The sequence below is a fragment of the Sander lucioperca genome, chromosome 24 (genome assembly GCF_008315115.2).
Source record: "Sander lucioperca isolate FBNREF2018 chromosome 24, SLUC_FBN_1.2, whole genome shotgun sequence".
Lineage (NCBI taxonomy): Eukaryota > Metazoa > Chordata > Actinopteri > Perciformes > Percidae > Sander > Sander lucioperca.
Genome location: NC_050196.1, coordinates 2,894,821 through 3,038,999, shown reverse-complemented (window position 1 = coordinate 3,038,999; position 144,179 = coordinate 2,894,821). Strand labels below are relative to the sequence as shown.

Below are 144,179 nucleotides of genomic sequence, written 5' to 3'. Positions count from 1 at the left end.
AGATGAGTGTAATATAATAACTAGTGATTAAGTTACTAAATATACTCTGTACAACTTCTTCTTAAGGTCTGCATGCTCTGAACCCCTCTACACTTCTAATAGTCATGTGACCATACGACACACACGCTACTACATAAACAGACCAAGCACCCAGGAACAGCGCCATGTCTTGAAGCAACCATGGGCTTAGTGGCCAACGGTGGAATTGCAATGTCTGACAACCCGCTGGCCCAGAAAGACTTTTCCCATAGACTTTACATGGCGACAAAAACGTCTATATTTCAGCAGATAATTTTTTTAGGGTACATCAACTTACCAGTTTTTTTAACATGCACTAACAGCCAAATCCAGAATTATTTAACTAGGCATGATGAACACACATAATGAACGCGAGCATAGCCACGGGCCTGCGCCCACGTCGCCCTGCACTGCAGGTTCATATGACCTGTAGCTGTAAAAATTGATATAATGGCTGTAGTTTATCATGTTATTTTGATACATCCAAGCGCTGTATGCTGTAAAGCCTGTAAAGCCTGTATCGTGAAGGTAACATTATTAACGTCTCTGTTCCCAAACTGCCGGGGCTAGCTGACGTTAGCGCTAGCTAATAGCATGCCATAATGAATGTGAGCCGACCCACAGGACTGCGCCCACATCGCCCTGCACTGCAGGCTCATATGACGGTTCTCCTGAGATCCTGCAGCTGTAATAATGGCTATATGGCTCTAATTCATCATGTGTATTATCTTATAATACATCCGAGAGTTGTGTGCTGTAAAGCCTATAATGTAGATGTAACGTTATTAACGTCTCTGTTCACAAACTACCGGTGCTACCACTAACATTAGTAACTAATGTTAGTAGCTAGTAGCACGACATATGATTACATCTCCTTGGATCTCTTACATGTAAACATCCATCGTTTATTTAAGATAAGCATTAAACAATGAAAACAGTGAAAACCCACTGTTTAACATTAGTGAACATTTTTGACAATGAACGACAAGTTCTCCGCGTAATGTTATACTTGTTTCCACAAGAGAGAAGCTCATGAACAAGCGGTGTTGTTACGACAACTCAAAGAAAATGTCGCTAGTGCGCATGTCCATCGTGATGTCATGGGCCAGTCAACGTGGAAAATCCAGGTATTTTTCTAGCTCCATGACTGCTTCATGCGCTTTTGAGCAACTCTCATTGGGGCTTCACGCCAAATGCTGTATCCAGTTCTCTTAATACATCCATGAAACAGACTGACTGGTCTTATCTTTTGTGGACGTTGTAAAGAGGGCCGCGCTTAATACATCCATGGGATAGCGTAATTCAGAGGGCAGATTCAATGTAGATTCAACACACAACCATAAATCAGGCATTAGTGAGAGCGAGAACGGCAGGCGAGTGAGTGACGTCAGTGCCTGATTCGTTTACTCAAATCGCACAATTTTTGCGGTTATGTAATCGCACAGAGTGACATCGTAATTGCGATGTGATTAATTGTGTAGCCCTAGAAAAAAACTCTGGTCCAGTCAACTGTCCTTTTTTAACATACACTTAGTAGATGTTAGCATATAGCTTAGCTAGCATATAGCTAGGACTTAAATGCTTAAAAGCTAAACGCTCTGAAGAACGTGGAGATGGTTGTGGACTTTAGGAAAGACGCAGCCCCACCCGCCCCCATCACGAACATGGTGGAGTCCTTCCGCTTCCTGGGCTCCATCATCTCCCAGGACCTCAAGTTCAAAAAGCACAACAGAGGATGTACTTTCTACGGCAGCTGAAGAAGTTCAACCTGTCAAAGACTATGATGGTGCATTTCTACATTCCCATCATTGAGTCCATCCTCACCTGCTCCATTACCATCTGGTATTCCACGGATAAGGACAAGAGCAGACTGCAGCGTATCATCCGCTCTCCTGGAAAGGTGATTGGCTGCAATCTGTGGTCTCTCCAGGACGCTAAGGTGGGCAGGAAAGACTGCAGCCAATCCCTCTCACCCTGGACACAAACAGTTTGAACCCCTCCCCTCCGGCAGGAGGCTGCGGTCCATCAGGACCAAAACCTTACGCCACAAAAACTCAGCAGTAAGCCTCACCAACAAGGCCCTGGGGGGTATTGCTCAAAAGTAGAATTTATAAATCCAGGATAACTGATAAAGCGAGGCTTGACCTAGTCTAATCTGTGCACCTGGCTTTTCAGGAAGGTCAAGCCAGGCTGAGGAGGAGCGACTAGATCGAGCCAGGCTGAAGTAATTCGGATAGATGTGCATTCATGGCTTTCTTTAACAGACCACGATGTCGATCACAGATTTCTGATTTGCTGATGCTAAAATGGAGAAGACGCATTATGTATTCTTTACACAGAGTGAGCAGCATCTTCATATGGAATTATAACAACGTGAAACACATTATTTGTAAAAAAGAAACATGGCCGCTGTAATAAAACAGCGAGCGAAAGCAAGGCAGACGATCACGGACCTACTGAATGCGTAAGTAGCCTAAAAATATACATTAACTGACCACTGCTCTTAATTTAAACCGCCATACCATTCAAGGAGTTAGGCTAATTATTTGCACAAATGAGCTGTTGTACTCTTTGCCTTAAAAGTGAGCAGAAGACACAACAGTTTGTTTGTGGAAATAATTAGCCTAACTCCTTGAATGGGTTCATTTAAGAGCATTTAGATATATCATTCTGTCGTTCCGCTTCTGCCACGATTTCTCTCACTGTATTTTTTTATTTTTATTTACAGAGGCAGAGTTTCCTTCTTTACATATTATATGCTTTGCTTCCTTTGCTTTGAAGGCCTATTAATGGACATAGAAAAGAAAGACACTGAAGAAATTGGACTCTGAAATCTAGAAACTATAAAGATAATTAAGTGATAAATTGAATGCACACTTTAAACATGACTGTGTATTCATCAGTTATTTCCCCCCAGCAAAATATAAGGTCAGAAACCATTGAGGTGTCCTCTCCACAGTAGCCTCAACTATATAGTTACTGGTCCAGTGAACTAAGACTATAATAAGGGAGGATTGTACAGTTATAAAAACCTATAATAATTGTTCAATCCTCCCAAATTATAGTCCCAGTTCACTGGAGACAACACATATTGTGTGCTAAGAATGCCAAATACAGTGCACATGGAAGAGGAACATAAATGGTCCTTTGTTAAAGAATACTAAAATAAATAAATCAACTAAAATAATTAAAGGTGTATTTGTCCCTGACCAGTCTGCCATTGTTACAACCACTTACATGTGTATAGCACTTTATATATTGTCCTTCATCACTGACTTCATTTAAATCAGCCTTTTCAAATTATCTCCGTAATATATTCACCAAACTTCTAACAACAAGCAATTTTCATACAGCAATATAACAGTAACAATGACTGTCACATGAATAATTCTAAACAAAAAATGGTCAACTTTAAATAATAACAGGGCTTTACTGAACAGCAACATGCACCTGTTGTATTTTAATGCAGGTTGATAACAATAAGGTAAAAACCACTGCTGAGTGAACAGAAAAGGCTCCAGGATTAATAAATCCTGGCTGTTAGCCTGGTCAGGAGCTGGCTAGCTGCACAGAATAAATCGCTATGGTAAATTAGGTGCCTCTGCTTTTGTGCAACCAAGTCAAGGCTAAATTCATCCAGGATAACTGGAATATCCCTTATCCCTTGACCCTTATCCTGGTTTTGTGCAACAGCCCTCAGGACTCCCACTGACACTGACTCTTAACCCTCACCCCCCCATCCCTAGCCACTACACTTGCATTAACCTTCATCCTGGACTTTACATCTGCCCATTGCATATACTATATATTATTTGCTAATTTTCACTCAACCCATTCAGCCTTTTTTCTTATGCAACAGTTACTTTGTATGTATTTATTCGTTTTTCTGTATTTATTGTTTATTTTATATTAATGTTTAATATGTTTGTTTGTTTGTTTGTTTGTTTGTTTGTTTATGTATGCACATTTAACCAAGGCAAATTTCACATAAGTGTACTTATTGTGGCAATAAAACCTTTTCTTATTCTGATTATGTGGGAGGAAGAGGTTTTAATCTCTCCCACTTCTTGCTGCTTGTCTTCTAGCGTTGTTTCCAGTGTCTCGAGTTAGCGTTGGTACTGCTGCTGTTGCCTCTGCTGCTTCTACTTCTGCTACTTGTGTCTCTGTGCTGTGGGTTCCTCATGCTCTCTGTTCAGTCACTCACACACACACTCCTTCTCATCTGGTTGCCACCTAAATTGTGTTTTTCACTCAGCCATAGGTGGCTCACATTTTGGCACAGGGGTGAGGCAAGGTCAAGGCAAGGTCAAGTTAACGTCAAACTACACAAATCAAATAAAAGCATGCAATAGCCCAAAGCAACACAATAAAACAAACCATGCAAAAAAAGGATAGCTACAAAACAAGACTTGAAAACAATTAAATAAATATTGGAACTGCAAAACACACAGTTAAAAACATGCAAACACAAAATAATGTACAAAATAATTCTCTCAGTTGAACTGCTCATATACCCCCGCACTTTTATGTTGGCAGTCCGCTGCCACATGAAATCAGTCTCTGTATCGGGCAGGCAGCCGGCCCAAGTTCGTTCTAGCTGAACACCAAGGTAGTACATCTGCACTGATGGGGGAGCAGCTATTACCATGGGTGGAAACCCATAAAATCTGATGATCTACACAACAGCACCTTTTAATAGATTGTTACAGAGCAAAAGAAGTCTGGGACAAACTAAAAGTGTATGGTGTAAAATTTGATCTTTCATATAAATCTGTTATGTACTGTATTATTGATGAATCTATCAGAGAAACATAAGGAACTGTTAAAAATAATCATATGTATTGTATGCATCAAGTTATGGAAAACAAGATGCTGTATGGTTATACATCAGACTGTCATAAATAGCGATGACGTGTGTAAACAAGTGCTCACTGAGCTAAGAAGATCATCTCTGGACAAAAAACAGCTCCTTCCTTGGAACATTTTGACACTTTGAATACAGCACTTTATGAAAGACTCCTAATGCACTTTATAAAAGAATCTATGCACTTTATGAGAAACTCTGTATGCACTTTATAGAAGACTATGCACTTTATGAGAGACTCTAGAGGCACTTTATGATTCTTTGCACTAGTCACTTTACTCGATTTGCACTCATTTTGTAACTTGAATTGTATTAATTTTTTGATTGTTATGTATGTTAATGTAGCCCATACTGTGTAAACTGAAACTTTAATAAAGCTCTTTAAAAAAAAAAAAGAAACCCATAAAAGACAGGTCCTGGGAGTCCTTGAGTTTCTGTAAATGTTTATTTTTTTTTAAACAATACTTTATTAAGTTTTTCACATATACAGTATAAAACATACAAATAACAATGACCGCAATATAAATAATGTAATAAGTGTACTATACAACAAAACAATCAAAAGATGAAAAACAAATTAAATAATTGTACAAATAAAACAATAAGTAAATAAAAAACAAATATATAACTGAAAAAGCAGCAGTAGTGATGATCTTCAAGTTGCAACATTCTCATCCTCCAAAAATTCCCAAAAAGGTTTCCACACTTTAACAAACTGTTTTCTTTTCCCTCTGACAATATATAAGTCTTTCCAGTGCAAGGTATGTTGCAATCTCCTTCAGCCACAACTTTACAGAGGGCAACTGTATATTTTTCCAGAAAAGAGCAATCAGTCTTCTAGCTTGAAGAAGCCCAAAATCAATCAACACTGATTGTTTAGAATTGACGACCAAATTTTCAGGGTATATACCCAGGATACAAAGTTTCACTGGGGAACATTCTTAGCCACCATTGGGGAAATGACCCCCATCACACTCATAGTTGTGCTTTTGAGCATACCCAAACACAGTGGAACAGTGTTCCTTTTTCCTCTAAACACTTACAACAAATATCTGGAATATTAGGATAGATTTTATTCAGCTTTGCTGGGGTGATATAAGTTCGCATTAGTCATTTATATTGGAGCAATTTCATTCTTGTATTAATTGTATTTTGCTGTGCCTTTAAGCATGCCACTTCCCAGTCTTCTTCAGGTATATTCTCTCCAATATCGACTTTCCATGCTTCTAATCTGTCTTTGGATGATTCCTTTTCATAAAATACCAAAGTCCCATAAAACAAAGATACTAGACCCCTTTTAGCCAGATTTGTAATGATTAGGTTTTCAAGATTTGTCAAAGGTGGCTCAGACATTAGATCTTTATTTATTGATGATGTTTCTGTAAATGGTTCATTGGTTAACAGAGGGGCTTCCACTCAGGGAGCCGTACATCAGTGTTGTAGTACTCGAGATTGGTCTTGGTCTCAAGACTGGTCTCAAGACCACTTTTTGAAGGTCCTGGTCTCATCTCGGAATTAACCACATTTTTACTCAGCCTTGTCTTGGTCTCAGATAAAGAGGACTCAGGATTTTATTTCAAGACCACAACTGCAGGGATATCACTAAAGTGCTTGTGTATCGTCTAATTTAACATTATTACTGTGATTGGATGTAAAACTCCATCCATCTTCGTCCGCTTATCCGGTATCGGGTCGCGGGGGTAGCAGCTCCAGCAGGGGACCCCAAACTTCCCTTTCCCGAGCCACATTAACCAGCGCCGACTGGGGGATCCCGAGGTGTTCCCAGGCCAGGTTGGAAATTTAATCCCTCCACCTAGTCCTGGGTCTTTCCCGAGGCCTCCTCCCAGCTGGACGTGCCTGGAACACCTCCCTAGGGAGGCGCCCAGGGGGCATCCTTACCAGATGCCCGAACCACCTCAACTGGCTCCTTTCGATGCGAAGGAGCAGCGGCTCTACTCCAAGCTCCTCACGGATGGCTGTGCTTCTCACCCTATCTCTAAGGGAGACGCCAGCCACCCTCCTGAGGAAACCCATGTACCTCTCCGGGAACCATCACCTTATCGTGGTGGAGAGGTTTGTGTGTCCCTATGAACCTGAGGGCTGTGTTGTCTGGTGTTTTGTGTCCCTGGTAGGGTCTCCCATGGCAAAGTGGTCTCAGGTGAGGGGCCAGACAAAGATTGGTTCAAAAACCCTATGAATAAACGAGGAAGAGATAGAGTGACCCTGCCCGGTGGAAGCCCGGGGCCCCCAGATGGAGGGCCCAGATGGAGGGCCCAGATGGAGGGCCCGTCAGCGAGCGCATGGTGGCCGGGTTTGCCACGGAGCCTGGCCGGGCACAGCCCAAAAAAGCTACGTGGCACCTCTCTCTCCATCCCACTCACAAGCCCCCGGCTGAGCGCTGCTACATTGGAGTTACCCCGGTGGTGGGAGGGTCGCCTCCCTACGCCTGCGGGTTGTGGGGGGGAAAACTCTGACTGTTGTTTGTGCATATGCACCAAACAAGAGTTCGGAGTATTTGGCCTTCTTGGAGACCTTGAATGGAGTCCTGTATGGGGCTCCAGTGGGGGACTCCATAGTTCTGCTGGGGGACTTCAACGCACACGTGGGCAATGATGGAGATACATGGAGAGGTGTGATTGGGAGGAACGGCCTCCCTGATCTAAACCAGAGTGGTTGTCTGTTGTTGGACTGTGCTAGTCATGGATTGTCTATAACAAACACCATGTTCAAACATAGGGATGCTCATAAGTGTACCTGGTACCAGAGCACCCTAGGCCAAAGGTCAATGATCGATTTTATGGTGAAGAGAAGGGCGGAGATGTCAACCGATCACAAACTGGTGGTGAGTTGGGTCAGGGGGTGGGGGAAGACTCTGGACAGACCTGGTAAGCCCAAACGGATAGTGCGGGTAAATTGGGAACGTCTGGAAGAGGCCCCTGTCCAACTGACTTTCAACCCACACCTCCGGCGGAGATTTTCGTGCATCCCTGGAGGCTGGGGGCATTGAACCTGAGTGGACAATGTTCAAAGTTTCCATTGCTGAAGCTGCGGCGGGGAGCTGTGGTCTTAGGTGCCTCAAGGGGCGGTAATACGGTTGTACTGTTTCCCTCTTTCACGAACTGCAACAACAAACACTAATTGACACACCTGTAGAACCCCGTTCACATCAGCAATCTAATTTGCCTGCTGATCAGACCACTCCCAATAAAAGGAGGCTAGATCCCTTACCGAGAGAGAGACAACGCTCTGGACAGATGGATGTGCCGTGTGCTGCAGCGGACTGGTTTGCTGATCTTCTTTCCCCTCTGTGTTCCTGCTGACTGGATCTCCTGTGCCCTGGTGTCGACTTCCAGACTCTGCAGTGTCAACGCTCATAAACTCTGACTAAAGGGCAGTGGTCCATTTCCTTCACACTGATGCGTGTGTGTTTTTAGCATTTGAGCTAAAGGAGTAGTTTTTAGTTGTTCATTTTCTGTGAAGGTGCCAGATCCAGGGGCCCACGGCAGTATTCGTTATGAGTGCACATGAATGCACAAGTATAGGAAAGGAAAATTGTCACTCTAGTCACCCGAGACTGTTTTAAAGTTGCCGGACTACGAGCAGGCTGCCCATTGATTTTACTGTTTATTCACTGACAGAAGCAGAGCGGCTCCACGGAATTCCTGGTTCTGGATTTCTGGATTTCCGGATTGGAATAGGCTACTTGAAGCCCTGCTGAAGCAGACATTCTGTGCTGGCACCAGGGGAAACAAGGAACTGACTCCAGGCTGGACTGGACTTGGGTATTGTTTCACCCTGGGACAGAACACTAGACAGTCCATGTTTTTTTCATTGTCTCCCTGGTTTTTTTGAGGAGGAGATTGTCATTTTAATATTGTCATTTTAAACTTAACTTTTAAAATAATAAAATACTATTTTTATATATTCTTGTGTCTTTCTCTTTGTGTTGGTGTGGCTGGGAATCCAAATCTAAAATAACTGAAAATTAACAGACTTTCCATCTGTTACATACATACTGTATGTTTCAGGGATCTAGTTTCAGTTGTTTGGTCTGGTCTCTGTCTTGACTCGGTCTCGCCCTGCCTTGGTCTTGGTCTTGTCTCGGTCTCAACCCCTCAAAGTCTTGGTCTTGTCTCTGTCTCGATACACTTTGGTCTTGGTAATGACTTGGTCTCAAGCATATATATGCAGAGTCTGTTCGTTGCCACCTTTCTCTGGCTGCATCCGGTACACCACCCCAGCATCTCCCACTGAGCTTAAAACCATAGGTCACATTACCCGTCCTCTGTCTAGTCAGGCTATAAGCTGTGGACAATCTATGTTAGTGCTCTGTCCCCCAGCTACCCCGGTCGTACCTAGGCTGTTGGGGATCTACCTAGACCTACGTCTACTGGGAGTCGGATAGACTAGTCAGATTATTTTAAGAGGATGGAAGAATGAAGGGGTGTCGTCAATCCAGGAGTGGGCTTGTGAGATGACTAGGGTGGCGGCGTTTGGAACAAATGTCATATAAATGTTTTGCCAGATTGGATGTCTATACTAGAAAATAGGTAAAGTACCTGAGCTTGCTGGAGGGCTCCTATTAAGCTTTGTGCTGGGGAGAGATGTGTATGATGGACTTATGGTGTTGTCATTTATTCATATGTTTATTTGGGTTATAGTTTATTGTCTATTTTGTTGATGATGAGGATATCTATTAGATTAGTTAGATATTATATATGCTATGGGTGGCTGTGGCTCAGGTGGTCGTCTACCAATCGGAAGTCGGTGCTTCGATCCCTGGCCCTGCAGTCCCATGTCAAAGTGTCTTTGGGCATAACACTGAACTCCGAATTGCTCCGATGCTGCGCCATCAGTGTTAGCCTGGCTCCGCCTTCCTACGTACTTCCGCTCATTTTTCCTTCAGTACACCATCTGGGTTTGCGGTATATTCTTGGGTTTTCTCCGGCCAAATATTTGGCAGTCAGTAATGGCGGCGGAGAAAGATGCGAGCGAAGCCATTCGGTCCGTTGTGGCAACACTGCCGAATATCCAGAAGTTGAAGCCCATTGATGTTGTGGCCCTCCTCCAATTTGTGTGAATGTTTATCAGATGAGCATGTATGGCAGCTTAGCCAACAGTGTGTATATATATGTGTGTCTGAATGGTAAATGCTGACTGTACTGTAAAAGCACTTTGAGTAGTTAAGACTAGAAATGCACTAAATAAATGCAGTCCATTTACATTTATATTCTTGGGTTTTACATATTTCTCTTGTTCATAACAAGAAATGTAAAATGTATTTTATTTCACTTTAATCAAGATTAATATATGCAGATTATTGAAAGTACACTTTTGGGAACTTTTAAAATCTGTTTAAGAAAGCTCATAATACCAGGTCAGTTTTCTCTTTGTTACTGCCTAAAGGAATTAAAAAAGAAAAGAATCCCATTGGTTATTACTGGGTGGGACAATAGGTGGGTTATGGAGTTTTAACCTTGACTTCACGCCATTGCTTGGAGTATTTCCTCTCTGTCTCATACAGGTAACGCACAGTGAAGCCTCAGTTTGTCTGTAGCATACCTACAGTGCCGTGGAGTAGCAGTGTGACCTCATATTAACACTTGTTGAAAGGTAGAACAGAGAGTTTGGCTGAACATGAGAGACAAAGGAACCACTGTGATTATAAATGAAGCCATGATGTCCTTGAAGCACAAGGTGAAAGTAACACAACACACCCTGTCACAGCCGATTTGACCTGCAGTCATATAAAACTCAAAAAATTATTAACAAACTCTCTGGTGGATTGACAAGAGAATTTTATGCTGTAATCCAGAGAGCAGTCAAACAGTTTACATACAATTCACACTACTGTTTATTACAATTAAAAACATTTTTAAATGTAATATATATAATATATATAATATTATATTATAAGACAGTACAACTGAAGTTGTCATGGTATCAGCCTGAAATAGCTTTTGCATCAATTGTCACTTCATAAAAACCCACAGTAATGACGAAGCGTATCTGAGCTTTATCTGTTTAACCAACAGAAGAGTTGTAGATAAATCAGAGTAGCAGAGTGGACGTCATCAGCTTCTATTGTGACGGAAACAAAGTCATTGTTATGGATCACAAGTCAGTTGCACATAGTGTCAACAAAATCTGTTTTTAGAGGAGGACAATCTCCCTCTGGTGTGCCCTTCACCTTTATACTCCTTTCCCCTGTTGAATGTGGCCGGATTAGTCATCAGGTATGTGCAGTTAAAGGTGCAATTTAGTGATTTATTTAGTACTAGTGCACTGCCCATTCAGAACGGGCCAATTGCTTGACCTCTGGTATTGCTACTTCCAGCTTACTCGAGTACACTCACCACAACAACTTCCCACTTGACACTGCACTTAATTGGGTCCTAAGCAATATACCTGCCATGACATGGGTGCGTCCCCTAGCAATGCTAGAGTATAAGTGCAATTTTCTAACAGCTAGCTATTTGAGACCAGGCTTTTTCCAGGAACAAAAGTGTTCATCGCTGATACTTGAAAAGTTTAAGTTTGGTACAATGTAAAGTCAATGAGCAACAGAGAGTAAGCTGTACCCAGAACGAAGAAAGAGCTGGCACTCGACACTACACTTCCATGGATTCCTCAGCAGTACACCTGCCAAGTCAATCAGATGAACAGTTTTCAAGAAAAGGACAGACAAAGACTCCCATTTTAGTTAGATTTCCCTTTCATAAAGTTGAGGGACTCACAGGAAACAGATTGTATAAAGACTGGTCACCTTCAAAGCAGCAGAGCCCAAAATATTCAGACTTTTGGTGCCTAGTATAGGTCAAGCCCTAGTCTGGATCAACGGAAGTACATTTCCAGGACTATTGCCGGACATCTGGCACTTGATGTCCGTAACCTTTCGCTCTCTGTGTGTTGCCTTTCTGTTGTGTGTTTGCTTCGGGAAACAACAACAATCTTCGAGCTAGCATCAACATACTGAAAATGGCAAGTTTTGAAGAAGATTTGGATTGTGCAATAAGGCTGCTGCTTGGTTTTTTCGGGGAATGATTGCATTTTCTATCTAACTGGGTCGTTTTGGGACCGATATGAGAGGATTGCTATGATGATAGAAATATGATGATACACTGGTAAGAGCAAATTATATTTATCCAGCTAATTTAAATAGCTCACATTACTGTATTGTGTAAACAGTTCACGTAATTTACTGTTATATGTGGCGTTTTCTTTTGCGGGGTGCAAATGTTCCACCAAAACAAGTTCCTTCCCGAGACCATTTTGCAGAGCCGCCGTCGCTGCATCCGGAGCTTAGAGTGATTGTGATTGGTTTAAAGAAACACAAACAACATTAAGCGTTTTTTTTCTCCTATTACAGAATGTATGTATGGTGTAGCCAAACCTTACTCCACAGCGCTGTGGAGATAGGTATGGCAATGAGACTAGTCAAGCCCTAAAAACACTGGCTCCTATATTTCCCATAATCCAACTGGATAGTGTCTTTAATTAGACCCTCAACGCTAGGTTTTTTAAGAATTTCCAGACGAATGTCTTTTTCAGTGAATGAAGCTGGCTCAGGTGCCATCATGTCAATTCAGTCATTCTTCTTCTTCTTCTTCTTCTTCTTCTTCTTCTTCTTCTTATTTTTATTTTTATTATTATTATTATTATTATTTACATACAGTTGACAAGGCACTGCAGGTGAATAGGATTAACAAAATAACTAAAACATATCACCACAGAACCTCCCCAGTTAATGACTTACATCAAGAGTCTTTTCCTCTTTTCCCATGATATGTTATGTTTAAATATGCAGATTAGCTTGTTTGGTTATTTTGGAAGAAATGAAAACAGACAGAGGGTAGTAGGCCTAAAACAAAAACCATTTAAATGTGTATTTTGGAAGTTTTCTTTCCATAAGAGTAAAAGAAGACATGGAAGCAAAATAGACCAACATCTTAAAATTGACCACTACATGAAAAAATTGTCTTAAACAGTAATGAACAGTAATGATCCTTTGTTTCATAACCACATTTTCTATTCAGGGTCACCCCTACAATATATACCTATATAAATATATCCAAGAAGCATGCAATGGTCATGTCATGCAACTGCTGAATTAGGGTACTGGCAACTTTTGTGGTCTAACTCAGGCACTGGCTGTGACTGAATGTTTTTGGTGAAGCTTTGAAACTCCATAGGTGTGTCTCAATTCGGATACTTTCTTGAGTACACTTACTGTACATATAGTACACTGTGTGCACTACTTACTTGTGTAGTGCATACATTTCGACAGGGTAATGTCTCATTTTTTTGCATGTTTTCAGTGCATAATGTCAAATGCGCTGCTGCTAGCCTTGTCTGTACACATTTCCCATTGATAAACTGCACTCAAGCAGTAGTATACTTCACGTTAAACATACTGATTTGATTACAGCAAAGACAACATCGGCAGTATTGACGGCAAAATAGGCTACAGAATATTTCGTTCTGTATTGACAGGTTCAATATTTGAAAATCGATAATTTTTCTCTCTTTTTTTTAAATTACATTTATATCTGCATTTATGTCAAAACCTAGAGACTTTCAAACATCAAAATGTCATTTATGAAATGTATTTGTGTCAAAATGACATATAAACATCTTTTCCTATTCTATTTTGAATGGAAACGCTTCCAACACGCTTGCGTGTCGCGTGAAAAATAGGCGTCGGTCCTATTTCTAGCATGCATGCGTTTTTGTGAGACGTGTGTGACACGTTTTCGTGAGACGTGTGTGTCTCTAACCTGTTAACATGGGAGCCGAAAACGGACACGCCACTCAGCTGACACACTCACGCCACGCATCCAGTGTGTAGCCGGCCTAAGTGGAAGTGTAACCACACTCTGACGCGTTATTATGGAACCCAAGCAACTTCTAGGAAGACCCGCACTTCAATGGCATTCACACACTAGTATTGGCCAGGCGTCCATGCTTACGCAAGATAACGGAACCCGATTTTTTCAGGTCCTATCCCTGCAGTCGGCTATCCTACTCGAGGTCAATGCCTAACCCCAACCAATCGGGCTGTTTTGTAGGGTGGGACTTAACCTGAAAGTTGCGTGGGATCCATAATAACGCCACCGCTACTGCTTTCAGCTCGCCATTATATTATATTGCAGCGAACGCCGTCTGCGTGGAGTTTTAAAAAGTCTAACCACACTTGCATCTGCTTTACCGGCATTGCCGTGACTCACTGTGACTTAACATTAAACAAACTACTGAGGCAATGTCATTTTGTTCTGTCCGCACCTCTGCGTGTGTGTATCAGAGCGGAGCCCCGCTCTCTGTTAACATGCAGAGAGGACAGATAAGTTCGCGCTTACAGGTAGGCTACTGAAATTTGGCACCGTTTGATTTAACGTGAATCGGTCCTTGGTAGTACCGACATAATTTGGTCGGTACCCAAAAAAGTACCAAACCCTAGACCTACCCTATCTGAGGATTGTTTCCCCATAAAAATATAATTAAAACCATGCTGTGTATTGTAAATAATAGAATGATATAAACTTAAAATAATTGTGTAAGTAGTGAAACACTACAAACATAAACGGGGCAAAAGAGTGTTTTAAGTTTAGAAACATTTTGAGTCCCCCCTGCTTGCCTCACAGTGGTTTGGCCATTGCCTTCTTTTCCCTTTATATCACCTACACACACAAGTCTGGTGGAATACAACAAAGTTTGAATCGCTTCAGTAGTTGTGGAACTTCTGTAAGGAGGCTGGCAAGGTTAATACAGCTGAGTCATTAATAAATTAGACATGGCACAGAAATGATGATAACCAATGTAGTTTTTCCATCAGTCCATTATGTTAGCGATTATAATGTTACCTAGCTTATTTTGGTTGCTTGTTTAATAGCTTGTTGGATAACGTTAGTAATGTTAACTCACCCACTTCTATAGCGATAGGCCCATTTGTGAAATACTTAATATAGATTCAAATTTTGGTTACAAATAGCAAAATAAATAAATCTTAATATAACATAAGAAACTCAATAAAATAACTAGAAAAGAAAGGGCCTAAACTGAAAAGAACGGACCTGAGTCCTAAATGACACACAATGGCTTAACCGGGAAAAAAACTCATTTCTATTCTTGCACAAAATCTATTTATTTTTAAAAGTCAATTTATGTCATTCACAAAGTTTGCCAATTTTGGCAAATATATATATACATCATTACAATGGAGAGTACTGGGACAAAAACTGGAAAAATGCAATGGTGAGGTCAATGACTTCACAAGGTCACCAGCGGTCAGACATAAATTGCCTCCATGTCTGAAATAAAACCTTGGGGTATGTAGATTATACAATGAAAAATTAATGCTTTGGTCATAAAATGCACAATATCTTCCATATACGAGCTTATCTGCTCCACTATACCGCCAACTCTTTCCTACCCAAAGACAATTAGTGACTTACATATTTAGAAAGACAGACAGACAGACAGACAGACAGACAGACAGACAATTAGACATACGAAAAGGCAGATGAGCAAAAAATGGAGTGGGCTGACCTTCATCCTGTCTCTGGTGATCATCTGAAAAATATTATATTGCTGCATTAGAGAACATTATTTATTCAAGAGTTGAGTTCATGACATAGTTTGGTTATGGGAGTGCAAGAGATGACTGACAGCATTGTAGTCTGAGGATGGCACATGATGAATGACTGTGTCCTTCCTACCAAATGAGGTTTGGAATGGTGCCCCATCTGAACTGTCTAAATGATCATCATCAGGGATACCTTCCAGGGGTTGCTGGCTATCAATGATCGCAGTCAACAAGTCTCCTAGGTCATCAGTCTCTGGTCTTTCTGGGGGTCCACCACTAGTCTTGAAACGCTTCCTACGAGCAACAGCATTAGTCTTCTTTAAGTATATTTTCATGTTTTTCCACAGGATCTTAGAAAAATAAGACAATGTAAAAATATAAACAAGTCTGTTTGTTACATCTTTGGATCACAATAAAGCAACCTTTCAGGGTGACTGATATGTAAAAGTAGGCCAACAATTAATACAGTCTCTAAATTGAATTGAATTGTCCTTTTTGCTTACTTTTTCATTTGAGTTAAATTTATTACAAATGAAAGTCCAAGCATTCTTTTTCTTGTTTTAATGCTGCTTGTTCTCAATAATTGGGTGGTTTGAACAATTTGCTTCAAGAGGGTTTTTTCAAAATCAATGAATGTTTTCTTTTAACTTTGTCCATTGTTTGGTTGGGTGATTTACTCCAGTTCCACACAATGTTAATGTCTCTTAAGGGTCCATCCCTGTTTTTTTAAGCATCATCAGGTCAGCACCAAATGCACATCATTACTCTAATTAGGCTTCACAAAGAGTAGCTGGTTAGTCCTTATTAACCTTAGTCTGCAACTCCCTAGTCTAAAATGAATTAATCTCATATAAAGCCATTTTAAAAGACTGAATTAATTTAAGTAGAATTAGCCTAGTCCTGATTTATTTTTAACTCTGTCCAGGAAACCGCCCCTGACTTCCTTACGTTGTCTGTGGCTCTCTGCCCCAAGCCCATTGGTTCCTACTAAAAACATACATCTTTCAAATACAGCTCACAAATATAGTTTTATTTTTAAAAAGGGCTCAGTAATTTCCTAGGACAGCCGGTCACTGTAGTCTTTATCAAACAGGAGGAAATAGTGCATTTGTTGGGGATTATTTAAGCGGTGGAGTAATCCACATTAGGTGCTCAAGTATTTGGGACAGCAGGCAAACTACTGTGTTCATAGTAATGAAGGAACATGTCACCTAGTGTAACAGTGTGGCTCATGTGTTTAATAGTTTTTGCAACAACAATGAAGCTCTATGGCAAGAAGAATAAGATATATCAGGCTTTGATACACCACAAAGCTTGTTAGAAGGATCCTAAGGTTTTGGAGTGACATGTTCAACAATCAAATTGGCTTTAGCTTTAATGTTTAAGTGTCAACATACGTTTGGCCATGTAGTATAAATCAGTCAGAATGATACATATAGAGTAGTATGGGGGGATTTCGGCTTTATTTCTCAAAACTTAAGAAGGAAAAATTCCCATGCCAAATTAACTTTTACAGAGGACAAATAAGCATCCTAACTAGAAATATTACAAACTGGCATGGGATGTGCACAGCTCAGGACAGGAGGGCTCTGCCGCAGGTGATTAAAAAAAGCCCAGAACATCATTGGTACCCATCTACTGAGCATCAGTGATATCGGTAAGATACCTGCATAGAGCCCAGAGGGGGGGTCACCCAACTTTTGTATTCATGAAAACAGCAAAATTTCAAAGTGTCTTGTTTGGTGCATATTTTTTCATGTAGCTCTCAGTCTCGACCCTCCTTTGCTACCAGATGGGTCTGACCCATGAGTTTGCTGGGGGGCAGGGGGAGCACTGCCCCCCTGGTGGCTGAAACGGGTAATTGCATTGTTTAAAAAATTAGTGGAATAATTATGTCTGGCATGACCAGATATTTTATAAATATTTTAAATAACACAAAACAACTAAATGGTGGTAGGTAATGCATCTGATTTCATATACTGCTTTAGTTAAAAAAAATACGATGAGACGATGAGACGATGGGAGCAGCAGGACACAAAAAACATAAATTACTATTGCACTAGTCTGGACATCTTACCGTGCCAACGTTGCAATAAAGGTTTCCTAAATGCCATGTATACAAATGTGATGTCAGCTTACTAATTGATTGCGGGTTTTGTGTAGATTTGGACTTTTATACGTTTATTCCACTTTGTTTAAAGCTGTGGATTACTTCTTTTTTCGTGTCATTGGATAACGGCAAAATACGGATCTTTTTTCTTAACGTGTCTTAACGTTTTACGGTGTGATTGCGCTTTGTTTCTGTGTTTGGAGAGGTATCTCAACAGACTGTAGGTCGAATACTGATTGTTCACTGTTACATTTTAGTTGAATTTAAGTGTCGGGGCATTCAGCCACCATCTGTCTATTGCGTTCCAAGACAGCCATGCCGCGATTGGATTTCATAAGGGCAAATTGTTAAATTGTTACAATGTAATTTAAAATCTGCTTTAAAAATAAAGATATATGTTTTGGAATATAATGTTCAGCTTTGGCAGCTTTACCTATATGCTAAAATATACAATGACTGAGGAAGCCTAGTGACAGTCCATAGCAACCAGTTTGTGTGTTGAATTTGTTACCCAGTGTGCTTTGCTGAATGGTCTCAATGTTTTATTGTTTTATTTCATGTGAATACTAGTTTACTAGATGAGTAACTTAGTATTTGAAGTAATGCAGTAATCCAGGAAGTGTGCATTTAGTTTCCATGCTTATTGCGTTTCCACAACAATGTTAGTGAGTAAATCTACTGAAATGGCCACCACACCATAACAGAGGAGTGTGATGTGTAAAATGAGAAAGCAGAGGCATCAATAAATTGTTGGGGAGGGTTATGCCTCTTTTACAAATCATTTTGGAGGGTCATAGAAAAAGTATTACTGGCAAGGGAGGGTCAGGTCTATTTTGACTAAAGATCCCAAAACTCCTCCGGTGGCCCCTTAAATAAATAACGAACAGTCCCTTACTAATGTACTTACTTTGTGTTTCATTTTGTGTTGCTAGGAAATAAAGAGTGAGCCGTTCATCTTAAAAACTGTGTGATGCAAACATTCCCTCTGACTCTGCAGGTGAGTGTGGACACTCCAGAGGAGTCACCTTGTCCCTGCAGAACATTGCAGTGCTTCCTGTCTTCCTCTTCCTGCCTCTCTGTCCAGCCCCCTCTTTACTACTACTTCCTCTTTATATCTGCATGACTACATCCACACTACTACACCTGCACAGTCTGCTGACTGGTTCAACTGATCCTGGCTCTGCTACTTTCACGTTGGACTGAGGCCACACTGACCTCTGGAGGTTTGACATAAAACATCAGTCATGTTCCCACAACTACTTCTCTACTGTATATTGCAGTTTTACTCTGCAAGGCCATCCCACTAGAGGAGCTGCAGCAATCTCCACCCCCCGTAGATCACCTGAGCAGTAAACCAGGAAATAAGGACTGCGGCAAGTGTAGTGTCCTTCAAATGCTCACCTTCAACTTTAGACCATCTCAGCCCTGCATACATTCTTTGCATACCATACGATTCTGACAGGTAGATTATAATCAGAATCAGTTCACTGGTCAAATGTGATCATGCTTATCTGGAAGCAGAGACACATTCCCAACTCGCAGTAAAACACAATACGGAGCAGAGGTCTGCTGTTGGGACAGTGTGAAAAGACAAAGGTAGAAAAGATGAGTGAAATTCATCCTTTTCACATCTCTCCACAGTTTCTCATCATACCGACACGTCTGATCATGCAGTTAGTCTAAATCCTTTTTAACCAGCATGAAATGTGTTATTAGTAGCAACAAAACATTTCCACGTACAGGACGGAACATACAAACACGCACACACACACAGAAAGAGAGAGAGTATCACATTGCAGGAGGCTGTGTCCTCCAGATGTCATCGGTGATGGAAAAGTACCGTCACACCCAGTGGAGCCTCACATCCTTTTGTGTGAGAGGGGATTAAATGATTAGCTCGTCCTCACTTTCATTTGCTCTCTTTTCTCCTGTTCTAATGTCCTGCTGCTGTTCTCTGAAAACTGCTGACTAGGACATTTTTTCAGCTCCTGCTGCACGAGCAAAGAATTAGTTCAATGCTTACTATACCATATTTATACATGATGTATTGTGATGAACTCATTACACACTTACCATTTTAAATCACTGCTAAATCTGTTAAATCGTTATCACTGAAAGAGGTACAATGGTGATTGAGCTTATGGCCCACTGACGAAAATATTGCAATATTTATATATTTGCAGTATTACAAACTTTTACAGGTTAGTTAAACTATATAACCGTTGTAAAACAAAATAAAAAGTACACAGAAACATCTTAGAACTATATAACTTTGTTAAAAGGAACTAATGTTAAAAGGAAAGGGTAAATCGGCTGCCTAATCAGGCCGTCTGTAGATTTTTTTGCTTTGGCTAGTTACGCCACGCCTGGGGCACACTCTCTACCTGCGTGTGTGCGTCCCGGAACCTAGTGTATCCCTAATTCATTTTCCTCTTCTCTCGTGTTTCACCTTGAGCGTGGACGGCCGGATGCAGCGCGACACATCTGCTACAGTATGCCCGCTGTAGCTGGTGCTGTGACATGCTGAGAATGTGGTGATCAGTTGGTGTTCTGTGCTGGAAAAGTCCCTGTTTTTTTCTCTCTTTTCTTTCATTAGTAGTAGGACTGGTATTATTAGAATTAGATTAGTGTTAGGAAAGGAGGGGTTTTAGAGGCCCATGGCTTCAGGAAGTGGTGGGGCTCAGTGCAGATGGTGGTTAGGGAAAAGGGGGGCTCTAAGAGAGAGGCATCGAGTGAAAGACCTGAAATGTCAGGAGATAAGGGACATAGTTAGGAGAACTCACAGTACTAAATAGTTTGACATGCTGATCACATACTAATCAAGGAGATGCAGGATTTAGAGCAGTGAATCCATTAAAGATTACCAACGTCTTGTAGAGTCAGATAGGCAGGGATTTTCAGGCAAAGATGTTGTATAATGGCATGTTAAGAGTTTGTTGCAAAAATAGGAAACAGTATAATGATGCTATAGGTGTGGGGAAATTGGTGGTTAATGTGGAGGTCCCTAGATGCTAGGAAATGTCTGTCAGAAGACAGTGATGCAGCCAGTAACCTAAGCATCACTGAAGTTAAAGGTAACATTTCTGCATTAAAATGTATAAAAATGACCATACATGTTATATATTTTTTGAGTTTTGTTTTACACTATCCCAAATGTTTCCACCAAATTTCAAACCCACACTGTAACGGTTTTTCGTAATTGTAACAGTATTATACTGCAATAAGGACATTAATATACTGTAATGATTAAATGCAATACATTACTGCTAACCTAAGGTGACCAGATTTCTGAGACAAAATGTGGTGACATTTTCAGCTCAGAAGCGTAAATACCTCCAAAACAGGTAATTTTTTATCTTTGTAAACTTAAAACAGGGACACTGCCCCAGGGGTGTCACTAGACCTAGAGCTGCACTGGGGCACAAGCTCCCCTAGGGGGGTCCATGGGCATGCTCCCCTGTAAGAAAATTTTGTGTATTTTAACGTTTAAATGCATCAATCTGGTGCACTTTGAAAAGAAATTCAGAGGTTAGACTTGATTATTCATATATCTATGGATGGGAATATTTGTGCTGTAGCCTGAGCTATTTTGCACTTCAGAATTTTAACCATGCACACACAGGCGGAATAGTTTTTTTCTTCATATTTTTGCATTAATGTCACTAAGAAGCATACCAGTAGAAATATATATTTGTAAGTGGGATATATATAGGTAAGTGGGATTGTCTGGAATCTGGCAATATAATAACCATTATGGTGGAATACACTGGCTAAGCAATTTACAAAAAATATCTGTGCTGACATAAATAGTTTACATGAGAATACATTATAAAGTTGTAGACCATGTAGAAATTTTGTTGCAATTTCAAAACCCGGATTACTCAGGGACCGCTTGTTGTACTGATGCATGTGTTGAGTGAAGAGTTTGTGAGATATTTCACAGAGTAATGGGTGTGCAGAGATTTATGCAGAATGCAAATATGATAACATTTCATGTAAGTTCAATGTTAATTTTCTTGCAATTTGTCACAGCAATGGGGTCAACACTTTTGCATGCGCCATATCCATGTCACATTCTCATTAGGGGCTGAGCCTCCCTAAAGGTCTGATCCTAGAATCGCCCCTGCTGCTACTTCAGACCTGTACTCCACTACACCTCAAAGGGAAATGTTGTAATGTTTACTGCACTACATTTATCTTACAACTTTTGCTTTATTGCTTCAGGCTGGGCTTGTTTCTGAAACAGCTCATTGAGTATCGGATACAATTAAAACTATTGAGGAAATATTTTCCTTTGACATTGGTCCAGTATTAAACGAGATCACTGCAGTCGGCAACGGCGAAACAAGCTACAATGTAAGTTAATAGGACGTCAATTGTACAGCTTGTTTTTACGTTCATAAAAGTGCCTGTTTTGCCATTGACAGGCTCAGATTATTATTCTAAGTGTCTGACAACATTATGGAAAGTATTTCTAAGGAGGTCGACCTTTCTGTTAAAGAGTAAGATCCTTTTTTTAAAACATAAAAAGTCCGCGAAATTGCGTTCGCTAAAAAGCAAGCTCTGGTCATGGCCGGGGGATGGGCCGCTGCTACCGGATGTGGGGCTCTCCGTGTCCCGCTGGAGCTCCGACTGCAGGTCGAGGTCGGCAGCGAAGCTTTCTGGCAAAAGCAGTGTTGCTACGCTGGTCGATCCCCACTGATGACGGTCCGTCTGCGGCTGCAGGCCGTGGAGCTCACCGCCAGTGTTTTAGTTTGACTGTTAAAAAGTGTTTAGATAATTAAAAGGTATTTATTTAGAAGCGGGCTGGCTGTTAGTTAGCTAGCTAACGCTAGCATGCTATTCCACCAAGTTTCCATGCTACATAAATAAGCCAGACAGAGTTGTCCCTCATCTGGCGATAGAAACCCTGATTTTCCCATAGACTGTATAAGAAGGCTTTTCCCGTTCTGTTAGCTCAGAGCTCCACAGCCTAAGTCCACAGGTACTAATTAGTTTTGCACCAAATGTATCGTCAAGAGTGTTGTGAAAGTCGAGGTGTGCAGATTGGCCACTTTGTGATGCGAGAGCACATATGTGAAGTAGCAGTGACAGATTCCAGAGGATGTAATCACTGAGTTGTGGTTGTGATGGAAAATGAACCAGAGTAAAAAAAAAAGTATACGAGTAAATGTTGCATTATAAGTTTGCAGCTGTCATTGTGTTCATGTAAATATCAATCTACACATTTGTGAATATTTTTTCTGTAACTTCACATTCAGAATACAGGTGTGTGAACATTTTCTACAAGTGCAAATTTCAACTTACAAGTTCAGATTTTTTTTACAAGCTCTCATGTTTTTTTTCTTTGTATGACTTCAAATTCAGATCACATGTGTGTGAATATTTTTTACAAGTGCAAATGTTATTTTTACAAGTGCAAATGTTATTTTTACAAGTGCAAATTTTAACATACAAGTTCAGATTTTTTGTTGTGCAAGTTCTCACATTGTATTCTACAAGCTCTCCCTTTTTGCACCATATTTACCTTCATACTATTTGCATAATATTACAAAAATATGTAATTGCATTTGGTCATTTCAACCCTTGGTAACAGTTATAAAGTTGCTCAGCCGATATCCTTTGAGAAGTTAGCTAGCGAAGTTAGCTAGCGATAGCTAGCTTAGCAACTAGCAGCTAGCAGTAACATTAGAAGGTGGAACCGTCCACGTCCAATTTAACTACTTGGCTTTTGTTTTCGATACAGTAATATTGGAATAGTTTCTTGCGTTTTTATTTCTCAGTATTATTTTGTGGTTTCATCCCCGTGTGAGGCTCAAGTGAATGTGAACTGGTTGGTAGTAGGCTATTCTGTTGCTACTGCAGGTGCCTCGTGGTGGCTACTGTGTGTTTATCAGTTGTAGCTGCAGGATGGGAGGTAAAGCTGCACCTTGTCAACTTCACTAGCAACGTTAAATGAAAGCTAAAATGTATGAGTAGTTTCCCATGTAACAAGTATAACGTTCCATTATAGCATTCATAACGGTAAATATCTTTTTCTTGTGTTTGCTGTCTTTTAACAGGGGACTAAGGAACAAATGGAGGCTGCACTAGCATCACCGGAAGGGAGAGATGAGGAGGAGAGGGAAAGCAAAAGACAAGCAGGGAGACAGAGGCCAAGGAGAGATGTTGAATAGATTATTTGTTATATTAGAGATTGTCATTCAAAAAATAAATGCATTAAATTAACTGGTTTGTCTGTGTCTTTAAGTTTTTGGGTGTGTATGTAAACTGTTTTTCAATGTTTATTTTTCCATCAAATTATGACCTGGACACAGGAAACTTCTAACTGAATAATTATATTCAGATGCTACCTGTTTTAATAACTCATTAGGTATACAAGCTCTAAAAAGACATTAACAAAACGTGTATCTTTATTATAACATTTATTCAAACATCACTACTGTACACAAGTATATTCAGCATGAAGCGGCGATCAGACTCAGCTGCCGATGATGGTGTTTCTTCCAGACTGCACACAGAAGGAGAAAGCTTTAGGTTAGTCCAGTAGTTATCCAACCTTTAGGTTAGGCCAGTAGTTATCTGCAGACAGAAGGAGAAAGCTCGGTTAGGCCAGTAGTTATCCAACCTGTCCTGGTAACATTATAATTGTATCACAAGTATATTTAAGCATACTGTAACATGAAGGTACTTAATGTAACTGTGTAGTGGTGTAGTTTCTTCATCATGGTCTTAACTGACAACTGTTGACCATTTAACACACTTACACCTACCTTTACTGTTAGTGTTATGATGAGAACTGTAAGAAGCATTTCCGAATTAGATCATCATACACATCACATGTCACCAGAAAACACCAGCAGTGTTTAGAAAATCGTTTCTATGTTTCTATTGGTGGTGTGGTTGTTTCCTGTCTGGTGTACACTGGGTCCATGGTGTCCACAATGACTGAATCTCTCTTTATGGAGCAGTTTGCACCTTGAGGCCAGGATTGCCTGTGCTCTTGTAACTGGCTTCAGCTTCGGGCAGCAAATGGTCTGGCAATTCCCTACATCGGCTATTTAGAACTGGATGTAGAGTTGTGCGGAAAGGTCATGCCCCGCTGTGGAATTCTTGTGGTGAGGGATCCCCCTGGTGCTGTGTCTTCTGCCCCTGGCATCTTGGGGATGAATGTCATTCGTCGGTGCTATAGAGAACTTCTTGGTGCGCTTGGACCTTCTCTTTTTGAGTCATCTGCAGTGTTACAGGTACCTCGTCCTGTTGTTGTGGCATTGCAGCAGTGCCATGAGTCGGTTAATCAAGAGTCAGAGTCCACCGCCGGCACAGTGAAAGTTCGAGGTAGGAGAGCTGTGCGTGTACCAGGAGGCCACATGAAGTTGGTTGCCAGTGCTTGTTCGGAACAGTTTACAGGTGGGACTGTTATTCTGGAGCCGCCTGAGACTGGGTTGCCCGCTGGGCTGCTTGTTTCATCTTGCCTGGTGCGGGTTGTCCGGGGCACAGTGTATGTTCCTGTGGTCAACGTGGGGACGACAGCTGTTCTTCTTTACCCACAGACTGGTCTGGGTAACCTCAGTGCAGCGCAAGGTTGTTAGTCTGCCGGCTGGTGTGACTGAGGATAGGACCACATTGGCGACTGTTAACACTCAAACTGTTTCTTCCTCTGTGCCTGATAGGGTGGAGTCTGTGGATCTGCCTGCGTTGTTCGATCCAGATAGGGAAAAAGTAAGGTCCTTGTTGCAAAAGTATGATGAATGAAAACGACTTGGGGTGTACCAATCTTCTCTCTCATGATATACCCTTGCTCGATGAGGTCCCAGTCAGGCTGATATATCGCCGCATTCCGCCTTCAGAGTATGAGGCAGTGAAGACGCATATCAATCAGCTGCTTGAGTCCCAGGTCATACGGGAAAGCTGTAGTCCTTACGCTTCTCCCATTGTGTTAGTGCGGAAAAAGAATGGAAGTCTGCGCTTGTGTGTGGATTATCGCTTGTTAAACAGCAAGACTTGGAAGGATGCATTTCCTTTGCCGCGAATAGAGAAAAGCCTTGACGCGCTGGTTAATAAGAATTCCTTCAGTTTCAATAGGGCCTTCGCCGCTGTCGGCGCTCGGGCCCTAATAATTCCTTCAGTTCCAATAGGGCCTTCGCCGCTGTCGGACTGAAAGTCCTCGAATAAACTATACACGGGTTTCCTGTTTACAAACATTACAGGGCATACCAGGGGCAGAAAGCCAGATTGGTGAGCTGGTCTGCTACTGCAACAACCTTAAGTATTGAAGCTTTCCTTATTGTTTGTATATAACTGCTAACTCAATAAAACGTGATTTTAGTTGGATCTGTTTGTCTGTCTTTAATTTTGCATGTTACTGTGATATACGTATGGCTATAATTGTTAGGCTAGTAATGTAATGCCATGTTAGCAATGCAGCATCTACTGGACAGCGCGAATTTGCTTTTATATTAAAGTTACGTTACGCTTATTTACGTTACTTTACGACCTGCCACATTTCATGACTGCACACATACACAAAATACTGGACTGTATATCAAAGATTTGACCATGTGGGAAGCCTTAGCACCTCCAACCGTGCCGATTATATTAAAAAACGTACTCTCAGCAATGGTGAGATCTTGCCAGATCCCTATACTATACAGGACGATCTGTGTATTGTGGATGACAAGAAATGGCCAGCAATTGAATGGCCTGATATATACAACTATCTAATTCAGACACCAAGTGTGTATACTAGAGAAAGGATTTGAGCCTACAAATCCCTTGATGCATACAACTACGTGCTATGTGGTCATGTGCAGCTTGTCAAATACTTTGATGCTGCATCGGATTTTTGCGTGTTGAGGTCAGGTGTGCTCCCTAGTCAAAGGCAAGGCATTAAAGCCAAGCTGTATGATGCCTGGGTGTTATGTCCACAAGGTCCTTGGGTACATCCTTACGGCTAACTGCAAATGCATGGCAGGGTACGTCTACCTATCAAAATGTATCTGCAATCGCACAAAAATAATGTATGTTAATTCTGCTTTTACTCACATTACCCTGTCCATCACTCCAGCCTCGCCTCTTGTTGTAGTCATGCTGTTACAGGGTATACTGAGGAAGCAGCACGAACTCCTGGTGGGCTTGAAAGGGATTGAGCCTATAGCTGACAACATCTTAATAGTGGGCTGTGGCAACACAGAGGAGGAAGCCATCCGAGACCATGATGCAAACCTCACCGCACTGATGGACAGATGAAGGGAAGTGAGACTGAGGCTGAGTCTTAAGAAGCTACAATTTCAAGTTAGGGAGTCCGCTTTCACGGCCACGTCCTCTCAGGCGAGGGCCTCAAAGCTGACCCTGACAAGATCAGAGCAGTTCTGGACTTGCCCAACCCCACAGACACTAAAGGCGTGCAGCGTTTTGTGGGGTTTGTAAACTACCTATCCAAGTTCATGCCACACTTATCTGAGGTCTGTGAACCACTGAGGAGGCTGCTCGTTAAGGATGTGCAGTGGCACTGGCCAAAGCACGACACAGCCATGAACGAGATCAAGACGCTGATCACGGCAGTGCCTGTTTTGAAGTATTATGACATTAACAGGCCGGTCACCATACAGAGCGACTCCAGCCAGACAGGCCTGGGCTGCTGCTTGCTGCAGGAAGGACAGCCAGTTGCATTCGCATCCCGGGTATTGTCCCAAACAGAGCAAAATTATGCACAAATCGAGAAGGAGTGCTTGAGTATTGTGTTTGCCTGTCATCGATTCCACTACTACCTGTATGGGAAGAGTGATGTTACAGCAGAGACAGATCACCGCCCATTGGTGTCCATCTTCAGTAAGCCCCTCCTCAGTGCACCAAAGCACCTCCAGAGCATGCTCCTTACGCTTCAGAACTACTGCCTCAAAGTGGTGTACAAGCCAGGCCCCGAAATGTACATCAGTGACACGCTGATGTACAGAAACAGAAACAATAATTTCTGCAGAATTCATTGCTGCCGAAAATTGCATCTAGGTAGCAAGGAAATGCTACTACAGAGTCTGATAAAACATTGATGTCTCTAAACCATCTAAAATTCTAATCATTATTGATGAACATAACAAAGAGATTTACTATTGCCTAGTTTTTAAACAGTACTTTGCCTTATAAAATCATTATTTTCCCTAGTGGATGCAATTCTCGGCAGGGATGCGAAACTTGGCACCTGTTACCCACTGATGACGGTCCGTCTGCGGCTGCAGGCCGTGGAGCTCACCGCCAGTGTTTTAGTTTGACTGTTAAAAAGTGTTTAGACAATTAAAAGGTATTTATTTAGAAGCGGGCTGGCTGCTAGTTAGCTAACGCTAGCATGCTATTCCAACCAAGTTTCCATGCTACATATATAAGCCGGACAGAGTTGTCCCTCATCTGGCGATAGAGGGTTTTCACCGACGTCACGTTCTGGGCGGTAACCTGGATGGCCATGTTGGAGGCACTCGGTGTAAACAACTGAATGGAGTAATGGAGTATTGTGCACTTTGGATGCTTTAATACTTTATATCTAAACAACAGAAAAGCTCATCAAATGCGTCCAAGATGCAAAGGCATGGAAGGACTTAGACCACAAAAAAGGCGCGATATTTTGAGAAATTACAGTTTACTGGCGGTGCAGATCCCTACAAGTTGGCTCCCTCTTCTTGGATCCATGGCGACCCAGTGATTCTTCCTTCAGTTGCATATCCTGAGTTCATTCAGTTCCATTCAGTTGTCAACTACCTGTTTTTTTCGCCGAGCCCATACACAGTGGAAGACCTTAAATCCTACAAAAGTTGGGTGAGAGAGACGCAGTACCAAGTCATTAACGACTATGTGTTGTGAAGCCAAAGTAAGTAATGCAATAACGTCTTTAATCAACCTAACCTTAACTGTATGATATCATTGCGATACTCAAGGTGTAGCCAAGTGACTCTCAATAGTTTTTTTTTTAATTTCAAAGACCGAACAAGACAGATTTTCCGTCGTAGATCCTGGTTGAGCTTTGCCAACCACAAGCGCCTCCTTTCCTCTGATAACTTCTGGCATTCCTCTCCCTGGTTTTTAATAACTTTTGGAAGTCGATAATATTCCAAATGTTTTTCTCGGTCTGACCTATTGGTACAACCTGAAACACAGCAATAATTAACCATTGTCCTTGACGCCGTTCGGGATCTATTTCAGTGCCTATGCTTTGTTGTGATGCGGAGTACCTCCAACATGGCGAATTCGGGTCTGATGACGCGTCTGATGACGCGTCTGATGACGCGTCGTGAAAACCCTCTATAGAAACCCTGCTTTTCCCGTTCTGTTAGCTCAGAGCTCCACAGCCTAAGTCCACAGGTACTAATTAGTTTTGCACCAAATGTATCGTCAAGAGTGTTGTGAAAGTCGAGGCGCGCAGATTCGCCACTTTGTGATGCGAGAGAGCACATATGTGAAGTTGCAGTGACAGATTCGAGAGGTTGTAATCACTGAATTGTGGTTGTGATGGAAAATGAACCAGAGTAAAAAAAAAAGTATACGAGTAAATGTTGCATTATAAGTTTGCAGCTGTCATTGTGTTCATGTAAATATCAATCTACACATTTCTGAATATTTTTTCTGTAACTTCACATTCAGAATACAGGTGTGTGAACATTTTCTACAAGTGCAAATTTCAACTTACAAGTTCAGATTTTTTTTACAAGCTCTCATGTTTTTTTTCTTTGTATGACTTCAAATTCAAATCACATGTGTGTGAATATTTTTTCAAGTGCAAATTAAATTTTTACAAGTGCAAATTTTAACCTACAAGTTCAGATTTTTTGTTCTGCAAGTTCTCACATCGTATTCTACAAGCTCTCCCATTTTGCACCATATTTACCTTCATAAGGGAGCCCCCTCGCTGTTATCACGGCATCTAGGATGTATCCCGGAGCATCCCGGGGACTCACATGCAACAGAGGGGAGCTCTGCGAGCGAGGACGGCAAGGCAAGGAAGAGTAGGAAGGCACCAGTAATGGGGGGGCACCCCATTCATCACAGACCATTTGCACGCCACACCAAGAGGAGCAGGGACAGGCATACTCCCGGAGTGGCAGGCTGATTAAGCCTTGGGATAAATTGGACCTTTAAAAGGGACAAACTGAATAAGGAAAGTGAACTCATGAAAACAAGAACACTGTTAACAGCCGTTATATTAGTAGTTGCAACAGTTGCGTTAGGTAAATTAGGTTTTTCTGTTCATTTGAATAGCCTGTTATTAAGTCGGTACATTCTCTGCAGAGTTAACAGGTATAGTTTTGCTGAAGTTCATGTTTATTGACAATGCCATTTCATGTTTGGACATCTCACTACAGGAAGGGAGATGTTACAGGGTATACTGTTGCACTGCTTAGGCAACAGCTCCACCCTGTGGGGGAATTGGGTATGTTTACATGTAACAGGAAGTCAGCAATGTTGGGTGCTATCCGTTCTCTTAATACATCCATGGTGTTAACCAGTGCGTGTCAGTTGTGCAGCATTGTCAATACACGGTTCTTAACCCACAGTTTGTGTAGCGTCCTTATTCACCAACATACAACACATGTTGCTGCCATCATGTGTCAAGTTGAACTGTCAGGACGGAAAAATGCTACTGAAGAGGAGGTTGCCTGCACGTCCAAGCCCAATCAGTGGAAGGATATGTCCCGATCAAAAGTTGAGCCACAGAAACTAAAAATGATTAACTTTAGCCATCCAAAAAGGCATCTAACCAAGTTACCCCAATCTCGTTGTGTACCAACACTCCAAAACGTTCCAGGTAGGCTACACACTGAGCCATCTGCATCTTAGAGACGCAAACATTATGAATAGAAAGAATAAAACACAACTTCCTCCTTCTGTCCCACTCTTCCATTTGCCTAGATTTGGAATTACTTGCAACATGTATAATTTCAATGAGCAGATAAAACACAACAGATAGGCCTGCATGTAAATAAATTATGAATACAATGATGGTGTTGCATTTTCATAATACAAAAATACATACAAACCGTAGTAAAAAGTTCACTGAAAAAGTTGTATTAAATTTACTGCCTTTCTATTGAAAATATATAAATCTGTTCCTACACACGTCAATTACATCCGATGATCTTCAGGCTTAGAAAACAATGTGCCCAGATGCTGCTTTGTTTACAGCCATCAACACCGACATGGACTCTGACACACACAGATACAGCCTCTGAAACTGAATATGAACTCCCTGAACCTCTGACAGCTATGTATGATCCATCTGCAAGGGACCTATCACCAGCTGACCTAAAAGTGTGACGTTAGCTTTGACAAAATGAGAGGAAGATGCACAATTACTAAACTGGAACATCTACAGGATGTGACTAAAGAGCAGGCAAAGTGCACAACATGGAACATACACAGAGTAGGACGTATAACTGGAAGTACTTTTAACAGGGTTGTTAGATGTAAGTCTTCAATTGAAAGTGTGGTCAAACATGTAATGCAGTATGACGCCAAAGAGCTCACTGTACCAGCTGTCATGTGGGGCAGGCAAATGGAAGATACTGCACGTCAGTGTTACAAAACAGAAATGAGGAACACACATACAAATTTCAACCTAAAAGCAGTGAGGCTAACCGTGAAAGCAGACAAGCCATATCTGGCTGCTTCTCCTGATGGAGGAACAGCTGTGGAACAGGTTTACTAGAGACATCAAATGTCCATACAAATACAGAGAAGGGACTACAGGGGTCTGAAGCTGATGCTACCTTCTGCCTAGATGAATATTATGAGCTGCGCCATAACCACTCATACTACTCACAGGTTCAACTGCAAATGTATCTTTGCCAATTGAATATGTGTGATTTCATGGTGTGGACAAAGAACAAAGGGCGAAGTGTTCTTCATGGACCACCTCCTTCCCGAGCTGGTCTGCCATCGCCAAGACCCCCAGTTGGCTGAAGAGGTCAACTGTCCTCGTTGCAAAAGACCCAGCTTTGGCAAAATGATCACATGCTGTTGCCAACAGTTCCACTACAAATGTGTGAACATTGTCAGACAGACCAAAAAATGGAAATGTGGATATAAAGACATATAAATATTAGCCTAGGTGGATACTGTACTGCACATGATGCCCAAAATAATTCACCTCAAGTCATACATCATTGTTAAATATATATTCATTCATTTCACTTTGTTTGTTACATTACATCACACTACAAATATCATTACAAATTTCATTAATTATTCATACATCACACATACAGTTATACATTTTTAACACTTGTTTTTACAATGATTGTACGCTATATTCAAGTTGTCGGTCCGTTTGATCACAACAAAGCAGTGGTTCTTAAACTAGGGGTCGGAACAAGTTTTTTTTTTACATATATATATATATATATATATATATATATATATATATATACAAATGCTGCGGTCTATTTCCGGGGGACCACAGACCTCTTCAGATTTGTGAGACCTGCACAAATGGTGACAACGTGATCCAGCATGTCAACCTGGCTTATTGGTATGACGCTGTTCAATATTTGAAAATTCTTCAGCTGACCAATTACACATTCTACATGTATACGAACCCTCGATAACTGTCGGGACGTGTCAACGCACGAACCAGACAACTGTGACTTACCCGTAGTGAAACTAGGGATTTTTAAAGTTGCTCCCACACTCGCCAACTCTTCTCTTATTAGGAACCCTCTGTCTGCAAGTATGACATTGCCATGGTCAAGTTTGTTTAAAAAGTTTGAATCTAATGTTATTAGTTTGTCTGAGGCCTGACCACCCCACCCATCTGACAGAAAGGATATGGAGCCTGCAGGTGTTATGCCAATTAAATATTTGATTGTGTTCTGGTGTTTGTAATTGGACCAAGTTTCAGCTCTGGCTTTCAAATTGGATGTCCTCTGTATAAAAATGTCAGTACAGTCAATTATGCATCTACAGTTTTTGAATTTGGGTTTAAATGATTTAGGCAAGTTTGCTCTCACTGCTTCCTTACTCAGCCAAATTACTAGTGGTTTTAGGACGGAGGACAGCAGGGGTACCCACTCCCTTAAAATTTTGGAAACAGTGGAGAAGGGAAGGCCGAATCGGCATGCTATGTCCTTGTTGGAGAGGCCAAGTCTGAATTTCATGAACACTAACAGGAGATGGTTCTCCCATGTTAGTACACCCTTCAGCGTGATCACTGTGTTTCTTTTGAGAATGCTCAAAAGCCATAAAAAAGCCTGTGCTTTTTGGAGACCGGTGAAGAAGCAAAGCGCAGTCTGAAATAGAATTGAACCCGAATTTGGAGTTCTTCAGTATCTCTTTCAGCTGCCGGTTTTCCTCTTGTACGGCCTCCAGCTCTCTTTTCAGTGAGGAGTAGTCCTTACGCAGCTCTCTATATTGTCTTTCGAGTGCACTCTCAGGGGAAAGCTCATCTAAAGGAGAGAGAGAGAGAGACACACACACACACACACACACACACACACACACACTCACACAATAACTTACAACAAGTTGAAAGGGATTTTACTAAGGAAAGGCAAACACATTGTGTAACAAACTAACAGTGTCAGTTTATGAATTAATCAAAATTAGGAGTTTGGCATACCTGCAGCTGATTCCAGATCAGGCATGACACTATAAACGGGTTTCCTGTTTACAAACATTACAGGGTGCGTGCGCATACCAGGGGCAGAAAGCCAGATTGGAGAGCAGGGGCCTGTTTCACAAAACCAAGATAAGGGATTAAGCCAGGATTTCCCCGTTATCCTGGATGAATTTAGCCTTGACTCGGTTTCACGAAAGCGGAAGCACATAAATCACCATGGAGATTTATTCTGTGCAGCTAGCCTGCTCCCGACTAGGCTAACAGCCAGGATTTATTTAATCCTGGAGCCTTTTCTGATCACCCAGCAGTGGTTTTACCCTATTCTTATCAGCCTGAATTAAAATACAACAGGTGCATATTGCTGTTCATTTAAGTACTGTTATTATTTAAAGTTGGGACCATAATTTTTTTTAATAATTATTCATGTGATAGTCATTGTTACTGTTATATTGCTGTATGAAGACTGCTGTTCATATTGTTGTTAGAAGTTTGATGAATATATGATGGCAGTTGTTGAGATAATTAGAAAAGGCTGATACAATTTCAAATGTGTTTTAAATGAAGTCTGTTACTAAGGGCAATACATACAATGCTGTACATTTCTATAGTTGACCAATGTACCTTGAATTATTTTAGTTGATTCATTTGTTTTCATTCTTTAACAATAAGGCATATAATATGTATATAAGGAAACTCGTCCTCTATAAAAAATAAAAAATAAAAAACGCGAGAAAAAGCATGGCAGATAATAGCGGACAGACTGAATGATAGTCTAAAAATATACATTTATGAACTACTGCTCTTAACTGAAACCATTCAATGAGTCACTGTCATTTGCAAAAACGAACAGTTGTACACTTTGCATTAAAAGCGAGCAGTGGAAGTTAATATGACTTAGGAAATTTATATTTTAGCCCATGAGAGAGAGGGAGAAACAGAGTGAAAGAGATATTTAGCATTCATACTCTAGCGTTGTAGAAAATTGATCTTCATGGTAAATTTCCTGACTAACATTATCTTCTGCTTACTTTTAAGGCAAAGAGTACAACTGTTAATTTGTGAAAATGATTAGTAGCCTAATCCTTGAATGGAATGATTATGACGGTTTCAATTCAGAGCAGTGGTCAGTTAATGTATATATTTAGGCTGCTTACGCATTCAGTCGGTCCGTGATCGTCTGCTACGCTTTCTCTCGTTGTTTCATTACATCGGCCGTGTTTCTTTTCTTTTATACAAATAATGTGTTTCACGTTATCATACTTCCACAAGAAGCTGCTGCTCACTCTGTATAAAGTATGAACAATGCGTATTCTCCATTTTGGCATCAGTAAATCTGTGATCGACCTCGCGGTCTTTTGAGGAAAGCCGTGGACGCGCATCTATCTGAATTACTTCAGCCTGGCTCAACCTAGTCGCTCCTCCTCAGCCTGACTTGGCCTTCGTGAAACGCACCAAGCCAGGATGCACAGATTAAACTAGGTCAAGCCTCACTTTATCAGTTATCCTGGATTTATATATTCTGCTTTTGTGAAACAGGCCTCTGGTCCGCTACTGCAACAACCTTAAGCTTTCCTTATTGTTTGTATATAGCTAACTGCTGACTCAATAAAACGTGATTTTAGTTGGATCTGGTTGTCTGTCTTTAATTTTGCAGTGTTACTGTGATATATATGTATGGCTATAATTATCATTTTAGGCTAATATAATAGCCAATGTTAGCAGCAGGGTTACCCCTGAGTGTACCCCTATGGTTTGTTTATGCGTTAAAAAAATGGCCTGGATTTCCGGGAAAAGGTACGCTATGTGTGTCTCCATTTCAAAACATCACTGCAGGTTGACTGTTTTTAGCAGCAGAGGTTGATTGTGGGTGAGAGGGCGACAACACTGTTGTGGTTAGCTCGCCGAAACTCTACTGCAGCTGTCTCGGCAACGTTAGCTAATGTCCGCTAGCATATAGGCTAACTCTAGCCAGTTAGCTTTGTGTGTAACGTAATAAAAACCCAACTATCTCGTAGGAGCGAAGCTTAATATTTTATTCAATAACGTTATTGTACAAAAGGAGCACTAGCGCCACAGGTCTTATGTTGACAACGTGGACGCAGATATAAGAAACTACGAAGGCAGTCGTAATATTTACCTAGCTAGCAGGCTAGGCTAACGCTGTTACGCTAACGTTAGCAAAACATCGGCGTAGCTTTAGCTAGCAGTCTAAACTAATCTCGCGGACCTTTAACTATCTACGGTCCGGACTCGAGTACTACAGCCCTGACAGGTAGATATCACTTAGCTGAACAACTGAACAAGCTGCAACTTTTCTGACTGATACAATGGGAGCCTCTTGCATATTACCCCAATCTGCCCTTCTTATGGCTTGAAGCCATAACCTCCGCCGGTTTTTGCCAAAACCATGCTTCCCCCTAGGTATGTTAAACATCAGGCACCAAAGAATTTCTAATATGGGAACAAGTTCCACTCTCTCACAAGGTGAAAAATGCACTAAATACTTTTTCAATTTGGAAAAGAGAAACTTTGAGTTGTCTTCCCTGTGTAAACTTAAAATTAATAATCTAATATGTGAAGATGTAAAGGTATTTCACAGTATGTAGCAGATTTCTATCAAAAGTTATATGCTGCTGATTTTGAAAATGAAAGAGATATGGATATGTTTCTGGAAGATATGGAAAGGAACATTAAATGCGTTGATGAAAGTTTTAAATCAGTTTGCGATCAGAAGATTAGTTTAACAGAAGTACAAAAATGCATTGACTGTCTCAAAGAAAATAAATCTCCTGGGAATGATGGGTTGATAAGTGAATTTTATAAAGTATTTAATGAATCATTAGCACCTTTTTTAGCGGCCATGTTTGTAGAAGCCATAGGAAAAGGAGAATTACCTCCAACTCTTCGACAAGGTCTTATTAAATTGATTCCTAAACCAAAAAAAGATAAATTGAGTATTGAGAATTGGAGACCAATTAGTCTCTTAAATAATGATGCTAAGATATTCGCATTGGTCTTTGCTAAAAGGTTGAAATCAGGATTGGATGATATTATTGATGAAGAGCAATTGGGATTCATGCCAGGAAGAAATATTTGTAATAACATACGATTAGTATTGGATATGATTGACTATGGTGAATATATATTGGACAATAGCTTTATTTTATTTGTGGATTTTTATAAGGCATTTGATACCATAAGTCACCAATTTATGTTTAAAGTTATTAAGTGTCTTGGTTTTGGGAACCAATTTTTGAAAGCTGTCGAAACGCTATATAAGGGTTGCAACAGTTCAATTAAGTTAGCTCACGGTACGACTCCTAGATTTGATATTGGTCGTGGCATAAGACAAGGGTGTCCACTTAGCCCCTTCTTATTCCTCCTTGTTACACAAATTATGGCTATACATCTTAAAAATGGTAATTTCCAAGGTATAGTTGCCTTAGGCAGAGAATTTAAATTATCTCAACTAGCAGATGATACAACAATTTTTCTAGCCAATAGACATGAAGTGATAAAAGCAATTAGCTGTATTAAGGAATTCTCTGATGTATCAGGTTTAAGAATGAATTTGAGTAAGTCTGTTTTACTACCACTTAAGGAATGTGAACTAACCGAAATAGAAGGAATCCCTGTGAAGAATACAAATACATACCTGGGTGTTATCATTGATAAGAATGAAAAACGTCGCAGTAACCTAAATTTCAGTCCTATAATTGAACAAATTAAGAAAAAATTCAATATGTGGTTGATGAGAGATCTTTCATTGAATGGTAGAGTATTGTTATCTAAAGCTGAAGGACTATCAAGGTCTGTCTATGTATCATTATCATTGAACATCCCTTCTGAAATATCCAAAAAATTGGATAAAATCTTATTCAACTTTATTTGGAGGAACAGATGCCATTACTTAAGAAAAGACATCCTGTGCAACATTAGAAGAAATGGTGGTCTAGAGGTATTAAGTTTTGAAACACTAAATAATACTTTCAAAGTAAAATGGTTAACTAATTTAATTGAAGAAAAAGACTGTATTTGGAATATTTTCCCTAAATATGTATTTGGATTAGTTGGTGGAGTTAAATTTCTGTTAACATGTGATTACAAAATTGATAGATTACCTGTAAAGTTATCAAATTTTCATAAACAAGCTCTGCTGGCCTGGAAGTTAATTTACAAGCATAATTTTACGCCAACCAATTACCACATTTGGAATAACAAGGATATTCAATATAAAAAGAAATCTCTGTATTATGGAAATTGGGTTACTAATGGTATTGTATTGGTAAAACAACTCCTTAATGCTGACGGGCAGTTACTAAAGTATAATGAATTCCTCTCCAAATTCCGGTTAGCAGTCACTCCAAGAGAATATGCAACAGTTGTTGATGCTGTGCCGAGGAGCGTGCTGCAACTTCTCAGAGGATCAGTAATGTCAGTAATCAATCCGCTTAATAATAGTATATTCCTTGGGGGGATTGACGTGACCAAGAATAAATGTTCTAATAAACACATCAGGAATTGTATACAAGAGGTAACTCTGCCCTCAGGAAGATTCTTTTGGGCTTCAATTTTTGGAGAAATGAACTGGCAAAAAATCTGGTTAATTGGTGACAAATTCTGTCTTAATAACAAAGTAAAAGAGGTTTCTTTTAAAATCTTACATAAAATATATCCAGTAAAAAGGACATTAAGGAGATTTAAACTTGATATTGAATATTCTTGTACTTTCTGTGAACTAGAAGAAGAAACAATCTGTCATTTGTTCTTTCACTGTATGTATACTAAAATATTTTGGGTAGATGTTCAACATCTTATAAGACGGAACACTGGGCAATCAATTCAATTTAAAGATAAAGATATTTTTATTTGTTTTGAAGACAATGAGTTGGACAATGATGTTGTTTATTTTGTTCAATTAATATTGTTATTGGGGAAATTCCACATTCACAAGAAGAAATGGACGGACTCCAAACCAAGCTTTGAACACTTCCTTCAAGAACTGCACCATTACGGCAACACTATAAAAGACATTAAAAATAAGAAGGCAATTAAGACTGGAAGAGTGTTTGAAAAATGTCTCATGTACCGGTGATACATTTGACTTAATATGTACTGCACTTTAATTTTCTACTTTTTAAAATATTTTCTACTTATATTTGTCTTTGTATATGCACCTCTGGTAATGGCTATTTATATTTGTACATACTGGCGTTGTACTTATGTTCTTTACTAAATAAAAAAATAAATAAAAAAGAAAAAGTTCCACTCTCTCGTTACTTCCGGCTTCTGAACTGGTTGCAGTTCCACCAGAGTTCCATATAGGGGGCGCTCACAGGCCAGTGCAGAATGAATGGGACTCTATGGAGCTATACCCCTCAAAATCCACTTTTCTCAGGATATCATTTTTTGTCTAGTAATTTGAATGTTGCATTTGAAAGGGGAGGCTAAGAAAATACACACTGCTGGGTGTTAGACTTTTTTAAAGTGGCTTTTTTTGTTCTAAAAAGCCTTTTAAAATGTCATTGACGTCATACACATATACGGCCAGAGATTCTGCTTTACGGCAATCTCTGAGTCGCTTCCTTTGTTCTCTCGAGGCATCGACAACACAGCTGACAGATTAGACTCTCCCTGTCAATACACGTGCTAGAAAGAGGTTTGCTAATGTTTTAAAGACCACGCTGAAATATTCACTCTGGCATTCTGGTTCTGCTTCGGATGCCGTCAAGCGGGATCTCCGATCGTAATCAGTCCTTCACTGACCAATCAGCATTCATTAGCAGAATGCTAGCGTGTTATGGGCAACAACGACTCAACCTGTAACAAATCGAAAGGGCATAAGTACTCGTTCATTCAACTTTTGACCTATAATCCATGTTGAACTTGCAAAAACTACAATCATATCTGAGATTTCTCAACGACAATCAGGCGAAAGAGACAAATTTAGCCGTCTAGCTCCATAGAGTCCCATTCATTTTGCACTGGACCGTGATCACCCCCAGTGGAACTCTGGTGGAACTGCAACCAAAGTAGGTACAATGGGGCTTAATAGGGAGTGGAACGGCTTTCTGTAGACGGGCTTTGATCAGGCACCCATCACTGGCTCTCTTTGTACAATTCACCAGGCAGCAACTCCTTGGCATTTTGACTTACGCTATGCTGCTACTACTACTAGCTACTACTACTAGCTACACGAAACATGTCTTCTTTCTGCCCCCCGGTTGCGTGCGCAAGCAGTGATGACGTTGCCAAGAAATCCATGTATTAGGCTAACCGACATAAAAACATGCCAATCTCTAGGTATGGTGAAGGGTATGTGATGATGTGGGGCTATTTTAATTACAAAGGCCAAGGGAACTTTATCAGGATGCATAGCATCCTGGATCCATGAAATAACTGGCTTTTAAAAATAAAAATCTGCCTGCCTCTATGGGAATTTAACATAGGGGTGTACTCACATATGCTCCCTGTATTTTAAGGAAGAACATTTATTTATTTACGATACATTATTAATTCACAAAGGAAAATTGGTGTCCTTAAAGGTTGGATTTTCCCTCATTTTTTTAATTAAGGCATTAAGTTCAATTTCCAAAAGATGATTTTTTTTTTATTCCTCTTTTTAGTTAAATTTAGCATGGGTGTACTCATTTATGCTGTGCACTGTAATAAAGGGTTCTGCGGGAATACTATTAAATCTTCAAGTTCGATGCCATATGCCAGCACAAGGTCGAGGGTGTGGTTAAAACAGTGAGTGGCCTTATGCACACTCTGACTAAAACCAATTGAATCTAGTAGTGAGTTGAAAGCAATACTAAGGCTATTGCTGTCAACGTCCACATGGATATTAAAATCACCTACAATAAGTACTTTGTCTGATTTAAGGACTACATATGATAAAAACTCAGTGAATTCCAATAGAAATTCAGAATACGGACCTGGAGCTCGGTAGATAACAAAAATAAGCATATTCATAATTTTGGTAAATATGTTTTGCCAATTTTTTTTTTATATATATATATATATATATGTCATAATTATTCCGCACATAGTAGTCCCCCTGCTGGTTGTACTACAGCACTTAACTTTCAGAAATAAGCATAATATAATTTTGGGGAATATATTTTGCCAAAAACATTTAATATTTGAATAATTAAAAAGAGTGGTCTCTCTTAACTAGAGACACCACTAGATAATTAGTCTTCTGTTGGTTTTTACTACAGCACTTACTTTTTAAAAATAGGCATAAGCATAATTTAGGGGAATATTGTTTGCTAAAAAATGTAATGGGAGTCATAGCAAAAAAATATTCCTAGACTTTCAGTTCACGGCTGTAACGTTACTGTTACATTAACGTTACTGTTACAGCGCCAAGGTCTGATCCCAGCAAACTTTTCTGTTGCTGCCGTTGAGTTTGCTGATCTGGCGAGATCAGATCATGGGGATCAGACCTCCGGTGCTGCCGTTTTGGTTTTCTTGGATCCTTGACTTTGAGAAACGGCTCCTATGTACGTTCAAACTTTGACCTGTGGGGGTGCAGTAATACGCTTAGCAGCGTAGAGAAGAAGAAGAAGAATCACGTGACGTCGGGGCCTCCACAGTCTACTTTATTGTAGTGAGGTGGACACTAATATATATTTAGTAAAATTATATTTTAGAAACAGCTATGGATATAACGCTGTACCTTATAGCTGCGATCATCCTCAGTGTCCTGATTTTGTTTGCGTTGAAGTTGCGGAGGAAAACACAGGAAAGTAAGGAGCTAGAGCTAACGTTAACGTTAATGTTAACTATTAGCTAGCATAGTCGTTAACAAGCTGTTTGTAAAGTTAACGTACCGTGTCGACACAGTGTCATATTTTGACATTATAATAAATATTTAAGTAGTGAGAGGAGACATTCAAGCCGAAATCTTTTCCGCTGTAACGTTAATTGATTTTTTTTCTTGGGTGATATTAGGCAACGTCAGCTCACAGCTGTCAACCTGTCATCAACTACGGAGGGTGATTAAGTGAAAGCCGTACTGCAAAGTTGTTATATTTTATGCATATGATACCTAAACTTAATGTATTCTGCGGCTACATTCAGAAGATTAACGCACCTATCTAGTCAGGACTGGGCAAATGCTTAATTTATATTAATACATATGGCTTTAGATCAGAATTGGTGGTGATGATGACATCCTTAGAGAAATCTTATCCGGGTAAGGACAGGGATGCACCAATCTAACTCTAGTTCTAGTGCCCAACCTCAGGGTATTAACTAATGCCCTGTACTGATCTGATATACAGATAGTGCTTTTTTCCTTTGCAGTCTTAACATATGTGTATTGCATAGACCGTACTATGACATATTGTGCTCTCTCTCCATGCTCAGTTGATGAGGAGCAGCGGAGGGATGTTATCCAGGCAGTGGGGGCCCCTCAGCGGGCAGCCGAGGAGCGAGGTGCCGGTATGCCTCGAAGGAGGAGGAACCTTGCAGCGGTGATGGCTAACAGAAGACCACAGAGAGAAGCTGTGGAACAGGGTAAACACTGTCAGTTATAACTTTGTTTAAAGGAGACATATCATGCTCATTTTCAGGTTCATACTTTACTAGAACGTGTCTACATGCTTTTATGTTAAAAAAAAACACATTTTTCTCATACTGTCTGTCCGAATACACCTGTAAACACCTTCTGTCAGAAACACTCCGTTTAAAATTGGTGTGTCAGGGCTTTTAGTGTCCCCTTGCCCGAAAAAGCCCAGTCCGCTCTGATTGGCTGACGTGAAAAATTTGGCAGACCTTTGCAAAGGCTAAATAAATATCCTGCTCGATCTACTTAATGCACAATCAACGTTCAATTAAGGCAACGTTTTGCATCAGATTATCTAAATCAAGCAAGGCCAGTATTTGTACAAACATACTTAATCTTTTATACGTAAAAATATCTTTGCAAATAAAGTCAACTAAGCCATATTTCTGAAAGTGTAGTTATTTGAGAAGATTGTTAAAAACTAGTGTTGTGTGTCGTTGGCCAAAGAGTCGTTCAAAATGGAAATCAAAATATGACAAACTGTCTTTAGAAGTTGCAAGTGCATCACTTACAGAGTAAAATTATTAGTTAAAAGCTCCCATCTCAACAGATGAAGTCTTGTGATACATGTAATATGTGATGTGAAAAAAGCATGTAACAAGTGGGCTGTTGATTTCAGAGGAGGAGCATGTGGAGGAAGAAGAGGGGGAGCAGCAGAACTTTCAGCCGACCGTGAAAGTTGGAGCCAAGAAGCAGAAGAAGCTGGAGGAGAAACAGGCCAAGAAAGTTCAGAGAGAGGTAAGGGGTTCATACTTCACATTAATACCTCTTTTACACCAATGAACAGAAGTGGACTAGGGTTATCTGACCCGTGTTCAACCCTTCTTTTGTCAATTCAAACCAAGCCAGTCAACATGGGTTAATCCCCTGTCACGACTTTTTTGACTGAGGTTTGGTAACATTTAAAGTAAAGCTAGGCTTTGCTGTCGGCTTCCCAACTGCGTCCCAACTCAAGACGGAGAGAAAAAAACAGAGCTTGTGCGAGTCATTGTTCACACTGAACTGCCGGCTGCAGAAGTGTGTCTCAGGCGTGCAAGAGAGAAAAAGAAAGTGGCGGTGCTTTGAATAAGAGAAATACAACTTTTTTTCGAATGTTTTTTCTGGTGGTTCTGATGGTTACAATCTAAAGCACAGTGATACAAAATCTGTTTTTTAGGGTGTTTTTACACCTATAGTTTGTTTGCTTTGGTCCAAATCAGTTGATGAGTTTGTAAACTTGGAGCGGTTTCCCCTTGGTTCAGTTTTGTTTTACACCTGGAAAAATCAAGCGTACCAAAATGGCGCCGCGTTAAGCTAAACGCTAAAGGGGGAAAGTTGCCGATTTTCAACCCTTCTGAAGCGAGTCATCCAGTGGGGATTTACGGGCAGGTAACTGCGGACCTCCGAGTACTGCCGCCATTCATCTGCATGTATGGCAGTATAGAAAATCAGCAAACTTTCCCTTACTTTACCAGCTAACGCTAGCGGTAGCTACCTAGCTTGATTGTCATAACGATGAACAAGACATTTTTAGGTGACCAAATGTTCCAATTAACTTTGATGAAGTAAAAGTTTAAGAAGAAAACATGGACAACATCCAAACAAGCTATTAAAATGTACACAGTGCCATGGTTAGCATTGCTAAGCCTCTGTCATGATTGACAGGTCGGAGTGTGTAGCTACGCTCCTAAAGCATCACCTGCTTTATTGTCAATTTAAAAATAAATAGGTCCATAATTTACAAAATGAACATCATACTGTATTGAAGAAGACTTGAAAATAGCGATTGAGGTCATAACCTTATTATAAAAAATGTATTGAGGTAATAAATCAAGTGAGAAGTAGGGTCATTTTCTCATATATATTTCTACAGAAACAGATTAGATAGAATGCAGGTTTAAGGCACTTCCGCATTGGCTTTATTTCTCAGGCCCGAAAGGTTCATCCATTGTTTTTACAGTCTGTGTAAATGTAACTCTGAGATTGGCAACTTCATTCATTGTTTCTGGTCATGTGTGAAGCTACAAAGCTACTGGTCTATTATTGTGGATGATTTTTGTGTAATTTTTGGTGCTCCTATAGTGGTAGATCATACAGCTTTCCATCATAAAGCATTATAAATGTCAACAACAAAAGGCTATTCAGTCTACTGACTTTTGCCGCTAGGAAGAATGATTAGCTTTTTTGGATCAAGGACATCGCTCCAACAAAAACGTCATGGCACAGTCTTGTAATGGAGCGTATTCTGAATTAATACTTTACATGTGTGCTTCGCTCCTCACTGAACACATTCTATAGTCTGGTAATGAGGTAATGCTTCCTCACTCATCTTAATTTGTTTGTGACCGGTTTCTCTGTACGGTGGATGCCTCTCCTACTCAGTAACGTTAGCCTTGCTATGCTAGCATACACTATGCCATTCCTCACTATCTCATTTGCCGTTTAATTGCTTCCTTACTACGGACAGGTAGTAGCTCCCGCACCTCAAAGTCTTGTTACATATCCATGTTGTTCACTTAAACTTCACAGTTTAGGCCTTTACAGGTCACTATCATTCGTTTTTCCAACCCACCCTCTTTAATTTAGCAGCTGGCTAGTTAGCTAGCTAGCTTGCTAATTCCACCCTGACTGGCTGGCTGGCTGGCTAGCAGCGCATAATCAGTAATCAGTCCTTTTGACTGATATGACCGCGTACATTGTTTTCAGTGCGCAATGATGAAAAACACGAAGAACAGTTGTTACTGGATGTAACTTTAACTTCAGCTCTATGAGCGGGTGAGACTGCGCCTGGACGCGGCAAGAGATGTGACCCATGACCAGATTGTCATAGTTCATAAAAATGTAGCGCAGTGACAGGTACAGGCACTTCTATTAAGTCTTTTATTGTTGTTGAAAACAGCTAAAGGAGCATTCTGAGAGAGCATATTTTTATTTAATATAGGCTATTTGTTTTAGATACATTTTTCATTTACATGTGTTCTATCCATCCTTCCATCCTTGCTTCAAAGTCTTCACTACATATACTGTATGATTCTGGACATACATGGGTGTGAACTGCAACTTGTTGTTGGTTGGTGGAGGCATACAACCGCAAGGCAGTAATTCTACATTTTAGTATTTCTAGTACAGCAATTTTAAAGATTTAGTTAGTGTCTAATGACAACCTCAGCTCCCTGTTGAGGTTTTAAAACTCCACAGTTTGCAGTATCATCCAGTGTTGTCATGTGTTGCATTGTATTGTGTTGTTTTTTTTATTTCCAGGCGGAGATGGAGGAGAGGGAGGAGAGGAAAAGGATGCAAGAGCTCAGAGAGCAGGAGAGACGTCAGGAGGAAGAGAGAGAACGACACCTGGAGCAGAAACAGGTTACACACATTTACCAACGGTTTTGTCCCTGTGTGTTTATACGAGGAGATGCTGAGACTCTTTGGTGTTTATTCAGGAGGAGGAGGAGCGTCACGCTAAAGAGGAGCAAGAAAGACGAGAGGAGGAGGAGTACTTAAGACTTAGAGCCTCTTTCATCATAGAAGACCAGGGGGAAGAGGAGCAGCTCACTGAGGACCAGGTCACGTCTCTGCTGAGCTGAAATCATTTTAACATTCCATATTCTCTGTATTTTGTCTGTAATATATTTTAAATAAGTGTTTTTGTTTTTTTACTCTCAGTCACGCAACCTGCTGCAAGAATTCATACAGTACATTGAGGTAAGAGCTGACAGACTCTTCACACTCCAATCTATACTTAAGTATTTGAATACAGTGTATTTTACACTTTCTCCTTTGTCCCGCAGAGCTCGAAGGTGGTTCTCCTGGAGGACTTGGCTTCTCATTTTGGGATGAGGACACAGGATGCTATTGACAGACTGCAGGACCTGTTAGCTGAAGGCTCTCTCACAGGTTAGTGTGACCAGGGCAGGTATGGATTAAGCTGATCCGAGTAAAGAGAGAAACATGAGCTCTTTATATAAATAGAATGGCATGCAGAAATATTCCTGTGACTGGAGTTTACAAAAAGTTCCAGGGTGTGACAACTTAAGGCTGGTCTGTACTTATGCTCCATTTCTGCTGCAAGAGATGATCCTCTTTCGTTCCAGTCAGTATGCTGATGTCCAACAACAGAGTGTCTGACTCGTGGGTGAATTTCTATGAAGCCTGAAATGTATATGGATGTCTTTCTTATCTGAGATCTGTGTTGCAGTAGAGGGAATGCTACAGTTTTCCTACAACTAATATACACAGGAAATATAGATACAAAATAAAAACCATACGATGTGCTGTGTACAGTCATTAAAACCAGATAAATATCTGTTACCACATTGATAAGAAATAAGCTCCAACCATGTTTTCAGAATGCTTTAAAATACCAGAAATGTCAGCAAAACAACTAGTGCTGAGTTGATAAGTCGATCAACAAAGAAGTAATTGGCTTTAGCATTAATGGCAATATTACATTCTTCTCACTTGTGAGCTTTTTCTTTTCTTGAGTACAAATAAATATCTTTTGGTGTTAGACTGTTGGTTGGACAAAAAAATGTCACTTTGGGCTTTTGTTTTTATTCAAAAAATCAATTAATTGGGAAAATAATCCACATCCTTTTTGATTAAGAATAAGTGATAGTTGCACCCCCACAAACAATGCCACAGATTTATGATGGAGCATGACAAGCAAACAAATAACATTAGAGATCTGTGAAAATGCAGCACTGATGAACTGGGGATGTTTTCCATTATCTGTGGATGAAATTGCAGGCTACATTAAACCATAAATGTCCTCTGTAGACTCCATATCATCCCACTTCATTTCTTGCAAACAAAAAAAAAAAGCTGGCTTCAATGACCTTGACTACCTGGTTCGGTCAGTGGTAGTTAGATATGATGTAAGTCTAAACAATGTCGCCATCAACTGGGGCCCGTTTCAGGAAGGAGGTTTAACAAACTCTGAGTCTAACCCTGATCTCTGAGTTGATTTACCCTGAGATGGGAAACTGAGTTTTCGGTTTCAGAACAGCTGATTTGAGTTGGTTCAATCAACTCAGAGTAGGTTTACGCGCGTGCACCACCACAATAAAAAGGCAGCATGAATGGAGCCATGATACTACGATTCACAATGGTAACAACCACAAACAAACAGGTCTGCGGAAATACTCATGCGCACATACAGCAAGTTTGAACATGTATTTCGTTAAAAAAAAGAGAGAATTTGCGTGGGAGAAAATTGCTGCTAGAGTAAATGTGTATATTCCAATATAGTGTATATCATATTTAAAAGTATAATATTACTGGTGAAATGGTATTGAACCTATAATCTATTTCATTTAGGTGCAATACTGCGGGCGAAAAATAATTCTAATTCTGTTAATGATGGTGCATATATAACATAATTATAATTCATTATCCTTTATTTCAAAGGGTACTCATGGATGTATTGGGTTTACATCATTCACCTGCAATACTGTGGAACTCCTTTTTACTGGCTCTTACTGGTTTGTGTCCAGGGAACACTACAAAAACACTTAAAACAAGTTTCTGAGCGAGTCACACTCTTCTGACGGCGCTTTGTTATAGTGGCTTTACTAAAATGCTCCGCATCACCAATGTTGTAAAGAAAACTGCCATTTGCAAAAAAAACGTAATGTGACACAAATAATCTGCTGGGATGTAGAGCATGTCCACGATGGGTGACATTGATATGAGGACGGATAAGGTTATGTAGGCTACATATAGTAACTGCAAAGACTGGGAAGAAAAACGATACTGCTCAAATAGGTAGTTATATGGAAATTAAAATGCGTCAGGGCCTCAGTATCATCTCCCGATGTATGTTTAACACCCTGCGAAGTAACACAGCTTCTTCATCAACGGGATCGTCGACAAAAGGAAATGCCGTGTTTGAGAAAAAAACATTTTATAGTCTGCCTAACATGGTTAATAAACCAACACGTTTTTTTATTCATGCCAATTACAAACTGCACTAAAATGCGCCTGATACAGACTGAATGAATGAATGAGGAAATGAAACAGTGCTGTGTCAGAGGTTTCTTGAAGAAAACCTGCTCCCGACCAGGTTAGGTTCACAGGCTCAGTTACCATAGTAACTGACTCTGAGGTTAAGTTACCTCTCTTTCTGAAACAGAAAACCCAGAGTTTCCCTCATCTCAGGGTTAACAAACTCAGAGTTTTCTAAACCTGCTTTCTGAAACGGACCCCAGATGTTTAGATTAACCAGAACAAGTCCTTGTTCCAGTATTTTTTGTGGCGGTTACAGTTTATGTAATACTGAAGTCATTATTCTAATAAAGTGATTAAGTAGTATATCCATTTCCATTTTATTGGGGCCTGAGCACTGAGTAGTGCAAAAACCCTATTGTAATGAAAGGAATTATTATTTTATTATTATTAGTGTATCCTCGATGACATGACATGCTGTATGTTCCTTGCAGGAGTGATTGATGACAGAGGGAAGTTTATCTCCATCACTCCAGAAGAGCTGAATTCAGTGGCTCATTTCATGAGACAGAGAGGCAGAGTGTCCATCACAGAGTTGGCTCAGGCCAGTAACTCTCTGATCAACCTAATGCCCGAGAGCCGCAGCACCGCCTGATGGACACCTTACAGTAGTAAGCAAGACACCTGGAAGACAGTTTTCATGAGACTGCTGAAGAATATTCTAATCTGTGTGAAGATTGCGCTCACCTGCTGGCGAAAAGCATATTCTGGACTGTTCATTCTGCTATAAACTGGCGTTTAGATTAGGACTTGTTAGATTGACCTTAAAGTTGAAATTAACAAACAGTAACTGCTGTGTATGACATTAAATTAGCAAGCCCAATAACATTAAAAATGATTTAACATGATTGTGAAAATTAAGAAGTACAGTTTGAGATTCATACTTTTGTCATGTTTTCTGTTTGGGCTTGTTTATTGTGACATGACTCATGACAATTGCGTCATATAAGGTCTGTAAGAGGATAAGATGTACCAATTAAACATAGCTTCTCACCTAACATGCCATTGAGATGTCCAAAACCTATATCTTTAAATCCATCTAAGTGGATGCATGTTAAACAAGATGCAGAGTATGCTGCTATAGTAGATCTCTGCTTCTCACCACACAAGGAAAGCGGAAGGTGACGGACATCCGGCCGAAAAGAGAGTAATCTGGCGGAATTTCCGGCGGCACCGCAACAATCATGGAAATGGAACGTCGTGGATATAGACTAGTTTGAACAAATGTCATTTTTGCAAGGATTTATATGTAGCACAAATTACTTAGCTGTACTGAGCGGAAAGAGATATCAGACTGATGTCTAATCTGACTGTGGGTAATATTTCCCCAAATGTCAGAACTGTGCCTTAAATACACTTTAAATGTGTAGTAGCATACTTATGAAGCAATAAATATAAGAGTTCATACACTGATGACAGGCACATCAGGCATTTAACCATAAGTTAGCTTTTGTTGTTATAAAATCAGGATGGTTTGGTCTCTTGTCTTTGCGTTGATGAAGTTAAATTGAATCCACAAGCCTAAAACAAAGAGTCAGTCTTAGATGCAGAGATGTATTTCAACTGGATGTCTCCTGATCTTTATACTGTCCTCTCTGACTCGGTTTTCCCTCAGTTAGCTCCCATGTGGAGGTGGCTCCTCTATCCTGAAAAACAAGAAAAATTTATCAGTCCAACCTTAACTCAAATTGTGTAAAATAATTTTTATTTCGTTGTGAGCCAACACAGCATACCTTAATCAGCACACCCAAGGGTGCCAGTTCACTTCTGAGGATGTCACAGGCTTTGAGGAGAGGGATTCTATCTGGGTAAAGTCCAGGTTTGTTGGGGGATCCAGTGATTGTACAATCCTGACGAGCAAGTGCGAACGCTCGAACTTCACTTCTGAAATGAGTCAGCTTCTCCACGATGCCCTCCAGACTTCTACAGCTACTGACTACATCAGCCTCCTGAATATGACGATAGAACAGCACAGGTAAGGAAATGTGTCAGAAACAACCGCTTCTAATCTGGACTCCTTTAAATATCTGGTGATATTCTGTGTTGTTCTTATTGTCAACAAATCCAATATGCAGAGCCAAACCAACAATGAATGTATCCTACTAACAAGTACTGTGTGTATATCAAAGCCTGACTTATCTTATTCCTCTGCACCAGAGCTCCAGTGTTGTCCAAAAACTATTCAAAGCACACTGAGACACACTGTTGCACTGGGTGGCATGTTCTCTCATTACCATGAACAATTTATTTTGACTCATAGCAACACACACCCTCCTGCTGCCAGTTGAGAATCTCCAAAAAAATAATGTAACGTAAATGTTATCCCTGAGCTCTGACCTTAATGTGCAGCAGATCGATCCCAAACACATCCAAGACATCGCTGATGTAAGTGACCATCGCTCCGAACACTGCAGGGCTCCGAGCCACTCCCTCAGACTGAAAACACACACACACACACACACACACACACACACACACGGCTGGGACATATTCAGAGGGATATTTCACAAAACCTAGATAGCGGATTAAGCCGGGGATTTCTCAGTTATCCTGGCTATATTTAGCCTTTGCTCAGTTGCTGTCGTAAAGCAGGTGTAGAGCCAAAGCATTAGCAAGAGTTTGTCGTAGCAACCAACGTAATAATAATAACTTAGATCATATAGTGCCTTTCGTGAAACTCAAGGATGCTTTACACAAGTTGAGGGGGACAAAAAGAAAATGGTAAGCTAACACAAATACACACTGAAAAGAAATAAAAACTGGGTGCTAAATAGAAGGGGGGTGCAATTTCATGTATGCTACTCTCAATTTCAACATTTAATTTATTTAGAAATTTTACACAATTGACAATATAAATCCCATCCCTCTTCCCTCCCAAACCCGTGCCTACAACCTATTAAATCAAATAATTATATTTTTTACACTGCAATGTAACTCCATCTGCACCGCAGCTCTGTGCGCAAGTGTGTCAGAGCCGAGCCCCTCCCTCTGTCAAACTTGCAGAGGAGAGAACAGAGAAGCTTGCGCTTATGCGCTCTTAGGTATCGAAACTTGGCACAGATTGATTAAACGTGAATCGGTACTCTGTAGTACCGACGTCATTTGGTCGGCACCATAAAAAGGACCGAGTTCGGTACCCAACCCTATCCGCTACTGGTAAGGTAGTAACAACCTTTGAATGAATAGCAGAAATATTAGAACTGTAACCTTTAGTCTGTCCGTGTAATTCCAGGAGTCACAGGTCAGACACAGTGAGTTTACCTTAGAAACAGGCTGAAGTTGGCAGTTTCCATGATAAACCAGATTCATCACAGCACTAATGGCTCTTGGGGTATCAAAGTCATCTGCCAGTGCTTTCACCACGCTGTATTTAGTCTCAGCCAACCTGAAACACAAGAACAAAAGTCCTAATCTGAAACATGAATAGGATAAGAAATAATCATTTTGTATTTACTTTTCATTTTTGAGGGGGAGGGTTACCTATATAGTGCATATGGCCATTTCGCTGTGAAAACAGACTTCAAAAACACTTGAAACAATGGGATGTTCCATAGAGGAAAAACTTTTAAAAAGTGATACAAAATTCAAGCCAACACATACAGAACCTTATTCTCCACACAATGCATTGTGCATATGCAGGTGCTGTTGGAAATCATCTGATGATTCTGTGTTGAAAGCCTCATCCTGTGATAGCATAAGTTGCTTTCCTGCCATCACGTTCCCACGCCACTTCAAACCTGCACCCAGTTGTCACTTTACAATTGTGAAAGTTTACACTGCTGATTTGGTAATTTTAAATTAAATACAACTTTTAATACAGTGTGCTGATGCACTGCAAGCACAAGGAAAATGTTCGTCATACTTATTATACTGCTTATTGTCCTTCCGAATAGATGTTTCGCCACACTACTTGTCTCGCAGCATTGATAAGACATGCGCATAAAATACAGCAAAACGTGGAATGTTTTTGGGGAATGGTGAGTATGTCTTGTCTCAAAAATGTGTAGATAATAATGGGAAATCGTCTGGAAACGACATGAACAGAGCTCAAAACTCTCTTTTGGAGCCATTCCAATCCACCATACTTTACGTAGAAAAATGATTACTAGTTTAAACAGGCCATGACACTTTGGACTTTATTGGGCTAAATGGGCATTCTGATATCTGTTTCGTCCAATTTTAAGACCATTTCAGATTTTAGTGAATGGAATGTTCAGAGCTAGAGTGGATGAGATCACACCTCGAGTGGGGAGGAGCTGTAAGATCCCCTGAAAATTTTCTGAACACAGTTTATACTCTTCATCATTTTAGGTCAAAATGTAGGAAAACTTGTGCCGCAGACAAGCGGCAACTTCAGAGCCTGAAAAGTGAAGCCAATGGCTCCAAAAAGAAGTCTGATTACATAAAAGTCTATGGGAAATTACCCCATTTCTCACTTGATTTATTACCTCAGTAAACATTTTCCTAACAAGTTTGTGGTCTCAAGCGCTAATTTCAAGAATTTCTGCATGATGTTCATTTTGTAAATTATGCTTCCATTTATTTTAAAATAGACGATAAAGCATATGGAGTGCCGTTTTATTCAATATTAAATAAATACATTAATTAATTAATAAATACATGAATAAGCTAATGTTGTGTCAACCCGCAGTGGGTACAGAGCACCGCGAACTGCCGGTCGTGTGCTCCGTCAGGTCAGCGCTAGTTGGTGGTTCAGTTACCCCAGAACAGGTGACTGCGCGCTGGGTACAGAGCTCAATAAATGTGGCATTAGGAAATAAAAGTCCACGGAAATAAATAAATGTGGACTTATGAAATAAAAGTACCATGAAATAATTAAAAGTAAAACCTTTTAATATATTTAACTAATTGATTCATTTTTATATGAATATTTACATTTATTTAATTATTTATGTATTTACTGCCTCATTTATTTCATGATGTATTTCAAAGGCATATTTATTTATTTATTCATGTATTTATTAATTAATTTATGTATTTATTTAATATTGAATAAAACGGCATTCCATAAAAGCAGGGCATGCACGGCACTTTTTTGACTTCATCAGAGTTGAATGGAGCATTTTGGTAGCCTAAAAATGTCTTGTTGAGCATTCCTTAGCACCTTGTCAACCAAAGCTAGCTAGCCAGCGTTAGCTGGTAACTTACGGGGAAAGTCTGCTACATTTTTAACCAGCTGTGTGTACTGGTGTACCTGCAGATGAACACCAGTGCCCAGAGGTCCAACTCTGCTGGATGACTTGCGTCAGTCGGTTGAAAATCTATGACTTTAGCGATTATGATGTAATATATAATATTTCTTTTATCTGCTAAGTGCATTTTACACATACGCGCCTGGGGACCAACTCCAATTGTAATGCCAGTAGCTACCTTAAAGAGTTACCTAGCATGCATGTTTTTATGGTGGGAGGAACCCCGAGCAACTGGAGGAAACCCATGTGAACACAGGGAGAACATGCACACATAAAGGCCCTGCCCGGACCGTGCTGGCATATTGGGATGGACAAGCCATGCCTTCTAATACATGTATGTCAATTGAGGGAGGTCTATCCACAATTAAAACCATCATTTCTTGCTGAATTTCCAACCGATTTTCAAGCGGGTGCTTTGTTACAAATGCCCAGAACTGTATTTATTATATATAATTTCACCCCCATGTACAGTTGTCATGAAGGGTGAAATTAGCTATAGAGACCAAAGCAGCTTTCTCCACCATTGTACCCCGAAATAACTTAGGCCCAAATCAGACCAAAGATTCGTGCGACAAAACCATTTAGGAACGTTGCAGGAAAAAGTTGCAGCGGTCAAAACTGGCCCGTCTCAGCTCGGGTCAAGCAAGCTGATGGTTTTGCCTGCAACTCAGCTTGTCAAGTTGCCAGTGGCTGGTTTAAGAATGTAAGGGACGTCACCTGTTTCAATCATGGATGTATAAAAAAAAAACGGTTTCAACAGCCAATAGCGAAGTCAGCTGGTCAAGTCAGTTACAAACTGTTAACTGATCGTGTTAATATGTGTATGTTGTATATTATGTAATGTAATGCTGTACTGTTCTGTATTGTGTATATGTTTATGCAACAGGGAAGCGCTAAGGTGCAGGCTATAGAGGACCCGTCTGCGTCATTATGTTTGTTCCAGTTGATTTGCCATAGTTAACTTAGAAGCTGTCTGACTGTGAGACTGATGTGTCTGCAGCTCAGCAATAAATATGCCAAGAACGGCTAAAGATGATTCATCTCTATCGTCCACTCTTTTCCTCCGAATGCAACGTTAGCTGCAACAATAGTGTAACATAACTTAACAGATCAAAATGGCAGAATTTTGGACAGAGGCTCAATGAGCGTTCGCATGCAGAGTATATGGTTTGGTTTAGCGAGCTAGTAGTCTATATCCTTCGTGTTCCACTTCCGGATTTCTCCAGTTCTGCAGGAATGCATGTATTTTCTGTTTCCTTCTGCTTTCTTTGTGTTGGAATTTACAAAAAGCCTGAAATTCTCATCAACAAGCAACAGCTGGTTCGGGTTAGTAACATCTACTTGCCCCTGGTTACAACTAGCTGCTTATTAATCGCCTGTAGCCCGCTGAGGAAAGACATGCTTCACAGGCCCTTAAGGCCTGAAGCCCCGCCCCCGCAGCTGCACACAGCGGCTGTTTTTTTTTTTTTTAACCTTTATTGTGCGGTAGCTTAGTTTTATTTTAGTTTTACAGTTTAGTATTATACTATCTGTAGGGATCATTTCCATAATTTTGTCAGACACTTAGAATAACAATCTGAGCCTGTCAGTGACTAAAACAGCACTTTTAGCAGACAAAATTGACGTTGCACATTTGCCCTATAAGATAACAATGCAGCCCAGGTTGGCGGCTGCCGGTTACAGCGTTCTCACTCAATACTCGACCAATTTCAAAGATTTTTGTTCACAGTCACTTAAACAACTTTTCTAGTTATGTTTACTCTCCAACAACCATAATCCCTCACACAAAGAACAAATAATATGAGATAAAATACAATGAAGACAATCCAAAACATCAATGAATTAATCAAATTATGGAGGAGGTTACTACCTCTCCCAGAGAACAGCTTCCTGTACAGGTGTACACTGCAGCTGACCCTTTATGTAGGCCTTAGCATCGTGGATGAAGGTGGAGATGGTGCCCAGAGAGGTCCGAGCCTCCAACATGCTGCTTTCACTGTAGTCTATAGCTGTGAAGACACCCAAAGAAATCATGAATTCCCTTCTGTTCAATATTTAAAAATAAACATCTTACTGCAATAAATGTCAAACAAGACACGGCCTACATCCTTCACCATTACTGTGGAGAATACGGAAGCTGAAGTGTGCCACTGAAATAATTAGCTACTTCTTTCAGTGCTAATTACATTAAACATGAATTCCCTGATATTAGAAAAACAATTGATTTTTCTTTTACATTATGCAGTTCCAAAAATATAGGTTAAAGCAGCCATATTATGCTCATTTTCAGGTTCATAATTGTATTTTAAGCTTGTACCAGAATAGGTTTACATGGTTTAATTTTCAAAAAACACCATATTTTTGTTGTACTGCAGTGCTCTCTCACTGCTGCAGATCCTCTTTTCAGCTGGTCTCTGTTTTAGCTACAGAGTGAGACCTCTTTTCTACTTCTTCTTCTTCTGTACTATCTTTGATTGCACTGCACATGCCCAGTAGCTCAGATGTAGATCATGTCAGCTAGCTAGCTCCATAGACAGTAAAAGAAAGGCTGTTTCTACAACTTCGGTCAGTTACAAGGCAGGATTAGCTGGGAGACTTCTAAATGAGGGCGCACATGTAAGTAGTTCTTTTGTAGATTATGGTGAACTTGTGTGTGTTGTAGCAGTGCTTTGCTATTGAGAACGAGGTAGCATGCTAGCGTTAGCATGCTAGCGTTAGCATGCTAGCGTTAGCATTAGCGTTAGCATGCTAACGCTACGAGCTAATGGTTGCGGTTAGCCTGCTCGTTTCGGCTTGTGACGTCACAAGCCGTGCCGATTTTGAACAGCTCACCCAGAGACTGAAGGCAGGACACATTCAGAAACCGTATCTCACAGCATGGATCTCAACAGCATGGATGGATTTTTTTCAAAGTCTGTATGTGTGTGGAAGCACCAGAGACACAACATAACACCCCAAATCCCAGAAAAAGTGATTTTTTCATAATATGGGCACTTTAAAACCAATAAAGTTATTGTTAAATATGCCAATAATTTAAATTTCTTCTGTCTTTAAATTATGAATACATTTAGTTTTTTGGATAGGGATTCAAATGTATTTTTTAATTATTTGATTTCTTGATTTGCCTTCATATTACACTGCACTGGGCAAAAGCATAGAGTGAAGAAACCAAGACATAAAAAAAAAAGGACCACTTATTTTTCCCACCTGATCTGTATTTGGTCAAAAGACAAAACATCCTAAATTCACTGGCAGAGTAAGACTGCAAGAAATCCTAATTGAAGACAAGAAAAGACAGAATTACTATTTTCACAAACTGCAATTTACAATGGCAAAGATACAGGGATTTATTCTTATAGTTACTCGATACGTGATGGATAATTCATGATGACTTTACCTTGATGGTGATATAGTTCTTTAAAGATTTAGACATTTTCTCTGCACTGCCTTTTAGGTGTAAGTGTCCTAGAAGCATAACAATAAACCAGGTGCACATATTAAAAAACAGAAACACTAGGCTTGGCAATCTTTAGAGAGGAAGCCACTTGACTTGACATATAAAGAGTTGTGCAGCAGTGTTCAGAGTTCTCACAGAGGTAAGTTGAAAAAAAGAGTACAGGAATATACTTAATTTTTAATATTCCCTTGTTTCCCTTGTCTCTAACCACTGTGTAAAGGAGTCTTTCTGGTGAACCGGCAACCGCAATACAGAATTCACACAACACAATTTATTAGACTTTTAGGAACAAAACCAGTTTGAGAGTTAGGATTTACCTGAGTGGAGGAAGTAGTTTGCCCATTGTCCACACTGGTGATAAGCTTCACTCTGAGCAACCTCATTCTCATGGTGAGGAAAGGCCAGGTCAATACCTCCAGAGTGGATATCTAGCTGACTCCCAAACACTGAGCTGAAACCGCAACAGAGAAAACACAAAAGACTGAGTCTGAAGAGCATGCAATATAATTAGTAAACAGTCTATTGATTATTTCCATGAATTGATAAATATGTACAATGGCAATAACAAAGAGACCATAGCGATCTTTTACAACTGCAAATGTTTGTTATTCATTTTTACAATGATATTAAAGGGTAACTACCGTTTTTTTTCAACCTGGACCCTATTTTCCTATGTTTTTGTGTCGAAGTGACTGATGGGAACAACAATCTTTGAAATTAGTCCAGTATTAAACAAGATCGCTGCAGTCAGCAGCCGCGAAACAAGCTACAATATAAGTTAATAGGGCAATTGTCCAGTTTGTATTTACTGAACATTCTTACAGGATTAGACTGCATTAGCTTTAGCTAGGTAGACCTAATAAACCATCAGCTGAGTATGATGCTCTGTAAGACCGTGATTCAAAGTTTTACTAGTCCTATATGTAATAAATCAAATACACAGTTGCATATGAATTGTCCTGAAATCCTTTCATATTATTCCCATTTGTTCAATACCACATTTTTTAGGCCTTTCAATTAAAAAAGGAAGCATTTGCTCATAGTAATTTATTAACATTTTAGGCGCATAGATCTTAATTAAGAATGAATTTCTTCAAGTCTTTTCTTTATGCATTGAGGGCATGGTTACGTTGAACCTGCATCCTCAGAAAGGCCCAAGGATAAACTCAAGGTATAATATAAGACTAAATAAAGCAGACAGGTTGTTGTAAATCCAAACCTAGCGATGGTAGAGCATTCAATATGCCAGCCAGGTCTTCCTCTGCCCCACGGAGATTCCCAGTATGGTTCCTGAGGTTTGGACTGCTTCCAAAGAGCAAAATCCCTTGAGTCTCGTTTATTTGTGCTGCCTGTAGAACCGTGCAGTTTGTTGTCCATTAGTAAAGCCAACATATAGTCTGCCTAATACAGAACAAACAGTGCCAGTTATCACATTGTTTCTCAAAAAAACACATTCCAGAACCTTTAATGGCCTACTGAAAAGTGAGCAGAACTCTGATTGACAACAAAGACATTTTGATAAGTTAAAACAGAAAGAATAGCTGTAGAGAATACATTCTGTTATTACTGAGTCATTATTATGATTATTTTATTTATTTTAAATAGGCCAAAACTATTTAAACTAGAGATGCACCGATAGACCGGCCGGTGACCGGAATTGGCCGGTTTTCACGTGCTCGGTCAATGCTACAATTAACTGACAACATAAGTTATACGAATTACAGTTCTCAAGCACGCACGCGCTTGAGAACTGTAGTGTGCGTGCTTGAGTGTGTGTGCACACACACACACACACACACACACACACACACACAGTCTCTTTTTCCTTTCTCTCAACTTTTCCGCCGTGTGTCGCGCGTACCCGCTTGCGGTGTGAAGCGCGTGTCCGCGCTATTCTTGAACATGTAGGGAACCTCGTGAATTAAGCTGCAACATGTCAGCTGTTTGGAAATTCTTCAGCGTGTGTGCAGAAGATAACAAGTTTGCAATATGCAACACCTGCAAGGAAAATGTAGGGTGTGGAGGGATGACACTAAAAACCAAAATCACATTTTTTTTTAGTTGGATATTGGGTGTGAAAAGAAGGAAATGGTTCTAACATTGCACTTTAGATGTGTGTGAATTTCCCACACCAGGAGTAATTTATATAGTTCTATTTTATAGTGATCCATTATCTGTTCAAAAAAATGTCTATGTTCTGTGCAAAATGTTCTATTAAAGAAAAGATAGAAAATTAATATTTGTGTGTGCTGTAAAGTGGTTAGAAAAAATTAAATCGAAATCGGCTAGAATCGGTATCGGCTGGCCTAACTCAATGAAAATCGTAATCGGCCTAGAAAGTTGTAATCGGTGCATCTCTAATTTAAACTACTTTAACAAAGTGGGAAATAATCCCACCTATGCTATCTGTATTGGCAGATACAGACCATGTGTAAGTATTTCTCCTGGTGGGAAAAGTTCTCCCAAAAAGTCTCTCACATTTGGAAAAGATAACAGCACTCCACTCTATTAAATGCCTCTTTAGCATCCAAATAATTGTCTTCACTAATACAGACCAGGGGCCGAATTACAGAAACTTCTTAACATGCAGATCCTATCCTAACTGTTTGGTAACCATGGTAATTAGGGTAAGGACCAAATTTAGAAAAATCTATTTAGGAAACAAATGCCAGTTTCTTGTTTCTATTGTATGTTTCAATGTAGAGTAGGTTTCAGTGTGTTTAGCTTGGCGAGATAAGAAAGTAGCATCAGTTGCTAGGTAGCAGATGTAAAAGTTGATAACCGATGTTGGATTGAGTATTTCCTAGTCTCGTATAAGTCTGGCTACACCACAGATACATTTTAGAAAAGAAGAAAAAACGTTCTGGGCTGTTTGCATTTCTTTACAATTGGAACCTGTGGTGAAAGAGGCTCATGTCTATATAATACTTGTATTTCTCTACCAATACATCAACAAAGTTTTTTATTCAAACTAATGAGTGTAAGGCAACCGTGCCTGTCTAGAATGAACTAAAACACAAACAAAGATTTTGGTAGAATTTTGATTATTATTGCTCCAAGAGAACAAATCATACATTCAATCATGAAGATAATCTCATAATTGTGCATTTATATTGCAGACAATATTTTTATTTTTTCAATTTTGCCTGAACTTAATATGTAATCACTGTCTTTGGTATTCTAAACGGCTAATATTACTACTTTAAGCAATTTCTTACGTACAAATCCTAAATAGTATTATGGCCTATAGGCAGGAAATTACAATCAGACACCAAGAGAGAAACAACCTACTGTAATATATTAATATTTATTAATGTCAAAAATTGCAAAAACTGTGCCTCTGCTAAATAGTCTCATGACGGAACTTGTTTTGGTAGGTGTTTGCACCCCGCAAAAAAAACACCACATAATATATTAAATGAAGTTAACTGTTCACACAATACAGTAACGTGAACTATTTAAATTAGCTGGATACGTGGTTAAACGTAATTTCCTCTTACCAATGTATCACTGTGTACTTCATCTATAGCAATCCCCGCCAGTCAGTCCCAAAACATCCCAGTTAGATATAGTAAATGCCAAAAACATATTCCTTGTAAACATTTACAATCATTCGCTGAAAGAACCAAGCAGGCCTGACATTGCGCCAGATGTCAGGCTTTATCCTGGAAATGTAATTTCATTGATCCAGACTAAGTATTTCCTAACCTGACATACGATAGGATGAAGTGAGAAAAGATAGGATTCCTAAAGTTAGATAGGGTTTGCTTCTACAATACCAAATTGGGAAAAATCTTTCTCCAGGAAGTTTCTGTAATACAGCCCCAGTCCTCTAAAGGCTCTGACACACCAACCCGATTATCGGCTGTCGGACAGTCTGGCGAGGTCGGTGACTCGAGTCTGTTCGGTGTGTTCCGTCGTCAGTCGTAGGAGCCGTTGGCATCTATTTTGGCCGATTTGACTTGTTGAATCGGGCAGTGGGCAGTCAGACTCAATGACCAATCTGATTGGTGGAGTGCTAGCCCTTGACTAGCGTTTGGTGCTTCTTCCACAAGAAGAAGCCCGAGAGCTGACAACGCCACTATCTTCTTATTACTAGCCATCGTATTTTCTTCTGTTCAGCGAGTAATGACAACAACGATCCTTCTTGACTACTATCAACACTCTCTGATGAAAACAATGACTGACGACAGCGTGCTCGGTGTTTACTAGGTCTAGAGAGATGTTCCGTCATTTCCGGTTTTTATTTTTGGACAATACAGATTAGCGCCGCCTGCTGTTATGGAGACGTACTACATCTCGCGCCCGCGCAGAACGTACGCTCAAGTTGGCGTCGCTTCAGTGTGTTCCGAGGCACTTTTTTGAGAGACAGGAGCCGACTGATCAGTCCAACTGCCTTTTCTGCCGACGATCGGCCGTCGGGTTGGTGTGTCTTGAGCCTTAATACGACAAAATGACTGACACTGACTGAAGCAGACAGAAACACTTACCAGGTTCTCCCTGAGAATCCACAGCTCCTACAAACTTGCCATAACGATCACCAATAGACTGGATGTCAAAATACACATCACCTACAACCAAGGCATTTCACAAATGTTGAATCAGGTATTGTGGGGATACAGCCATTATTTCATATGAGAAATAACAAGAATTTCTAGAGGTACTACATAATCACCTTCTTTTGTGGCATAAGCATGTCCATTTTTGATGATCCCCTCAATAAATGCGACAATATGATGCACATTTTCAGTGACTCTTAAATACACTGCAGGAGGAATCACCTTAAAAAATAATGACAGAATATTAGGTTTATAGACACGGTAGCCCCAGTTTGTGCCTCACAGCAAATCACTTTTTTTCATTTTTCCTGCATTTATGGTTACACTTGAATTAGAGAAATAATAATAATAATAATAATAGAAAATGAAATTCAGGACAAGACAGGTTGAGTAACAAGATTTACTTATATACTACCTTTTAAAGACATGTTAATAACCGTCACAGACTTTTATATCCTGTTGCTTCAAGAAAATGTTCCCTCTGGTGTATGTTGGAATATTCCAACATACACCAGAGGGAACATTTTCTTGAAGCAACAGGATATGATGATGAAATGTTTAAAAACATTTAGCAAGTGCGGAATCTGACAACACAGATCAGCTTGGGAAAGCATCCTTAACCATACTGAGTAAGTTAGGTGGAGACAGAGCTCAGAATCTACTTGAATAAATTAAGTTGATACATCTAGTTAAATGCAAAGATGCATGATCTGATCTATTGAATCAGTGTAGGCGCTGATACTGACCGATTAAGCGGATTGAGTATTAGCAAGATGTGACGTATAGTTTCCTTGCCAAAGTCATTTTAGAATTCTGTATCTCCACTACAGTCATTATTTTTGTTTGATTTCAACAAAAGTTGTGGCCTTTTTCCATGTTATGTTTAAAAACGCTATTCTAAGAGTGTCTCACACAGCTTAATCTAAAATTATTTGTGTCATCCTTGAAGCGAATTAAATCTCATACATTAGCTTTGACCTAATCACACACCTTTAATGACAGCATATCCCTCTTGAATTCATCCTCATACAATGTGGCTATGGTGGTTGGGGAAACATTGTCCTATTAAAGAAGGGAAGCAAATTTTCTGAATAATGCTTTCAACAGAGGTTATAAAAACAGCAGTCATAAGAATCATTAATTTTAACACACTCTTGTAATCTTACCTCCCAACTTCTTTTGATAATTTTGTCATCAATGTCAGTGATGACCATGGCATGGATGACAGTGATTCCAAACAACCTGGACAAAATCCTCTGCAGGATATCAAACCTGACATATGAGCTGTAACAAGACACAAAACGCCACTTAGCTCAAACACATTTTACAATCTTTGGCTTACATAAAAAAAGTGTAAATATCATTACCATGCATGACCCAGGTGGGCATGGTCGTATACGGTGGGTCCACAGCTATACCTGTAACACAAAACATGTAAAATACAGTGTAAGGTTATTATGCATGCGGTGTAACGTTAGCTACATTTGTCATATAACGATATTCCGTACCAGGTAGCTACTCTCTCTCTTTCCAGAATGAGAGGCTCTTTTTGTTTGGTCAGGCTGTTGAAAGTCTTTAAACCCGTGGCAAACCCGCTGGGTCTCACCCATTTCTTCCCTGAAACACTGCTACAGGGTCCATTTGAAATGAATTTGTCAGTGTTGACTGACTGAGCTGTATTGAAAACGCCGCGGAGGAGCTTTGCTTTCCATAACACCGACCTTAAGTACCTCCACATGGTGAGACCATAGGGTGAGACCTTGTTATGAATGGAGCCACATGCGCACTGATACTTTAGCCTTACTACTTGACTCGCACAACAATAACAGGGACGCCACTTTGCATCTAATGTAGCAACAGAGCCCCTTTTATAATCAACAAACTAGGCGCTATTTCAACGACCGTTTTAACGCGCATTTACAGTATGTCATCCCCACCCACACTTCTCGTGAGATTCGGATACCGGAAGTGTTTACACGTATCATGTGATTTGCTCTTGTTGGCACTGTGCTTGAGTAGCTATAATAATTTTCACGTTACGGTTTTGAAGAACCTTGGGTTTTATCTAAAGGGAACTCTACAAGATGCAGAACGTGATAAACACAGTAAAAGGGACAGCTCTCGGTGTGGCTGAGTTTCTCACTCCAGTGTTGAAGGTAAACTTCCATTAACGTTACACGAGCTAGCTTGTGCTAGGTGGTGGCTACTATGAGATATACGGACATACACATGATCAACGCTATCCCCTATACTACAGTAACATGCGTCATTATTATTTTTGTTAGTGTTATCAATGGCACAAGTTGGATACCCTTAATGCAGGGTTTTCACCTTACGTTACTATTATAAGGCTTAGGAGCAGCACCCAAGCCGTTTTGGGCCATACCACTTAAACCTAAGCATCGAAACTAACTAAATTACTTTCCCCAGATCTAATGGTTCTAGTTGTTCCCCAGTGGAATTATGTAGCAAGTTTTGTCTTTAAGCTTTTTGGGGTGCTGTTTATTTATAATCTGCTTTTGCTTTTCCAACTATTTGTACACAGATATGAAAGTAGTAATAATGGTTAAAAATTATGTGAAATTGCATATGTTTGTTTTATTGAAAATCTTAAAAATTTTTGGGGGGAGGGCCTCCAAACCCCCCGCCAATACGTGCACCTAAGTCTTCCTCAAACTAAGGGAAAACGTAGCCCTAATGGAATATCGACCCTTTATAAAAGTATCTGCACAGCTCTTGTAAATACGCAGCACATTAGAGCTGGAGTTTAATGCTATATATCAAAATAGCATTAACTCTATGATACAGTTTTGATTTTGTTTTTACAGGAATCGAAATTCAAAGAGACTGGAGTCATTACACCAGAAGAGGTAAGAACATACAAATTCGGATTATGTGTTGTATTACCTTACTTTATCTAAATAGGTACTCAAAAATCATACAGACTATCTGTAAAAGTATGGATCATTAATCCTCTCTTTTTGTATTTTAGTTTGTAGCAGCTGGAGATCACATGGTTCACCATTGCCCCACATGGAAATGGTGAGTGTCCACTTCGAGGTGAATCACAGATATATGATTTCCTCATGGTAAGATCCCCCCTGAAATATGATTATTTGCTCTTGGAAGCATGATTGATGTTTGGGAGAGTGAGTTCAATGATTAACTTTCATATAGACAGAGGCCAGCAGTACTTAAAATTATTATTATTATTTTGTAATTATTTAGAAAAAAGTTTGTTTTTACCCTATAGTACCACAACGGTGATGTTTGCTCATATATTGGACTAGAGCTGTGTAGTATGGATAAGAAAGGCTATTACCGTTAAATTGTAATATACTTACGTTAAACATCCATTTTCAAAAATATCTGTATATGTGTAGAAAGGGCCTTAGTGAAGGTTAAAATAAGGATAAATATTTTATATCTGTGGTTCCATCTCCTGTCAGGGCCACTGGAGAAGAAGTCAAGGTGAAGCCATATTTACCCCAGGATAAACAGTTTCTCCTGACACGCAATGGTAAGAGGTGTATTTCATTAATTTTATCTTTTAGTTTTGTCATTGTTCTCCACTGAATTTGAATTCCACTCCACTATGCAAATCACTTTGTCACATCAACAATATGTATTTGTTACATTTAAAACTCCAGTTCCTCCATAAATTAAGTTAATTAAGTTCTCTAGCGAAGCAACTCTGCAAAATCCATGCATTTTACTTAATTTAATTTGCAGTGTGGCACACTGGCTGCATGTCTTTAAATTAAAGGAAAAGCATCTTTAAATTACTGTTTAAATAAAAATGAACTGTAAATTATTTTTGACAGGCATGTAATTGCATGACACATTATAAAATGTAAATAATGAAAAGTACATAATTTTAAAGGCTCCTGGATTTAATTTTAAACAATTTCTAATTAACACTGAACATTTAAATTCTTATTTCAGTGGCACAGTTCAGCCTCCATAAATGCAGATAGGGTCTTCTATAGCCCTTTTCACACTGCATTCTTTTAGCCCAGGGTTAACTCAAGCTCAGGCCTTTACGATTCACACTGTATTCTACTAGCCTTGGGTTTAGTGTCAGTTGGTCATGTAACGTTAACATTCCTTTAGCCCCATTTCAACTTTTAGCCCCAGGCTACCCCTTTAGCAGGGGTTTGAAAGGGTTAACCCTAATTGATCGACTCGGCTACACAACCCATGTCGATGTTCACCTCCAAAGTTGACATAGAGGTAGTTAAAAAGCTGCCTGTGAAAACCAGCGTTAGAACAGTACGAAAAAGTAGGTCTTGCACATTTCGCGATTGTGAGAAAAATGTACTTCGTGGAAATGGGCGTGTCCTATGTCATGTGATTCAGATTGGTTTTTACAAACAAGTCGTGTATATAAGGTTTTTAAATATGCGATGTGTAATGTGGGAGTTATAGGCAAAAACATGTTTAACGTCATAGGGCCACCTAGTGGTCCACATGTGTAATTTTTGGTATGTGAGGTGTATGATGCATTCTACATCTACCCTGAAAATTGAAGTTGCTCACATGAGTTTAAGGCTATGTTTAGACGGAAATGATCTGAAGAGAAACCGCAAAAGTGGCGTTGAGTTCTCACTTTTTATTCCGCGTTTAGACAAGAGTTTTGGGGGGGAAATCTGCGTGCATATGGTGACGCAAAAGTGTGTGAAATTCGATGTAGTATGCATGCCAGGCGGCTAGGTGGCACTGCCCCACAACACCACCAAGGCCGCGTGCCTACGTAGAACCTTCCTTCTACTTCTCTCCTTAGTAGCGCAAAACCAAAACATGTCGAAGCAAACAACAAAAGCTTGTCTGGAAAGACGAGGAGGTGGAGTTGCATGTTTGTCTGATGATGACCAGCACAGTCGACCGTGATGAGCCACAGCACAGCACCCACGGGAGCACTACCAATATCCTGAGCCTCGCAGCCCTTCAGCCGCTGCTTGAGAGCGAGAGGCAGCGGGCAGAGGAGGCTGAAGCAGACCCTCCTCTCTCTCTCTCTTTCTCTTCATGCAGACAGAGGTCCTATCATGCAGATAGAGGTCCAATAGACCACGTTGTAGCCTGCTCTGGCTCAAATGAATAGCTTACATATGGTCATCGAACTATAACAACCTTATCCACATTGTTGAAATCATTTAATTATTGAGCCATTACATTGAAAATCTTTTAGATAACAGGAACCTATAATTTCTATAGCCTACTCCGTAACAACAGACTACTTGGACTCCTTTTTCTCGTCTCTCTCCACACCACTGTCTTCAGACTTTTGCATTTTTACCCTTTAGACGGTAACGCGACAGTGGAGCCGCATAAACGAAAGGCACATCCAATAAAATATTTTTCGTTTTCACCCGCGAGCGTCATCATGTAAACAGGGCCTAAGAGGTGAATCCAAACATGGTTCCAATAGACCACGCCACTTTAACGACTCAGTACACCATTGTAGGCATGGCCTCAGGAGTGGCCCTAGATGGTACGTGGTAATTGTTATGCATTGCTCCCCGCTTGTGACCCAGGTAATCTCTGAATTGTCATGGCCAGGGATATACCCATGTTGACTGGCTTGGTTTGAATTTCCAAAAGAAGGGTTGAACACTGGTGAGATAACCAGGGCCCAACCCTGGCCATTGGTGTGAAAGAGAGGTATTAGTAGTTTTTCAGGGGATATACCCACAAATTAGGCTAAACCTGCTCCAGTAGTTTTCTGTACTTTGAAGCTGTTCAGCTCTTTATTCTCTGTTTTGAAAATGCTACTGGTTGCAGCTTGTCTTAAGCATCCCTTAAATTAAATTTGGCAGCCTCCAAAGACATTTTTTTAGAAAAACTATTATTGTTAACACATTTTATATTAAAACACCATTACTGGCCAACTTAGGTCACCATTGAGAGCTGTACCTTTTTTTTAACCTTCTCTTGTTTGTCACTCTTTTGTGGTCTTGCAGTTCCCTGTTACAAGCGTTGTAAACAGATGGAGTATTCAGATGAGCTGGAAGCCATCATAGAGGAGGATGATGGAGATGGGGGCTGGGTGGACACTTACCACAACTCAGGTTGGACACCATCTCTCAACATCCATACATTGCATTTATCCTGAGCATGGCTGCATTAAGTTCAGTTTTTCAAAGCCAGAAACCCACATTGGTTGGACCAATATGCAGGTGGGGTGGCAGCAAATTTGATAAATTAACATTTGTATTTGCTCTTGAAAATACATAAAAACTTAAATTCACACTAGGGCTACACGATTTGAAGAAAAAGTCATATTGCCATTGCGCAAGAGCCTCGGTCCTAGCCTCATCACTGTCGTACCAATAATGACGTTAAATCCAACCCTCTCGTGTAATATTGCTTGCTGAAACATTCTACACTTGTGATACTCACGTGACCATACACGACACACGCGCTACTACCTAAACAGACTGATTAGTCATCTTTTGTGGACATTGTTCCGACGGCAGCTCTTAATACATTGATGGGGATGCGTAATTCAGAGGGCAGATTCGACGTATATTCAACACAGAACCATCAATCAGGCATTAGTGAGAGTGAGAACAGCAGGTGCTAATGAGTGACTGAGTGGTGAAGCAAGAGAATATTGCGACCTCCGGTGAGCAGTGTCGGCCTTAGAGTAGTAGTGTTAATTTCGTCAGACGAGACGAGACTAAATATGTTCGTCAACGACCTTTTTTTCCATGACTAAGATGAGACGATGACAAGACTACACCAATGTCCAAAAACGCTGACTAAGACTAAATTAACATGCATTATTGTTGACGAAAAAAGACGAGACTAAAATGTTTTGGATAAAATAAAAACTAAGATAAAATCTCTCTTCATTTTCGTCTACAATCGTCTCTACTTTTTCATCATGAGATAGAACTAGTACAGTGCCCGTTTGGAGCACGTGCCTGTTCCAAACAGGCAAATTGCTGCTTGGTTCCCAGTATTTTACTCCCCACAACTTTATCTAACTAAGCGCGGTTCAATCAGGCGCAGCTCGGCTACGGCTCATCTAGAGATTCGACGTGTCCCCTTTTTTCGTCTAGCCGTCACACATCCAGGTAGCGATGTGGAAGGGAGGAAGCCCGGTTCAGCCTGCTGCAGAAGCCGCTACAGCGCATAGCAATGTGCCCCGGCCCCGGGCAAGGGAAGGAGACAGGCTTAGCCTGCTGGTAAAGACTAAAGATATGGTGGTATGTGGCTGGTAAAGATATGGTAAAACTTGACTAAAATCACGAGACATTTAGTCGACTAAAACTTGACTAACAAAAAAAGATATGTGAATGACTAAATATGACTAAAACTAACAAGGACATTTGGCACAAGACTAAGACTAAATTAAAAATAGGTGACAAAATTAACACTATAGAGTAGCAGCTGTGTGAGGGAAAAGCGAGAGGAAAAAGAGATAGCAAAGACAATATAAACTGAGTTAACAGTGAACAATAGTAGGGCTGCCACCTCTTAGTCGATTAGTCGACTAATCGGTCGTTTTGGTCTTAGTCGGACTAAGATTTCTTTAGTTTGAGTCATTTTTTATGGTTATTCATGCTTAATTACTCATTTCCAAGAAAATTATGAGCACATTTCTGGTAAGCACAAGATTTAAAGTGGTACTTTTGCAGGATTAATTGTGGATAAACTCAGTTTTACAGATGGTTCATTAACTACATTTATATTGTGCTTTTCTAGTCTTAACCACCTCTCAAAGAGCACAGCTCTGTCGATTACATCAACTAATCGATTAATCGACAAAATCATATAAATGTTAGTCGACTAAGAATTTCTTTAGTCGAGAACAGCCCTAAACAATAGAACAACAAGCTTCTTGCATGTCAATTCTAGTTCTTTTAACATTTCCTGACACTGCCGTGTTTCAGCAGGTGTGTTAGGAGTTACAGATGCTGTACAAGAAATTTCACTGGACAATATTAAGGTATGCTTCATAAATATTTTTGGTCTTTTGATTCTTTGATGAGAGAGAGAGAGAGAGAGAGAGAGAGAGAAATTAAGGACCGCCTACTCTGTGAACGAAACTACGTACTCATTCAAAGTATTTCTCATGTCACAGAAACCACTGAGAGTAAGTTGTGTGTTTTTGGATGTTATCATACTGTCATTGATGTGACGCTGTTTTTGTTCCGGTGCTCTTATATCCCTGGCTGTCTGGAAAACATTATTTTTTAGTTTCATAACACATCCCAGAATTCAACAATATTACTACAGACATTCCTGCTCTTATGTCGTCTCCTTTGGTTATTTATTAGTCTCACATTGCTAGAGCTATCTCCACAGCACTGAGTAAGCCAGCAAACTGAGTGGTCAAAGCAGCGGCTATGGAACGGTTTCATTTCCTATGCATTTTTTCACAATAAAAGTCACCCGTTATTTTGTTATTTAAATGCTTTTATTAAGAAGCGGCAAAATCAGGAAAAGTTTGGTCTTCATCTGCAGTAACGTGACACAACTCCTAAAAGCAAACAAAAAAACAGAGAGATTTAAAGTTAGAAGTTACAAATGTACTGAGAGCTCAACACACTGAGACTTTTAAAAACGTCTTTCTCTCCTGCACAGGTCCTTCTGCCCGTCTGTAGACATATGTCGGCACACAGACAGACTGTGGGCAGTGCTTTTTTTATTAGTCATTGCATGTTTCTAATGTATGATTTATGTGAGAGTAACAACAATTACAAACACACATACACTCACACACAAACAGCCCTTATGACTAGCCAGACTACATACAACATATACACTAGATGGCCATAAGTCAGTGGCCACACCTACTAATTATTGAGTTCAGGTGTTTCAGCCACACTCATTGCAGATGCATCAAATCCAGCACATAGCATCTCAATAGACAAACATTTAGAATTTAGAATGGTTCGTAAAGAGCTCAGTGAATCCAAATGTGGCACAGTCATAGGATGACACCTTCGCCAAGTCAGTTTGTGAATTTTCTGCCCAAATATATCTGCCCCAGTCAACTTTAAGTGCAATTATTTTGAAGTGGAAGTGCTTAGAAGCAACAACGGCCCAGCCACAAAGTGGTAGACCACGCAAACTCACAGAGCGGGATCCACGAGTGCATAGCAAATACACTCACAAAGTCTTCCCAGAACAGTGGTGGCTGTCTTTGCTGCAAAGGGGGGGGGTCCAACTCCATATTAATGCTCATGATTTTGGAATAAGATGACCAACAAGCTTATATACATAGTTGTGAGGGTCAGGTGTCCACTGACTTTTGCCATATAGTGTATCAAAAGTCACCCAAAACACCACTGTTGTAAAAGCATGTTTTTTACACTCTCTATTGGTATGTTCACATGTAGATAATATCAGGTTTATGTGTCCAGATTTACAGGTGTTTGTCTTTGAAACACCAGCCCCCACAATACAGTGGAAGTCAATGGAATTATGTTTGGGTTGCTCAAGGCATTGATAAATTACTCTATAAGATTAGTGCCCATTGCTGGTTGGTGCACCCCATCTTTTTTGAGTGGAGAATAATGGCCTCAGACTCAGAGGTGCTGTTCATTCTTGACCTAGGAATACATACTGTATACTGTGATAACATTTCTAATCTCAGGGTTAACTTACTTAGCTAATCCTGAAGCTTCCAACTGTATGGTCGTCTTCAGCAACAGCTGACAGCTGTTGTTGAAGTGTGTAGTTGCAAATGGGTCTTTTTAATTTCATTTCTCTAGGACAAAAATATGAATGCCACATCGGCAGCATGTTGTGGTGATGATGATGATAATGAAGATGATGAAGATGGAGAAGCAGCAGATATGGAAGGTACTCCTATCCAACCATTAATGAAGCAGTTATTTTGTTTCCTTCAGAAAGCCTGTTCTTTAATTTATGTTGTCCTTAATGCTGTTTTCAGAGTACGAGGAAAGTGGCCTGTTGGAAACAGATGAGGTAGACGTCAGAAAGGGCTGCAGCAGATCATTTATTGTGTGATCTAATACCAATTACCGTCATTCAAACTACCACCTTACACTTCTTTCCTCTGTCTAGGCGACCTTGGATACCAGTAAAATGGTTGAAACCAAAGCCAAAGCAGAGCCTGGTAGTGAAGATGCCATCCTTCAGACTAGAACATATGACCTGTACATCACATATGATAAATACTACCAGACCCCTCGACTCTGGCTGTTTGGATATGATGAAGTATGTACCTGGGCAAAATAGGACTTTATACCCCTGTTTATTCAAAAAAAAAAAAAAAGCCTGAAATAGTATACGCATGGAAGTGTTAATCTGTTCAATAGCAGAAGGGAGCCCTTTGTTATATATGAAAATGTAAAGCATATTCAGAAAATCTCAGATTTTATACAATTGACCATACTTTGTAGCAGTCAAGTGACATTTATTTTTAGGACATATACAGAGTTTTGATAATCAAGGAAACCAATGATGTGAAGTTGATATTCTTTTGCTAAGCTGCAGTACGTGTTTTTTTAAAACTAGGTTAGAGAAAGACAAACTAAACTCACATAGACACAGCACTAATAAACTATCCACTCATCAAGCTGTTGTGGCATTTCCCAGGATAGGCAACCGCTGACTGTAGAACAGATGTATGAGGACATCAGCCAGGACCATGTGAAGAAGACAGTCACCATTGAGAACCACCCCCACCTTCCCCCACCTGCCATGTGCTCTGTCCACCCCTGCAGGTAAAAAAGACCAATGGGGAAAAACCTTTCTTCTTTAGATGCCCACATGCAGGTAGAGTTTGAGAGCAATTTCACTGTCACTGTTGTGAGTTTTATATAGATCTTAAGTGTTTCCTGTATTCTATTTTTCCATAATGCCATACAGTTATTATTAATGCCATTATTAATATATACTAATAGTAATTAATAATATATATTAATATATAATTATAATAATATAATAAACCACCCAAGGGTGCAAACTATATGCCTATAAATGGTAAAATTAAAATCTTGCCCAGGCGTACTCAATTCAATCTAGGGGCTGATATGGCCAAAATCTTATATCCCGATATTCTGTAGGTCATTTCATATCTCGGTAACAATATATATCACAATATAGCATGTTTTCTGTTAATTCAATAAATAAATAGTTATAAGCCACATGGCAAAGTCTATTTTTGTATACTGCTGTATGAATTAAATACTTGATGATAAATGAAAAGGTCTGATTATTTTCTCATTTTTAACTCTACTGCGAAATTAACATAACATGCTAGGATCAGAATGTAATTCGTTGTCCAAATGACGTAAATATTGCCACCACGCAATTTGGTCGCTGGTTATTTGACATTGCGAGAGAAACGATATAGAAAAATATATGCGATAGACAATGTATATCATTTTGACGATATATATCGTTATATCACCCAAGTAGGGGTGTTGGATTAAATTGACCGATAAGGAATTAGCTTTAGCCTAGCCCCTAGCCTATCTTTCCCCGTCTTTGTTTACTCAACCCAGCCTGCAAGCACTTCCTGTCTGCTGAGCCGGGGTGATAGCCCCTGAGTGTATTGTAGCACTAATTTTTACTCTGTCTGAGAAAGATGAGATGTGACAGCAGAGTGGAGACCGCTTCTATAAAAACAAAAGTGCATATATGTTGCTTTGCCTGGCCATAAGCCCACAGCACATTACTTTAAGCATGCTCATTTTGAGTTTGAATACACAGTTGCTGATCAAATATAACCTTTTACCAAGTCAATGCAAGTTTAGCATGAATCAATGTTACCTTTTGTCTTTGATTTGCCTTTGCATGTTTACACTATTGCAAACAGCTTGATACAACCTTTTCAAATATATAAACTCCATAATCGTATACCCACTTTACTCTGCTTTCATGCCATAAATTTTTTGCCACACCGCCTTTATTAAACACACAGCAGACTGAAGTAGAGTTTTATTAGTTAACATATTAGCCTATATATTTAAACCTATATTTTAACTTGCACTATTGTATGTCTCATTTTTTACTTTTTTTATTTGTGATTTTCTGTTTTATAGAACGACTGCTTCTGTAATTGTTGTGCATCTGACAATAAATAACTTGAATCTTGAAACTAGATTCTGAAATTAGCACCCCTATGTACTGAATAGGAATACATTTTTAATCGGGAATCGTTTTGAACCAAGAATTGATTTTGAATTATATCATGACCCCAAGAATCAGAATCAAATTAGTCTCGCATTGCCAGACCTATTTCCACAGGGGAGTAAGGTCTGGCTACACAACACATACATTCTAGCATAGGAGGAAAAAACGCTCTCGGTTATTTGTATTTCTTTAAACCATTCACAATCATCTAAGCTCCAGACACAGCGACAGTGGCTCTGCAAAATAATCTCGTAAAGCAACTGCTTCTTATAACTTATTAATTAAAGTTAACTGTTTACACAATACAGTAACCCAAGCTATTTAAATTAGCTGGATACATGGTTAAACGTAATTTTCCCTTACCCAAACGTCCCAGTTAGATAGTAAATGCTGTATAAACATCTTCATTGTAAATCTGTACAATTGCCACAATTTGTTAGTTATTACTAGGGATGTCCCGATCAGGTTTTTTTGCCCTCGAGTCCGAGTCATTTGATTTTGAGTATCTACCGATACCGAGTCCCGATCCGATACTTCTATAATATATAAAAAAAAGAATAAAGAAGAGCGAAAAAACAGATCCAGGATGTTCCTTATTTTTTATTTAATTCACCTTATTTTAACATTCAACAACTCTGTTAACAAACAGAGCACTTCTGTTACATATCTCACAGTTTGCTATGGCAATGTTCTTGTCATCAACTTTATAATACCTCCAGACCGCAGACATACTCGCGCTTTCCGCTTCAAGCTGCTTCTACTTTGCCAGCATTTAACCAATAGCGTCTCTGCAACAAAGTGATGTCATGCCGCACGCGTTGCTGTTTCTGCGTGGAGTCAAAATGGTCTAACTCTGTGCCACCGCATAACTATAGATGTGTTAAAAAATAATGAGAATATATATACATACAGTGCCTGACAAAAGTCTTGTCGCTTATCTAAGTTGTAGGAACAACAAATAATAACTTGACTTGTAGTTGATCAATTGGAATCAGAAATGGTTTATATGAAAGGCAAAGGCTTCTGGATTATGCTTATTATACCAAAATAAAATTTTGTATCATTCATTGAGTTTTATCATTGAATTAGGACAGAAAGGTCAGATTTGGCTTGGACAAAAGTCTTGTTGTGTCTTTATATGATTCAACCAATCACAGATTAGAGTTTCACCTGTGACAAATACTGTAATTAACACATTCCTGGGTATGTATAAAAAGAACTCCAGCACACCAGACCTTCATGTGAAGTGCAACCTGACCTCTCACAACATGCCAAAGATTCAACCACAGACCAAAGTGCTGATCATCAAGATCCTGAAGACCAAGTCTGCTGCTGAGGTGGCAGACATCTTCAATGTATCCAAACGTCAAGTGGAAAGGATAAGAAAAAGATTTGAAGAAACTGGTGAAGTTCATGACAAGTCCAGGTCAGGCAGACCCCATAAGACAACTGTTCGAGAGGACCGTTTGTTGCTTTGACAGTCCAGGGCCAGCCCTTTTTCTGGGCTGGCCACCAGAAATCCCTGTATCTATAACAACAGTTTGTCGAATTCTCTCACGCAGTGGCCTCCATGGCCGAATTAGTGCTCACAAACCAGCATTAAACAGAAGACATCTAAAAAAGTGTGTTGCATTTGCAAAGGCCCACAGCTTGGTGAAAGGATGGACAGTGGAAAAGTGGCAGAAGGTTGATTTTTCTGATGAATCATCCATTGAACTGCATCCCAAATACTGCAGAAGACCTGTTGGAACCTGCATGGACCCAAGATTCACCCAGAAAACAGTCAAGTTTGGTGGAGGAAAAATCATGGTTTGGGGTTACATGCAGTATGGGGGTGTGCGAGAGATCTGCAGAGTGGATGGCAACATCAACAGCCTGAAGTATCAACAAATTATCGCTGCCCATTACATTCCAAACCACAAGAGAGGGCAAATTCTTCAGCAGGATGGCGCTCCTTGTCATACTTCAGCCTCCACATCAAAGTTCCTGAAAGCGAAGAAGGTCAAGGTGCTCCAGGATTGGCCAGCCCAGTCACCAGACATGAACATTATTGAGCATGTCTGGGGTAAGATAAAGGAGGAGGCTTGGAAGATGAAACCAACGAATCTTGATGAACTCTGGGAGTCCTGCAAGACTGCTTTCTTTGCTATTCCAGATGACTTCATCAATACGTTATTTGAGTCATTGCCGAGACGTATGGATGTAGTCCTCCAAGCTCATTTTCTTTTTCCCAAGGCACCATGACTTTACGTATGCTCTGATGTTATTGTAGCATGTTTGTGTATTCACAATAAAGTATAATTTCTACCGTACATTACTGTATTTTTGTATGCGACAAGACTTTTGTCCAAGCCAAATCTGACCTTTCTGTCCTAATTCAATGATAAAACTCAATGAATGATACAAAACTTTATTTTGGTATAATAAGTATAATCCAGAAGCCTTTGCCTTTCATATAAACGATTTCTGATTCCAATTGATCAACTACAAGTCAAGTTATTATTTGTTGTTCCTACAACTTAGATAAGCGACGAGACTTTTGTCAGGCACTGTATATCCGAGTCCTGATCGAGACGTAACGTCCGATTCCGATCGAGTCTGAAACCACGTGATCACGCCCGATTTCCGATCACGTGATCGGATCTGGACATCCCTAGTTACACACATTACACACCTGAAAATACACACCCACACAGGACCTATACATGCACTAAATGGAGAGATGTCAATTATCCATTATTTTTTACATGGAAACATGATTACATGTTTTTTCTTTATAGTGGTGTCTTAATGGATTTGAATAGGAGTGTTTGATAGTGTGACTGTGTGTTAAAAATGTTATTTTAGAGTTTTTCACAGACACTTACGTAAGAACCTCTGGCTGATCCACCCTTTACTTTCAGACATGCTGAAGTGATGAAAAAGATCATTGAGACTGTGGCAGAAGGGGGTGGAGAGCTGGGAGTGCATATGTATCCTTTCATGGTAATACCGGTTATGTCTGCTTCTTTGACTTATGCAACAATTATAGTTGACTGTTGTGGACACTTACGACGATATGTACTACTTGTGGCCTTTTTTAGGCATTAAACAGCCAAATTGTGTTTGTCTATTTTCTAATGGACCACTGACCCACCCCATGCACCACAGAAAATTGCTGTTTTCTACAGCAGTTTTATCACACAGTTAGCCAGTTCAAAAGAGTGAGTGAGATGGAAATGCAAGAAATATAAGATGCTTTGGAAAGTTATTATAGCGAAGCTCTCAGTTCAGTACCACAACATAAGACAAAAGAGCAGCAGCGACAGGCTGTCGCTGCTTATAAACTAACAGGCTGTTAGTTCTCACAAAAAAACGTACATTTTAGTTTCCCTCAGGTTCTCCTGCCTGTTTTTTCTTGACTGTTAATGGCTGACAGCAGCTCCTGTCTAGTGGGACATGATAGTTATTTACAGATCTAGTCAAATGAGGTTTAAAACTTACCAAAAATCTCCCACTGATCTTATATAATTTGTTCTATCACTGATCTTTTTGTTAAGCTGACATCAGGCTATTTAAGTAATGTTTCCTCACATGTAGCCTTCTTCTTGCACAATAACTTTATGCTTGCAGCTCCGACAGTGCCTTTTCTTCAAACAATACTCTAAGTTCAACAGCAGGAAAAATTATTATAATTTATATAATGGAGCACATCTGAAGCCGAGTGCTTACTTTACTGCAACGGCCAGGGTTCGATTCCAGCCTTAGGTGCTATGTTGCATGTCATACCCCTCTCGCTCCAGCCGTTTCCACTCTGCCTTTACTCTGTCAAATAAAGGCGAAAATGCCACACAAAATTTTTTACATCTGTTACCTCATAAAATACCCAGCTTAATTAACAAATTGCAGTGATGCAACATTTCACACCTCTGATGGTAATTTACAAGGTTCGTTTGGTTGCACAATGAAATGTAAGTTATACCCTCTTTATGCTACACACACACACATAGAACCATAAAATAATACAGTTACTTATAGAAATCCTTATATACATAAAGTATATACTTAGAGAGACTTTGGTTTCAAATGGGAATGAGGGTAGTGCAAAAGGTAGTGGTATGGTAATGTAATAAAACCAGTATAACAGAAAGTTCCAAGTCATTTTTTTAGTTAGAGTGCAGAGAATGAGGTGGAGTTGAGGAGTCTCACAGCTTGAGGAAAGAAGTGGATACTCCTGTATTGATTGCCAGACAGCAGCAGGGTGAATAGACTTGCTGGGGCGGGTATTGTCTTTTACCTCACTGATAACACTGATGCTTAGTAGATGGGTACCAATGATGTTCTTGGTGCTTCCCTGTAAAAGTTAACAATAACTTGGCAGGGGGATTTTGCCTTCATTAGTTTCCTTAGGAAATGCAGCTGTTTCTGAGTGTTCTTTACCAGGGTGGAGACGTGTGATGACCATGACAGGTTCTCTGGGATGCTGAATCCCAGGAACATAAACTGCTCAGTCGCTCCACCACAACACTTATGATGTAGACAAGGGTGTGTGTCTTAAGAACCACAGCGAGAGCTGCAATCATGATTTAGGTGCCACCCTAATCCAAGGAAAACTGCGGGGCGAGCAAACATAAGCACTCTGGGGAATAATTTTTTATTTATTTTTTTTTTTTTTTTAATAAGCTAAGCTAAGTTAGTAACAAGCATTTCTGGGACATGAATGCACACAGATGTCTGCATTTAACTCATCCTAAGCATTAGGAGCAGTGGACATACAGCGTCTGGGGAGCAGCCTGGGGTTCAGTGTCTTGCTCAAGGACACTTTGACATGTGGCCAGATGAGCCAATCTTGTGGTTGAGGGCTGACCCACTCTACCTCTGAGCCACAGCCACCCCAGCAGTAGGTTGTTCTCTGAGCACCACCCTGCAAGATTGTTAATTTCCCTGTGATATGAAGTCTGGTCATTGTTTGAAAATCAGCTAATGATGGTAGTGTCATCCACAATCTTCACAACAGAGTTCTATCCATGTCAGGGTACGTGTGAATGGGGTGAATGGTGCCTGTAGTGTGTAAAGTGCTTTAAATGGTCGCTAAGACTAGAAAAACATTCTATAAATGCAATCCATTTAGTAAATATCCTCCTTGGTGAGATTATTGAGGTCATTTTTGCCTGCTTGTATTGGGCCTTGTGATGTTCCATCTGTCCCAACACTTTGAACACTGGAAGATATCCCAACAACTAAGCGCATGATATTTGGTATGGATAATCATAGTGAGGTAATTGGTGACTACTAGACATTTTCTCTAGTGTCACCATCAGTTAAACCTGTTCACTTCTACACAAAAAATATCATGATGAAACAAATGATATAACAACATACAATTTCTGACTGAAAAATGTATATTGCTATATCATTTGTTTTCATTTGTTTCATCATTTATTTATTATATATATATATATCATATCTCCCTTATATCTTGGGTTGTATTGTACAATTGTACTGTGTGGGCCCATGTCATTTCCTCTACTGCTACATTGTTGTGGTATGGGTCTGATAACAGTATGTTTGTGGGATGGTTGCAGCTGCAAGGGGCCACTATTGGTGCTTTAGACTAATTCTAATACTAACCATATCCTTGCTAGTAACTTGGATTCTACTCATCATTTTACTGTTCATTTGAATACAAAGCCAATATACCTTGAGCACCAACATAATGTCACACCTACTGTGTTACTGTATTGTAATTTCTCTCAGTGCTCCTCTGTGTTTTCCTTAACTGAGACTTTCAGGTATCTTCTGATTTTCCTCAAGTTTGTCCAGGCCGTCATCCCCACAATAGAATACGACTACACAAGACACTTCACCATGTAGTTTCATAAATCTGCCTCTCTTAATGCAACATGGGAAAGATCAGCTCTTCTGCCTCTGTGATCAGATTATATCTGGTCTGGTCTGATTAGAACCAGTTTGTTGAGTGTTTGTATTACTCTGAGACACTTTGCGTGGGCGCAGGACATCGGGGAATGTTAGAGGTATGTGGCTAAACTGTTCTAACATTTTGGGAAACAGACTTGTTTTCCATGAAACCCAGAGTCAGATAAGAAGACCAATGTCAGTTTTATCTGTGTGCATTCAGTACAGTTACACGTGTTCTGTATAACTGTTGCTAGCCTAGCTATGGCATGAAAAGTGCAACTTTCATTAAAGTCAGAGCTGTCTTATTTTCATGTATCATTTAATTTCACCTGTTGCAAAATAGAAATGTGAAAAAAACAGGCTTGGATATATTGGAAGTAGCTTGCTATCAAGTTGTTGAATTATGTTTTTTTTACTTTTGACAAAGCTGGCTAGTAGTTTCTTTTTACTTCCAGTCTTTGTGCTAACCTAGGCCAACCACGTCCTGGACACCTCTTTACTGGATACACAGAAATGAAACTGATGTCCTTATTATCTGACTCTGGGTAAGGCTGCAGACAAGGCTTCGTCCCAAAGTTGGACAGTACATCTGATGTTTCTCTATAGGTTTAATGTTGTGACCACAATGTGGTGAGCTCTCATAAATTCCTTGTTAAGCTTTTGATGATGTTAATAAAATTCACCCCATTCCACACTGCTTTGCTGCTTGAAATGTAAGAGTCTATTTCAGAAAAATAAATGAACCCTGGTCATGCAAAGGGTCAGCTATTGCTGGAAACCAGGTTGATGAGAACAGTGAAACTCAACAACAGTAAAGTTGTGGGCCATAAAACCAAAACAATGAGCATGCCCTGTTCTACACCGTGGACCTTGACTGCCTTTTGTTATCCGTTTATGTACAGTACATCATTTGCCTGTACCACTACAAATAATATTCAGAAGAAAATATTTAAAATCTGTGGATTTGGACTTGGACAACTATTGGTAGGAAATGTATGTGTTCTTGCTAACATCACTGTCTAAAATGTTTCTGTACCTAACAGCAGCACTGATTGAAGTTTCTTGACTATTAACAATACTGTTCCCATGCCTTACTGCAGTGATTATTATTGCTTCCATTCTGATGCACTTTGTAGAAGGCATGGCTGAACCTCATTATTGCAAATCAGCTCTGTATGCCAGTTTGTCTTAATACTTCATTCTCTGAATGTATTGATGGCCAGGCCTTTTCTTTAACCCATGGTTCTTGTGGTTTGCTCATATGGTTTTTGTGTTTTACTTCAACTGGACAATTTTCCCCCTGTAGCTTGTAAAAAATCTTGAGACGGATTGACTTGTTTCTACAAGCAATGGTTTATCACTACCTGCTGTGTCTAAGAGCTGTGTGAAGGTTGGCTCTATCTATTGTGTTGCATTTTCACAAAACAAATGAATTATTTTATTGTCACAAGCCTCTTTGTGTACTTCAATAAACTATTCAATGAATTTCTGGTCTATTTTGTTGGTAAGATTTTGAATTATAAACTACTTTGGCTCAATACAGTATATGCGATTGGCAGTAATTACACAACTAAATTAAACCTTGCTTGTTTTCAATTAAATTTTATTTATAGTATCAAATCATAACGAGTTATCTCAAGACACTTTACAGATAGAGTAGGTCTAGACCACACTATAATTTACAACGACCCAACAATTCCAATTATTCCCCCAAGAGCAATCATTTAGTGCAACCGTGGTAAGGAAAAACTTCCTTTTAGGCAGAAACCTAAAGTGGTGAGGAAAACTTCCTTTTAGGGTGAAACCTCGGGCAGATCCAGGCTCTTGGTGGGCGGTTGTTTGACGGTGCCGGTTGGGGGTACGATGAACAGTGGCAATTATAGTAACAATAAAGATAATGGAACTATGACTAGAAGTAGTAGTTGTAGTAGTTCATGGCATAGCAGGACGTTGCAGGACGTAGCAGGGCACTACAGGGCACTGCAAGGTATATACGTGTATTATAGTAGCAATAAAGATAATCAAAATATGACTAGAAATAATAGTAGTTGTAGCAGTGCAGGGTGTCGAGCAGCACCACAGCAGCAGCTGCCACTGCAGGGCGGGATGGGTGGGAATCGAGTAGGACCACAGCAGCAGCTGCCAGTGCAGGGCAGGATGGGTGGGCATCGAGCAGGACCACAGCAGCAGTTGCTAGTGCAGGGCGGGATGGTGGGCGTCGAGCAGGACCACAGCAGCGGCTGCCAGTGCAGGGCGGGATGGGTGGTCATCGAGCAGGACCACAGCAGCGGCGGGATGGGTGTGCGTCGAGCAGGACCACAACAGCAGTTGCCAAAAACGAACCACCTGAACCACCAAATATGCTAGGCGATAAAGCATAAGGACTCCAGGGAATAAGCTCCCTGGAGCTATGTTAGTAACATTGCACATGAATACAAACAGATGGAGAAAGAGAGGAGCTCAGTGTGTCATAGGAAGCCCCCTGGCAGTCTAAAACTATAGCAGCATAACTAAGAGCTGGTCCGAGGCAAACCTGGGCCAGCCCTAAGTATAAGCTTTATCAAAGAGGAGAGTTTTAAGTTTACTCTTAAATGTGGGGATGGTGTCTGCCTCCCAAACCCAGACTGAAAGCTGGTTCCACAGGAGAGGAGCCTGATTTGCTGAAGGCTCTGGCTCCCATTCTACTTTAAATTGATTGGATTAAATATTCACTCTGTATTGCCTGTTGGTCCAGTCTCCTGATGTGACTTGCTCAGTGGTAACACTTGAACATTTTTGTTCATGAACATTAAGTAATGTACATTAATCAAAGAGTTTCCCAAATATTGCAAACCGAATGCTATTTGTGTATTTATTGGGGAACAAATCCCCCTAGGTTCTACCTAGGTAGGCCTACATAAACGACAAAACACCTATGCAGGAAAACCAACAATACTATATTAGACCTTTATTTTTTGCATTTATTTTTGGGAAATTGTAAAACAAAAAAGTTAAAATGTCTTTCAGAGAACTTGTTTTACTCCTCTGCTCTATATTTACACCAGCTGGTGGCGGTAGTGTACAAAGCCTGGCCATTAACGTACTCGCCACCAGAGAAGAAGCTGTATGTAAGCAGTATAATAACAAAGATTCTCTATACTATAATAAGTAGCAGTTAGTTGTGGAGCCGAGGCAATGCTGGTGAGTCCAACATGTCTGTGCTCAACCCAACTGTTCTGCTCTGTGTGTATGGCTTCTTTTCCAATCTCCGGCCGTTGGAGCCTTTCCTCACCGCCTACCTCATGGGACCAGACAAGAACCTGACAGAGACTCAGGTGAGTTTGCTTGCTTGACTAAAGACTGAGCGCTGCCAACTGCTTACAAGACCTTGCGTCACATTTGACACAATAAACATTTGAAAGGTTACAGAACGCAGCAGAATGATACCCAATTTGTGCCTCCTATTTATCAATCGTTCGGTTTTTTTTTAAATCAAATTACGTGACACTTTGAATTAAATTGTTAATTTCTTTAATCTGTCCTAGTAATAAAAAAATGTTAGAAGGCTCTTCTGCAGGATCGGCCACACAAGAGACTAACTGCTTATTATCACTTTTCTGGATGGCTATGAGAGACGACGCTGAAGTTGGCTTCCGATTCGGAGCTTCCGATTTGGCGGTTAAGGGGACATTTAGGGAAAACTTAAAGCTGAAGTTAGCGTCCGATTCAGCAGGGAAACATAACTTGCATTGCTGAGTGACTAATCCTCCGTTTTTTGAACCTCTTACTGTATTGAGAGCGTGTCAGTCATTAAGTTGAATTATTAATTATGTCTAAAAACACACTTTTAGATTTGTGAAAGCTTTTTTGTCTTTATGAGAACGCAATAAAGGGAGATTTCAGTTTTTTTCCAAATGTAGACCACATTAGACCAGGTCCAGATCCAAAACCACTAGGCCTACACCTAGACTTGTCAGATCTGGATCTAACTGTGAAATCTCCCTTTATTGCGTTCTCATAAAGACAATAACGCTTTAAGAAATCTAAAAGTGTGTTTTAGACATAATTCATAATTTACCTTAATGACTAACAAACTTTCAATAGCCTACAGTAAAAGGTAAAAAAAAACAGAGGATCAGTCACTCAGCAAGGTATGTTTCCCTGCAGTGGTGTAACAAGCCAACACCGGGCCCTTATGCAGGATTATCAAGGCGGGCCCCCCTACTACAGCAGGTGATGACCGCGCAATGTCCATGAGTAGGCTACCATGAATAGGACAGGATAGGATCATAGAGACACAGCATATAAGAGATGAGATGACTGACAAAATCAGGAGTAGCCTACACGCACCACAACAACAAAAAAACACTGGTGAATGCGCACCATAACACATGAAAAAACACACAAGGGCAGTCCCTCCAGGATTTCGCAGCCTTTTTTGAAATTGTTGCGGGCCAAAATGCCTGTTTTCCCGGGAGTTTATGTAAAAAATTGCGATAAAAGTTTCGATGTCTTTTGTATGTTTGTTGCAATGAAGTTGCGGAAGACAGTGAAAGTTGCAAAGAAGTTGCAATTTTTTTGTATAGTAAATAAAAAGGAAACTTGTTTTGGGGAGAATAATAATTATTACTATTAATTAATTACTCTGGGCTAGGAACTTTACCAAAAAGGCTCAGGATGCTGCAAATGTTGGTATAATATGAAAATGGCTGGATTTAAGACAAAAAATTTATTGAATGAATCAAATATGAACATATCTGTCACTGTCAGTGGCTTGTTGATCTTTACATTGTTAGTTAATTTCCTATCCTGGGCTGGGACACACACTCATATGGTTTGATAAAGTACTTATTAGACTTTAACTTATCATTGCACTTACAATAACGAGCGTAGCTGTCCTCAATTTAGGTCATCCTGTACGTCTCATCTGCGTTTTTTCCTGCATCCACCATGTGTGATTGTGTGTGTTTGTGTTTGTATGTGTGTGCGCGTCAGTTGTGGGGGGAACGGAGCAGCAGCCCCGCCCGCTGCAGAGAGCCGACAGGATTGAAACAGCAGCAGCTTTCAGCGACTTTGTAGTGAAAAATCGTTACAGCGTACATTGATGTTAAAATGTATACAGGTTGGCAGGACGGTCTGAAACGCTTTGCACGGTATTTTGCTGTACGTTTTGTTGGTAAATGTGAGATGTTCAAGTCACACATGTGTCTCGTCCATGGATTTATTAAGAGAACGGTCTCGTTTTCATATCAGAAACAAGGAAATTAATTTGACTCGTTCTCACTCCCGCTTGGTCAGTGGCTGCACGTGGGACTGCTGGGATTGTCGTGAGTAATGAAAATGCGATAGGGGGCCCCGGCTGTCAATCAATATCTTCCAGTCACGTTGGCCCCTGATTGGTCCGGGCCCGTAAGCAACCGCGTACCCTGCTTACCGATAGTTACGCTCTGTTTCCCTGTGAATCGGAAGCTAACTTCAGCTTTAGGTTTCCCTTAAATTTCCCCTTAACTGCCGAATCCCTGCGAGTCAAAAGCCAACTTCAGCGTCGTCTATGAGAGTGAAGCACCTGTTTCTTGGATTTAATGCTCAAACCCACCGGAGAGAAGGTGAATTTCTCAGCAACAGTTCAGGAGAGTTCCCACTCATGTGCTGCAAACAGTTTACACTTAGAGTATAAATCCATTAAACTCTCGTTTGTCTCACTTAGTATGGAAGTTGGGGCCCCTGGATGATTTCCATGAAATATATTTAAAATACGTATTTTATTTTGAGTGTTTTGAAATTTGTATTTTGCTGGACAGAAAAAACAGACAAGCTTGCATTTGTGTATTTGAAATACTTTAAATTTATGCTATTTAATATGTTGTTTTATTCTCAAATTTAGCCAAACTCAGTGCTCCAGACTAACTTTTTACATTGATTGCACTGTTGTCTAACTTTTTCATTTAGGTGCACCAAAACATATTACCACACCTTTTGTTGCCGCAATTATACATTTTAAGCATTATTAGATTATAATGTCTTACGTGTTATTACCATATTTGTGCTTAAAAGTGTGTGCTGTGTGGCGGTGATGCATGCAGTCTGACCATTTATAAACTAGGGATGTCCTAATCAGCTTTTTTGACCTCTGATCCATCCATCCATCCATCCATCTTCTTCCGCTTATCCGGTAACGGGTCGCGGGGGTAGCAGCTCCAGCAGGGGACCCCAAACTTCCCTTTCCCGAGCCACATTAACCAGCTCCGACTGGGGGATCCCGAGGCGTTCCCAGGCCAGGTTGGAGATATAATCCCTCCACCTAGTCCTGGGTCTTCCCCGAGGCCTCCTCCCAGCTGGACGTGCCTGGAACACCTCCCTAGGGAGGCGCCCAGGGGGCATCCTTACCAGATGCCCGAACCACCTCAACTGGCTCCTTTCGACGCGAAGGAGCAGCGGCTCTACTCCGAGCTCCTCACGGATGACTGAGCTTCTCACCCTATCTCTAAGGGAGACGCCAGCCACCCTCCTGAGGAAACCCATTTCGGCCGCTTGTACCCTGGATCTCGTTCTTTCGGTCATGACCCAGCCTTCATGACCATAGGTGAGGGTAGGAACGAAAACTGACCGGTAGATTGAGAGCTTTGCCTTCTGGCTCAGCTCTCTTTTCGTCACAACGGTGCGATAAATTGAGTGTAATACCGCACCCGCTGTGCCGATTCTCCGACCAATCTCCCGCTCCATTGTCCCCTCACTCGCGAACAATACCCCAAGGTACTTGAACTCCTTCACTTGGGGTAAAGACTCATTCCCTACCTGGAGAAGGCACTCCATCGGTTTCCTGCTGAGAACCATGGCCTCAGATTTAGAGGTGCTGATCCTCATCCCAGCCGCTTCACACTCGGCTGCGAACCGATCCAGTGAGTGCTGAAGGTCACAGGCCGACGATGCCATCAGGACCACATCATCCGCAAAAAGCAGTGATGAGATCCCCAGCTCACCAAACTGCAACCCCTCTCCACCCCGACTACGCCTCGATATCCTGTCCATAAATACTACAAACAGGATTGGTGACAAAGCGCAGCCCTGGCGGAGGCCAACTCTCACCTGAAAACGAGTCCGACTTACTGCCGAGAACCCGGACACAGCTCTCGCTTTGGTCGTACAGAGATTGGATGGCCCTGAGAAGGGACCCCCTCACCCCATACTCCCGCAGCACCTCCCACAGTATCTCCCGGGGGACCCGGTCATACGCCTTCTCCAGATCCACAAAGCACATGTAGACCGGTTGGGCATACTCCCAGGCTCCCTCCAGGATCCTTGCGAGAGTAAAGATCTGGTCTGTTGTTCCACGACCAGGACGGAATCCGCATGTTCCTCTTCCACCTGAGGTTCGACTATCGACCGAACCCTCCTTTCCAGCACCTTGGAGTAGACTTTACCGGGGAGGCTGAGAAGTGTGATACCCCTGTAATTGGCACACACCCTCTGGTCCCCCTTTTTGAAAAGGGGAACCACCACCCCGGTCTGCCACTCCTTAGGCACCGTCCCCGACTTCCACGCAATGTTGAAGAGGCGTGTCAACCAAGACAACCCCTCCACACCCAGAGCTTTAAGCATTTCTGGACGGATCTCATCAATCCCTGGGGCTTTGCCACTGTGGAGTTGTTTAACTACCTCAGCAACTTCCACCAGGGAAATTGACGACAATCCCCCATCATCCTCCAGCTCTGCCTCTACCATAGAGGGCGTATTAGTCGGATTTAGGAGTTCCTCAAAGTGCTCCTTCCACCGCCCTATTACCTTCTCATTTGAGGTCAACAGCGTCCCATCCTTACTGTACACAGCTTGGATGGTTCCCCGCTTCCCCCTCCTGAGGTGGCGAACGGTTTTCCAGAAGCACCTTGGTGCCGACCGAAAGTCCTTCTCCATGTCTTCTCCGAACTTCTCCCACACCCGCTGCTTTGCCTCTTTCACGGCAGAGGCTGCAGCCCTTCGGGCCCTTCGGCACCTTGCAACTGCCTCCGGAGTCCTCTGGGATAACATATCCCGGAAAGACTCCTTCTTCAGTCGGACGGCTTCCCTGACCACCGGTGTCCACCACGGTGTTCGTGGGTTACCGCCCCTTGAGGCACCTAAGACCCTAAGACCACAGCTCCCCGCCGCAGCTTCAGCAATGGAAACTTTGAACATTGTCCACTCGGGTTCAATGCCCCCATCCTCCACAGGGATGCACGAAAAGCTCAGCCGGAGGTGTGAGTTGAAAGTCTGTCGGACAGGGGCCTCCTCCAGACGTTCCCAATTTACCCGCACTACCCGTTTGGGCTTACCAGGTCTGTCCAGAGTCTTCCCACACCCTCTGACCCAACTCACCACCAGATGGTGATCAGTTGATAGCTCTGCCCCTCTCTTCACCCGAGTGTCCAAAACATACGGCCTCAGATCAGATGAAACGATTATAAAATCGATCATTGACCTTTGGCCTAGGGTGCTCTGGTACCAAGTACACTTATGAGCATCCCTATGTTCGAACATGGTGTTCGTTATAGACAATCCATGACTAGCACAGAAGTCCAACAACAAACAACCACTCTGGTTTAGATCAGGGAGGCCGTTCCTCCCAATCATGCCTCTCCATGTGTCTCCATCATTTCCCACGTGTGCGTTGAAGTCCCCCAGCAGAACTATGGAGTCCCCCACTGGAGCCCCATACAGGACTCCATTCAAGGTCTCCAAGAAGGCCGAATACTCCGAGCTCTTGTTTGGTGCATACGCACAAACAACAGTCAGAGTTTTCCCCCCCACAACCCGCAGGCGTAGGGAGGCGACCCTCTCGTCCACCGGGGTAAACTCCAACGTAGCAGCGCTCAGCCGGGGGCTTGTGAGTATCCCCACACCCGCCCGGCGCCTCACACCCTGGGCAACTCCGGAGAAGAAAAGAGTCCAACCCCTATCCAGGAGTATGGTTCCAGAACCGAGACTGTGCGTAGAGGTAAGCCCCACCAGATCCAACTGGTAGCGCTCCACCTCCCGCACAAGTTCCGGCTCCTTCCCCCACAGAGAGGTGACGTTCCACGTCCCCAGAGCCAGCGTCTGCTGCCCGGGTCTGGTCCGTCGAGGCCCCTGACCTTCACTGCCACCCATGTGGCAGCGCACCCAACCCCAGCGGTTCCTCCCATAGGTGGTGGGCCCATGGGTTGGAGAGAGAGGTGCCACGTAGCTTTTTCGGGCTGTGCCCGGCCGGGCTCCGTGGCAAACCCGGCCACCAGGCGCTCGCTGACGGGCCCTCCATCTGGGCCTGGCTCCAGACGGGGGCCCCGGGCTTCCTCCGGGCAGGGTCACTCCATCTCTACCTCGTTTTCATAGGGTTTTTGAACCATTCTTTGTCTGGCCCCTCCCCTGAGACCACTTTGCCTTGGGAGACCCTACCAGGAGCACAAAGCTCCAGAGAACACAGCCCTCAGGTTCATAGGGACACACAAACCTCTCCACCACGATAAGGTGATGGTTCCAGGAGAAGCTCTGATCCGATTTTTTTAAATATTGAATATCTGCCGATACTGAGTCTCAATCCGATACTTTTAGTTGCTCAGATAACAGAGCTGCACACCGTTTTTTTGTTTACAGAAATAACTTAAAGTGCTCATATTATGCTTTTTGGCTTTTCCCTTTCCTTTTATTGTGTTATATATCTTTTTTGTGCATGTTATAGGTTTACAAAGTGAAAAAGCCCAAAGTCCACCCCAAAGGCACTTACCATCTCCAACAGAAAACACTGTTCACAAACTGCTCCAAACAGCTCTATTGTAGTCCAGCCTTTACTTCCGTGACGAACGTGCGTCACTTTGTAACACATGTTATAATGCTTGCCTAGCTGCTAGCATGGCACGCCCTCATACTCTGCTTCTGACTGGGTAGTAGTCCTTACCTAGCTACTGCACATGTGCGACTCCCAATCAAAGAGGGAATAGAAGTGTGATGCCTCACTCCGTAGCTAAAACGGAGAGCTCAACACACAGGGTGAAAAGAGGATCTGCAGCAATGTGCAGTACAACAAAAATATGGTGTTTTTTTTTTTTTAAATTAAATCATGTAAACTTATTCTGATATAACCTCTAAATACAATTATGAACCTGAAAATTTGCATATTATGAGCATTTTAAGTAAACTAACTAAAATATGTCTTAACCTTAATACATTTAACTTAGTGCAGCAAATGAGTCTTTTCTCTCAACACCAAAACAGTTCTCTTTAGGATCCCAGCAAACCCCCAACCAAAACATAAACGGTCTCTAAACAGTCTCCCGCTGGACAACGAAAACTAAATTTAGTGACGCTCTTGCGCTTAATAATCAATCTTTGATTACTATTGATTACCGATGTCGGCTCCAGGAAATAACGGCCTGTAAGCGTAGTTTCCTGGTGGAATCACGGAAGAATTGTGGAGAATTGAAGTAATCCACTTCTGTAAAACGGATGACTAAGAAAGACAGACTTTTTTACTTGTTGCTAAGAGCTGGCAACCTACAAGACACCCTCTGGACAGACACTGGTGAGTGGCCGTGCACCATCTTGGTTTGAAAGTGCCGGCATCCAGGCATTCTGGTGGTGTTTCTGTCAGGGCGTTTGTGATTAAAGTAGTGCTGAAACGATTCCTCGAGTAACTCGAGTAACTCGAATAACTCTATTACAAAAAATCCTTGATGCAAAATTCATTGCCTCAAAGCTTCGTTTAATCAATGTAACTAACGTTGTACGGCTCACTGTGTTTCCGCACGGATGATTATTACTAGCGCACAACGGGCTGACGCTTCTGTGGACACAAGACTGATGGTGCAGATTACAAATGAAGGAAAACAGCGAAAATAGTGAGGGGCTAAGAGAAGAGACAGGCGAGAGAGAAAGTTTGGGATCATTTAAAACTGCAAACATACTGCTACATCATCTCAGTAGAAAACATCCAGTGTACTCATACATTCCACGGAACGAACCCGACACAAGGTAACATACTTCTGCTGCTCTCGTGCACCGCGTTGTTTTACACAACTACAGCATGCAACTCTGCAAATAGCGATGTTTTACAAACAATTTTTAAAACGAAAGCTGTCGGTTTGTAGTCTAACTGTTTATTAGTTTGCTAATAATCTTGAAATTTGGACAATTGTTTGTAAACTTAGCTGCTGCCGGAGACAAACCAGCCCCTCCCCCCTGGAGCGGTCAACCTCATGGCTACTTAATATGCACGTGAATGACGTCATCGGACCATGTCAGTGATGTCTGCATTCTTTATTCTTTCTCCTCACTCAGTATTAGGCTTCTGAAAATGTGGCCCCCACAACAGTATAGTTGAATGGACCTGCTGTAAGCTTTGTACCGTCACATTTACCCTCGGGTTAGTGAACAGCTCTTTTGCATATCCAGTGCAAGGAGCCAGAGGCAAGAAGAGGGCCACCAAAAATGTACTTCTTTTTTTTTAAGGGTCTTGGTGGTCCATGCAGCTATGCTTAAAAATATTAGCATCTATTCCTGTTATTGTATGCAATTTGGCAATAAAATGTTGCTTTTTGTAAAAAAAGGAAACCTCTCTTTTGTATATTTACTATTGCTGTTTACTACAAAGCAAAAGTATTTCTTATCCGATTACTCAATCAATCGATGGAATAATCGGTAGAATACTTGATTACTAAAAGAATTGATAGCTGCAGCCCTAGATTAAAGGCAGCGATCACAGCCTGATGTAAATGATCGGAGTAAGGTAATTGGGGTAATGCAGACCCCCGATCGGTTAAAAAATAGCCATATCGGCTACAATCTGATACTTGGGATCAGGACATCCCTAGTGACAATTTGTTGTTGTCAGTTATCTGTTACAGTTGGATCAAGCTACTTACCCAATTCCATATTAAGTTCCATATTTCTATCCCTATATAAAACTGTTGTTTGGTAGATGGCTTCATAATAATACAGCTGTGTGTCTTGTAAAGGCTCAGTCCTTTTTTGTCTGTTTTGTGACGCTAGCCCCAACAACAGGCCCATACAAACTTTCCACAGACAGAATAATCCCTCATTAAAAATGGTCGGATCCTTTGGAATTTCTGGTTAATCCTTAAATAATTACCTCCACCAAGTTGTAAGCTAGCCTAGAAAAAAAGTAGCAGTAATAAATCTTTTGTTGCCCTGAATGACATTACCAACGCTAGCCCATACTAAGGTGGCAAATTACTGTCAAGATATCCATGCTTTGTACTGTATCTAAAGTCTTGGAAAAATTGGTTTAGGTGAAAAAGCAGATTTTTGGCTATCTACTGTACTGTAAGTCAAAGCAGTTTAAGTAAATGCAGAAACTCTTAACTCATTTTTAAGTAAATCTGACTGGAAAATATGTGCATTCGGTTCCCAAGAAATATTAGGCCAATTGGCCAGATGGTGAAGCTCTAATTAAGGCTTTAAAATCTGATTTTGGGAAGGCCACGCCCCTGACACCATAAATCCGATTGACCTGAATTTTGACACATAAGTCCAGCTCAATCTGATTTACAAAAAAGCCTCTTGGACCATAAATGGACCATTTTGGATTTCTTGAAAAACACAGGCTGTGGTCGAACAGTCAAAAATGACCTCCTTTTTCTTTTACTAACCACTTTTCCTTAACCCCTTTAAACGTCATGAGGCATTTCGGCACTCGGGGACAGCTTCGATATACCAGACCTAGATTCAACAGAACTATGTATTATATCCAAACAGGCCTTAGTGATAAAGGTGAAGATTATATATAATATTTATATAAAAAAACACGTAGCTGTCTGCCATTTCCCTCTGGAAACAGCTGGTGGCCCCCAGAGTGGCGAGGACCTGTATTTGGACCGGGATGGCACGGTTCCGGCGCGTTGCCCTCTCTACTGGACCCAATTAAGTACATAGATCCAAGAGCACAGCTTTAGGGAATTTAAATCGGCATATTAGCCTCATGGTCCCTGAAGGCTCTTTCTCTCCCGATTCTTCCATTGGCATAGTCCTCCTGCAGTGCCATCATGCAGCATTACGCACGGGGGGTCACTGCATTATGTTTACAACAATTTGTGATTGTTAACACCTTGCCAAAATCACAGCATCAGCTAGTGGTATCCCCTACCCTGAGATACAATTTAAAGACAAAAGTGTAATAGGCAAACACACTTTTCTTCATGCAGGTTTTGTCACGAACAGTATTAAAGTTCGGACCGATAACGAGTACCTTAAGTGTAACGATTGCGCGAGAGCTTAACGGCTGTATTTCCAGACTTTGACATTTGATGATATATGCACCATATTAATCTAATACTAGGGTATTTGATGCTATCCTGTATTCCATGGAGTCGGGCCATCTCCTCCTCCTGCGCTCCGTAGCGGACAATGTGACCGTGAGACAGCGCCGATTAAACATTAAGAACAAATTTTTATTAAAGATTTGAGTCAGATTTTAAAGGTGTTTATGGAACAATTCTAACTCAGTACAAGCACAAATAACACTGCTGGATTTATTCTTCATGATAACATGGATGATGTGGAGTGAAAAAATGTGCGTGAGGCATCAATACTTGAAAATATTATGAGTAAGCGTTATTCCCACGTGTACATTCTGCAGTCTGACATCAGTTCACCACCTCACCATATGCGTCGCCAATTCCCATTGTCTCCAAAATGTGCGTACGCATGGGTCAGAGTTTGCGTGGAGGACCGCGCATTCTGCTGTCAAGTTTGTTTTTTATAAATCACAGCCTTTGCGTGGGAAGTGATATGATTATATTTTATTGAGTCAGCCTATGTTGACTCAATAATATGACTTTCCTAAACTGGAACTGGACTGATTGTTATCAGAATCAGGTGTGTTAATGCAGACACACATTTAAAATATGCAGGGCAGTTGTCCACATCACAATGCCTGATTATATATACAGTATGCAACACCAGGGGCTCGAATTTAGAACCTTTGATACCATAGGCAGTTTCTGATCTCAGGGAGCTATTATCTGGGTGATGTCACAAGTGGTATCGCAACACCTAGTAGACAAGGAGCAGGCTTGGAGGTTAGCACTCTACCAATCAGATTGGTCAATTGAGTCCAACTTCTCCCGTAGTTCTGGGTGTAGGCTATGTCCTGCACTGACTTGAGTGTGAGGTAAATCGTGTCTCCCCCATCTCCAGCACTGTTGTCGGCCAGTGCGTCAGCATGCAGACTGTGGCGAAGGACAGTATTAATTAGGTGATCGAGACAAGAAAGTCTCCTATATGGTTCCAGGGCTTTGATTATGTTGCTGCCTTGATCTGTTACCCACACTATTCGGCTGAGGGAGCTAGGGTCGAGTTACGTTTCTTCATTCAGATCCATTTGCGATCCATTCCATTCTGAATAAACAAATAGCGCAGTTTACATGCTTTGTCCTTGTTGCATTACCGGTATTTATTAAGATAATTCTAAACAGATTTCTGTAGTTCAAACAACACGGAATTGTAGTTGAGAACGTCAGTTATAACAGCCCATGTATTAAAAAATTGTCGGGTTTAAATCGGGCTCAGGCTCATAATTACAGTTAATGTGTCGGACACAACGTGCTCGGATAGGGTCGGACTTGATTTTTTGGGCCCATCTAACCTCTAATTGGAATGGCTCTTATCATGGCTGCCACTTGCCACACAATACTTGCGGGTCATTTCACTCCGTAAGAAACCTTCCTAAGCAAAAAGGACTATTCGACCACAACCACATTCTTGACATCTCCTCCCAAACAGTAGGTCACATTGTTACCAAATTTTCTGTAGATCATCATTGGATGAAGCTGATCAAAACTTGTATAAAGCTTGTTGATATCGGATTTGGTTTTCAAGATATTTAACAATAAACATTTTCAGGAAATTAATGTAACTCTAACAATTTGGTCAAACATCATAAAACTAAGTATCAAGGTAGATATTTTCAGTCTGTGTGTGAAAATAGACCTACCAAAGCAATTTGAGCCCAGCCCATAGGGGGCACTACTAATACCAAAAATGTGTACCTCAAAACTTGGACAGAAGCTCACCAAATTTGGTGCACATACTCTGGGGGCAAGTATGAAGTAACATATGGGTACAAGTGGGCGTGGCTTATTCATTGTTATCTGCCATGTTATGCTTTTGCTTAATTTGTTGTGAGCTAGAAGAAGGTAGCGACATGAAACTTGGTACCATAACCATGACATCATGTGGTAATGCTTCCCATGAAATAGGATTTACTTTACGACAAATTTGACTCACACTTTTAACTCAATATACTATAGTTAGGCTTTTTTGAAGTGGGTTTGTATGAGGTACTTAATGATGGTTAATGTATAGTAGATGAAGGTAATATTGGAATATGAACAATGTGGGATTTTTAAACAAAGAACACTCTGCAGCCATATGGCCTCCTCTAACAAAGTAAAGGCATACATGCAGGAAACACAGCCTGCCCAAGCCAAAAGGCGCCAAAAAGTCTCTCAGCTAGGTGTTACTTTTAGTTTGAATTGGCTTTCCATTGGAAAGAACTGAAGGAAACTCCAAGGGTCCCTGGTCATGTGATCCAGCAGATAAAAGCCAGCGCAGGCTACCCTTCTTTGTCTTTTCCACTGCAACTACATTGCTAAAGAAGGAATTTCACTCAGTCAAATGTTTGTAATTTAATTAGCAGTTTTCACCTCATTGGATGTGAACAAGACTGTTTTGTGTTCACTTTAACATGTTCTGGATCCTGTGGAAACACTGTACCACCAGTGTTTCATCTAACCTGCAGAAGGGAAGAAACACTGTTTCTCCACAAGAAGAGAAGAACAACACCGTGAACCGCCCTTTTTCTTTAGTCGACTCAGTTGTTTCCTTCGCAGCCATTCGAAGGATCAGTTTTTCCGTTAATTCGCTGACAAGCGATATACGGCTGTCTCGGTTCTACTGGGTGGACCCGCCGAAAAAAAGTATGGGGCTTTAGTTCTGGGCAGTGATAAGTTGGTGTTTATTTGTAAGCTCTATTGCTGTGTAAGTCATAATGTGAATCTGACCAGTGCCCTTTTTTATTGCTGTGTTAAAGTGCCTTCATCACGGTGTCTGCTGCTTGTTATGTGTTTTTAATACGCTGCATGAATTCTGTTGTCCCATGCCATGGGAATGTTAGTTGCTGTGGGTGAGTCTAATAAACTTTATTTTCCTTGTTCAAAAGTTCAGACCTCCGACACACATCGGAGCTCTTGGTCTCTCTTTTGTCACGGCATAACCACAACTTTGGGAAAAAACTTGGTATTATCCTTACGTCTTACAGAGCTGGGTTTTGCTAAAGGCTAAAGGTAAGGATTAGTGGCCTACATTTGTCGTAGCCGGGGAGCTGTTCTGCTCTTCAATACAATAATACTTTGTACAACCTCTGAAACCCTTTACGCCTGATACTCATGTGACCATACACGACACGCCCTACTGCAGACTGACTGGTCATATCTTTTGTGGACATTTTTATGACGCTATGGCGCTTAATACATCCATGGAGTAGCGTAATTCAGAGGACAGATTCAACGTAGATTCAACAAGCGAGAACAGCAGGCGCTGATGAGTGACGTCAGTGCCTCAGTGGTGAAGCAAGAGAGATGAGGGACTGTTGGTGAGCGGTGTCAGACTTGTAGTCCGTGTCCATATATGCGTTGTTTTCACAGATGGGATTGCCCCGCTTCCCAGCATTGCACGCTAAGTGGGCTTGCCACCAGTTTCTCTTCACTGACCACTGACAAGCAAAGAAGTCAAACAGTATCCACCCTCCTACAACCGCGATGGCTGCAGCTGATTGGACAAACACATCACGTCCGACCATAATGGTGGCTCATTTGGAATACGATCTCGTATTTCACGAAAATAGTTCACCGAAACGTGTTTTCTGAAAACATTTTAAGAGAGAAATAGACCATGCAGTTGCTGAATCTGTCTTCATTTTAGATTGACAAAGGTCAGTTTAAAAGATTTTCGTCAGCTTTTGAGAGGCAACGAGCCTAGCCGGCCGCTCCTGGAGGAGCAGGCGACTCAACACCCCGCTTCTCCAAAGTCCCTGCAACGCTACCAGAATGCATTGCATGGCTGCTCCCATAGAAATGAATGGGAAAAGGGGAAATGACGCTGACGATGGACACATCATTACGTTGGGTTTCCACAGGCAGCTGAAATAACAGCAGAGAGGAGCGATTCAATTCATTCCCTATGAGAACAGTGTTGTGAGCTAATATCGCTGACGGCGCCCAAAGTGCCCGGATGTTCACCGCTCTCCCAAAGTTGAAGTTGAGTCAATTTTTACAGAGCGGTAGAGGTCAACCGATATGGGTTTTTTCAGGCCGATGCCGATCTTTTGAAATCAGGGTCGGCCGATGGCTGATATATGCTGCCGATTATTTTGGCCGATATTTGCTTGTTTTTAACCTCTATTTGAAAGATAAAATTTAACATTAATAAGTACTTAAGATACACAAAATTTCTCAACAAAAACATTTATTGAACACTTGAACACCAATCTGCACTTGTATACTTATATTAAACATGTATAATGTAAAAACATATATTGTATAAATAAACGAAAAGGCTAAGAAGAAAGAAAGAAAATAAACTTAACTTTGTCAAATAAACTTTTCAATGAAAAAACAAAGTTTAGTGCACTTCAAACATCATCAAACATCTGAGAACAATAAAATAAATTAACCATTTTAACAATAGTAGTGCTGACACACAGTAGCAACCAGCAGCATTTCTTTGTTTTAGGTCTGAATAAAAATGTATACAGTAACACTTGAACACAAAAAATCTTAGTGGATCTTCACTTCTGCTATGGCTACTTAATCATTTTAAATAAAAAAAAGTCTTGAAGTTACTAAGTGAATAAAAAGTTAGCAGCATTAATTAATCTGCTTTAGTGCAATTGACTTAGCAGTGCCATCTCCTCGTTTCTGAGGGAAGGAACATTTGTAAACAACAATACAAAAAGGAATGTGCATAATATTATATTTAGTTCCACCAATATTATCCCACTTCCAGATCACGAGTCTTCTTCACCCCACCCATTCCCCACTGAAAGTTCTTAATACTCCCAGTTTAAGAGCTGCAGGTTGTAGTGCAGAAAACACAACTACTCTGCATGTTCTCCTGTGAGCCTGCTCCTCTTCTTGTCATAGATAATCCCAATCTCACTGAATATTCTCTCGCTGGGAACAGAGGAGGGCGGTGGACAGAGGAATTTTCTTGCAAGTGGTGCAAGAAGGTATAGGCGGGATGCATTCTGTTTCCACCATTCTAGTGGCAGACTAGTCTGTCTGTCAATCAGTGGCTCTCTGATCCAGCTGCTCAGTGATGTGTTGATCATCATTTTCTTCAGCATGAGTTCCACCATGTGCTCCCACAATGTTTGCGTACATCTGTTCAAGAAGACCAGAGGGACTGGGTTGTTCTTCCTCTTCCTCCTCCTCCTCTTCCACCCGTCTCCGTTTCTGATCTGATTCTTGGACTCCAGTGGTGGCTGTTTTGCGCTGTTCAGACACGATGGTGTGCTCTTCTTTCACCCATTCTTTGGCCTTGCTCAGTGTCTCCACTGCAAAGATTTGACCCTTATAGCGAGGATCCAGCAGCGTCGCCAGCACCAAACATTTGGTCTCCATCTTTTGAAAATCTCCTCTCCAAGCTTTGAAACATGGTTTCCCTGAGTGTTTTGATACTCCTCATAGTGGGACCCTCTGCCTGAAGCACCATCTTCAGCACAGCAATGCTGGGAATGACGCAGGAGATGCATGCCTCTGCCTTACTCATCTCAAAAGTGACTTCCTCAATGGGGCCCAGTGTCTCGGTCAAATTTGAGACGAGGGCCCACTGGTCTGCAGTTGGGGTTGTAAACTTTCCATGTTCTCCTGCATAGATGTTCAGGGCACGCTTCTGCTCCAGCATCCTCTGCAACAGGTGTAACATGGAGTTCCAACGGGTGGGAACAGCCTGAATTATGCAGTGCTGGGGGAGGTCAAGTTCTTCTTGAATGTCTCTCAGACGCTGTTTTGCGAGCACAGAGTGGCTGAATGTCTTTAACTTGGCGATAATGTCCCCCACTGCTCTCTGACTGCTGATACCCTCGTTTATCACAAGCTGTAATGTGTGTGCACTGCAGCTGAGATCTGGTATTTCTGCCAATCTGAGGCCTTTAATCATATTAGCACCACTGTCTAGGAGCACAAGCACAACTCTGATGTGGGTGATGTCCCAATGTTTCAACATGCTTAGGAGCACCTCGCTGATGTATTCCCCAGTGTGGGAGCCAGACATGACCTTAACATTTAGTACCACTTGTTTTCTTTCCCATTCACTATTAATGAAATGGCATGTTAGACTTATCAATGACTCCGTCTCCCCAGACCAAGTCTGTCGTGAACGACAAATGAGGGCCAGCATTCTCTGAGGTGATCAGTGTTTTGATTTTCATCTCCACACCTTTCATTATGTTTTCCAGCATGTCTGTGCAGTAGTATTTTTCAGTCTTGAGGCTATACTCCAGGTTCCAGTGTTGCAATCAAACGCCGAAAGCCAACATCCGAGACCACTGTAAATGGCTGGTTGTCTGTAGCAATCATTTCAAGTATTTGTTTATAAATTTTTTTTTTTTACCTCTGGTCAGAATTCTGCCATTTTCTGAGGCTGACTGAGATTGGCGGAAGCAGCAGCAGCAGCCGCTGCATCTTTTTCTTTTACTGCCTCTTTGTAATCCTGGAGGTGGTTTGCCTTCAGGTGATTCCACAGGTTTGTAGTATTTTTACTTCTACCTTTCTCAGCCCCCATGCTTACCAACTTGCTACATATATTGCATTTGGCCTTCCCTGGTGTTGGCTGGGTGAAGCGCTGCCATAAGGGGGTGGTTTTCTTTTCAGCTATCAGACTTAATGACTAAAAAAGGGGGAAAATACAAGGTTAAGTTAGTATTTTTGTATAGTATCTTCATCTTCAAGTCATTTTATAGATAGGTATAGATATAAAATCTAACATTTTTTTTTATAAATCAGCTAATAATTCAGTGCATTGTAAGTGATACAAGGCTAAAAACGTTTCTATCATCTTCCCAAAAACTGTCCTGAAAACGCATATCAACACCAACAACTACTTGTCGGCATCATGTTGTGGTGACACAACTCTGCTTGGAATCCAGTTGCAGTTGAAAAACGCTGCCTCTGGAAACCCAGCGTTAGCGTATCGGCTGTGTGAGAGAAAAGCGACAGGAAAAAGAGATGGCAATGACGATGTAGAGTAAGTTAACAGTAAGCACCAAGTTTCTTAAGAGAGAAGACACACCAGCCCGATAATCGGGCGTCGGGCCATCTGTTGAGGTCCGTGACTCGAGTCTGTTCCGTGTGTCCCGTGCCGTCGGCCGTCTGAGGAGCCGTCGGCATTCATTTGGGCAGACCCGACATGTTCAGTCGGGGACAGGGCAGTCGGGACTCACCCGGAAATGGGGAGCGGATGAGCCGCTCAAAATCTGACAAATCTTTTAAACTGACCTTTGTCAATCTGAAATGAAGACAGATTCAGCAACTGCATGGCCTATTTCTCGCTTAAAATGTTTTCAGAAACACGTTTCGGTGAACTATTTTAGTACAATATGAGATCGTATTCTAAACAAGCCGCGATGACAATATGGCTGTGAATTTCCGGAGAAAAAAGAACCATGTGACGCGTTCGTCCACTCAGCTGCCGGTTCTCATTTTCTGGGAAATAATCAGACTGTTAATGGAAACAATACAGAGCAGCGCCGCCTGCTGCTATGGAGACGTAGCGCGCACGCTCAAGTCGGCGTCGCCTCAGTGTGTTCTGAGGCATTTTTTGGACCTCGGGACCCGACTGATCAGTCCGACTGGCTTTTCTGCCGAAGGTCGGCCCGTCTGGTTGGTGTGTCAGGGCCTTAAGACACAGTGGCTTCATCTGATACTGGTCGCTAAAGTGAAGGATGTTACAACCTGGAGACTGCAGTGCACACAGAGTGTCACGCACACAGCACACCTTTTTGTTTACTTAAATCGCACAATTTTAGTGAAATTGCGATCAGAATAATCATGCAGCCCTATCTTGATTGCATCATAAGGCCGTGACCTTCAGCACTCACTGGATCGGTTCGCAGACGAGTGTGAAGCGGCTGGGATGAGGATCAGCGCCTCTAAATCTGAGGCCATGGTTCTCAGCAGGAAACCGATGGAGTGCCTACTCCAGGTAGGGAATGAGTCCTTACCCCAAGTGAAGGAGTTCAAGTACCTTGGGGTCTTGTTCGCGAGTGAGGGGACAATGGAGCGGGAGATTGGTCGGTAAATCGGCGCAGTGGGTGCGTTACATTCAAATACGGTATTACATTCAATTTATCGCACCATTGTGACAAAAAGAGAGCTGAGCCAGAAGGCAAAGGCCGAAATGGGTTCCCTCAGGAGGGTGGTTGGTGTCTCCCTTAGAGATAGGGTGAGAAGCTCAGTCATTCATGAGGAGCTCGGACTAGAGCCGCTACTCCTTTGCGTCGAAAGGAGCCAGTTGAGGTGGTTTTGGGCATCTGGTAGGGATGCCCCCTGGCCGCCTCCCTAGGGAGGTGTTCCAGGCAGGTCCAGCTGGGAGGATGCCTCGGGGAAGACCCAGGACTAGGTGGAGGGATTATATCTCCAACCTGCCCTGGGAACGCCTCGGGATCCCCCAGTCAGAGCTGGTTAATGTGGCTCAGGAAAGGGAAGTTTGGGGTCCCCTGCTGGAGCTGCTGCCCCCACAACCCGACCCCGGATAAGCGGACAAAGATGGATGGATGGATATATATAAACATAAATATTTATGGTGCCAAATCATAACAAAAGTTATCTCAACCAGAATCATTGAGTGCAGCCATAATCTATGACAAGTCAACTGGCAGCACTATTGTCAGTGTTCAGTTGTCTTAGTGTGATTTTTAGCAGTGAAAAGTACAGTATACTGTATAATTTAATATTCAATTCACAAAACTCTTGAAGCCTTAGATGGGTTAATACAATCTCTTTATTTACATAGGAGAACTGAGACACGTCTCTGCAGAGAAGGATCTGAACCTTACTCAAAACTCTTCTGTTTTATACCAAGGCATTACCTCATTCTGATCCTCCACCAAGAACCAAAAACACCTAATAACACATCCTAATATGTTCAGTTATTCCTATCACGCCATATCTATTCCCATTACCAATCTCATTCCTGCATGTTGTGTGGTGCCGCCACTCTTCTCTTTATTTCCACTTCGACATCAAACCATTTTTTTGCATTCACTGCCCTGTCACCATTTGCCACTCTGCAGATTTTCTTTTATTGCTCATCCTAGATGACAAACCAAGATAAACATTTCTTCCTTGCCTCCACCTCCTTGATCAGAACCTTAATCTCACAGTTGATGACGTTTTTTTTTTGTCTACAGCGGGATTACCCGTTGTGATACGACGAAGAATGACGTCAGGGGCACATGTATAGTCATTTGCACAGTAATTTATGGGAGGAGGCAAGGCAGGGTCAGTGGCTCGTTCACGTGCGCTCAATTACCCAATTGCCCAATTACCTTCCCTGCTACATTAACAATTTTGAAAAGCATGTTTTTGTCTTTCACGTTCAGGTTGCCATACCAAGCTGTTATATTAAACTGTAAAATGCTTTCTAACAGGCCCCTGTATGCCATCTCTAGTATGTGTTGACGAACACTAAAGCTCCTCAGTTTTCTGATTATAAACAGTCACTGGTTGGCTCGCTTAAAAATACTTTTACATAAAAACCTAAAGTGTGATCAACACAATGCTTTATTTCTGTGCAGTTCTGTTGAATAACACAGCTTTCATGGTCATAATAAGAGATCAGCTGATTTCAACTGACCCACAATCTTTTCCAAACTGTTGCCTAAATCTAAAGTACTTACTTCTTTCTTTGTGTAAAAAACACGTGTCGAATTGATCGGTGTAATCAGTACAGATGTGTCTCCTTCAGCCATATCCCTACTTCCTTTAAAAGCATAAAAACAGTCTATCAGGGTATTACAAAATGCTTTAGCATATTTTCACGACCTGGTCTACAGAATATGATAATAACGTAGCTTTAGGAGGTACACTCCCATACAGAAGGCTAGATATCAAATTTGATAAGAACAGTTGATTTCTCAGGCCAGTAAATGGCTTCAGTGTCTTTGCAGAGTCATGCACCCTCCTGGCAGGCCGAGGTGTCTTGTAATTTACAGTCTGGAATCAGTTAGACAGGTCTACAGTACAAAGAAACAAACTGTCTACAACTACTAAAGTAAATTTAATGGAATTGAAATCTTACTACTGTCATTTTTTATCTGTTATCTGCAGGTCGTCAATGAAATCTATCCAATTTGGACGTATTCCTACCTGGTGTTGCTGTTTCCCATCTTCCTAGCCACTGACTACCTCTGTTATAAGCCTGTATTGGTCCTGCAGGCCATAAGCTTAGTAGTTACCTATGTTATGTTGCTAAAGACACAGGGCATGCTGACCATGCAGCTCCTGGAGTGTTTTTTTGGGCTGGCCACGGCCTCGGAGGTGGCCTACTACTCCTACATCTACAGCGTCGTGGAGCCGGCACACTACCAGAGAGTGACGGGTTACTGCCGCAGCATTGCTCTGTTTGGATCAGCTGCTGGATCTCTGATTGGTCAGCTCCTGCTCTCTGTGGCCAAAGTTCAGCTGGTCCACCTCGTCATCATCACTCTGACATCAGCCGCTGTGGCCTGTGTTGCTTCCTGGTTTCTACCCATGCCCAAGAGGAGCTTGTTCTTCCACAAGAGTCCAGGACCAGCAGAGGAGAGGCCACACAGCAGCACAACACTGTTGGAAAAGGCTGTGGATTCAGAGAGTGAATTGCCTCTAAACAGCCAGGATGTCTCCACAGTGAGTGACAATCTTTTTTTTTCTGGTCACAGCAGGGTCATGATAGGGAGTCATCTGTTAAAATGTCAATAACTGTATTTGTGACACACTTAGTCACTTGGCCATGTTTGACCTCTCTCATTCTCCATGCAGATGTCCAGGTCCTTTAAGACAGGAAGCCATAACAGTGGTCTTGTGGAGGTGTTACGGATACTGTTTGATGACTTCCTGCAGTGCTACAGGTATCAGCCCCTGCTTGCCTGGTCGCTGTGGTGGGCACTGGCCACGTGCGGCTACTTCCAGGTCATCAACTACACTCAAGCATTATGGGAGAACGTTCGTCCATCCCAGGACTATGAAATCTACAATGGCTATGTAGAGACACTGTCCACAGTGCTAGGTGAGGGTGCCAAAAAGGGTTGCCACTTCATCTAATTTAAAAAACGATCTGTTGCCATTGTTTTTAGATGTAGACAATTTTTTTCGAATTTGTTAAAGGAGAATTCCGGCCAATTTTGACGTTAATCTTGATCGCTATAAATATGCGTGTACTTTCGATTGAAAAAAACCCGACCTGAATCGGTGCAGGCAACACAGAGAAGCTGCAGCTACGTGTATGAGCTTCCACTCAGCTAAAACGGCAGCTGTCGGGGCAAGTTTTTAAACGTGTTTTTAGCCTTTTAACATGTTCGAAATGTCATTACAAGTGCCTACCCATGTGCAGTGATTCCTTCCGAGGGAACACAGCGAGTCTGGCTGCAGTAGATGTGACAGAAAGGCATAAAAGTTGTGTTAATCATACCTCTGTTGATTTCCTGCTTTCTGGGGAAGTCCACACTAGTCGATTGTCGAACTCATACAATCCAATATTCCAAAACGTATTTTTTCCACAAAAAAATGATTTGCCGTGTTTATGTCCATACTAATGAGAGCAAGGCTGTAACCTGACACCCCAGCTCAGCCAGCAGCAGTTCAAAAGTTCAAGAGCTATTGAGCATGCGCATAGGTAACTATAGCAACGGTGGAGACTCACAGACTGTCAGCTGAGAGAGAGACGGAGCTTGGAGTTAGATCAGGAGGAATATGAGAAAATGGTTCGAGTTTGTGCCTTTCCAAATTGCGGCAACCAAATGAAGAGATATTTGCGCTTGAGCTTTCACCGCTTACCCCTCCGCAACTGGGAGATTTTACAGTTGTGGCCGGTTGCACTTCAGCTTGATGTGCAAACTCCCTTGCGAACTTTACGTGAGAGAGATTGTTTGCAGTCAACAAAAGCAGTCAACAAAAGTAGTCAAGCAGCACAAACGGAATATGTAGGCTACTGTTATATTATAAAACCACTAGGGCTGTCAGCGTTAACGCGTTAATCGCGATGCGATTAAGGGCTGACACAATTAATTTTTTTTAATCGCATTAATTGCATGCCGGCATTTATTAACATGCCTAACAGGCTACTATTTTGACCCTTTGCAGCACCGTTACTTATCATCAAGCTGCCATTTCCTCGTAACACATCTGCAGGCTGCAGGCATGATGGAGAAAGACAGCAGCAATGAAATCCTGAATGGCGCTTTTTATTTTCCAAAACTCCCGGACGGCTCGTAGACAAGTCGAAAGCCATATGCGCATTGTGTAAAGAGGAATTAAAATATCACCGAAGCACGTCAAGCTTGAGCTAGCACATACGGAGCTAAGCATAGTAGTACAGTTAACGTGATGCTACCCGCTAGCATGCTGCTACTTGCCGACCTGTGGATGAAACCAAATCCCAAGAAATTACTACAGCTCTTGCGAAACGGGTGGCAACTAGCTGCAGACCTGTCAGCATCGTAGAGGACTCGGGTCTTAAAGACGTAGTACAGTTGACCTGTCTCGTTGCCGTCGAGGGGGACAGTAGTTTTCACGGATACACAGCCTGTACGACACGGAGAAAGCAGCCACAGTGGAACAGCTGCAAAGTGCTGCAAATGCCGTCTCATTAACCGGTGATCACTGGACGTCAGTGAGTAATCAACATTATTTAGGAGTTACTAAACACTATATTGACTCTAGTAAGGATAGGGATTTTTTGTTTTTTAGTTAGGTACTTGGAGGAATTGTGCAAGAACATTTTTCTTTTGTTTACAGTAAATAAATAATTACAAATCTTAAAATCAAGTTCATAAAGTCACTTTCTTTGCATTCATTTGATTCCCAATCAAGATACACTGGTAAAAATTGCTTTCGATAGTTAATATGCACTTAAACTGTTCTGAAATGCAAAATAATAGAATTTTAATCATGTAATAAAATATGCGATTAACTATAGAACTTCAGCGATTAATCGCGATTAAAAAAAAATAAAATTGTTTGATAGCCCTAAAAACCACTGATAACAGCAGGTGTTAGCAATATATTATATAACTGTACAATTTATTTATTCAAGTTTACTTGTACAATATACATATTCTTACTATTTCCTAATATAACTGTGTAATTGCTTTGCTTATTCCTAGTAATGATAATACCACTGATAACAGACAGGTGTTTGCAATATATTATAGAACTGTACAATCAGAATCAGATTTATTGGCCAAGTATACGTACATACACAAGGAATTTGACTTTGGTAGGTGTTAACTCTATGCATTCAACAAATAGACACGTGTTAGTAACATACTGTACAATAGAGACAACAGTGTATGTATATATATATATATATATATATATATCTATCAAAATAATATACAAAAATACAAATATACAAATAAGACATAATATCAAGACAAGTACACATGGTGTGGGATGTAAAGTGCAAAAAGTAATAGTGAAAATTAGTGTGCAAGATGCATATTCTTACAATTTACTTATTCAACTTTACTTGTACAATATACATATTCTTACTTTTTCGTAATAGAACTGTGCAATTGTTTTTTTTAATTCCTAGTAATGACAATACAAAGTAATACTAGAAATCACAGTATTAGACTCAGAAAATGTCCTCTGCCTCTTTGAATCCCGTGTAACTACCAGTCGGGTGCCACGGCCAAGGCGCTCATTAGACAACTGGCCATCTGGTCCGTCCGGTTGAGGTTGCTTCTTCCAATTTACTTTCGGGACACAAAAAACACTTCCAGAACATCCTTGTAAATCAGATAGGGAAACCTCTCTGTATGGGCGAAACAATGTCCGTTTTCTGGGGACCCATCCAGACCATCATACAGCCTGTATGAGACCCCATTCCTTACAGAACAGGCTTTCTTCCTCGGTGGTCATTGCGATATAGTTTCCACAGGAGCACCACCATGTCTCCGCACGTCGTGGCCTTGAAGCAGCAGCCTCTGCCTGCTCCTCTGATTGTGCCCTTCTCTCGACAAGATCTTGTGCCAATAACTCTTCGTCTGGTTCGAAAAGATAACCCCGACCATCAAACTCCAAAAACTCTGTGTGTTCCACATCGGATTGGGATGAACTATCCATCTGAGTTGATATTCTAAAAACACTGACACTATCTCGTTATTATCCCAAAGCTCCGTCTCTCTCTCTCAGCTCTCCACCGTTGCTATAGTTACCCATGTGCATGCTCAATAGCTCTTGAACTTTTGAACTGCTGCTGCTGGCTGAGCTGGGGTGTCAGGTTACAGCCTTGCTCTCATTAGTATGGACATAAACACGGCAAATCGTTTTTTTGTGGAAAAAATACGTTTTGGAATATTGGATTGTATGAGTTCGACAATCGACTAGTGTGGACTTCACCAGAAAAAACAGGAAATCAACAGAGGTATGGATTAACACAACTTTTATGCCTTTCTGTCACATCTACTGCAGCCAGACTTGCTGTGTTCCCTCGGAAGGAATCACTGCACATGGGTAGGCACTTGTAATGACATTTTCGAACATGTTAAAAAGCTAAAAACACATTTTAAAACTTGACCTGACAGCTGCTGTTTTAGCTGAGTACACGTAGCTGCAGCTTCTCCGTGTTGCCTGCACCGATTCAGGTCGGGTTTTTTTTCAATCGAAAGTACACGCATATTTATAGCGATCAAGATTAACGTCAGAATTGGCCGGAATTCTCCTTTTAATATGCTATGTTGAATGGCATTAACTGAAACACGTTGAATATGAATGTAGGCTGACATTAATTACTAGCTAACTTTTAGTTTACTCATTGAGTTAAAAATATGTAAAACTGGAAAATACTTTGAGATAAAGTTACATTCCCTGTAATTGTTAACCCTAGGTTTCAGACTGCCCAACAGGACTTGGATACAGATGTCACTAAAGTGAAGTATTAATGAACTCAATTTCTAATGGTCTTTCTTTGTTCTGTTGGCCCACAGGGGCTCTGGCAGCTCTGCTGGTGGGCTACCTGCCTGTATGCTGGGCTCTGTGGGGTGAGCTGGCTCTGTGTGCCCTCTCCCTGCTGATGGCTGTGTGTGTGTTTGTCATGGACACAATGAGGAACATCTGGCTATGTTACAGCTCATTCGTCCTCTTCAGAGCCACATACATGTTGCTCATTACTGTGGCTACGTAAGTACAAAGAGGCAGCATAAGCTTTTGTTCTTGCTCAATATTAGATTAATGTAAGACTGATATTATTCAAATGCTGAAATTACTATTTGAATGTGACTTTTTTTTATAAATATGTTGGTTAACGTTAGCTAATCTCCCTCGCCTTGGCCTACCCGCATGTGTCACTCATGTCACGTCTTATGTTAATAAGTTAGCGGGAGTGAGAAACACGAGAGATTGTGAGGTTTGAGCTAATGTTACGTACCGAGTAACGTTAGTACAACATCATGGAGCTAACGTTAGTACCTGGGGGAGTGACAGGCTGCAGCATGAAATCAGAAGAAGGACGGGAAATAGTTTTAACATGAGCTAAAGTGCTTATGTTAACATTAGTTGCCGCATTCTTGTTTCCTAACTGCGTTGTGAGTTATAGTAACGTTAGCTTAGCTGGGAGCTTCATGGAGAAAGCTAAAGTTAATGTTAGCTGCACTACAGCTGTCAGAGTTAGCTTCGACTACATATATTACCTTCAAATAGCTGTAATCTCAATAACGTGACAGTCTGCAAGAAACAGGTTGCTTATAAATCACTAAAATAGTAGTGACAGCACCGTTGGCTTAGTTATGAATTACTTTAGCATCGTAGCTAACACTATTGTTACTTAGTTTATGACAAATCGTTTCGGCTGTGCTTTCTAACATGATGTCATTGTGCTATCCGAGCACCGTTAGCATGTACAACAGAGCCGCTTCACTACACTTGTTAGATAATGTTTCATTACAGAGTTCTCTGTTGATTAGTGTTTGTCGCTGCGTGCTACTGGTGGTAAATTAATGTAAACAAAGTTGCGTGCAATACGCCATTACGTACATCCCCTTCAAGACCAGGCTAGTGTTAGAAGTCCCTCTAGTGGACAGAACGTGTAACAACAACCACATGCTTATAGTGGCATTGACAATGCATAAGCCTGAGTAGTGTAGTACATATTAATAACGGTTAATAAGGCTGCATTTGAGCATTAAATATTCAAATATTATTCAAATATAAAAAAAATGAAATTTGAATGGTATTATAGAGGAAGATTGACAGCTCTAATATATATATATATATATATATATATATATATATATATATATATATATATATAAATAAATAAAAAAAAAATAAAAAAATAATTTCAGAACCAGACATACATGGAAGAATAAGCATGTGTTGCAATAAGTAAGGACAAAAAATAGAGACATTTGGTTTATTCTTTTACACTGTACCTTCATTACTGTATCATGTCATCATTTAACCTTAGCTCAGAGTCAAGCCTGCATGTCTTTCTGTTCAAACTGCTGTCAGCTTCTTAGCAGCTCTGACAGCTTACATCAGAAATGTAATGATGTTGACTATACACAAGGACTGAACACTGACTGTGCTATAATGTAGGCTAATTGATCTAAATAAAATGACCTACCACTGTGCTTTATACTGTGTAAACACCCTGTGTTTTAGGAGTTGACTGTACAAAATTGTATAAGCCTGAAACATGGAGAGCAGAGCTACTCTCAATTAGGGCTGGGCGATAAATAGATATGATACCTTGTATCGATATATTTTCAAACGAGATATGGGATTAGACAATACCGTTTATATTGATATGTTTTAATGTTGCGTTATATGACCCATTTCTTCTGTAAAGCCGTGCCTGTCTTTGCATCTCTTCTCTCACTCTCTGCGTAGCCCCGCCCCCACTCACTAACAAACAGGCACTCCTGCAGCAGCCCTGGGTCCACACTGCTGACATTTGTCTACAGTTGTATTTGTTATTAGCACAGCTGTATATTTTGTTAAGCATGAGAGGAAAACCTGTATTTGTACCAGTGTTTCCGCTGGTTGCTTCTGTTGTAGCGGCCAAAGCGAAAAAAACATGGAGAAAAACATGGAAGAACAGTAGTTAGTGGATGTAACTAACAGTTCTATGAGTAATAGTGTGTGAGATGGCGCCTGCTGGACCCGGTCAAGAGATGTGACCCATGGCTAGATTACCATAGTTCATAAAAATGCAGCACAGTGACAATACAGAGATTACATACACGAGACGTTTGTAACGCCACTGACCTGCCAATGCGCATTTAACCCGCACTGACCCATTCATAATAAGTCAGCCGTCACTCTGTGAGTAGAAAATTCAGTCTTCAGACACTTCACTGATAAACCGGAGGACTGTACAGTAACAATCTGCTTCATGGTCAAAGAAAGTTTTTGTATCATACACTTCAGTCCATCGCACACTCTTGTCTATGAGCCCTCTCTCTCTCTCTCTCTCTCTCTCTCTCTCTCTCTCTCTCTCTCTCCCTCCCCCCCCCTCTTTTAATTAGTCTGCTATTGTTGTAGAAAACAACTGAAGAAGCATTCTCAGAGATAGGGCTTTTAAATAATTTTTCATTTACATGTGTTGCAGCTGTATATTTTCTTTTTTGTGATTAACATTTTTTTATTTTTTAACAACATACAACTAAACGTACAACTCGCAACATGAACAAATCCCCCCTACCCCCATCCTCATCATCACCCACCCAGACAAAAATCAAGAAAAGATGACCCCGTAACTACAATATTCAAGACCATTCAACAAAATAGTAACAAAATAGACAATAAACCATAAACCAAATAAACATATGTAGAAATGACAACACCATCATACATGTCTCTCCCCAGCACAAAGCTTCGTAGGAGCCCTCCAGAAAGCTCAGGTACTTTCCCCATTTTGTGGTATAGACATCCAATCTGGCAAACCGTTTATATGACATTTTTTTAAATGCCGCCACCCTAGCCATCTCACAAGCCCACTCCTGGATTGCCCTTCATTCTGCCATCCTCTTAAAATAATCTGTCTTGCTATCATTAAACTAGTCTGGACCAAGGTTCTTATGTGCTTATCTACTGATTGATTGAATTTATTTGACCACTTAAATATAAAATATGAAACAGTACTCTGTGTCATACATTAAAATACATAAATAGTCAGGCATGACACAATAAAGCCCTAAGACTTATTTCCATCGTATCCCTATAAGGGCAGGGGGAGAGGACAAGTGGCAGTAGGTCACACATCAGTCATTCATCATACATTAAACAAATTCATCCATGTTATACAAAAAACAACAATACAAATAGATAATGACTATGATTGGCACCCAAGCCATACTTTCAAACCTTGTTTAAATCTGCCTGTGCTTCTGACTGTCTTGAGTGTACCAGGTAACCGGTTCCAAAGCGTAGTTCCAGCATAAAGAAAAGACTGTTTACCCAGATTAGTCTTAGCTCTGGGGGGTACAAAGATCTGTTGAGCTACCCCTATTGGAGTACCTGTGAACTTCGTTTACTCTATTAAAATAATTTCTAAAATATTTGGGAACATCACCATAAACAATTTTATGTACCATACCCAGCTGCAACTGAGATACTCGATCCTCAACTTTCAACCATCCCACCCTTTCAAAGTGGGAAGATTCCAGATGAGTTCTTATGGGGAGGTCTAAAATAAGCCTTATTAATTTATTTTGAGACATCTGAAGCCTATATTTCAGGTTCCCTGTGACACCATTGTACCATGAGCCACACGCATAATCAAAATAAGGCTGAATTAAAGCTCCTGCCAGAATTAGTTTTGTTTTTTCATCCAAAAACCTTGATATTCTGGCCATAAAGCGGACTCTCTGATTTACTTTGGTGATTACCTTTTGGGCTATGTTTAGATGGAAACGATCTGAAGAGAAAACGCAAAAGTGGCGTTGCACTTTTTATTCCGCGTTTAGACAAGCGTTTTGGGGGGGAAATCTGCGTGCATATGGTGACGCAAAAGTGTGTGAAATTCGATGTAGTATACACGCCAGACGGCTAGGTGGCACTGCCACACAACACCACCAAGTCCGCGCGCTTGTGTAGAACCTTCCTTCTACTTCTCTCCCTAGTAGCGCGAAACCAAAACATGTCAAAGTGAACAACAAAAGCTGACAATTTTGTCTGGACAGACGAGGAGGTTGAGTTACATGTTTGTCTGATGATGACCAACACAGTCGACCGTGATAAGCCACAGCACAGCACCCACAGGAGCACTACCAATATCCTGAGCCTCGCAGCCCGTCAGGAGAGGGTCTCTCTCTTTCTCTTCATCCGCAACGTTGTAGCCTACTCTGGCAGCTGGCTCAAATGAATAGCCTACATATGGTCATCGAACTATAACAACCTTATCCACATTGTCGAAATCATTTAAAAATATTGAGCCATTACATTGAAAATCTTTTAGATAACAGGAGCCTATAATTTCTGTAGCCTACTCTTAACAACAGACTACCTGAACGCCTTTTTCTCGTCTCTCTACACACCTCTGTCCTCAGACTTTTGCGTTTTTACCCTTTTAGACAGGAACGCGACGGTGGAGCGTTTTTTAAGATTTCCACTCTGGAAGATGGTTTCACTTTTTTGCGTTTTTAAGCCCCAAAAACGCCGTTGCCGTATAAACGAAAGGCACATCTGATTTTGTTGTTTTCACCTGCGAGCGTCATCGTGTAAACAGGGCCTAACATGCATCCAAGGTAACTGATTGATTCCTTGGCAGTAATTACAGTATCTCCAGCTAGGACCTTAAAACATGAGGCTTTCTTTAACTTTATCTTTGTTCCAAACAATATAGATTCAGTTTTCCCTAAATGAAGTCATAATCTGTTAGCCATCCACATGCTAACAAGTTCTGCGCTAAGTGTGCTTTCAATCACATTTCTATCCTTGTGAGAAACAACCAGCGCAGAATCATCTGCATATAAAAAAAGTAGGGCTGTCAAACGATGAATTTTTTTTAATCGCGATTAATCGCATATTTTATTACATGATTAAAATTCTATTATTTTGCATTTCAGAACAGTTTTTAAGTGCATATTAACAATCGAAAGCAATTTTTACCAGTGTATCTTGATTGGGAATCAAATGAATGCAAAGAAAGTTACTTTATGAACTTGATTTTAAGATTTGTAATTATTTATTTACTGTAAACAAAAGAAAAATGTGTGAATCTGTCATTATTGCACAATTCCTCCAAGTACCTAACTAAAAAACAAAAAATCCCTATCCTTACTAGAGTCAATATAGTGTTTAGTAACTCCTAAATAATGTTGATTACTCACTGACGTCCAGTGATCACCGGTTAATGAGACGGCATTTGCAGCACTTTGCAGCTGTTCCACTGTGGCTGCTTTCTCCGTGTCGTACGGGCTGTGTATCCGTGAAAACTACTGTCCCCCTCGACGGCAACGAGACAGGTCAACCGTAGTACGTCTTTAAGACCCGAGTCCTCTACGATGCTGACAGGTCTGCAGCTAGTTGCCACCCGTTTCACAAGAGCTGTAGTAATATTTTGGGATTTGGTTTCATCTACAGGTCGGCAAGTAGCAGCATGCTAGCGGGTAGCATCACGTTAACTGTACTACTATGCTTAGCTCCGTAGGTGCTAGCTCAAGCTTGACGTGCTTCGGTGATATTTTAATTCAGCTTTACACAATGCCCATATGGCTTTCGACTTGTCTACGAGCCGTCCGGGAGTTTTGGAAAATAAAAAGCGCCATTCAGGATTTCATTGCTACTGTCTTTCTCTATCATGCCTGCAGCCTGCAGATGTGTTACGAGGAAGTGGCAGCTTGATGATAAGTAACAGTGCTGCAAAGGGTCAAAATAGTAGCCTATTAGGCATGTTAATAAATGCCGGCATGCGATTAATGTGATTAAAAAAATTAATTGCATCGCGATTAACGCGTTAACGCTGACAGCCCTAAAAAAAAAAGACTGCATGAACAAGCAGACTTTAGGTCATTTATATATAGCAGAAAGAAAAGTGGACCCAAAACACTCCCTTGAGGTACCCCACAGTCCATTTCTTTTGGTTTAGACGTTTTCCCCTCAATGTCCACTACTTGCGTTCTATTCTCCAGATAGGAGCCCATACTTATTAAAGCTATCTGCCACTATCTCCTTCTCTGATTTAATATTGTTCTGATGTAAGATCTAGAGTGATGTTAGTGTTTTTTGTTTTCAGCCTTTTACTGAAGCCAAGTTGCTTAAAGGATTTCCATAACTTTCCTGAGTCATTTCTGTATTCAGCAATTTTTTCATTAAAATACAGTATGCCTTTTTAGTATTGACCACTAATCTGTTAACTTCATTTCTAGCCTTTTTATAATCAGCCCAACTCTGCTCATCCTTGCTCTGAATTTACCATACTTCCTATTTCTTATCCTAATTGCCTCAAGGAGGTCATCATTTACCCAGGGTTCTGTTCTCTGATTTATTCTAATTTCTTTACATGGGGCTACTTTATCTACAGCTTCTAAAAACATACTTTTAAATGAGCACCATGCTCTGTCCACATCAATACATTGCAAAACTGTAGACCAGTTACACACACGTGTAGGTTCATTAATCAGCTGATGTAAACTATAGGAGCTACAGAAATTCATCCATGCTTATACCCAGAAACTTCACTTTTCTGAAAATCAGTGTTGAAATCCCCCAACATGATAACTTCAGATTTAACCAAGTCCATGCAATTTGAGCAAATATCCTCTAAAAGTTCGTAAAACAGTGTTAGATCAGGTGGTCTGTAACATGCGCAAATTAGTATGGGCTTACTCTTTGGTAGCAAAATATCTGCTCACTATTTAAGTCCGTTCTATGATTTAAAACCAATGTCCGCTCTTACATATATGCACACCCCTCCACCTTTGCGGTTTCGATCTCTCCTAATTACCAAATAGTTCTCCAATTCAATTTCAGCGTCTGTGATGGAGTCATCCATGTCTTGGTGAAACAAAATATTCCCACCTGTCTGCTTTTGCTGAGGTGTCGTATCTCTGTGATTTTGGGGAGAAGGCTTCTGATGCTTCTATCCCGCTTAGGATTGACCCATCTCCCAGAACAAATAGTCTTGGGCTGAATGGAAACTGGGTCCCTGCAATCCAACATAGGTTATCATGTATCCCAGTCCAAAATTCCAGCACCTTATCACAGGACCATAGGACATGAAGTAATTGGCCGTCCTATGTCTTACATTTCCAACAATTTGGTGTGTCTTTCAGACCAATTCTAAACAATCTGGAGGGAGTCCAATAGAAGCGATGTATAATCTTGAACTATAAAATATTAATATTCCTATAGATTCTGTTCCACCTCTTATCCAGTGTAATACTCAAATCCCTTTCCCATGTCTTTTTGAGGGCTGTCCAGGCTCCATTCTCCAGGTTCTGCATAAGCATAGAGAAATACCCAGAAGCCTCATGACCTTTTCCATATTTCAACAACACCTTATCTAAACATGTTGGTGCCTTCGGGGCTGAAGAACTGGATCCAAAAATCCCCACTAACTGATGGCAAAGTTGCAAATATCTAAAAAAGACCTAGGGATTCCAAATTGCTGTACCACATCCTCAAACTATTTTAATATGCCCCGGAGATACAGATCCCCCAGTGTGACGATTCCCTTTTCCAATCAATCCCTCCAAAAAAGGGGAGATCTACCAATACATAACTTTGGATATCGCCAAACACTTGGTGAAGTATTTAGATATGGATCCAGTTTAAACAGCCGGGCCACTTTGGTCCAAACGACATTTAAGTGAGAGATTATCGGATGTGTTTTTGACTCACCATACACTTTAACAGACAGGCATTGTAAGGGCGATAATGGGCAAGAACAAATTGCTCAATTTACTGTAATACCAGGGTGGGGCTCTCTCAGGAGGAAGTGACCAGTGGGTCAGATGGCTTAAGTTAAAAGCTTAGTAATAATACAACATATTTGGTATTTTGGGTCTACCAAAGATTTTATTAAATAATGGATCTAAATTAACTTTAATTAGGTCTTTTAACTAAGATACCCAGATAAACATTACCTTGCTTTGGCCACTGAAATGCATCCTATTGGAAAGCTGTTATGGGTCACTGAGCTGTTAAAAGTAACGTTTCTGACTTAGACCAATTTACCCTATAACCTGAAATTTTCGATAGAGTCAATGATCCAGAGTAGACAGGGTATTAATATATCATTCGCATAAGGCCGGTTACACACTGGATGCGTTTTGTGAGCGTGTCAGCTGCGTGGCGTGTCCGTTTTTATTTCGGCTCCCATGTTAACAGGTTAGAGCTTACACACTGCCTGCATGAGACGCGCGTCTCGAGCCGCACCTGAGACGCGGGCCTGCTAGAAATAGAACCGACGCCTATTTTTCATGCGAGACGCGAGCGTGTTGGAAGCGTTTCCAGGCAAAATAGAATAGGAAAATATGTTTATATGTCATTTAGACACGAGTGCATATTAATAAATGACATCTTGATGTTTGAAAGTCTCTAGGTTTTGACATCAATGTAGATATAAATGTAATAAAAAATTTCAGAGAAAAGATTTTCAAATATAGCACCTGTCATACAGAACGAAATATTCTGTAACATATTTTGCAGTCAATACTGCTGACGTTGTCTTATTTTAATCAAATCAGTAGGCTATATATTTATTTTAAGTTTAACAACTCTCTCCCCATACATCGAACAAGCCTATATATAAAGGGTAGAATAGGCTACAATAACAACGTAGTGTGTGTTCTGAGTGACGGTCCAGCTACACAAAGTTGTTATAAACAGACAGCCCACCCATTTTTCAGAGTTTGAATCTGTCGGCGCTATGTCCCGAGATCAGCCTTCCCTGTACCTAGCAGCAGGAGCAGCGCCGCGTCACACACGCTTCTGGTGTGTAGGACACAGAAAAATCCACGCAGCGGCCACGCTTCTGAGACACAACAGAAACGCTACGCTCGCGCGACGCATCCAGTGTGTAACCGGCCTAAAGCATAAGTTTGTGCACTACACCTCCTACCATAACACCTGGGAAGTTAAGTCTCCCCCCTATGGCTGCTGCCAAAGGTTCTATGCTTAAACAAAACCGCAAAGGAGAAAGAAGTGAGCCTTGTCTTGTTCCCCTTCCAAGAGCAAAATATTGAAAAATGAACCCGTTAGTTTGCACCGCGGCCTCTGGTTGCTTATACAGCACCTTAATCCACTTTATAAAAATGCTGCCAAACCCATACATTTCCAAAAGTTTGAACATATAGCCCCATTCAACCATATCAAACGCATTTCGACATTGAGATAAATAGCAGCTATTGGGGATTGTCTATCAGCTACAGACCATGCAATATTAATGAGACCCCTGATATTATCTAACGAGCTACGCCCATGAATAAACCTCACCTGATCAGGATGAATTAAAGAAGTAATAACCTTATTTAATCTATTTGCCCAAATTTTTTGAAATAATCTTAACGTCTAACTGCATTAGGGAAATTGGGCGGTAATTCTTACAGTTTCTTGGGTCTTTAACCTTTTTTAGGAAGCAAAGTTAAGCCTGCCTAAAAGGTGGTGGCAGTGTTCCTTCTCCAGTTCCTCTCTATATAGCTCTAACAGAAGTGGAGCCAGTTCAGTTGCAAAACTCTTAAAAAATTCTGCTGTGAAGCCATCGTGCCCTGGAGCCTTACCCGCAGGCAGGGCCCCTATTACCTCTTTAATTTCCTCTATAGTCAAATCTGCATCAATGAGTTCTCTTTGCTCTTCTGTCAGTTTGGGAAGCCCTAGTGGCTCAATGAAGGAACACATTGCTTTATCAGTAGAGATAGACAATGACCTAAAGAGATCAGTGTACAATTCATTAAAAATCTTGTTAATATCTACACTTGGTGTAAAAACATCTCAAGAATTGGATCTAACTGCAGAAATAGTGAAAGCTATTTTCCTGCTTTGTCTCCCAATTCAAAATAATTTTGTCTTGCCCTGCATAAGTTGAATTCAACCTTCTAAGATAGAATATTATTATATTGTGCAGCTGTATATTTTCAAACAGGGAAGGAAGCCTGTCTTTGGATTTTGTTTTGATGAATCTGTTTTAATAAAAGTGCTTGTGACATCTCACATGTGGCTTTGACTTACAAAAAAATACAGATATATATATATATATATATATATATATATATATATATATATATATATATATATATCTGTATGTATATCTGTATTTGTATCTGGAGAAGGCACTCCCTCGGTTTCCTGCTGAGAACCATGGCCTCCGATTTAGAGGTGCTAATCCTCATCCCAGCCGCTTCACACTCGGCTGCGAACCGATCCAGTGAGTGCTGAATGGTGATAAACGAGATATATGTCAGCAGTAATTATAGCTTATTATAAAAATCACAAATATAGCTATGGCTGTAGAACATTGACTTCTAAGCCAAAATGGAAAGACATTTTACAAGGTCTTCCTAGACCAGCAGACATGTAAAAAGTACCCAAAAAAATTAAATCGTCTTTTGAATGCTGAAAAAGTCTTCTTATGATGTCAATGAGGCCTTTAAGCCCACATTTAATATGTTGTATTTTTTACCGTTTCTTACTGTTTACCGTATATTTTGTAATACATGTGCACTATATTTTTACAGCAGTACTTGACTTACTTAAATATAAGTATATTAAATATCAGTAAAACAGGAGTCGAGCAAAGTTTAGCTTTTTTAAACTCAAGGAGATAATCAAATAACGAGAAAATGGTCAGAACAACAGAACAATATTACAGTTCCACTTTGCATTAAACATGCAAATTCAGCACAGTCATTTAGAGAAGACAACACATTGTTGCAGTGCTTTCAACACTTTTATTGGATTAATGAATTTGATATTTTTTTCTAATACTCATATGTCCATCCATCTTCGTCCGCTTATCTGGTCTTGGGTCGTGGGGGTAGCAGCTCCAGCAGGGGACCCCAAACTTCCCTTTCCCGAGCCACATTAACCAGCTCCGACTGGGGGATCCCGAGGCGTTCCCAGGCCAGGTTGGAGAATAATCCCTCCACCTAGTCCTGGGTCTTCCCCGAGGCCTCCTCCCAGCTGGATGTGCCTGGAACACCTCCCTAGGGAGGCGTCCAGGGGGCATCCTTACCAGATGCCCGAACTACCTCAACTGGCTCCTTTCGACGCGAAGGAGCAGCGGCTCTACTCCGAGCTCCTCACGGATGACTGAGCTTCTCACCCTCTCTAAGGGAGACACCAGCCACCCTCCTGAGGAAACCCATTTCGGCTGCTTGTACCCTGGATCTCGTTCTTTCGGTCATGACCCAGCCTTCATGACCATAGGTGAGGGTAGGAACAAAAACTGACCGGTAGATCGAGAGCTTGGCCTTCTGGCTCAGCTCTCTTTTCGTCACAACGGTGCGATAAATTGAATGTAATACCGCACCCGCTGCGCCGATTCTCCGACCAATGTCCCGCTCCATTGACCCCTCACTCACGAACAAGACCCCAAGGTACTTGAACTCCTTCACTCGGGGTAAGGACTCATTCCCTACCTGGAGAAGGCACTCCATCGGTTTCCTGCTGAGAACCATGGCCTCCGATTTAGAGGTGCTGATCCTCCTCCCAGCCGCTTCACACTCGGCTGCGAACTGATCCAGTGAGTGCAGAAGGTCACAGGCCGATGATGCCATCAAGACAACATCATCTGCAAAAAGCAGCGATGAGATCCCCAGCCCACCGAACTGCAACCCCTCTCCACCCCGACTATGCGTCGATATCCTGTCCATAAATACTACAAACAGGATTGGTGACAAAGCGCAGCCCTGGCGGAGGCCAACTCTCACCTTAAACGAGTCCGACTTACTGCCGAGAACCCCGGACACAGCTCTCGCTTTGGTCATATAGAGATTGGATGGCCCTGAGAAGGGACCCCCTCACCCCATACTCCCGCAGCACCTCCCACAGTATCTCCCGGGGGACCCGGTCATACGCCTTCTCTAAATCCACACAGCACATGTAGACCGGTTGGGCATACTCCCAGGCTCCCTCCAGGATCCTTGCGAGAGTAAAGATCTGGTCCGTTGTTCCACGACCAGGACGGAATCCGCATTGTTCCTCTTCAACCTGAGGTTCGACTATCGACCCAACCCTCCTTTCCAGCACCTTGGAGTAGACTTTACCAGGGAGGCTGAGAAGTGTGATACACCTATAATTGGCACACACCCTCTGGTCCCCCTTTTTGACCAGAGGGTGTGTGCCAATTATAGGGGTACTCATATGTAAACTATATAAATTTATAAAATAATAACGTAATATTTTTTGTTTAAGTTACTAGTAGTGTTTGTTATACATGTCTCTTACATTAGTAAGTAACAATTCAGTAACAATTCTCTCCCCTTTTCTTCTTTTTTTCCTTCCAACTTTTTATGGATTCTCTTCACCTGCGTCACATTAGCAGGCATGCAAACTGATCAGGGATTAAAAAAAAAGGTGGAAGGACACACAAGCAGAGAAACACAGCGACAGTGTAAGAGGGGTCTGCAGTGTTTCCCACAGGTTTTTGTGGGACTACAGTGGGTGGACCTCAGACCCTTTAGGAGGGTCCGGGGCAATTTTGAACATTTGATAAAAATGCATGTTAAATGTATCAATCTGGTGCACTTTGAGAGCAAAATTAAGAGACTAGATCTATCAAGAATTTGTGCTCTTGTGAACAATGTGTTTGTGTAAGCAATTTAACCACAAAGACATTGTTTTTTTTTTATAGATATGAACGGTGATGACACAGCAAAAACTGACACCCACAAAGCATGGTAAATGAGACAGGGTTCACGAGACGAGGTTAGTTCACAAATGGTCAAAACACAAGTATCCAGTTTAAAGTCAAAATTTTACGCTACACTTTTAGATCCTGATTGTTTTACCTATAGGTTTTAACAAGGTACATATTTTTAGTCATCTGACTCGTGGATCTTAAGCTACAAGTTGGCTGTCCGCTGGATATAGGCTGCCACATTTATTCCTAGCTTGCTACGGTTGTTTTTAGCCTTTGGCTATGCTAGCCGCTTACAATGACAGCCAGGAGTACTGTGACAGATGCTAGTGTGAAGCGGTCCCATCTCTGTAAAACAAGCATTTGCTAAATTTAGCCTATTTTATACATGTTATTTATGTTTTTCCTATCTGGTAGACTATTTTCAATTGCAAGTTGTTAATAAAGAAATACCCCGCCACTGCCAGCACTATTGTTTACCCTACATGTTTATGAAAGACACCTCCACTCTTTTTTTCAGAATTGCCCATTGTGAATTAGCCTAATGTTCTTCAACCCCCTAGATGTGTTTGAATAAGGTTTGATGGTTGATCAATAGATTGATTTAAACTGACAATTGGATCAGATTATAGGCTACGCCTACTGTAGACTAATCAGACTCAGAGTACCCATCACTAACAAAATTATCCAATGTATTAGTGGGCTCCGGGGAGCCCTGGTCCATCACACTCTGCCAGAGAATAGCCTACCAAATCTACCAAAATCTTAGTATCTGCAAATATACCACGTCTAATATCTTTCTAATACAGTTATCTTGTGTTGTTCTTTGACATCACTAATTTAGGCCTAGAGAATCCTAAAAAGAATTAGGCTACATAAAATTATTGAAGAGGCATGAGGGGGTCATATTCTCTATAATGTAAGGGGTCATTGTAGTGGAGCGGCTAAGTGATATAATCGTTCAGTTTATGATACAAGCGTGAAAATTGGCATGAGCAGTCTCCATGGGTCACTTGACAAGAAAATTGTCCGAGCCACTTGAAATTTCAAGATGGCCGACACCTTAGTGGAGCAGTTAAGTTATATAGTGGTTTATTTGGTGATACAAGCATGAAAATTGGCATGAGCAGTCTCTGATGGTCACTAGACAATAAGCGATCAGCTTGTCCTTCATCTTCATCCATTAATGCAATGACTGCAGCATTGATATCTTCAAACTCCAAATAAGCTTTGTGAAAACTATTGTGAAGCATCTCTTCCACTACATCCACATTTGAACCATCAAGCTTCAAATTTTCAATGTGTTTCATCATGCCTGTAAGCTGAGATAATTTACATCTTCTGGATCCAATAAGCCTGTTTATTTTATCATCCATTGCTTGTTGTGTGGGCTTTGGCGCCCTCTTTTGGTCAGACTCTTCCATGACCACAGCACAAACCGCTGGACTCAGATTTGGCTCAAAACAGTGCGTCCTCCAAAGAAAAACCAATGTCCAACAGTGTTTTCACAAGCACATCACGTTTCACAAACAGCTGATATCCAAAATCCGTCCCAATGAAATGCATCCACATCTGCGCTGCGCAGCTCCGACATGATACAACAAGCACGTGCTTAACGAGGTAATTAAGGCAGACTGACCGACTCCAGTGCGTTAGCTTTCCTTGTGTTAGCTTACTTAGCAGTTGAAATTGTGTTGCAAAGCATCCATAGACTTACTTTCTTCTGCTATGAGGGCTTGCGTTAATTTCTCATCCATCCAGAAACGGCTTTAATCCACATTAGTCCGTTCTTCTTTCCATCGAGAACTGAGTTTTTTGACTCACATGTAGCGGCAATCTTTTCTCAATGCACTTTACCACCACTGTTAAGCAGTCCTCTTGGCTTTTAAGCTTGACACACAAGAATCTTCAGAGACAGTAACTTCTGTTCATGAAAAAACTTTACTAAAAAAGTAAAAACAAAGTTACAAGATTCTTCTCTATTGTATGGTCAAAAAACTGTGTAGCTCTGTGGGCTGCTTAACCTAGTCTGCCTAGAGGGTGGTGATGTCATCACCTGTATAATTAAAGGAGCATTACAAAATGTTTTAAAGGAAAACTACTAAAACTTTAAAAGTATCAATATGGCTCTTACACCAACGATCCGGGGGACATAGCAGTGACAGTGGCATCAATGGGTTGCTGCGCTTCGGTGGCCAAATGTAAACAAGAAGATGCTTGGTTGCTTCTCTATCGTCATCGTGTTAAACCCGCCAATAGTGCGCCAGGTGGATAAGCCAGTTTGTGATTGGTCCCTGCAAAATTGTAACGGAAGCAGGATAGATAAATATACAGGTTTCCAGCCTGAGCTGCAGGGCGAAATCAAATCGCCGGCAGATCGGGCTGGGTTTACCCAGTCTAGATACTTGCATCAGTTTAGCATAAATCTTGGACACTAATCCTCTCACAGGAAAATCAACAAACCATTTAATGACTGGGTGCGCCTCAAGACTGTTTCCCCATGGCACTCCATAACATTTTAGGTCTGATCTTAAGCAAAGATAAAAGTAGAAGGATGTCCTGGTGACCTTAAAACTAGCTCTCAGGTCTTCAAAACTCAACATACCTTTCTCATTGAATATCTGGTCTAAAGTATAAATACCTCTGTCACTCCACTGCTGACAAGCAAAGGGTTTGTTACCAGACATTAAGTGTGCATTGTGCCATATTGGGGTATTCAAATGCCACTTATTGGTGTAGCGTGGTTGCTCCTCCACCTTTTTAAAGTTGGTCAATGTGTTGGTGATAATAGGGCCATAGGCTAATGTACACTTTTTTGGACACACACCTGCAAAGGCAAAGTCTTGCAGTGTTAGACTTCCAGTGAGGTTTTGTCTCTATTTCTCTCCATCCACACTCCGGGCCCGTAACTGAAAGGCTCTGTGATACACTTTAAGGTTGGGGAGGGCCAAGCCTCCCGTGTTTGAGGTACGTTGCAGGGTAGAGTATTTTAGCCTAGGTTGTTTATTATTCCAAATATATTGCCGAATTAAGGTATCAAGTTTCCATCCATCCATCCATCTTCTTCCGCTTATCCGGTAACGGGTCGCGGGGGTAGCAGCTCCAGCAGGGGACCCCAAACTTCCCTTTCCCGAGCCACATTAACCAGCTCCGACTGGGGGATCCCGAGGCGTTCCCAGGCCAGGTTGGAGATATAATCCCTCCACCTAGTCCTGGGTCTTCCCCGAGGCCTCCTCCCAGCTGGACGTGCCTGGAAAACCTCCCTAGGGAGGCGCCCAGGGGGCATCCTTACCAGATGCCCAAACCACCTCAACTGGCTCCTTTCGACGCGAAGGAGCAGCGGCTCTACTCCGAGCTCCTCACGGATGACTGAGCTTCTCACCCTATCTCTAAGGGAGACGCCAGCCACCCTCCTGAGGAAACCCATTTCGGCCGCTTGTACCCTGGTATCAAGTTTCTTCCAGAAATTTATCGGTGGGGGTAAGGGGATCATTGTACTTAAGAAATTCACACGAATTATGTTCCTGGGGCGTAGTGATGCCGGCAGCGCAGACCAATTGGCCAGATCCCTTTGAACACTACTTAATATAGTTTCATAGTTGTCCTGGACAACTCGCTGTAGGGATGCGTGTATGGTGATGCCCAAATACGTAATTTTGCTTTGGGTTGATATTGTAACACTACTGGTTGATGCCACATGCCTGTTGTTCAATAAAAGAAGATTAGATTTATTCCAGTTAATTTTATAGCCGGAGAATGAGCCAAATTCGTTGAAGAGCTTAAGAATTTTTGGAATAGAGTCCTTAAAGCAGCCATATTATGCTCATTTTCAGGTTCATAATTGTATTTTAAGGTTGTACCAGAATAGGTTTACATGGTTTAATTTTCAAAAAACACCATATTTTTGTTGTACTGCAGTGCTCTCTCTCACTGCTGCAGATCCTCTTTTCAGCTGGTCTCTGTTTTAGCTACAGAGTGAGACCTCTTTTCTTCTTCTTCTTCTTCTGTACTATCTTTGATTGCACATGCGCAGTAGCTCAGATGTAGATCATGTCAGCTAGCTAGCTCCATAGACAGTAAAAGAAAGGCTGTTTCTACAACTTCGGTCAGTTACAAGGCAGGATTAGCTGGGAGACTTCTAAATGAGGGCGCACATGTAAGTAGTTCTTTTGTAGATTATGGTGAACTTGTGTGTTTTGTAGCAGTGCTTTGCTATTGAGAACGAGGTAGCATGCTAGCGTTAGCATTAGGTTGTGGTTAGCCTGCTCGTTTCGGCTTGTGACGTCACAAGCCGTGCCAATTTTGAACAGCTCACCCAGAGACTGAAGGCAGGACACATTCAGAAACTGTATCTCACTCTAAACAGCATGGATGGATTTCTTTCAAAGTTTGTATGTGTGTGGAAGCACCAGAGACACACACATAACACCCCAAATCCCAGAAAAAGTGTTTTTTTCATAATATGGGCACTTTAAGATCAGCAATGTACAACAAAATACCATCTGCAAATAATGATATTGAGCTGCTATTGGATTTAATCTGGATATTACAGATTTTATTTTGCCTTATGGCTTGGGCTAACGGTTCAAGAGAGATTACAAATAGCATGGGGGAGAGCGGACATCCCTGTCGCGAGCCCCGCTTAATGAAAAATGGTTAAGAGTGCAATCCATTGGTTGAGACTATGGCCGTGGAATTCGCATATAAAGTACACACAATGTCAATGAATTTGGCCCCAAAACCAAGCCTCTCCATTACTTGCCACAAGTAGTTCCACTCTAGGCGGTCAAAAGCCTTTTCCGCATCCACTGATAAAACCTCTGCCGTTGTTGGAAGGTTTTTGACTTCTTCTATTATATGAAATAGCCTGCGTACATTGTCTGCATCATGACGCTTGGGTGTAAAACCTGATTGGTCGGGATGGACTAGCTTCTCGATAAAGCACTCTAAGCGGAGAGCCAGGACTTTGGAATAAAGCTTAATATCAGTCCCAATGAGGCTGATGGGCCTGGAAATAGAACAATCCGTAGGATCTTTACCCTTCTTTGGCATAACAGAAATCAGCGTGGTGTTGGTTTGTTGGTGGAAAGTACCCTTCTCTATGGCTGAAGTTAAAGCTTGTAAAATGGTAGGTCCTAATATGTCAAAATACTGTAGAAGAAGTTCTGATGGAATTCCATTCAACCCTGGTGTTTTCCCTTTTTTAACTGTTTTTAATGCTGATTTAAGTTCCCCCAACGTTATAGGTTGACCCAGTTCTTCTGCTTCCTCTGGGTCAAGAAGAGGCAGGTTTAATTCTTTTAGGAACATCTGGCACTGTGTCGGATCTGGGTTACAGGAGGACTCATACAACTTTGAGTAGAAGGATTGAAAAGTGGCCCTGATATCCTTAGGATTTCTTGAGATATCTCTGTCTGTGCAGATGCTGTTGATAGTAGCTCTGGATTTGCTTTGTTTTAATTTCAGAGCAAGCAATTTGCTTGGTTTGCAGCCGTTAAAATAGTAATTTTGCCTCACTCTGTGCATTATGAACTCAGCTCTCCTTAGCAGATCATTCAGCTCTGTTCGACTTGTGACTAGAAGAGTATGTGTAGATTTAGAAAAACAAGTCTTAAGAGATTGCTCTAATGATTTACAGCGTTCTTCCAACTCCGCTATTCTTGCCTCTCTTTTCCTCTTCAAATTGACCGTGAAGGAGGATGTAAAATCTCGGTAACCCTTACCCTTACTTAACAGTACCGACATAATCGTGACATGATACTGTCATGAACGTGTCATAAACCTTATAAACAAGTCATAAACGTTTATGACTTCTGTCATAAAATGTCATTCGGTTTTTGTCATGACAAGTTGACATTGTTTGGGTTGTCTTGATTATGACAACTTGACATTAATCAAAGTGACATTACCAGAAGTTGTCTTGGTCATGACAAGTTGACATTACATTAGTTTGGGATGTCTTTGTAATGACAACTTGACATTAACCAGGATGACATTACCAGAGGATGTCTTTGTCATGACAACTTGACATAAAAGAAAATCCACCTCTTTTTGTATTCATGACATGTTGACATAATGATTATTATAATTAGATGTGCAAGATGTGTGACAGGATATTTCACAAAACTGCTGTCATGACACTATTATGACAATGTTATGGATAGATTCTTAGACCTCAAGTAAAGTAGTACCATTTTGAATTGCCATTAAGATATCATGGATAAGACTTGCTGTCATGACACTATTATGACAGTGTAACAAATAAATATTTTGACCTCAAGTAAAGTGGTACCAATTTGATATGTCATTAAGATATCATGAAGGATAAGACTGGCTGTGATGACACCATTATGACAGTGTAACAAATACATTCTTTGACCTCAAGTAAAGTGGTACCATTCTGATTTGTCATTAAGATATCATGAAGGATAAGACATGTCTTAAGAAGTGCCATCGCACACCAAATTACCTTCCTAACACATTATCATGTGATGTAAAAGTCTGGTAGCACTTTACATTACACCACGGTAATAAGATGGTAATAGTGGGGTAACAGTGATAATAAAGATGTAATGTATAGGTAATAACATGTAATTACCATGGTAATAACTGGGTAATACATCACAGTAATAAGATGTAATACTGGAGTAATAAGGTGATAAGAAGGTAACAGATGTAATAACATGCAATTACCAATGTAATAACTACACTGTAAAAAAAAAAATCGTAAAAAAATGGTAAAAAGTCTGGCAGCAAAGTTGCCAAACACTTACCGTCAAATTACAGTAAAAAACCTTACATTATTTTACAGAAAAATTCTTTTTTTAAATACAGAAATTTCCTGTAAATATTTTCTGTATTTTTACAGTCTAACTATTGTAGAATTAAAACAAATTCTTGTTATAAAACATTTCTAGAATGTTAAACAACTGTATAAATCTTTATCAAAACTAAGAAATATTGCAGAAATACCTTAAAATTACATAATTTAAATGAAAACTGCTGTTTTCATACGGTTTTCTTTGGTAAATTCACAAGATTATTCAATCCATCCACAAGAACTCCCTGTTAAAGTACAGATTCCTGGATGTAAAACACATAAAGATTATGTAAAATGACTTTCAAATACCCTCCTTTAGGCATTTATTTTATGATTATCCAATCTATTTACCATTATTGTATGTTGTATGGGTGTTCACTTTATATAAACATTATTTGCCCGTAATAACAAGCAACTATCCAGTATATCTACAGACTGTACCTCATTATTGTATGGGGGCTTACTTTATATAAACTGTTCTTTATAGTAATTACAAACAACTATCCAATATATATATATATATACTTTTACCATTATTGTACGGGGTTTACTTTATATAAACATAGTTTTATAGTAATTTAGAAGCAACTCTCCAATATATCTACATACCTTTACTATTAATATATGAGGTTACTTTATATAAACATTGTTTTATAGTAACTTAAAAGCAACTGTCTGGTATATCTACAGACTTTTCCTCATTGAAGTAGGGGGTTTACTTTATATAAACATTATTTGACAGTAATAACAAGCAACTCTCCATTATATGTACATACATGTTTATTTTATATAAACTTCATTTGACAGTAATAACAAGCAACACCAATATATCTACAGACTTTTCTTATAAGTGCATGGGATTTATTTCATAAACATTATTTGACAGTAATTACTATTACTAACCAATATATGTTCACAACTTCCTCATTAGTAAATGGGGTTTTGAATGTACAAAAACCAAAAGGGCTATGTAAAAGTGCAATTGCATCAACTACTTTTACACGCAATAAATATATAATGTTTTCTGCTGACATTTTACAGCATTGTCCAATCCATTCACTGAAGATCCGCTGCATTTATTTGTTGTCAAACTGCAGAATCTAGCTGCTGTACAATCACTTCATATCTTCACCACTAAACGTTAACTCTCCTCTGCTCCGACTGCTCTCTCTTTCTCGTCCGCTCACACCACATCTTCCGTCACTTTCTCGCTCTCTTCAGCATCTGTCCTACTGACATTGTAGATGAGCTGGCGTGTATATCCAAACCTTTTATTGAAAACTGTCACAAATTTGCATCGCTGCCGGTGTGAATAGTTTTGATGTGAAATATTCACAGGCGATTATTTTGCATATTGGCGTCGCTTATTCGTCACGCCCCAGTGTGTAACGGTCTTAAGTCATACATGTGCAAGTCACAAATCTTAACCTTCACCGTCTTGAACAAGTCCCAAGTCACTGTGTTTAGACTCAAGTAAGGCTGTACCAACAAAAAGGGGTGTAACAATGTTACAAATCCAAATCCGGTTTGTTTTATTTACAAGCACAGACCAGGTAAAGCAACCGTTAACAATGCAGGGGCCCATTTCAGGAAGGAGGTTTAACAAACTCTGAGTGTAACCCTGATATCTGAGTTGATTTACCCTGAGATGGGAAACTCTGAGTTTTCAGTTTCAGGCAGCATGAATGGAGCCATGATACTACGATTCACCATGGTAACAACCACAAACAAACTGGTGGGCAGAAATACTGCACATACAGCGAGTTTGAACATGTATTTAGTTAAAAAAGCAACACAGCGGCTGCTTTAAAAGAGAGAATTTGCGTGGGAGAAAATTGCTGCTAGAGTAAATGCGTTAGTTCCTATATAGTGTATATCATATTTAATCATAAGTATAATATTACTGGTGAAATGGTATTGAACCTATAATCTATAAAAGTCCTAGGCCTACTAATCCCATTCTGAGGCTGCAGCACCATCATCAACAGAACTATAATTCATAATCTTATATTTCAAAGGGTTTACATCATTCACCTGCAATACTGTGGAACTCTTTTTTAATGGCTCTTACTGGTTTGTGTCCAGGGAACACTACACAAACGTTTAAAAAACGTTTCAGAGTGAGTCACACTCTTCTGACGGCGCTTTGCTACAGTAGCTTTACCAATATGCTCCGCATCACCAATGTTATAAAGAAAACTGTTGTTTGCAAAAAAATTTAATGTGACACAAATAATGTGCTGGGATGTAGAGCATGTCCACGATGGGTGACGTTAGTGATATGAGGATGATAAGGTTATGTAAGCTACATAACTGATAGACTGGGAAGAAAAAAACGGTACCGCTCAAATAGGTATTTATCTGGAAATTAAAATGCGTCGGGGCCTCAATATCATCTCCTGACGTATGTTTAACTCCCTGCAAAGTAATACAGCTTCTACATCACCGGGATCGTCGACAAAAGGACATTGCATGTTTTGAGAAAAAAAAACGTTTTATAATCTGCCTAACATGGTTAATAAACCAACCCTGTTTTTTTATTCATGCCGATAACAAACTGCGCTAAAATGTGCCTGATACAGACTGCAATTATGAATGATGAAATGAAAGAGAGCTGTGTCAGAGGGAGGAGACTGAAAGAAGAAAACCTGTTCCCGACTAGGTTAGGTTCACAGAGTCCGAGGTTAGGTTACCTCTCTTTCTGAAACGGAAAACCCAGAATTACCCTCATCTCAGGGTTAACAAACTCAGAGTTTTCACTAAACCTGCTTTCTGAAATGGACCCGTCATTCGGTACCTCCATTAGCTGTATGTGTGTTTGTGAACTCCTTTGCTGCCTCCTTCTTAGCCTCTGCTGGGCTCCCTCTTGCTCTGGGCTATCCTTTTCTCAGCCATCTGATGCACGAGTCTTCAACTTCACCCAGGCTATTCAGACCGTAAAGCAGGTTCTCAGGCTGGCTGTGGGAGAGCTGTCTGGTCTGTTGATCCTTGTCAAACTGAACACAGAATGAGAGCCATAACATGGGTGAGAAAGATGTGGTAAGGTACAGATGATAACGTGTGATACTGTAGGGTGAACATCTATTTACTTTAGCATTCTTTATCTTCTTGATCTTCGTATCTTGGTATTCTTTCTTCCATCTTGCCTAAACAAGGATTAAAGAATTAGGGTGAGATTTGAACATTACTGTAACAGTAGTATACATAGATTTATTTGTGGAGTTTGTTCAATTCCCTGTCCATTTATTTTTATGTGGAAAGCGGGAATGGAAATATTCTCTCTGGAAAGACAGAATGGTAATGTTAAGTTGGACACACTGAATCATGAGTGAAAATAACGATCACGTTCAAATTAAGATGTTGTGGTCCACAAAGCAGACGCTCCGTTTAATGTCAAGTTGTAACTTGTTATTGTTACAACGTGTGGTTCACCGTTCATAAAGTAGAACCAACGTAAAGTTAGTCAGCTGAGATATCTTATGTAAACTTGAGGCATAACCTAGCTAGGTGGTAACGTTAAACGGCGGGTTACCGGTTAGTTAACAGTAATGTTAACTACTAGCGTTAGGAGCAACGGAGCGTTATAACGTTTCTTCAATACTAGTATTAGCTAGTACCCAGCAAATCAAGCTGACCTGCTAAACTGTCTAACTGTCTAGTTAACTGTTATATATTTAGCTAGCTAGCTAGCTAAAATTACGATTGGTGCATGGTTCACATTCAAGGCTAACATTACATAAGGACAGTCTTAATGTAACGTTAGCTAACGCCAGACACACTTTGAAAAGGCACATAAACGGCAAATGCTAACGTTATCCCTGCTGACATTTTAAAATTGTGAAACGTATGCAAGTGTTATCTTAACTCGTGTCCAGTTGATATCTCGTGAGGAAACTGCATGTACATAAAAAGAAAAGTATTACTTTACCTTAAGTGAAAGCTGAATGTGAATCATCGTGGAGAAGTCCTGACTCCTGCGTTACATTATTATCCACACTGTCTCTGCGTCGAGATGAGTTTGACGTTAGCACAGCCCCCCATGAAGTCAAACAATATCATTGGTCAAGATCGTCTCTGCCCAGTATGATTCAGCCAATGATTGTGCAACATTCAATTATTTGAATCTGCGCGCACTTTCCTGAAGCACATAGCCTAGACTAAAGAGACCATTTCTGTTTACATTTCTGTTTTTTCAACCATTTTAACATAGCCTGTTATCAGACAGTTAACTCTGTAATATTAAACATGTAGCATAGCCTGTTATCCGACCTATAACTCAGTAATATTAAACATGTAGCATAGCCTGTTATCAGACAGTTAACTCGGTAATATTAAACATGTAGCATAGCCTGTTATCAGACAGTTAACTCAGTAATATTGAACATGTAGCATAGCCTGTTATCAGACAATTAACTCGGTAATATTAAACGTGTAGCATAGCCTGTTATCAGACAGTTAACTCTGTAATATTAAACATGTAGCATAGCCTGTTATCAGACAGTTAACTCTGTAATATTAAACATGTAGCATAGCCTGTTATCCGACCTATAACTCAGTAATATTAAACATGTAGCATAGCCTGTTATCAGACAGTTAACTCGGTAATATTAAACGTGTAGCATAGCCTGTTATCAGACAGTTAACTCTGTAATATTAAACATGTAGCATAGCCTGTTATCAGACAGTTAACTCAGTAATATTAAACATGTAGCATAGCCTGTTATCAGACAGTTAACTCGGTAATATTAAACGTGTAGCATAGCCTGTTATCAGACAGTTAACTCTGTAATATTAAGCATGTAGCATAGCCTGTTATCAGACAGTTAACTCGGTAATATTAAACATGTAGCATAGCCTGTTATCAGACAGTTAACTCAGTAATATTAAACATGTAGCATAGCCTGTTATCAGACAGTTAACTCGGTAATATTAAACGTGTAGCATAGCCTGTTATCAGACAGTTAACTCTGTAATATTAAGCATGTAGCATAGCCTGTTATCAGACAGTTAACTCTGTAATATTAAACGTGTAGCATAGCCTGTTATCAGACAGTTAACTCAGTAATATTAAACATTAGGGCTGAACGATTTTTGAAAATAATCTAATTGCGATTTTTTTCCCAAATATTGCGATTTCGATTCGATTATTTTTTTAAGCTTTGTCTTCTGTATTATTCAACAAAGACAAACAATAAATCATTTTATAGTATGAACAACACACAATTACACACTAGACAGTTAAAAAAGTAAAATTATAGTATACACACACACACACACACACATACCAATGTATTTTTTATTTTTTATCTGAGTTGATTTACCCTGAGATGGAAACTCTGAGTTTTCAGTTTCAGAGCATTAATATTGATTTTCCACCCCTTATAAAAGTGTAGCATAGCTGTGGCACAGGCAATCCATTTAACTTATTAATGTTACACCTTAATGAAACACACATTGCCCAATATGTGCATCAATGCCTGTGTAACCATTGCAAGTCAATGGAAATTGTAGTGTAATTTCAGAGGCTGCCTGGCTCTCTGTGTACTGTATCGTCATCCTGTAGGCCTATAGGGTTGTGGGCCTATGTGATGTGAACTGTGGCTGCACGATTCTTTTGTCAACTAATTTGCCAGACCAAAACATGATTATATAGTGATGAGCATATCACAGACTTGGACTAAAATAGACATCATGTACATCCAAGGCCTGTAGTTTAGGTTGACTCTTGTCTCTTATGCATTCCCGTAACTGAAGCTATGGCTTTGTTTCCACAAATATTTAGGTGAAAGAATGTTTATTTTTACAAAGACAGATCTAAATACAGCATCTTTGTCACCAGTGGTGATTTGGTGCAGTAGTCCTATAGCTTTTTAAGCTTGTGTGCTGCCAAGTTGTTTTACTGCTTGCAAAATAGTAGTGTAGTTTCTAATATAATTACATTGATCCAACTATAATTGAGAACAATTGCTTGTGGGTTTTTGCTGTGGAGTTGTTGAGGCCATGCAGTGAGGGTTCATGTCAGCCTCATTCAATGCATTAAACGGGTATGGCTGGTCCTACCTGTCTCAGTACCTCTGTTAACCCCTCTTCAAATAACTGCAAAGCTAAATACAAGTCCTCCTCTATTGCTAGAATTTAGTAGACTTGCATTAAGAGACACTGGCCAGGATGAAGTTTGACAGCGATTAAAACACTAACACACAGTATGAGACCACATTGAATAAGCTAAAATGGACCCTACATTATACCAATATTTACCCTCTGAAGAGTCTCTGATGCATATATTGGATAGTTAATTGTAAATATTGTCAATTATTTTTACAAAGTAAACACACAGTACATTAATGGGATAAGTCTGTAGATATATTGAATAGTTGCTTTTAATCACTATAAAGTATTGTTTGTATGAAGTAAACCTGATATATTAATGATTAAAGTACAGTATATTAGATAGTTTCTTTTTAACACTATACAATATTGTTTATATAAAGTAAACCCTTATACATTTATGGGGAAAAGCCTGTAGACATAATGAAGAGTTGATTGTAACGTTTATATAAAGTAATGACTATAAAATAATGGTTCTGCAAGTTATTATCACATATTGTTTTTTGTACAGTAGAAAACCAGTATTAAACAGGAATTTACAGTAAATTGATTGGATAATCATGTAAAATAAATGCCTAAAGCTTTTAAGATACTATTAATGGGCTGTCAAATAGGGTAATTTTACATAAATTTGACATGTAAATAACTATAAATGAATGTTTATTTAAAGTAAACAACATACATTAATGGTAAAAGTATGTAGATATATTGGAGAGTTGCTTGTAAATACTCTCAAATATTGTTTATATAAAGTAATGACTATTATTACAATGTTTCTGGAAGGTATTATCCCATTATCTTCTCTTTTTTGTACAGTAAAAACACAGTATTAAACAGGAATTTACCGTAAATAGATTGGATAATCATAAAATAAACGCCTAAAGGAGGGTATTTGAAAGTCATTTTACATAATTTTTATGTGTTTTACATCCAGGAATCTGTACTTTAACAGGGAGTTCTTGTGGATGGATTGAATAATCTTATGAATTTACCAAAGAAAACCGTATGAAAACAGCAGTTTTCATTTAAATTATGTAATTTTAAGGTATTTTGCAATATTTTTCAGTGTTTGTACAGATTTATACATTTGTTTAACATTCTAAATATGTTTTTTGATTACAATTCTTTTGAAATCTACAGTAGTTGGACTGTGAAAATACAGAAAATGTACAGTAGATATCTGTATTTTAAAAATAAATTCTTTGTAGAAAAACATAAGGTTTTTTACTGTCATTTCACGGTAAGTGTTTGGCAACTTTTGCTGCCAGACTTTTTACCGTTTTTTCACGATTGTTTTTTAACGTTTCTTTACATTAAATTTAAGGTTTAACAGTAAAAAACCAGAAAGAGGCCTCAATTTTACACACCGTAAAATTATGGGTTTTTTTTTTGTCTTTTTACATAAAATTCAATGTAATTTGACTTTCAAGACCGTTAAGCAATGGAATTATCCTGTTAAACAACTATATTATCTCATTATATCAATTTACAGACTAAAACCTTAATTTAATGGGTTTTTTTTTAAATAAAAGTATTTTTCTGTATTTTTCTGGCATTAACACTTAATGTAGAAAAAACGGAAAAAATCCGTAAAATTATACAGTGAATTCCAGTGAAATAACTTTTTTTTTTTACAGTGTAGTTCTGTTTTTGTTCTGGAGTTTTCAACATGTCATTATTATCTCTTCAATACATCAGTGTGAAAAATCGATAAAAAGACACAATATTACATTGTGAATATTGTTTATCATATGTCACTTTACAACAAATCACTATGCTATGTAACAAATGAATGACAATAATTCTGATCATTTTTCTAAAAAAAACTGATTTTAAATTGCAACCGATTACACTATACATAATTTGTGAAACGTTCTCTGTCCTATGATTACATGTTTCTCTGGAAATGTGACTGCAATGATCTGATGAACTGGAGATAATCCTGTTTTTTAAAATAATCTGTTGTTTAACAAGCAAAAGAGACTTCATAGTGTCATAAAGACAATAAATGTTATAAAGGGATTACAGTTCACAGCTGATGTTTTTCTATACTTGATGGGGAAGTGTGGCTGTTCAGGGGCATCTTTTCTACGTCAAACAGGAGCCAGGCAGGCCTGTACTTTCTGTTTGCAACTAAATGGACAAATATTACTTGGATGATGCTTTAAACAAACATAGTGACATGACTACAAAGCTTTAGTAGCTCTTTTGTTGTGTTGGGTTGAAATGTTTCCTATCACAAAGAAAAAAAGGTTCCCTAGGAAAAAAAAGATATGTGTCATACATGTGTGAATTTAATGGGTGTTTTATAGGAACAGTATATGGTGCTTATGACTCTTTCTTTAAATGCAGCAGCATCAGAGCAAAACAAATACACAACAAACAGAAGCTGAAGCACAGGCCTTTCAATTGTTGTTCATACACAATTTAGACTTGAAGACAGGAAAACATATCTTCACTTTCTCTATTTGATATTTGACTCACTGAACAGCAGGAACATATTCATTCATTTATCCTTAGACCAAGTCTGATCTCAGTCTCTCTACAGCCTCTCTACATCATGTTGGTCTCACAGGAGCCAGGCTGCAGTATCTGAAGAGTAACAATGAGTTTAACTGCTTTTCTAAACCAGGGGTAAAACAAGGCATAGATCACAGGGTTTAGACAAGAGTTACAATAGAACACAAAGAGAACATAGGATGCAGATGAAGCATTGACCAAGTTGTCACCTACAAGAGAGACCAAGTAATATGGGCAGAAACATAGTAGGAACACAACTACAAGAACACCAAGATTCCTGGCTGCTTTCAGCTCTGATTTCTTTGCCTTTGGAGTCACTGAAAGCTGGAGTGTGACAGCTGTAATGTGAGAGCGCATGGCACGAGCCTGAGACACAGCCACGGCAAATACTCTCAGATACAGAGCTATGATGAGAATAACTGGAACAATAAAGTTCAAAACAAGCTCAACAGTCAATTCAATTCAATTCAATTTTATTTATAGTATCAAATCATAACAAGAGATATCTCGAGACACTTTACAGATAGAGTAGGTCTAGACCAAACTCTGTACTTTACGAAGCCCCAACTATTACAGTGGTTGCCTCAAGAGCAAGCATTAGCAGTAGCTATAGCGACAGTGGCAAGGAAAAACTCCCTTTTTTTGTTAGGAAGAAACCTCGGACAGACCCAGACTCTTGGTAGGCGGTGTCTGACGGCACCAGTTGGGGGAGTGGTGAATGGTGGCAATAATAGTCATAATAAAGATAGTGAAGCAGTGATCACAATGGTAGTCATAGTAGTTCATGTCATAGTAGGGCACAGCAGGGCGTTACGGGGTGTAGTGTGGCACAGCAGCCTGGGTGGACGCGGTTGGACGCAGCAGGACGCAGTCGGACACTGCGGGGAAACGCAGAGCGTAGCAGGGTGTAGTAAGTCCATAGCGTCAGCTGCACCCAGGACCCCGGTGTAGGTGCCACCCAATTCCAAGGCGATGTTCTGGGTGAAGAAGAAACAAAGGGACTCCGGGGAGAAAACTCCCCAGAGCTAGGTTAGTAACAGGCATTTCTGGGACTAAGATGCACACAAAAGGAGACAAGTGAAAAGAGAGAAGAGGGAGCGGCTCATTGTGTCCTTGGAAGGAGCTTCCCACAGCAGTCTAGAGTTATAATAGTATAACTAAGAGAGGCAGGCTAAAGAGAGGGGCCCTGGACCGGGCTCGTACTCTCCCCTGCCGGAACGGGCTTGTACTTCCTGCCTCCCTCTACTCTACTCTACTATGCTGCAACTCCTCACTCCCTAACTATAAGCTTTATCAAAGATGATGGTTTTCAGTTTATTCTTAAATGTGGCGACGGTGTCTGCCCCCCGAACCCAAGTTGGGAGCTGGTTCCACAGGAGAGGGGCCTGGTAGCTGAAGGCTCTGGCTCCCATTCTACTTTTAGAGACTCTAGGAACCACAAGTAGCTCTGAGTTCTGGGAGCGCAGTGCTCTAGTGGGACAATAAGGTACTAAAAGCTCTTCTATGTATGATGGTGCTTGACCATTTAGTGCTTTGTAGGTCAGGAGAAGGATTTTAAATTCAATCCTGGATTTTACAGGAAGCCAATGCAGAGAAGCTAATACAGGAGAAATGTGATCTCTTTTGTTAGTTCTTGTCAGAACACGTGCTGCAGCATTCTGGATCAGCTGGAGGGTCTTGAGGGACTTATTTGAGCAGCCTGATAGTAAAGAATTACAGTAGTCCAGCCGGGAAGTTACGAATGCATGGACTAGTTTTTCAGCATCGTTTTGAGACAGGATGTTCCTGATTTTGGCAATGTTACGAAGATGGAAAAAGGCTGTTCTTGAGGTTTGTTTTAAGTGGGCGTTAAAGGATAGATCCTGGTCAAAAATGACTCCTAGATTTCTGACAGTAGTGCTGGAGGCCAGGGCAATACCATCTAGGGTAGCTATATATTTAGATAATGAAGTTCGGTGGTGCTTGGGTCCCAGCACAATAACTTCCGTTTTGTTTGAGTTCAACATCAGAAAATTGTGGGTCATCCAGGATTTTATATCTTTAATGCACGCTTGAAGTTTAGCTAACTGACCGCTTTCGTCTGGCTTGATTGACAGATATAATTGGGTGTCGTCTGCGTAACAGTGAAAGTTAATTGAGTGTTTCCTAATAATATTGCCTAGAGGAAGCATATATAAAGAGAATAGAATTGGTCCAAGCACTGAGCCTTGAGGAACGCCATGGCTAACTTTAGCGTATTTGGATGGTTTATCGTTAATATTAACAAATTGGGATCGCTCAGAAAAATAGGACTTAAACCAGCTTAGTGCGATTCCTTTAATGCCAACTAAATGTTCCAGTCTCTGTAAGAGGATGGTATGGTCAACAGTGTCGAATGCAGCACTAAGATCTAATAAGACAAGTACGGAGACAAGTCCTTTGTCAGCAGCAGTTAGAAGGTCGTTAGTGATTTTCACCAGTGCCGTCTCTGTGCTATGATGCATTCTAAATCCTGACTGAAAGTCTTCAAATAGACTATTTCTATGCAGAAAGTCACACAATTGATTAGCGACTACCTTCTCAAGGATTTGGAGAGAAACGGGAGGTTAGATATAGGTCTATAGTTGGCTAAGACCTCAGGGTCGAGGGTGGGTTTTTTCAGAATAGGTTTTATCACAGCTACTTTAAAAGACTGCGGTACGTGACCCGTTAATAAGGACATATTGATCGTATCTAGTAATGTGGTGTTGACCACGGGTAGTGCTTCTTTAAGTAGCTTCGTTGGAATGGGGTCTAAGAGACAGGTAGTTGGCTTAGCTGAAGAGACCCTTAACATTAATTGTTGGAGGTCTAAAGGATAAAAGCCGTCTAAATAAGTATCAGGTCTTATCGTTCTCTCTAGCCCTCCTGCGCCCAATGGTGAGTCGTTGGAAGCTGTGGGCAGAAGGTGATGAATTTTTTCTCTAATTGTTATAATTTTATCATTAAAAAAGGTCATGAAGTCATCACTGCTCAGAGCTATAGGAATAGATGGCTCAATAGAGCTGTGACTATCTGTCAGCCTGGCTACAGTGCTGAAAAGAAACCTTGGGTTGTTCTTATTTTCTTCTATTAGTGTTGAGTAATAGTCTGATCTGGCATTTCTGAGGGCCCTCCTATAATTTTTTAGACTATCTTGCCAATCCACACGAGATTCTTCCAGTTTGGTGGAACGCCATTTACTTTCAAGTTTTCGTGAGATTTGTTTTAATTTGCGAGTTTGGGAGTTATACCAAGGTGCTAGTTTCCTTTCCTTCATCATCTTCTTTTTGAGAGGAGCAACCGAGTCTAAAGTAGTCCGTAGGCAGGCCGTAGCAGCGTCTACAAAGTTATCAAGTTGGGAGGGACTAGAGTTAACATAACAGTCCTCTGTTATATTAAGGCATGACATTGAGTTAAGTGCTGTTGGAATAGCTTCCTTAAATTTAGCTATAGCACTGTCAGATAAGCATCTAGTGTAGAAACTTTTATTTAATTTCGTATAGTCTGGTAGTAGGAATTCGAAAGTTATTAAAAAATGGTCTGATAATAAAGGATTCTGCGGAAATACTATTAAATCGTCAATTTTGATGCCATATTCTAGCACAAGGTCGAGGGTGTGGTTAAAACAGTGCGTGGCCTTATGCACCCTCTGACTGAAACCAATAGAATCTAGCAGTGAATTGAAAGCAGTACTAAGGCTATTGCTCTCAATGTCCACATGGATATTAAAATCACCTACAATAAGTACTTTGTCTGATTGAAGGACTATGCATGATAAAAACTCTGAGAATTCAGATAAAAACTCAGAATATGGACCTGGTGCTCGGTAAACAACAACGAATATAATTGGCTGTACTGTTTTCCATGTTGGGTGTTGAAGATTAAGAACAAGGCTTTCAAACGAGTTATAATTTAGTTTAGGTTTAGGATTAATTAACAGGCTCGAGTCAAATATGGCTGCAACTCCCCCTCCTCGGCCTGAGCCTCGTGGAATTTGGGTATTATTATGACTGGGAGGAGTGGCTTCGTTTAAACTAACATATTCGTCATGGCCCAGCCAGGTTTCGGTGAGGCAGAATAAGTCAATGTGGTTATCTGATATCAATTCGTTTACCAATAATGCTTTCGATGACAGAGATCTAATATTTAATAGTCCACATTTGATTTTCCTATTCTGTTCTATCGTTGCAGTGGTTGTTTTAATTCCAATTAGGTTGTTTAGTATAGCACCTCTTTTGTTAGCGTTTGGTTTAAACGGTCTCAGTCGGGGGACAGACACGGTGGTTATGGGATTATGAATGGGTGATTGCTCTGAAGGGAGCACAGAGGGGCGTATAGCGCTGTATCTCTGATTATTGACTTTGGGAGAGTGTGTCTGGTCAGTGTGCTTGTGGGAGTGTTTACGGGATGTAAACAGTCAATCAGAGGTCTGGGTATGCACGGCGTGGTGCAAATTTCCACGTAGCATCTGGCTTCCGCGTGTATTGGGATGAATCCCATCCCTGCTGAACAGGGAGCCACGTTCCCAAAACAGATTGAAGTTGTCAATAAAACCTATCCTGTGAATACTGCATGTGAGCTGGAGCCAGGTGTTAAGGGAGAGTAGTCTGCTAAAGAGGCCTGATCCGCGACCTAGAGATGGAAGTGGGCCCGAAATAAAAACCGACTTCCCAGTGCTTTTTAAAGCCTCAATGAGAGTGGTAAAGTCTCGCCTTGTGCGCTCACACTCCTGAATCCGAGTGGACATGTCGTTATGTCCACAATGGACCACGATGCGTTTGATAGAGGTCGGAAATGAGGGTATCAGGTCCATAACTTTAGCCAGGATGTCTGCAACTTTGGCTCCGGGAAAACAGTGTGTGACAGCATTATGAAACCGTAGGTCTCTAGTGATGGAGTCCCCAATAATTACTGTGGTTAGGGGGAAGAGCGGACGAGGAGTGGGGGGGGTGTGGGTAGCCGGTGACGGGAGCAAAACAGTCAGTGTCGGTTTCAGATGGACAAGGAAAAGAAGAGGAAGAATGCTTACCGTTCGGTTGTGGAGATTGTTTTTGAGGAACGTTGTCATTTGGCCGATCCAGGCAGTGTAGGCCACCGGACCGTCTGACTACCGCATCCCTCAGAAGCTTTCGCCGCGCGGTAGCAATCGTCTTCCGTGACGACGGCTGGTCAGTCTGCTTTGAAGCGGGGCGAGCCCGGTGAGCCGCACTGGCCACCACCGGCTCCGACTCCGACAAAGCATTGAAGCGGTTGGAGAGGCTGAGGGCAGGAGGCGATGGAGCCCTACCCGAGGCTCTCTTTCGGCCGCAAACCACCTCAGTCCAGGGTGGCTTGATAACCGGTGTCGAGCAGGACGATGGGCGTGGGCAGGCAGCTGGGTCCCATGGCGCGGTATCCTGGAAGGCCGCCGAGAGAGATGAGATCCGGAGCGACTGATTATGAGCCACGTCCAAGCAGGCGGTTAACAAAGCATCTTTGGTTTTTAAGTCCTCGGAAAGCCGACGAACATCTTCCCTGAGGTCAGCAATTTCTTTGTTTGTATTATTGAACAACGAGGAAATCCTGAGGGGGAGTGGGGACTCGCCAGGTGTAGAGGTTGCCATGAAGCTAGCGTTAGTTTAGCCGGTAGGCCTAGTCTTGATAAATTAGCGTGAGGCTAATACTTACTTACACGTAAAAATGTATCTTTGGTTTTAAAAACACTTTATTAGTATAATAAAAACTAGGCGATAGAGCCGACTGTTAGGTAGGAGGTTGAAGGCAGCTGCCGGCTGCCTCGTCCCCGCCGACTGCTGTCGCTTGTGGAAGTCAGTCCCTGAGTTATTTGTAATGACAAACACACATTCTCCATAGCAGGATTTATAACTCCCTGGTTGAGTCGGGAGATCTTTTAAATAGAGAAAGCTGTAGGAGACAGAATAGAGCCAACACAGACAAACACAGAGTTTAACTCTCCCCCCGGTGACTTTAGTGGTGTAATGCAGAGGGTCACAAATAGCCACATAACGGTCAACTGATATGAGCACTATGTCACCAATTGAGGCAGAGGGAATGATGCCTGAAAGAATAATATAGGTAGCACACACAAAGTCACCAAAAAACCAGCAGGATGTTTTTCGGGGAACTTCTACAGGCATCAGCACGAGGCCCACTAGAAGGTCTGAGACAGCCAGAGAGAGGAGGAGGATGTTGGTGGGTGTGTGGAGCTGCCTGGAGGGAAAGAGAAAAGGACCATTAAACCAACAAGAGTGACAAAACAACCTAAACCAGTATTCAAATTGAAAATAAAAATCCACGAGTTTGAATATTTTCCAATCCAACACATCAGTAGTTACCATATGTTTAAGTGTAGACAGTTAAAATTACATGGTTGACGTCACATTGGACAGAAACAATGCTTAACATTGGTAAGAGAGTGGACATGAACAACAGTCTCTGGTATCAAAGTCAGACATTTGGAGCAACATTATTCAGTACTAGCTAAAAGACAATTATTCTAAATGTACAGCAGCTGTTCACATTTGTAAGTTATAAATCCTGTAGAGAGAAGCTGAGAAGCTAATATCTGCCTGAAGTGGGAGATAGACATGATGATGAGCAGGTTGAGAGCTACAGTGATCAGAGAGATGGAGTACAGCATAATGGTAACTGTTTCAGGCCAAGGAGACAAGGGCTTCCTGCAGGAGGTGTTTGGGAACTGTGGAAAGCAGAGCTGGGCTCCGTCCTCAACCTCCATCTGCAGAGATCTGCAGATAGCTGCAGCTCTGGCAGCTTTCTGAACTAACCTGAGTCATGTAACTGAATTATCTCTCTCACATTCTCTTCATCCCCTCCTCCCTCTCAGTCCCTGTTGGACTCTGATGCTCCTCCTCCCTCACTCTGCACATCCCACCATCATCTTCATCATTTTCTCTGTAACCCTGCCTTTCTCACTGTCTCTGTACCCAATCTCTCTTTTCTCATTTTCTACCCTTGTTTCCTTTCTTTTCTCCTATTATTAATAACAGTAGTCTTGCATTGCCAGCTCTATCTCTACAGCCCTGTGGACTAAGGTCTGGCTACACCACAGATGCATTCTGAGATAGGAGAAATTTCTTTAACCCAATCACAATTGACTCGAGAGGTGCTAAGCTCTATATGGAGAGATGGTGGCTCTGCAAAAATAGTCTCGTGAAGGAAATTGTTTTGGTGAAACATTTGCACCTGGCAAATGAAAACGCCACATACAATAATAAATGACGTTAACTCACACAATACAGTAATGTGAGCTATTTAAGTTAGCTGGATACTTGGTTAAACATCATGTGCTCTTACCAGTGTATTGCCCTGTGTACTTTTTCCATAGCAATCCCAGCGATAGGTCCAGAAACCTCTGCTGCCTATCTCGAATCAGCCAGTTGGAGATCAGAAATGTTTCCTCTTTAGCGCTTAGCTTAGTTCAGGGCCAGTGAAACCATACGCAATGGTATTCACTATACACATAAACACATTATGTATTTCATGGCCTTCTGCAGCAAATAGAGATTCTCAGGTGTAAAAGATCACATCTTTGTTTGTTGTTTGAGAGGCTGTTGTCCGTGCACTCACTGTGGAATCAAACCTGTCTGATGTGAACCATCTTCCTGACTTTCTTCACACAGTTGTGTCTGGCCAGAGGTTTTATCTGTGAGTTCTGCAGAGAAAGAGACATCATCTTTCCTCTTCAGAATGACACATGTAAGCGCTGTCCAGGTAAGCACTGACACATGCTTGTTACTTTTAGAGTAAAGGACAGGGATCCCCCCTAGAAAGGTTGTTTAGCCCGGTGGCTAGTGCTGTTTTTTTCCAATGAGGGCCCAGCTGGGGACAGTCACAGACTGATTGCAGCGTTAATGAAAATCCCAATAGTTTCTGTGATAACGAGACAGACGGATTCGTGAAATTGAGAATTTAAAAACGCTATAAGACAGATTCCATAGGGCCCTACATTAAGTCAGTGCTAAAAGCTAACTGGAGATTAGGGTTAGGGGTCAGGGTTAGAATCTAACTGGAGATTAGGGTTAGGGGTCAGGGTTAGAATCTAACTGGAGATTAGGGTTAGGGGTCAGGGTTAGAATCTAACTGGAGATTAGGGTTAGGGGTCAGGGTTAGAATCTAACTGGAGATTTGAATGTATGACTAAGTCTAAGTTTCCAACCAAGCCAACCCAACGTAAAAGTAGTTTCAAAATTTCTTAAAAGTAGATAAACAATTCCCAGTGACTTAGGTGGGGTCACCAGGCTTGCAATACCCTGAATGAGATATGCAAAATATAAGACTGATAGAGGCAAAAGGGCAGCAATAACATCAATTAGAAACGGGCTTATTTCCAGAACTAAGCTTCCATATGTTATTGGGAGGTGGGTAATTAGAAAATCTGCCCAAAGATCCTTACTCGGGAGTTTGTGGAGACCAAACAGAGCTAAATGAGAGTGAATATTGAACCTAAATTCACAAGTTGACAAACACACAACAAGTCTGGAAACGGCCAAGTTTGCAAGTCAATTTAAAAGGTGATCTATCAGTGTTGTTAACTTTTATTTTGAACCCCGGTCTCCTGGGCAAAAGTCCTGAATTTGTTTGGCACATCCACCCCCCAGTCGCCTCCTTAGGCAAAAATCTGGCACTCATACTACATCTTACTTCCTGCTTTGTAAGCAGGGACATGATTATTGTAGTTATAAAATGATCAACTGTATTCATTTTGCCTCTTGTTTTACAGTGTGCAGGGCC

General features: G+C 40.7%; 5 protein-coding genes and 1 long non-coding RNA gene across 8 annotated transcripts; 4 read left to right on the top strand and 2 right to left on the bottom strand.

Moving 5' to 3' along the window:
• The first annotated feature begins 40,732 nt into the window (after nt 1-40,732).
• Nucleotides 40,733-48,727, top strand: LOC116051772 (DDRGK domain-containing protein 1). 2 transcript variants are annotated; one of them, XM_031302360.2, is made up of 9 exons: nt 40,733-40,926; nt 41,549-41,698; nt 42,367-42,485; nt 44,988-45,089; nt 45,167-45,289; nt 45,390-45,428; nt 45,515-45,620; nt 48,164-48,373; nt 48,407-48,727. In XM_031302360.2, exons 1-8 carry the CDS (start codon nt 40,839-40,841, stop codon nt 48,322-48,324), a joined length of 888 nt encoding a protein of 295 aa, XP_031158220.1. In that variant the 5' UTR covers nt 40,733-40,838; the 3' UTR covers nt 48,325-48,373; nt 48,407-48,727. The 2 variants fall into 2 exon arrangements, with proteins under 2 accessions (XP_031158220.1, XP_031158219.1); XM_031302359.2 differs by having other exon boundaries at nt 48,164-48,612.
• Nucleotides 48,728-48,956: 229 nt separating this feature from the next.
• Nucleotides 48,957-62,759, bottom strand: cars2 (cysteinyl-tRNA synthetase 2, mitochondrial). The gene is made up of 15 exons (XM_031302356.2): nt 62,467-62,759; nt 62,326-62,376; nt 62,125-62,242; nt 61,949-62,020; nt 61,075-61,180; nt 60,890-60,970; nt 57,619-57,748; nt 56,717-56,850; nt 56,340-56,407; nt 56,150-56,216; nt 54,813-54,951; nt 50,991-51,114; nt 50,067-50,165; nt 49,463-49,678; nt 48,957-49,375 (listed from the first exon to the last, which is right to left on the bottom strand). The coding sequence occupies exons 1-15, from the start codon at nt 62,694-62,696 to the stop codon at nt 49,289-49,291; spliced, it is 1,722 nt and encodes a 573-aa protein (XP_031158216.1). The 5' UTR covers nt 62,697-62,759; the 3' UTR covers nt 48,957-49,288.
• Nucleotides 62,760-62,886: 127 nt separating this feature from the next.
• Nucleotides 62,887-79,731, top strand: atg3 (autophagy related 3). 2 transcript variants are annotated; one of them, XM_031302358.2, is made up of 12 exons: nt 62,887-63,114; nt 63,787-63,828; nt 63,951-64,000; nt 64,408-64,478; nt 66,919-67,026; nt 68,860-68,912; nt 70,684-70,774; nt 70,866-70,900; nt 71,000-71,152; nt 71,534-71,661; nt 75,979-76,047; nt 78,847-79,731. In XM_031302358.2, the coding sequence occupies exons 1-12, from the start codon at nt 63,043-63,045 to the stop codon at nt 78,926-78,928; spliced, it is 954 nt and encodes a 317-aa protein (XP_031158218.1). In that variant the 5' UTR covers nt 62,887-63,042; the 3' UTR covers nt 78,929-79,731. The 2 variants fall into 2 exon arrangements, with proteins under 2 accessions (XP_031158218.1, XP_031158217.1); XM_031302357.2 differs by having other exon boundaries at nt 68,857-68,912.
• A 2,317-nt stretch (nt 79,732-82,048) lies between these two features.
• On the top strand, nt 82,049-107,409 carry slc19a2 (solute carrier family 19 member 2). Its single transcript, XM_031302400.2, has 4 exons — nt 82,049-82,287; nt 102,307-102,864; nt 102,997-103,243; nt 107,166-107,409. Exons 1-4 carry the CDS (start codon nt 82,165-82,167, stop codon nt 107,360-107,362), a joined length of 1,125 nt encoding a protein of 374 aa, XP_031158260.2. The 5' UTR covers nt 82,049-82,164; the 3' UTR covers nt 107,363-107,409.
• On the top strand, nt 96,622-98,962 carry LOC116051797. The gene is made up of 3 exons (XR_004105445.2): nt 96,622-96,702; nt 97,854-97,855; nt 98,731-98,962. It is a non-coding gene; the product is annotated as an uncharacterized LOC116051797 (long non-coding RNA).
• A 27,632-nt stretch (nt 107,410-135,041) lies between the features above and the next one.
• LOC116040344 (trace amine-associated receptor 7a-like) lies at nt 135,042-142,235 on the bottom strand. Its single transcript, XM_035998812.1, has 3 exons — nt 141,998-142,235; nt 141,215-141,638; nt 135,042-135,872 (listed from the first exon to the last, which is right to left on the bottom strand). The coding sequence occupies exons 1-3, from the start codon at nt 142,162-142,164 to the stop codon at nt 135,462-135,464; spliced, it is 1,002 nt and encodes a 333-aa protein (XP_035854705.1). The 5' UTR covers nt 142,165-142,235; the 3' UTR covers nt 135,042-135,461.
• Between the last annotated feature and the right edge of the window lie 1,944 nt (nt 142,236-144,179).

What these genes read in the sequence shown, in the direction of transcription:
- LOC116051772 (XM_031302360.2), top strand. Translation starts at nt 40,839, where the DNA reads ATGGATATAACGCTGTACCTTATAGCTGCGATCATCCTCAGTGTCCTG. An exon ending in GCGGAGGAAAACACAGGAAA is followed by an intron (nt 40,927 to 41,548) that starts GTAAGGAGCTAG and finishes CTCCATGCTCAG; the next exon opens with TTGATGAGGAGCAGCGGAGG. An exon ending in GAGAGAAGCTGTGGAACAGG is followed by an intron (nt 41,699 to 42,366) that starts GTAAACACTGTC and finishes TGTTGATTTCAG; the next exon opens with AGGAGGAGCATGTGGAGGAA.
- cars2 (XM_031302356.2), bottom strand. Translation starts at nt 62,696, where the DNA reads ATGTGGAGGTACTTAAGGTCGGTGTTATGGAAAGCAAAGCTCCTCCGC. An exon ending in TGCTTATGCCACAAAAGAAG is followed by an intron (nt 60,971 to 61,074) that starts GTGATTATGTAG and finishes CCTTGGTTGTAG; the next exon opens with GTGATGTGTATTTTGACATC. An exon ending in TCGATCTGCTGCACATTAAG is followed by an intron (nt 49,679 to 50,066) that starts GTCAGAGCTCAG and finishes CGTCATATTCAG; the next exon opens with GAGGCTGATGTAGTCAGTAG.
- atg3 (XM_031302357.2), top strand. Translation starts at nt 63,043, where the DNA reads ATGCAGAACGTGATAAACACAGTAAAAGGGACAGCTCTCGGTGTGGCT. An exon ending in CATTGCCCCACATGGAAATG is followed by an intron (nt 64,001 to 64,407) that starts GTGAGTGTCCAC and finishes ATCTCCTGTCAG; the next exon opens with GGCCACTGGAGAAGAAGTCA. An exon ending in GCCTGTTGGAAACAGATGAG is followed by an intron (nt 70,901 to 70,999) that starts GTAGACGTCAGA and finishes TCCTCTGTCTAG; the next exon opens with GCGACCTTGGATACCAGTAA.
- slc19a2 (XM_031302400.2), top strand. Translation starts at nt 82,165, where the DNA reads ATGTCTGTGCTCAACCCAACTGTTCTGCTCTGTGTGTATGGCTTCTTT. An exon ending in AGAACCTGACAGAGACTCAG is followed by an intron (nt 82,288 to 102,306) that starts GTGAGTTTGCTT and finishes TGTTATCTGCAG; the next exon opens with GTCGTCAATGAAATCTATCC. An exon ending in ACAGCCAGGATGTCTCCACA is followed by an intron (nt 102,865 to 102,996) that starts GTGAGTGACAAT and finishes TTCTCCATGCAG; the next exon opens with ATGTCCAGGTCCTTTAAGAC.
- LOC116040344 (XM_035998812.1), bottom strand. Translation starts at nt 142,164, where the DNA reads ATGGAGGTTGAGGACGGAGCCCAGCTCTGCTTTCCACAGTTCCCAAAC. An exon ending in ATGTCTATCTCCCACTTCAG is followed by an intron (nt 141,639 to 141,997) that starts GCAGATATTAGC and finishes CTTTCCCTCCAG; the next exon opens with GCAGCTCCACACACCCACCA. An exon ending in TCCACAAGCGACAGCAGTCG is followed by an intron (nt 135,873 to 141,214) that starts GCGGGGACGAGG and finishes TTGACTGTTGAG; the next exon opens with CTTGTTTTGAACTTTATTGT.